This window comes from Vigna umbellata, chromosome 5 (genome assembly GCF_029865625.1).
Source record: "Vigna umbellata cultivar VRB3 chromosome 5, Vumbellata_1.0, whole genome shotgun sequence".
Classification (NCBI taxonomy): Eukaryota; Viridiplantae; Streptophyta; class Magnoliopsida; order Fabales; family Fabaceae; genus Vigna; species Vigna umbellata.
The window spans coordinates 19860694-20004872 of record NC_142169.1 but is presented as its reverse complement, the minus strand read 5'-3'; the positions used below and the strand labels follow the sequence as shown (position 1 = coordinate 20004872).

General features: G+C 31.4%; 13 protein-coding genes, 2 long non-coding RNA genes and 1 other non-coding gene across 22 annotated transcripts in view; 10 read left to right on the top strand and 6 right to left on the bottom strand.

Moving 5' to 3' along the window:
• Positions 1-728, bottom strand: part of LOC124840179 (uncharacterized) — a 2394-nt gene extending 1666 nt beyond the window's left edge. Inside the window, exon 1 of the mRNA XM_088115087.1 lies at positions 256-728. Within this exon, the coding sequence (XP_087971213.1) occupies positions 256-636 (381 nt within the window). The 5' untranslated portion in view covers positions 637-728. The remainder of the gene's footprint in view (positions 1-255) is intronic.
• A 7937-nt stretch (positions 729-8665) lies between these two features.
• On the top strand, positions 8666-11066 carry LOC124829476 (protein PHYTOCHROME KINASE SUBSTRATE 4-like). Its single transcript, XM_088115382.1, has one exon. It carries the CDS (start codon positions 9306-9308, stop codon positions 10737-10739), a length of 1434 nt encoding a protein of 477 aa, XP_087971508.1. The 5' UTR covers positions 8666-9305; the 3' UTR covers positions 10740-11066.
• A 22705-nt stretch (positions 11067-33771) lies between these two features.
• Positions 33772-38262, top strand: LOC124826488 (UBP1-associated protein 2A-like). The gene is made up of 2 exons (XM_047299317.2): positions 33772-35248; positions 38019-38262. The coding sequence occupies exon 1, from the start codon at positions 33854-33856 to the stop codon at positions 35246-35248; it is 1395 nt and encodes a 464-aa protein (XP_047155273.1). The 5' UTR covers positions 33772-33853; the 3' UTR covers positions 38019-38262.
• A 3952-nt stretch (positions 38263-42214) lies between these two features.
• On the top strand, positions 42215-45396 carry LOC124819763 (uncharacterized). Its single transcript, XR_015779874.1, has 5 exons — positions 42215-42471; positions 43354-44221; positions 44413-44482; positions 44713-44803; positions 45115-45396. It is a non-coding gene; the product is annotated as an uncharacterized LOC124819763 (long non-coding RNA).
• Positions 45397-64097: 18701 nt separating this feature from the next.
• LOC148197900 (ABSCISIC ACID-INSENSITIVE 5-like protein 2) lies at positions 64098-68613 on the top strand. Its single transcript, XM_088116706.1, has 3 exons — positions 64098-65701; positions 65803-65874; positions 68097-68613. The coding sequence occupies exons 1-3, from the start codon at positions 64904-64906 to the stop codon at positions 68175-68177; spliced, it is 951 nt and encodes a 316-aa protein (XP_087972832.1). The 5' UTR covers positions 64098-64903; the 3' UTR covers positions 68178-68613.
• A 2904-nt stretch (positions 68614-71517) lies between these two features.
• LOC124819767 (myb family transcription factor PHL7-like) lies at positions 71518-75516 on the bottom strand. Of its 4 annotated transcripts, none has more exons than XM_047291343.2 (7): positions 75165-75516; positions 74486-74710; positions 73611-73687; positions 73454-73502; positions 73309-73366; positions 73148-73217; positions 71518-72314 (listed from the first exon to the last, which is right to left on the bottom strand). In XM_047291343.2, the coding sequence occupies exons 2-7, from the start codon at positions 74694-74696 to the stop codon at positions 71946-71948; spliced, it is 834 nt and encodes a 277-aa protein (XP_047147299.1). In that variant the 5' UTR covers positions 74697-74710; positions 75165-75516; the 3' UTR covers positions 71518-71945. The 4 variants fall into 4 exon arrangements, with proteins under 4 accessions (XP_047147299.1, XP_047147300.1, XP_047147301.1 ...); XM_047291344.2 differs by having other exon boundaries at positions 73460-73502; XM_047291345.2 differs by lacking the exon at positions 75165-75516 and having other exon boundaries at positions 74482-74677.
• Positions 75517-76440: 924 nt separating this feature from the next.
• Positions 76441-82115, bottom strand: LOC148197899 (translocase of chloroplast 34). Of its 2 annotated transcripts, none has more exons than XM_088115009.1 (8): positions 82006-82115; positions 81515-81623; positions 81282-81389; positions 81064-81188; positions 80665-80929; positions 77127-77195; positions 76869-77030; positions 76441-76765 (listed from the first exon to the last, which is right to left on the bottom strand). In XM_088115009.1, exons 2-8 carry the CDS (start codon positions 81611-81613, stop codon positions 76652-76654), a joined length of 942 nt encoding a protein of 313 aa, XP_087971135.1. In that variant the 5' UTR covers positions 81614-81623; positions 82006-82115; the 3' UTR covers positions 76441-76651. The 2 variants fall into 2 exon arrangements, with proteins under 2 accessions (XP_087971135.1, XP_087971136.1); XM_088115010.1 differs by lacking the exon at positions 82006-82115 and adding an exon at positions 81846-81972.
• A 317-nt stretch (positions 82116-82432) lies between these two features.
• On the top strand, positions 82433-84257 carry LOC148197898 (uncharacterized). The gene is made up of 3 exons (XM_088091649.1): positions 82433-82808; positions 82936-83060; positions 83947-84257. The coding sequence occupies exons 1-3, from the start codon at positions 82508-82510 to the stop codon at positions 84148-84150; spliced, it is 630 nt and encodes a 209-aa protein (XP_087947775.1). The 5' UTR covers positions 82433-82507; the 3' UTR covers positions 84151-84257.
• Positions 84258-85675: 1418 nt separating this feature from the next.
• On the top strand, positions 85676-87048 carry LOC124819764 (metacaspase-9). The gene is made up of 2 exons (XM_047291339.2): positions 85676-86127; positions 86284-87048. The coding sequence occupies exons 1-2, from the start codon at positions 85773-85775 to the stop codon at positions 86877-86879; spliced, it is 951 nt and encodes a 316-aa protein (XP_047147295.1). The 5' UTR covers positions 85676-85772; the 3' UTR covers positions 86880-87048.
• Positions 87049-95332: 8284 nt separating this feature from the next.
• On the top strand, positions 95333-95414 carry TRNAS-GCU (transfer RNA serine (anticodon GCU)). Its single transcript has one exon. It is a non-coding gene; the product is annotated as a tRNA-Ser (tRNA).
• A 5577-nt stretch (positions 95415-100991) lies between these two features.
• On the bottom strand, positions 100992-105589 carry LOC124825349 (uncharacterized). 2 transcript variants are annotated; one of them, XR_015786560.1, is made up of 7 exons: positions 105197-105586; positions 104885-104961; positions 104732-104812; positions 103826-103942; positions 102361-102489; positions 101830-101941; positions 100992-101235 (listed from the first exon to the last, which is right to left on the bottom strand). It is a non-coding gene; the product is annotated as an uncharacterized LOC124825349 (long non-coding RNA). The 2 variants fall into 2 exon arrangements; XR_007027780.2 differs by lacking the exon at positions 102361-102489 and having other exon boundaries at positions 105197-105589.
• Positions 105590-110186: 4597 nt separating this feature from the next.
• Positions 110187-113529, top strand: LOC124821938 (uncharacterized). The gene is made up of 3 exons (XM_088115462.1): positions 110187-110542; positions 110648-111184; positions 113158-113529. The coding sequence occupies exons 1-3, from the start codon at positions 110389-110391 to the stop codon at positions 113487-113489; spliced, it is 1023 nt and encodes a 340-aa protein (XP_087971588.1). The 5' UTR covers positions 110187-110388; the 3' UTR covers positions 113490-113529.
• A 7552-nt stretch (positions 113530-121081) lies between these two features.
• Positions 121082-123825, bottom strand: LOC124822604 (alpha-L-arabinofuranosidase 1-like). Its single transcript, XM_088091402.1, has 11 exons — positions 123424-123825; positions 123066-123338; positions 122920-122989; positions 122689-122834; positions 122554-122599; positions 122409-122461; positions 122064-122327; positions 121915-121986; positions 121727-121830; positions 121595-121651; positions 121082-121517 (listed from the first exon to the last, which is right to left on the bottom strand). The coding sequence occupies exons 1-11, from the start codon at positions 123823-123825 to the stop codon at positions 121082-121084; spliced, it is 1923 nt and encodes a 640-aa protein (XP_087947528.1).
• Positions 123826-128105: 4280 nt separating this feature from the next.
• Positions 128106-132017, top strand: LOC124819741 (uncharacterized). Its single transcript, XM_047291309.2, has 5 exons — positions 128106-128397; positions 128474-128794; positions 129320-129412; positions 129613-129729; positions 131796-132017. Exons 1-5 carry the CDS (start codon positions 128221-128223, stop codon positions 131838-131840), a joined length of 753 nt encoding a protein of 250 aa, XP_047147265.1. The 5' UTR covers positions 128106-128220; the 3' UTR covers positions 131841-132017.
• Positions 132018-132997: 980 nt separating this feature from the next.
• Positions 132998-139017, bottom strand: LOC124819735 (uncharacterized). Of its 2 annotated transcripts, none has more exons than XM_088116654.1 (4): positions 138787-139017; positions 138634-138680; positions 135332-138501; positions 132998-134279 (listed from the first exon to the last, which is right to left on the bottom strand). In XM_088116654.1, the coding sequence occupies exons 3-4, from the start codon at positions 138452-138454 to the stop codon at positions 133374-133376; spliced, it is 4029 nt and encodes a 1342-aa protein (XP_087972780.1). In that variant the 5' UTR covers positions 138455-138501; positions 138634-138680; positions 138787-139017; the 3' UTR covers positions 132998-133373. The 2 variants fall into 2 exon arrangements, with proteins under 2 accessions (XP_087972780.1, XP_087972779.1); XM_088116653.1 differs by having other exon boundaries at positions 138634-138673.
• Positions 139018-142907: 3890 nt separating this feature from the next.
• The window catches only part of LOC148197897 (uncharacterized), a 1919-nt gene continuing 647 nt past the window's right edge, over positions 142908-144179 (top strand). Inside the window, exons 1-3 of the mRNA XM_088092197.1 lie at positions 142908-143540; positions 143625-143848; positions 143942-144179. The exon at positions 143942-144179 is cut by the window's right edge and continues 20 nt beyond it. Coding sequence (XP_087948323.1) covers positions 142908-143540; positions 143625-143848; positions 143942-144179 — 1095 coding nt within the window. The remainder of the gene's footprint in view (positions 143541-143624; positions 143849-143941) is intronic.

The following is a 144179-nucleotide window of genomic DNA, read 5'->3' as shown; positions in this document are numbered from 1 at the left end:
TTTGTAGAGTTTATGGAACTAGATACTTTGAAGGACAATACCTTAATAATTTCTTTACAAAAATTCCACCCATAATTTCAAAAAGATGTCATGCAAAAAGTGTCTATACCCAATATTTGTAATGAAAAAGATATAAAGTTAATACTAGCAAAATAATCTAACAGATTTTTTAGAGGAATAATCCAAATATGAATGTGTGTGTGTGTGTGTGTGTGTATATATATATATTTAAAAGTTATGGGTATGAATGAAAACCTGGTTGAAGAGGTGGTAGAAACCGACCGCACATTGCAGTATTCCATGAATGAGTGTGCTGGTGGGCTCTTCTGCATTGTTCCAAAGGGATTCAAGATAGTCATGACATTTGTAGTACTCTCCTCCATTGAAGAGAGCCACAGCTTCATCAAAGGTGTGGTTTTCATCATCATCTTCATCTTCTTCTTCTTCAATGAAATACCTGTAAGAAAAAGCCAAGAGCTTGGAATTGCAGCTTCTGTGGCTCAGGTGCTGCTTTGAATGAGTCAGTGGTTTGAAAGATGATGCAAGAGTGATGGAGCTGTGAAAGGAAGATGGAAGATAACGTTGGGATGAGATATGGAGAAGAGTTATGAGAGAAGAAGAAGGAAGAAGAGCCATGGATGATGAATGGCAAAGAAAGGTTTCTCTTGTTTAGCCATATTTTCTTTCACTTTTTTCTGTGGTGATGGTGGAAGCTCATGTCGTGGCAACTAAGAATTCTTCCACTCTTTTAAGATTTATGAATATGATTTTGTGGTACTGTACTTTATTGTTGCCTAGATTTTTTGTTTTGGACGGTTGATAAGATATAATTTTTTTCAACAATGATATTTTCGTTTGTTTTTAGAAACTTTAGTTTATATTGACCTTTTAAAGAGAAAATAAATTGTTTATTTTCCGTTAGTAAAATATATATAAAGAGTAGATATTAAAAACAATAATAAATTATCATTTCACAACTATTGTTAAAACGCGAATTGATTTAATGATTTTTTATGGAAAAAGTTAAGTAACTTTTCTTAATTTTTATATGTTGAAAACTTTAAGTGACTTTTCTCCAAAAAATAACAGAAACCGTTCCTGTTAAAATCTTGCTAATGAAACTTTTTATTCTATACAATGAATGTATGCAAAATTTAGAAAAAATATGCACTCCATAAAATATACGATTAACATTTATTATTTAAAAAGCTTAAATAAGTAAAACATGTGGTTTTTAATCTTTCTAGAGTTAAAAATTATTTCTCTTAATTCCAAGTATTATATAACACTACGTACTTATACGTTAAATAATAAAAAAGTAAATAGTTCTTCCACAAATATAATAGATTAAATTGTATTCATGCTCCAAAAATAAACAATGTCATTAGTTATTTATGTTTTTTTTAAACTATAATATAAATTTTAACTATTTTTTTCTCTAAATTTATTTTTGAAATTTATGTTTGATTTTACTTAAAAGTTTCGTATTACTTGAAAAGTAATATAAAGATATTTATTTTAATTTGTTGAAAGATATATTTTAATACAATCTTACAAAGAAATTATTAAATATAAAATTAATACAGTAATTATATATTTGTTAAAGCCTTCTACCCCGGTAAGTATATCGCATCTTCATCGAGTTGGAGTTGAGCCACACTAGTCCAAATATCATTATCCAAAATAATGTCTACTCCCTTAATTCTTGTAGAGTATACTCTATTTCTAACTTTTAGACTAAAATAAAACAATCTAATCAAATCAGGATAAAACTTATCTTGCATTTCCAGTACAGACTGAATACCCTGATGGAAGAGAAGAGGTGGGAACTGGAATCCATAGAAGTGAAACTAGTTATACTAGTTCGGATCACACAAATCATATGTCCAGTTGTTAATTTCAACCAAGAATTAACGCTTCACTATCACAAACCAACAAACTGTTACAATAAAAAAGAAAATAAAACAGTTTAAGGTTAGAACACCTCTATTGTTACCCTAAGAGATGAAACTCAGTTCCCCTGAAACCTACAAGGGATAAACACCTCCTCCAAATGTTTAACGAAGGATGAACACCTCATTTGAATCTTCACAAAGGATGATAAACTTTTAATTCAGCAACAACAATACTCAATCACACTCCCAATGAAAGTTCTCGCTTTATGCCAACACCAAGTTCTCATAGCCACAGCACAAGGGTTACACAAACCCTAGAACACTTATCATAGTACACAACAAATAAGAATTTCGAAATCAATGTATTTCATATTTTGTATCTTAGAATGAGAGTCTCAATCTAATTTATAGAGATTTCACTCAAGGATACCTCCAAAAATTCGTTATCAGCTATTTAGCATGTAATAATCGATTATCCACTTATGATAATCGATTATGCATCAATGAATGCACAACGGTCAAAAAATTGCTTAAAAATCTCATAATTGCTCGTAATAATCGATTATGGCAAGTCATAATTGATTACTGATAATCGATTATCATTAGTTAGTAATCGATTATCTTGAAAACGTATTTTAACACAACCTAAGGCAAACAATACATAGAATCAAAGATAAACTACGCCTTATACATTAATATACTGAATTACAAAAACTTTAACATAAAAGACGAGTCTTCATGAAAATCTTCATGAAGATCTTCCTGTAATAAGAGCACTTGAGAATTGACTTTAAGATACATAAAAACTTCATTTCTTCAGCTTTGTGCTAACAATTGTGACTTGTTAGAATATTTTTTTAAACCATTATTATTAATTTTCAATATTATGGTTAGAGTTTTCTTAACCAATGTCATGGTATTTTCTTGTGAATGTGATTTAAATATTTTTCAATTAATGTCAATCATGATTATTGCTTTTATGTATTTGTGGTGATTTTTTTACTATCAACAAAGATGTCAGGATAGGCTTGGGTGGGATCTAGGTTAAGTTAGGTTGACTTAGGACCATGTTCAGTTTGTCGGCCTAGGCTTAAGTTGACTAGGTCTAAGTAAAGTCAAGTTGGGTCCAGAAAAAGTCAAGTTCAGTTAGGTCCATGTGAAGCCAAGTTGGGTTGGGTCTAGGTCAAGTTGGGTTGGTCGAGTTAAGCCAAGATAGGTTGGATAAAGGTCAAACCATGCTTAGTCAGGTTTGGGTCATATCAAGTTAGGTTAAATTCGTGTCTGTTGAATTAAGTCAGGCCTACATAAGGCCAAGTGAAGTCAAAGCAAGTCGAGATGGGACAGGCTCAAGCCCATGTCAAGTTATGTCAAGGAAAACAAATTGGTTAGGTTGGTGTAGCCAGGCCAAGTCAAACTAAACCAAGATCAAGTCAGTTAAAGTACAAATCATGCTAGGTTGTTAGGTCAAGCCTAAGTCAAATTTGGTCGAGCCAGGCCAAAGCAAGTTAGATTGGACCCAACCCAAATCAATATGGGTTGGGCCTAAGTTCGGTTTAATTAGGTTAAGTCTTACCTAGGTCAAGATGAGATTGTGTTAGGTTGAGCCTAAGTTAGTTTTGGTCTAGCCTAAACAAACCCATGTTAAGTTGGCATGAGCTAAGGTCTGATTGAGTTGGTTTGAGTCAAGGTCATATCGAGTTGGTTTGGACTTTGGTCAAGCCAAATAGTGTCGGACTCATGTCAAGTTTGATCCAAGTTAAGAAATGTTCAATCTGGTTGAACTCAAGTCATGCAAGATCATTTTAGGTATAGTCAAATTCAAGTTATATTGTGTCGAATTGAACCTCAACCTTTCAATTAAGATACTAATAATAAAAGTCAGGGTTAAATATGTTTTTGGTTCCAAAACTATCATGTGATTTTAGTTTTAGTTCTTCTGTCAAACTTTGATCTATTTTCCCTCTTCTTTTAGAAAGTCCAATATTTAGTCCTTTATGACTGATATCATTAGTTTTTTTTTACGTGACTAACAGTGTCATATCATCAAAACAAATATATACTTAATTAATTCACGTGGTGATAACTTGCAATACCTCAAGGTCAAAGATGAAACCTTTATCAACCAAAACCTTAGTTTCTTCGATGTCTAATATAGTCACATCAAACTTAAAAAGGAATTGATTCGTTTCATGCGTCCCTCTGACCGCTTTCACTACTTTTTCCAAGAAGAGCAACGAATTTTCTCCGAGAACAAAGCCTTCAGTGTCTCCAAATTATGTAAATTGTTAATGATGTCCAAGAACAAACTTATTAGTGCTGATAACTTGCTTGACGTGAAAAGGAAGTTCGGGTTCCCTAACCTATTTTTGGTTGATTGGAACTCCGAGTTTGTAAAATCTATTATTGAGAAAAGGGCCGAGGAAGAGAGTGAGCGATTAAGGATTAAGGTTATGCCTAATTTCAAAGTGGAGCTATTGCTAAGGTTTGTGTTAAAGAAGGAGACGAGAGAGTCAGTTAGGGATGAATGGGTGTGGGAAAAAGCTAGACCAATGGCAACTTGATACATCATACTTTCACATTGTTGTAGCTTGAATATCTATTGGTTTCTTTCTTAAATTATTGCTTGAATATCTATTGGTTTCTTAGTTTAAGGGGCATCACTATTGAATTTTTCTTGCAATTTGGGAGGACCTGAAAGATAAATTAATTCACTATATGCATTACTCCATGTCATAAGCCATTTCCTTGTCTCTGGAATTGTTAAAGGAGAAATAATTGCTATACTAATTAATTAAATTATTACTGGTAAAATTGACCAAAATATTGTGCTTCTCCAATGTTAATGGACCCTGGAAAAGTTGTCTTCCATAATTCATATGTAAATATGTTACTACTTTGTTCCTGTCATTGGGGTCATTTAAATTCTTTGGCATAATTTATAGATTTGATATGTGTATATACTTTCTGTGAGTTTTGCAACACATTTCTTTTAACTCAAATGATCAGGTACAATGTGTTGATCATTGCAAAACCTCACGAGATTTTTTCTGTGGTTTGGTAGGTACTTGGAGACATTTTAGAGTCTTTAGCTGGAGCAATTCTTGTTGATTCAGGGATAAGGAGGTTGTGTGGCAAAGCATCAAGCTATTTTGGAACCCCTTATAACACTTGAAACATTGAAACTCCATCCAATCAGAGAGTTTTATGAAGTTTGTCAGAAAAGAAACTATAGAATTATACAAGATGTGGTGTCTGGTAAAGGGGATCAGACCAATTACAGAGTGAATGTAGAAGCTGATGAGGTTAGTCTCCAGTATGAGTATATTGGTGCTTCACTTAAGGACACGACAAAGAAGATTGTTTGCAAGGAACTTTGGAATTCCCTGAAGGAAGGATATCATTTGGGTAAATAAGTTTGAAAAATTATTTGATAATGTATATGCACACGGGTTAACCAATCATTGTAGGTTATAAAAAGACAGACTAAAATTTCTTGGTTTTATGCAAGTCTTGTAATATTAATCTAACAATTTGATTCAAAATGAGTATTGTAGAATACAAGTTATAACATTTGGTAAATGAAAATTTTCACTAGTGTAAATAATTGGGTTATAATGTTTCAGTTATAAACACATCACTATCCTCATTAAAAGTTCATTTCTCACAATTTAGTAAAATGTGTACTAAATATATGATATGATTCTAAATTTTGTTTTTTAGATGATTTGACTAAGTTTAAGAAAATTTCATCCTTCAAATATAGGTAGTTCACATGTTATCAGTTCTTCTACAATTTTGTAACAAGATAGTAAGAACTATGATTTAATTTAAGTACGTAATTTGTCTTTATATTTTATTCTAATTTGTAGTAGAGAGTGTTACGTGTCAAATTTGAGTTATTTTAAAATTCTTTTGATTTTGATACGTATCATTTTTTAAATAGAAGATGATTTAAACTTTAAGAAATAAACCTAAATTTTGACATGTTACACTTTTAAAAGTCATTAACGCTAATTTAAGATAAGAAAACTTAGAAAAATAAAAATTTAATTAAATTTTCTTTTAAAAAATAAAAACTTGATTAAGTAAAAAAAAACGAATTAAATCGTAAATATTATTAACTCTGAATCAAATGGATAACTCTAATTCCGATAGCATCTGTGAAACTGTTCAAGCACGAAATGAAATGAGCTGTGAATAGGAAACAATCACCAAGAAATGAGCTTATTTCCTTAATGCATTCTGGTCTGGTTGACATAATAAAATATCTGACTCCACTCCATAAAATAGACAGCCCACAGAACCTTCACAGAGCTAAGCTAAATGTTGATATCTTTAGTTTTGATGCATCAAATATAGTCCTTAACTTTAATTAATATCACAAAACAGTTCTTTATTTAGAATCATCTATAATTTGTGTAAAATCTGGTTACTACAGCCACCAGCATCAGACAGAGCAAGAGTTAATTGGGAAATATAACTATCATGCACGAGACAGGAATATGTACATTTGAACATGAAGAAATTATCAAGTTTGGTTTCCTTGTTGGGGGTTGATGAATATCAATTAATGGAACCTCATAATTATAGCTACTTTAGAAGCCGTTAACTGTAACATCAGTAGGAAATTCTAACAGATGAGTAGAGTCTAGACAGAAAATTATTTTTGCTAACCAACCATTAAAAAGACATGACATTAGAAAAGAGCTTTAGCTTTTGCTCATATATATATATATATATATATATATCTACATTTTTTTTTCTTTTTCTTCTTTCTTTCTCCATCTCTTTCTTCCTTTTCTTTTATGATGTAAAACTATTATACTTTCTCTAACTAACCATTAAAAGGATATGACGTATCATACAAGAGTTCTGGCCTTTGCAAACGCATATGCTTTATACACTAGAGAAACTTTTTCATGCAGTAGATCTATATTGAAATTAAATTCCCTGAGTAGACTTGGCCAATATTTATTTCCACAAGTAGACAGACGTTTTTACTGTGATGAGAATTCGTTTTGCAGTAATCGAAATCCCTGCCATCTTATTTATTTCAACTGTGTTAACAATTTTTTCTATCAATATTTTCACAATACATTGTGTCACTGTTTTATAAACAAATCAATCACAATATGTGGTAAAAAAGTTGTCAAAAAAAATTATTAAAAAAATATTTTTCTATTTATTACTCCCTCTCTTTCTTTTTTTAATCATGTTACCTATTGCCTCCTTCTCCCATTCCTGTTTCTTTATGAAGTATAATTCTCCATCATAAAAAGGCTGTTGGGGATGGAACAAAACACATCCGCAAAGATCAATACGATAGAATAATATTTAACAATTGCAATATTACATACAAACGGCACACTATATCCACCTATTATACATACATTAGGCATTGAAGTTAAAAAATTAACAGATTTTGAAATAAAGAGTCTCCTCAGAAAATCTTACACCCTCGCCTAACAGGATTACCAAGAAGAAAGAAAAAAGCAGAATAAAAGAAAGAACAGTAACATAACAAGAAATTAATAGTGCTTTATCTGGCGTCAAGTGTAAAAGACAGCAACCCTTCTTACTAAAGGAACAGTAATATCACCCACCAATATCAACCAGGCGAATTTTTTTTAAAGTAAAAGATATTGATAACGAGCTAAAGAATTGTTAGAGTAAATTATATTATCTGATAGAAAGATGTGACCAAAATCTTGTTCCTAAGGCAAAATGAGGACCACCACCTGCTCAAGAGCCATGCATAAATTGTGTAAAGGCGGGCAACAAAGCAGTCCATGTTACCTAGAAGGTTAATGGTGACCCACCATGCTCTGTTTCCAAAATCATCCACCTATTATAATTGATTGGGTAAACCCATAAAGACAGTTCTTTATGGTCTCCCAAGTGTTCAGACATACCTTCATCTCTAAATGTCAAATGCAATGGACCCTCACTCATTCACGTTGCTACCTGGCTGATGTTTGATGTCAGATAGGACGTGGTTATTTGCCTACTTTATTGAATCAGCATTACCAAACTTATCAGGCAGCCACATCAAGAGGAAACTTACTTAGAAAATAAGGAAAAGAATAGGAGAAACAACAGTCACACATCTTGAGTTGGGAAACAATCCATCAAGGCAAAAGTGATTCAAGCAATTTTTATGTCTCTAAAATAGTAAACTTAATTGTCCTGGACTCTGGAGTCTGGAGTCTTATGAGGCTCTTAAGGAGGCATGCAGCATGCACCTAACTTTCTTCTGTCATTCCAAGACAAGTTATAGCAATAATAAAAGAGATCAATAATTAATTCGAAGAGCCTATCATATATCAACGCAAAGTCCTAAAGTAACATTAATTATATTTTGATAAAGCATACTGTATATATATAATAGCTCTACCTACCAATTAGATTTGAGGTGTAGCACCCGATTTGTTGCACATATAAATAACTCTTTGATATGTAGTACAACTAGGAATCCAAGAAGCACTGACAATATCTGCACATCTCTATTTCAAAAGCAGAACGCTCTTAATGAATAAACTGTACCTGATAGAAAACCTTACAGACACGGAGAATCAACCACCTCTTAAAATTAGAGAAAACTTAATTATACTTCAACTTTGGACAAAATATATATAAAAGAAGGGCAGAGGGAAGAAAGAAAAAGAAGTAAGAAGTTACTGGATGTAATGGAGAAAAGTAAAATGAAGAATAACTTGGTCCAAAATGTGGTTAAAATTGTGTTGCATGAAAGTGAGAATAATATAATTTCACTTTTAAAATTGCGTTGCATGAAAGTAAGAATAATATAATTTCACTTTTAAAATTTTGTTGCATGAAAGTAAGAATAATATAATTTCACTTTTAAAATTGTGCAGAAAACATAAATTCTCCTTGTAGTATCCTTTTTTTTACTATGCAATGTGATAGTCCAAACTACAGTTATGTTTAGGATTCACATTAGAAGGCATAGAACTTTTCCTCAATGATTAACTCTGTAGACAGAGATAGCTACTAACAGATGGCCATGATGCATCCAAATGATGAAGTATCACACATAATTGCCCGTTCCATCACTCTATCTCCACAGATATCATAATCTAGTCAGGACATTCCGCTTTTAAAAAATTCACACTTTTGTTGTTTACTCATTATTCATCAAGAAAGCGAGCGAGTCAGATCATAAGTTGGGGGAATTTGTTTCATTACAGAGGCAAGAAAAAAAGAAAAACACAGAAGGGCATACGATGTTTCTAGTTTTTACAGCCTCATAATTAATCGGTGTCAGGACAAGTCAGAACAGAGACCTGAACACATATATATCAGACCAAAGGAATTCCAAATGCAACAGCTCAGTTTTTGAGTCACAAAAAATATATATATAATTTTGATAGTATTGAAAGAGCAACAGTGATGCAGACCGTGAGAGATACAGACGCATCTTTCTCATCCTATCTCAGACCCGATAACAAGGCAACAATAACTACAGGACCTGTTGAAGACGCCATCTCTGAGCTTAGCATATTCGATGCTCACAAATACTTCAACGATGATGGTAGCAGCAACAACACCAATAACATTCAAAAGGTTAACATCAGCAGAGTCTCTCCCATGGAGCGAATTCCAGAGAGAGGTGATGTCATCGCCACAGAAACCACCAGATACTCCTCTGCTTCATCATCTGTGGACGGCTACGCCCACATCAGAAACTACAGAGCACGCTCATTCCACGCAGCAACTCCAACGGCTTCCTCAGAAGCCAGCTGGAACAGCCAAACGGGGCTGCTGTCTCACCCTCCAGGTGCAATCCCTGTCTCAATGCAAAACCCTAAAAGCCTTCGAAACCCCAAACACTCCAAATCCATTTGGCTCCTTAGGAGAAAATGTCCTTGCACGGGGAAAAAATCAGTTCAAATCAAAGAATCAGCTCAAGAATCCAAATCTCAGATATCACAACAAGAAAGAAATTACGAACATCACAACGTTGCTAATCACATCACACCAAATAAGTGGATTCTGAATGAAACACCAGCATCGCTACCGGTACCGGTAACAGCAACAATTGCGGCAGCGAAATCGCAACGGTTTCACAATTCCAACTCTCATAGAGTTACGAGCTCAGTGAGAGTACCGTTCACCGAGGGATTCACTTTCCCCGTGCTAAACCCTAACAATCCAATAACAAAACTAAAAGTCGCAAACAGCGTCGCAGAGGAAGATCCGCCGCGCGACTCGTTAGAGGTGTTCCGGCCCCCAGACGAGCCATCGCCGAAGCCGCTGAACTTCTCGTTCCCAGCTAAGGCACGCGTCGTCGAAGACGACGCCGCGAGCGACGCGAGCTCCGATCTCTTCGAGATCGAGAGCTTCTCGACCGCGACACAGTCAACGTTCCCCGCGGCGTACCGTCGCAACAGCAGAGACTCGTTCGACGAGGTCTCGGGCTCCACTTCAACCACGGCGTTCTTCTTCGGTCGAAGAAGCGTAGACGAGGGCTCCACGACGCCGACTATAACGGAGTGCTACGAGCCGAGCGAGGCGAGCATCGAGTGGAGCGTGACGACGGCGGAGGGACACGACGAGGCGGTTCCGGGCGTGGAGGAGAAATGGAAGCGTAAAGGAGGAAACGGTTTGTTGGTGAGCTGTCGGTGCGAGAAGGCGGTTAGCGTGGGGCCGCAGCCGGTGAAATGTGGATCAGAGGGACAGAGAGGTGCCACGTCACCATCAGCATCACATGTGAACGCTATCGCGAGTGGGGGTAACAGTAGTAAGATTGGGAGTGTAAATAAGCCACCACTTGCCAGGGCTCACCGCAACGCACCTCGCGTGTCGCTTGCTTTCGCGACATAGCCATTTGCGCGCATGCATGCATCTTACGCTTTTCTATTTTTATTTTTCATTTTTTATTTTTTATTTTTCTTCTCCTCGCCTCGCCTGAAGAATCAACAAGACCCCAGAATAACGTAATCACCCGCTTTTCCGTTTTGTCTGTTTCTTCCTCCGTTTTCTAATTATTGTGTCGCCTTTGTCTTTCTGTTCTGTATCCGTTCTTTGAGTGATAGGAATAACAGGATGCATGTAATGGCATGAGATATATTACGTCGTTGTTGTAACAGGAGCCAGCAACGAATCATCATACTCTCCTTCTCTTTGAAATAAATGGCGCTGTTAACTCCACTAATCACATTGCTACAACTACAATTAACCTCCTCATGAGTGATTAACTAATTAAAGAACAATAAATTGTGCTTTCTTTTCTTTTTGCATGCATAACGGTGCAAGTACAAGTACGTAATATGCTTGGTTCTTATATTATTATCGGGTATATATACAAAATCACAATAGTGCCAAACTCATCGGTTAACCCATGTAAGCTTCTTTATGTATTGGCTGACGAGTTGGTAAGTTTACCAAAAACTCATAATTAAAACTGTTTCCGTAATGATAGTCGTACATTAAATTTTTTAAACAAACATATTTAAATTATGCGTTTCGGACACTGATACATTGATAACTCTTTTTTCCCAAACAAGACATGTGGAATTAAATTTAATTTTTTTGTTAAGTTAACTGTTTTTGTTTTAATTTGTTGTTTGCTAAGATAAATATCTCCTTTTATGATTTTCTATTATTCCTTTCACTGTGTTCTCTTTGGTAAGACAATTATTTTCATTTTATTCTTGAGTCGTTGACCCACCGACATTATCTTGATTAATTAGGTTTAGGATTTTGGTCTTGCTCCTTAATAGTCATGGATATGTGTAGGAAACTTGTTTTCTTTTGTGGTGATTAAGTTTGATCTTTTCCCTTACTTGTGTCTCGTCTTTTTGTCTTCTTTGTGTTTGATAAGTTTTTTTATTACCATCACTATATCTCTAACACAACTTTACATTCATAATCCTAACTCTTAAAAAAGAGGTTAATTTCCTCTTTGATTATTTTCCCTCTTTACTCTAGCTTTAATTTCTTTCGGTTCTCGACATAATACTTCTTAACTATATAATAACTGTTCCTCTTTATTTTTATTTATTAATTTTTGTGCAACGTATCATTTATTGTTAATTCACTTTCATGTGCACCTTTTTTTAGATTTTTGTATTTGATAAATGGTGGTGATTTTCTATTTCAGGGTGCAATGTATATAATATAGTTGGTGTTAAAAGTTATTAATTTTCTCGGCACTTCATAATGGTAGGGGAATTTATGACTCCATCATTTAATATCCTATGTGATCATGAACTTGAAGGGTTATATATGTTGTAAGAGTTTTGATAAAACACAAGAGAAAACTTGAAAACAAAAATATTTTCTTAAAAGTATTAGAAGAGAATTATTTTACAAAAGTAAAATATGTTTGAATATAAAAAGAAAATACAAGTAATATAAAATTATATAAAAAAAACATAATAGAAGATTTTAACAAAAATATAAGGAAAACTTCAGAGAAGATGTACCATATGGCCGGACGATTTCGACAAATAAGGAGGAGCGGGTGGCCCGACAATATAAATACTAAATTCCAAGTAAAGCAAATACGAAGGTCATCCAATCATGCATAAGTATGGGTCAGACAAGCAATCTCAACAACAAATACTTCTCAAGGGATGTCAAGTATCAAGGTTGAGATTAGTGTAATAGGTTGAGATTGAGCTATGATTAATGTTCCATTAATCTTAGGCTCATCTAAAAAACTATAAATAAAGGTCAAAGGTAAGAGTACGCATTACCATTTATTGTGAATTTAAGACTTTACTCTGACCCCCGAACTGTTTATTGACTTAAGCATCAGAATACCTTTGATAGATACCCCCGACCAATTTAGAGCACAGACGAAGGATAATTTGGACTAAGGATGGACACAACTACCCGAGTGGTTAAGGAGTGAAAGTTTGAAGGTGTGTTTTGTGGAGTTGAGTGATATAGAAGACCCAATGGTGAAAGGTCTCAACCTTGAGCTTACCCTTCAGTATGTACTATCGACCCTTAAATCGGGACCATTCGCAAATAGCATTTGCCGACGACCCCCAAAAACAATGAAGGAGTTGAGAGAGTGGGCGACAAAGGACATAAGGGTCGAAGAGATGAGAGAGACTCACAAGCTAATGGCTCATGATGTTGTAATCACAATTTTACCAAAACAACTTAAGAATATAAACTAGTTGGCACCGTAAAATCATCATTTCTTTTATTTTGTTTTCAAAACCTTTTTTCATAATTTATCAATTTTCTTATAAAAACATATTTAGATAAAAAAAAACTTAAATACAATTAACATAAAAGAGATGGTGTTACAATTATGCATAAGATAACATATTTTTTTAATGAAAATATTATACATAAAATATTATTTACATTGTAAATATCTGGATGTTATAATTCTCTCCTACTTACTCTCTAGATATTTCATTTTTCCTGGTCTTACGATAATTATCATATAGTTGAAGGTATAAACAATGAGAATAGGGTAACCTCACTAAATTAATTAAACCAAAATAATAAATAGATATGAAGTTATAAACACCTCACTTAATTAAATTTAACAAATCAAAAGAATAAATAAAAATAAGTTTATGAACATTTTACTAAATAAATTAAATAAATAGAATAATAAATATAAATAAAAATGAAAATATGACATTTCACTAAATAAATTAACTAAACAGAATAAAACGATAAATAGAAATTTGAATAAATAAAAAATATTATTAACACCTCACTAAGTAAATTAAATAACTAGATTAATAAATATAAATAAAAGTGAGGTTATAAACACCTCATAAATAAATTAAATAAATCAAATAAATTAAAACAAAATATTTTGATTATAAACACTTCACTAAAAAAATTAAATAAACAAAATAATAAATATAAATAAAAATTTGAATACGGCACATAATTTAAATAAGTAAACATAATGAAATGAAATATATAATAATGATAAATGTCTAGCTTCACAGTGAATAACTTTTCCAAGTAAACTCTGATTCTCAATTGATTAAATAATTTCTCCAAATTATTTTAAAATATTTCTCGATAGAGAGCTTTTCTTTTAAATTAGAAAGAAAATGAAGATGAATGAGAAAGAAAGATGGACGGATGCAACTACTAAAACTCACCCTATTTATTTTTTCCCTTAACATTTTATAGAAAATTTATATTATTATTATTATTTTAATTTTATTTTGTTTCTATACATTCACAAACATATAATACTAAAATCATCATTTACTATTTAAATATTATAATACTTGGGAGAAGTATTGTTCTTGTTCGAAATGCGAAAATTATATTTCTTATTAGATACTTCTAAATGTATATCTTAACGGTCAAAATAAAATACTATATCTTAAAAATTCTTAATAAAGTTTCCAACCCGATTTTTTACTACAGATTGAAAAAAAAAATTACTAAGGTAACTCATAAATAAACAATATGAGGAGACCTAATTTTTATAATAAAATGTGGAAATTATTTATTTTGGAATTTATCTCTAAATTTGATCGATTATAACGAAGAACTATATTTCAATAATATTTTATAAAAATTACAGTCTAATATAATGGTTCATGAAGTTGTGATCAGAATGTTACCAAAATAACATATGGAAAAAAGTTAGTTGAAACCTCAAATCATCCTTTATTTTTATTTGTTTTATCAAAGCTTTTTTCACAATTTATCAATTTATTTATGAAAACATATTTAAATAAGAAATTTAAATATAGTCAACAAAAAAAGTGAGGAGTTACAGTTATACATAAGATAACATTTTTAAAAGAAATTATACATAAGATAACATTTTTTTAATGAAAATATTATACAAAAGATATCATTTACATTACAAATATCGAGATGTTAAAAAACCAATATAAAAATATTGTGTGTATTAGTTTGTTTTTTCCATTTCATTGGGATAGGTTGATATTATCAAGAAAAAAAAATTGCATGATCTATTATAATAATTTGTATAATCACATAAAATAATGCATCTGTTATTGTTTGTAATTGATTATGATTTGTTAAATTGATTAAATTCGAAATCTGATTAAGTGATTTTTTTTGAATTCTTTGTTAGAATTTCACCAAGTTAATTATGTTTTTCAATCAATTAAAATGTATGATTCAGAAATCATGTTTTGGTAAAATCCTTAGTCAATCTGAATTAACAAAAGGAAACTTTCAAACTAAACATTTTTTTAAAGGGTCAATTCAACACCTTTCTTTTTCTTGGCTGAGTACTCGTTTTAGTGATCACACAAACGACATTTATCGTTAACAATGTATTTATTGTTGTCTTACACCTATCTTAATGTCATGTCATTATTGTATTCTTATAAAAAAAAAAAGGGTTCATATTGTTAGATTGTATGGGGTTGGGCAATTAGTCAACAGCATAAGACATTAGACATGTGCGTGAAGCTTCACAAAATTATGGAAATGCCAAGATGTACTCCCATGTGTATTCATTTAACGATTGGAAAAAGATATTGTTCACAAACACATATGCGGATTAAAAATTGAGGAAAATGATAAGTATTAGCATCATACATTCAATGACAAGTGTATCCATTACGCAATAATAGATAATAAATAATTATTGTTTTCTGGAAGGAATGCTGCAATCCATATATAATTGATAACAAAATTTGGACAAAAACAAATTATTGTTAAGTAGCACGATAGGCTGATTCAGTGTTATTTATTAACCTAAAGTGATTATATAATATTTTAATATATATTTCTTAGCGTAAATATTCACATATTAACATAATATATAACCAAATATTGATAGTTTGATTACATTATGATATTCTTTAATATCATATATTTACAAATATTTGGATAATCAGGTAAGATATCACATTATTATGATTATTCTATTGACTATCATATATACATCAATAGTTTGATTATTTTTATTTATATTATTTGATATAATTTTGATATTATATGTCTTATCGCATAAGTCATACGGTCCAAAAACTCTATAAATAATACACATGATATTTCACTAGAAAATATACAATTACTCATACTCATTTTTTTCTATTCATAAGATCCAAACTGTTCAAGATCTAGTAAGAACACATATGCAAAAACAAATACCAATCCTTGTGCGATTTTCTCAAACACTTGGAATGCATAATAGATTAAGAATGATACGATATATTATTGTTAGGATTAAACTTCACTAAACCTCGTTCTCATGGACATTTTCACTCAACTTATTTTTAATTTAATATTAAAGTCGACACATAAATTTACTCAAATCCAAAAATTTTAGTAGATTGAGTGTAAGTTTTTTCATTTAGAGTCAATTTTTTGAGCATTTAATAGAAAAACATGTTTTCACAATAAGGGTTTATATATAACAACTAAAAACGAACATTTATGTACTAAAGAAATGGTAGACCGTTTAATTAACTATACTAAAAATGTCAATAAAATATGTTTATTAACAACTACACTATATATGGACTTGAGTCAAGTTCCTTATCTATAAGGATAAACATTTGAATTCTTTATAGATTTTGCAAGAAAGTTAAAAATGAAAAAGGCTTATATATTATATCTATTATAATCATGACGTAGAGTTGGTAGATGAAGGCTTTCAGCAACACTGATGATGGTATTCATAATTTTTTAACCCCACAAAACACTACGACAAAATGGTGAGATAGAGAAATATCATTGTAAGAAACTACCATAACTTTGTCAAATTCTAATTCAATTTTTAAGCACTAATGGGCAAAGGTAATAAATATAATATGTTATTTACAAAATAGAATCCACATCATAGCTATTATGAAGAAAACTCACAATTAATTATGGAAGGATAAAACAATTGAATATCAAAGACAACCTTGAAAGGAACAATGTTTAGGTACTATGAAACTTCAAAGCCTATAATCGATAACTTAAGAACCAAAGTTGTGAGATAATTCATTCATAAAAGATCCAATAAGCATAAACCTGATAAGATATTACTAGAGTTGAATGATTCTTACTCTAAGTAGGTTGATGAAAAAAAAGCAAAAGAAGGATACTTTTCTAATCAACCAACAAACGCAAATGAAGAAACACCCAATAAGCAGCTAGACATTATTGATAGAGCAGCAATAGGTGATGCACCAAGTCACAGAGAATTATAGGCTTTACCAACTTTATCATAAAGAAAGAACAATCGTGTGTCTCTATTAGCATCTTCATTTTATATTTATAGTTGATCAGAATGACGCGGTTGTAGATAAATTTATATTTAATATTTTTGTCATAATTTTCATATTATACATCTTTAATCTCGCATAAAATTCCTTAATATTAATGTGTTCGAATCTTCTGATGAAAAAACACGTTTCCTTTTTGTTTATGCTCATAAAAGTATAACCTCTATATATAAAATAATATCATAAATAATATATTTTCTATTAAAAATAAGTGTTGTTGTTGATTGATATAGATTCTTATCATATTTTACTTAAAAGATAATCATAGCAAATATTTATCCAAATGTATATATTAAACCTTTTAAACAAATGTATTTCTTGAAAGTTCACATGATACTTATAATTTGTATTAATTGTTTAAAGACAAAATATGTATATGCATACCTAAAGTAATATTATAATGAAAAATAATCAATTCTTAATCATATTTATTATCATTAAAACTCTTTAAACGATAACTCATCTAACTTTTCATACTATTGTCTTTAAAAATAACTTAATTAGGACATTATAATAATAGAATTTACAAAGATAAAATTATTATTTTATAATTTAAAATATTTCTTCAATGAAACGGTACATTCCAAACTAATATATATATATATATATATATATATAAAAGAAATTTAAAATGAAGTAATAGAAAGAAATAAATCATTGTCATCAACCTTTCAAGATTATGCTTTATTTTTATTTTTTTACAATCAATGGAATACATTTTTTTCTTTTATAAATACATAATTTGTTATTGTTTAACGCTATAAAATAATGTCACACTCGTAATTATAAAAGTTAAGCTATTTTTTTCACTTAAATTTTCTACCACGTAAAAGTATATTATTATTTATGTAGAATAATGACGAGAGATGTAGAATTGAATATATGTGGGTCCTATTAATAATGGATCTAATGCGAAATCACATGGGATTGGTTAGTACATTTGGATTCTGTATGCATAATCATGGAATTGGAATTGGAATTGGATGAATTATGTACATGTCTTTGATTAGGAATATGTATGCTATACAATCTCCCGACACTTCATATGCACTTGCAGAGGAAAAGCAAGACAATTCATTTGCAAGTAAGTGAAATTCAAAATGTTATTTTAAACCTGAACCAGTTTTATATTTACTTTTCTCTAAATAAAAAAGTGAACTTATTAATGATTTGTTGCTGGTTCTCATTTTATCTTTAAATACTTACATGATGTGTTGATTTTATGTGAAATTCATTATAAACATATAAACTATTTTGGTGATGTAAAAATTAGAAAATATATATATATATATATATATATATATATATATATATATATATATATATATCAATTATTTAACTTATGTAGAAAATGGAGAATATATATAGGCTTTATTTGGGTGGACTTTTATTCATAGTTGGTTAATGTTAAATTTTGTGAGGCCTTTAAAATAAAGTTTTTAGATGTAGTAAGTTAAACTATACAGGCTTTATGTTTAAAAAGCTTATTACATATGGAGTTATCTTTCTTCTCTTACTAGTGCAGAAAAGGCTTTAGACGTCTGTTATTTTAGGTTTTAATGTTGGATCCACATCCGACGTTTTTGTGGGTAACGTTAATCATACGTCAGACAGTGTATACCCGACGTCTATGTAGACGTCGGACTGGATATACCAGACGTCTATATAGACGTCGGAGGTGGATATAATTGACGTCTATATAGACGTCGGATGTTGGATATAACAGACGTGTATATAGACATCAGATGTAGGCATATCCGATGTCTATAGGCCCTGAAACGTTTTGTTACTGTAACTTATTGGACGTCGGTTTGTGCATTGATAGACGTCTATAGACGTCGGACAGTGCATTAATCGACGTCTACTAGGTGTTTTTTTTTTAAAAAAATTAATTTATTTGCAATTAAGCCACACCTGAAAAACAGAAAATTGTCCCAGAACAATATACTATAATATATATATATATATATATATATATATATATAAAGAAAGTTCTACTTAATGTAAAAAATAATCCAATACCAAAACTATCAAAATATAAACTTAAACTAAACCAAAGTAATGTTCAACAAGAAATATAAGTGATCCTAGCTCCATCTTTGCAGAAGATAAGTTGTCCACTCCTACCTTATCTGCCTAATTGTGTCCTTTGGTATAGGAGATGTACTCTTGAAGCGTTGCAAAATGAAGAAAGATTCATTATGGTTTCATATATGTTTAAAGATGAATTTGATTTGTAATGTATTCAACGTATGCATCATTACCTCATTCCAGTCATCTGTAATGACATCTCGAATGATGGTCTTGATCCAACACATGACATAAAAGCCACATTCCCATGAATCTAGCTGTTGGTTACACTAAAATGACAAACTAAATAGTCAAGAATTTAGATCATTCAATAACATAGAAAATGAATTAGAAGTATAAATGACTTACAACCTTTGGATACAAAATTTGAACTAGTTGACCTCGAGATTTACCAATAACTCTATTTAGATTGAAAATACAAAGTAAAATTAATATAACTATATTTATCATAAAATTTTTAAGGTAAACATCAAATTCAAAGTCATTTTTGGAGAAACACTTACCCTTGAAGCATGGTTCTCAAGTCAGTTTTCATCTTCCTGTGCAACGAACAAAACCATATAATTTTATATTGTTTGGGAATGATGAGCATCAGTTGCCAGTGCGACCTATCACAAATGACAAATAGTTATTTAACTAATTAAGTAAACTTTAATAATGAACTTTTACATATAACAACACCTACCCATCAATGTATGGCACAAGGTATACGTCTCTTTTTGACTCATTCATCCATGTTTGCAAATAATGTTGTTTGCTTTTAAGTGTGTTACCAAAAGGTTGAATGGTCTGAGGTTCAACAAATTCGTACATGGAAGACTGACCTTGGTCTACAACGATTATGTCCATGTACCTAAAACAACAAAGTTAAGTTGATAGAAACTAGGAATCTAAATAAAACTAATATGGAAGACAAAATTAACTATCTTACATGCACCACAGTTGAATGATGGAAATATTCAACATCCTGTCTCCCCCAATCACCTCCAATGGATTAGTCAATGTGATATATACTGGCACATGGGGGGAGGCCAAATACTCTCAAATCCCAGTATAGTTCTAATGGTGCTCTCTTCAACCTGGGTAATCTTGTCATGAGCTTTGATAAAGAATCATCCTCCGCTTCAGCCATGTCATCATCTTCATGTATGACTGTATCATGAATCGGCTGCTTTTGAGGATGTGTGAACTGAAGATAAGAATTTCAAAGTTATCAACAAATATTTTTAAATTTAACATAGAAATAGTAATAACAAAGACATTATACTTGTGGAGTAGTAATGTGTGACATGATCAATGTTCTAGGCCAGGCTATAAATGATCATATGGCCTCCCCCACAAAATGAATTTCTGGAGTGGGTACAGCCACGTGAGCCTGGGGATCTTGAACCTCGTCAATCGTCACACGCACGTGGTGAGCTAATATGAGAACACCATGAATAGTCTGTCCTCCCTCAAGCACTCGTCCAACAACCACAATGCGTGGGGGATCCCCATCAACCAACAACTCATATTGACCGCTATACCGAGTAGGTTCTACAGCAGAGCATGATCCTCTAGTGTTGACACGAGGTGGTGTGGGAGTTTCAGCGAGCCCCATGGTGCCCTCCGTCATGGAATGCAGCTTCTCTTCAAGCGCTCTTTGTATTTCTTTTTGTTCTTGTAGCTGCTCCATGAATCGTTGCTCCATTGATCTCATGCTTTGGTTGATTCTTTCCTCCCACTGAAGATCCATATGCCCCAATGTCTCCTGACTCATTGATTGAGTGTTTTTCTGTGTAGGGCCAAAGTAGTCACGAAGACCAATCACCCTAGGAACATTGATTAAGTCTTTTCTGTTTTTTCACTATGATATGTCACTTATATCTTGTTTATTCTTCTATCAAAGCCTGTTGTTGGAATTATTGTGAAGAGATTTACAAATCTCATATATCAAAATCAAGGACAGAATAAGTCTTCTTTCTTCCTTATTTTGAGAAGTTCAATCTATGTTTTTCCGCTCTCTTGATTTTCTTTTAGTTGTATTTGGATTTTCTTTACTCTCATGAATTCTTTGTGTGTTTATGAGTCCAACCATGTTCTCATATAATTGATTTTATCTTCTCGTGCGTATGTAGATAGGTTTTATGTGGGTGGAAGTTGAAAAAAGATGCTTTGGAACTTAAAAATACCCTTTCAGGTGAGGGAAGCTAAAATTTTGAACTATTGCATGATGATTTTTGTTTGGTCTATAGATGTGTATTGATGTGGTAATTTGGTATCTTAAATTGGCTTGCTTATTGTTTTTATATGTTGGTATGAAATGGTGATCCCTAACTTACATGTTTATATATGTATGTATGGTTGAAATTGGGCTTTTCTTGGAAAGCATGTTAAATGAGATAAGTTTGGTTGAATCAATAATTTATTATGAAATTGAAGATGTTTCTGACTTGGTATAAGCTTGATATTGGTTTTTTTGAGATTTTTGGAACTGAAAAATTGCATAATTTGAGTTTCTGCATTATGCAAACTCACTATGCGAGCCTTATACCTCATTAGGTGAGTTGGGTTTTCCTGTTACGAGTCATTTCGAAAAAAATTGAGATTCTTGCTTTGTTAATCCAAAGATATAAATATTTTTTTATTATTGTTGGGATCTTTGGTTTGATGTGTGTAGTTAAAAAATGTAATCTCTTATGATTGTCTATTTTAGGTTTCTCTTTTATGAAAAATATTTTCGTGAGGAGGTTTTTGTGCATTATTGTGGCCTTAGGTTGATCTTGATAAAGTATGTATTTTGGGAATGATAAATGTGTGTGATATGAAGTGTAAAGCATGCCAATGTGATTAAATAATTTTATATATTTTTTGTAAATATGTGTTATAAATATATGAATGAAAAGGAAATGAACATGGAGTATAAAAAATATGAAAAGTTTCAAAGAGGTTATATCCTATGAAATGGTATTAGAGGAATGGAATGAAATATTTCTAGGAGGTTATTTCAATATAAAGGGATGTGATATATTGCTTTGTATGTTATGTTTTGGTTGCATGAGGAGGAAAGGTACGATAAGATAGATAGTTATACAATTGTTAGGGACACTCTTCTGAAGCTCTCTACTCGGTTCTCAGACTCATGTAGAAGACAAGATCTAGATGGTGAAGAGGTAAGGAGATTCCTATAACTGGCTTTAAAGCTGACAAAACAGGTTATCCGACCTAGCCCAACCCACCACGAGTTGGTCACTTAGTGAGTCAACTCAACCCGATTCACTTAGTAGTGAACACAAGAAATTTGAACTCGACCTTATCACAAGTTGGTTCACTTAATTAAAAAAAAGTTACAACTTTTTTTCTTAAATCTAACAAATTTTTAATATGTAACCAAAATCTAAAAAGTCCAAACATATTTTAAAAAATTATTTTTTTACATTTTAGACATGGGAATGAGCCTCTCTCCCCCAAATTTTAGAAAAAAAAAGTTTGCTTGTATTTTAGGTTAGAGTGTTAAGTTAAGAGTAAGGTGGGTTTATTTTATATCTAGGTTGATGAACCAATTTCTTAATGGATCAGGTACATTTTTAGATTTTATTGAAATTTGATTTTTTTCTAATTCAACCCGACTCAAACCTGTAGTGGACTGGGTTAGAAAAAGAGTTTTAACCCATTTTGATAACTCTAGCTGGTTTAGGGGTTAGCTACCATTCTCTTTTAAGTTCTAAGTCAATTAACCATATCAAAAGGAGGTTTGGTGATTTGATAAATTTGGGCTGGTTTTAACATATCATATCATATTATTTTATTATTTTGAAAGTTCTACAATAGGTGTATAGCTTCTAGTATCCAGGCAATTGCATACATCCAAATATTTACTCTAATGTTATTGATTGTATATGTATTTTTCATTGGTGTGATGAGATGAATATTGGATTATGTGATTGGTTGGTTTAGATTGTGTTATAAACTATTTTTATAAGTTTAAAGTTATTATTAGTTTACTTTGTTTGTTAGTGTTTATTGTGTTCTTTCTTTTAAAATTAACGTTATTATGACGTGAGTAAACGATGTTACTGACACGTAAGAAAGAAAGTAGTATGATTATAGTGTTGTAACTTCTTCAACAACGTATTTTGGTCATGTATTTTATTTTAAAAAATCTTATGTGAATCTATGTTTTTGTTTATGTATGTTTTATCCCCTTTATATGACTAGGTTTCCTTTATACTCAATCATATAAGAATTTGAGAGAATAAAAATGTCTATTTTATAAAAGAATATCCAAAATGTCAGACATGGATTTAATTTAATATAAAATATTTATAATAACTTAAACATATTTTTATATTTGATGAATTATTAAGTTGTTTTTTATTTCTAAAAAAAGTTAATATTTTCTTCCCTAACAATTATTTTGTCGGTAATATTTTGAATAGTGAAATAAAGTGTTTTAGTGATTTAGAATTAAAAATATTAAAAAATGGATATTTTATTAGGTACTTAAAATTATTATTTACAACTATATTTCAACTGTGAATCATTTATTACTTAAACTGTGTATCATTTAACCTTGCTTAGTTAATAAATTTTAACACATTTTTTTTAATTAATCATCATAACCATGCTTTTCTTTTATACATTTTAATATACATTTTTTTAAACTAATGACAATCAAATCAATATAAAGACACTCTTGATATACTGATTTAGTTATAAATGATGTCAAATGGATGAAAATAACAACTCAAGAATAGCATAATATGCATTTGAAAAAAAAAATCCAACTGGCAATAATATTTGTAGAGTAAATGAAAAGAGTACCGCAAAATAAGAAATATACATGGACATAAATGTACAAGAAATAGATCTACTATTATCATTAAAATGTACAAGCCAATCTCTAAAAAGTAAATAAACAAAAAACAATGCTCGGCATATTAGAAAAAATAAAAACTTCAAAATAAAGTTGGAAATAAAATCGTTATCGAAACGGTAAAAATTAAGAACACCTTTTAAAAATATGTTGATGTTAAATATGAATATGAATACAACATTTTATAACTTTGAATATAAAATTAATGAATCATAAAACAAAATATTATTAAAAGGAAATAATACTTTTAAAAATATAATTGGGTTACCAATAGAAATAGCAATACAATATTAATTATATGAAAACAGAACAATTATTACTATCATAAAAAAATTAAAAAAGAAATATTTTTATTATAAATAATGATTAAATATAATTTATATCTAGTATCATATTGTAAATAAAAACATTTTTCTGGCACTGTGCATCTTCGAAAGAAATATAGAAGATGATAAGAAGGGTGTCTGCTTTTCATCACCTAAAAATAGTTAAATTAAATTAATTGATGACTTTTAAGACAAAATTGTTGCAACACTTTGAACATTTGTTTAGTACGTGTACTATTCTAGCTAAGATGAGTATTCAAATCAATCCAAACCAAATAATGGAATCTCACATGCCCTAACAGGGCCTTATTTAACTTTGCTCTTTGCATAGGACTTAAACTTTTCCATTTTAGAGAAATATGCTCTCAACTCAATCATCATTCTCATTTTTTATAAAATAATACCATTAAGATTAACTATTGTATCTAATGTTCAAATTATTTTATTATTTTGATAAGGATTAAATATGTTTTTAGTCTCTTAATTTTTATAAAAATTGAAATTAATTTATTTTTAAAAGTTTCATACCAATTTAATCTTTTATCTTTAGAACTACGTGGATTTAGATCTTTTAACCCAATTTTATTAAGTTTATTTGATGTTTCAAACGTGTTTCACAGTTAACATTAAAGCGAAAATATGTCAAACAGTGTAAGAAACTCAAATGCTATCATGAAACACTTTTGAAATGTCAAATAAACCTAACAAAATTTAGTTAAAAAGACTAAATTCAAATATTTCTAAAGTTAAAGAGTAAATTGGATCAAAGTTTTCAAGATTGACTATTTTCAATTTTAGTTGAAAGTTAACCAACAAAAACATATTTAAACCTTCTGGAAAAATTTATTTTTAAATTTAAAGTTAATTTTACAAAATGAATTATAAAGTGAAACTTCTATTTATTTATATATTATAAAGTTGTACGATTTGATAGTGATTTTTCAATAACAAATAATCTCATACGATAGATTTAGAATTATCTTAATACTATAATGAAAAATAAATTTTAATACATGTTATAATATTTACACCTACTTATATATTTATAAATTTATTATATGTTTAATTGGTATGACATTTTCAATATGTTATAATTTTTAATACATGTTATAATTTTAAAAGTCATCTCAAAGAACTAAAATGAGCATCAAAATTAATGAAAACTGAATAATGTAATCGCAAATTATTAAAGCATTTTTAACTTTGCTGTGTGTGTAGGGCTCAAACTTTTTCAAATTAAGGAGTGATGTTTCAATCACCAATTCTCCTTTAAGTCTACCGATGTCAGTAATAAAACTTTAAATTTTTCTGAGATAATATTATTTAAATCAATTATAATGTAATTCTGCTTTAAATTTAGAAGTGTTTACATATTTTTGGAATTAAAAAATAGCTCCAAATTATATATTTAAATTGTTTATTTTAAACAATAACGAGTATTAAGTGTAGAACGAAAGTGATTTTGTGAGGCGATTGAAAGCTGGTGGATTTGGGACTAGACGAGGGAAGTGGATTATGCATTAAGATTGTTGAACAAAATCCAACGGTTGGCATGCAATGGACACAATAATGCATGAGAAATGTTGAGTGGTTGAAGGCAGAGACAGAAAGGAACAAAGAGATGTTATGACTAGTCCAACCCAATCTGATTGACAGGTTAAATGCGATTATTCTTTAGAATGTTTTATATTTTTTAAATTATTTTATGTATTTATTACAATATAATTAAAATTAATTAATTTGATTTACCTTTATATAACAGTATAATTAAAGTGTTTATTTATCTCGTCAAATATTATTCTAAAAATAATAATTTAAACTATAAATATTATTAAAACATTATAGGATTTTAAAATATTAAATTATCAATCTATACAATTAAAAGTAATAAATAATTTTTTTAAAAATAGTAAAAAAATAATGAAGATATTGTTGATGAATTATAGATTAATTCACCTTCAATTTACCTGAAACTCTTTAACCCATACAATAAATGAGTTGAGTTCAGTTTAATCCATGAAAAACTAAACTTTTTCCCATTTAACTCAACTTGAACCGTGATAAATCATATTAGTTTATAGATTTAAACCTATTTTAATTTCTCTACTTCTAAATAATATCGTGATACACTAAACAATATATCCTTTTTTATCATAATTTTAATTAATGTATATAGCGACCGGTAAGTTATAAATATTTACTTTTTATTTTTTTCTTCTACAATCAATGTAGAAAATTTTAATTTATATTTATTTTTATTAAATGTGAGACATATACTGATCAATGTTATAATTGATATAATGTCCATATATTATCAATCAATGTTGAAATTATCACATTTCCTATATGTTTGTTATTGTTGTTTTAATCGGGGTAGAATATTTTAAGAAATAAAAGAAAATTATTTATAAAAAAAATTGTGAAGGATATTTTATTATATATGAGACAATTCTCTATAAACACTTTTAGCATAGAAAAATAAGAAGAAAAAATAATTTTTCGTAAATTACCTTTCCAACTAATTTACGACAATTTTCTTATATGATTTTTCCAAATATTTATTTTCAAATGGGGCCTAAGCTAATTTCATCTTAAAGACAGGTTTATTTTATTTTATTTTTTAAATATAAGATTTGTAAAGTGTTTTTTAATAAGGAGTTTAACTGAAGTTGTTTAAAAGTGTTTTTATTTATTTTATAAAATTACATATTAAGTGGGTTGTAATAGTTGATTTTTTCAGTTTCATTTTAATCCAATATCTACAGTTTTTGCACGCAATCTATTATCTAACTGATCATAATAAGTATAACTTCAAAATAAAATTATTTCAAAAAATTTGAATAAAGATAAGTAAGGGATTATTTCATAATTATAAATATATTTCTATTCACTCTACTTTACTTTTCTTTTTTCCTATTCTCTTAAGTTATTTGTGAGACGGTAGTGAATAAATAACCATTTTGACCTATTAGAATTTGTTTTAAAGTAGTGTCTTTTTTTAAGTTCTTAAAAGGTTTTAGTACATCATTGAACCAACATAAGACCAATTGCTGAATACACCCCACTTTTTAGTTACACACCCCTTCATATCTTTTAATTTTTTTTCTTCAGGTCTTCCTTTTCATATAATTAAGTTTTGGATTTTATTTTCCGTAATCGGAAAATGTTCCGAAGATTTATTTTGTGATATTGCAATGGCAAATTCAAAGTAATTTTAAGGCTCTAGAAATTGGGATAAAGAGTAGTAGATATAGTTTCTAAAAGATAACACTTGATTATTTATTAAAAAATTAAACTATAAATAGTTTTTTAATAATCAAGTTTCATATTATAAAAATATTCTATTTCTCTAAAATTATCTTAGAATTTTCTTTGTTTTCTTTCTAGGTTTCTAACCTAATCGTTCAACTTATTGATGATCATGAACCATTAAAAGAGTTATAACAGAGAACTTTATATATATTTTTAATCAAGATTAAAACCATGGTAAGTTTAATTTTACTTTAATTTTAGATGCATTTTAGCATAGGTAGAGTTGACCGTAAAGATCATGCATGTATCTCAAACTTGTGCAAAGTAAATCTCTATTTAATTGTGATCTTGGTAATATATTTAGTTCTTTGATCTAATGTTTGTGTAGCTACTTAAAGTATCTAGATATAGAGCTTTATGAACATCTACGACAGAAGGGTGTGTTCTACAACATATAAAGGAATCTAGTTTTAAATTTAAAATATTGTTGTGTGATGAAATGAAATTTGTATGATGATGAATTGTTCTGTGGAACTTGATTTGAAATCATGTCTTTATGGTTATTTGTTAAGTTGGTTATGTACAACTGACAAAATGCTTCAGATGAATATCAGGGTCAAATTAGTTAGTGCACTAATTGGTTCTCCAATCAAGCTTATATGGTTACTTGTTATATTCCTTCAATAAAACTATAAATTGCTCAACATGTTATGAATTCTTGGTTTAGTGAGTGGTTATCCACAATAAAATGCTTAATTGTATTGGTCTTTTTTGCACAAGAAGGTGGTCAACATCATTTCAATTGCTCTCATATCTTGCTGTAGTTAGCGATTAGTTGTATTCATGCTCTGTGGTTGGTTCTTATAGTCATTATGTACAACTTCCACAATGGTTAAGTTTGAAAAAATTGGTCACATTTATTGGTATAGAAACACTGGAACAAAAAACCTTGAAAGCTACATACAGAGAAAACGTGCACAACACCAGGAGTGAGACAATGAGGCAAAACCCGTAAACCTTCACACCCACAAAAATCCTATAGAACCACCAATTGATGGGGAGTGAGACAAAACCAATGACACCGAGAGAAGAACAAAACCAACAAAGGTAGAGAGAGAACACCAAATCCAACAAGAAAAGGGACACAACACCAAATCCAACAAAGGTTAGGAGAAAAAATGAAGGGGTAGCAACGAACGTGAATAGCAAGGGGAGAGAAAAAAACCTAATCCAAAAGAAAAGTTCGAACAACAGGGAGAGTGAAAGAAAAACTTTCCAAAAAATGATATTTTTCCCACTTTTCCCTCAATCACTGTGTAAGTTTTTTTTCAAGGATGAGTTGTTACCGTGTGCATTTTTTCCAAAGGATGAACTGGAACAGTGTCAAATGAGTGTAAAGTACATGTGGACATGTCAAGGTACTACTACTCATAATAATAATAATAATAATAATAATAATAATAATAATAATAATTATTATTATTATTATTATTATTATTATTATTAGTTTTTACATGTTGGTGTTGTGTTTATGTAATACCCAGTATTGATAAATATTATCAATTTTTCTAAAAATTCTCTTCAGATCAATTTATAACATATAATTAAGAGTCAACTCTGAATTTATAAGGTTAAATTAAATTTAAAGTCTATTTTCTAATATGATATCAAAATTATCCATTAGAGTCTATTTTAACAAAATTTGTTATTCAAAATGTGTTAAAAATTCAAATCATTAATTGATAATATATAAATAAATATAAAATCTGATTTACAAATCACTGTTATAAAATTGAATTAGCCTTAAACCTAATCTTTTAACAATTTTATCTATAATTAGTGTCATATCACAAATACGAAGAGGGGACAAGAAAAAACAGAAAAGAACAAAATTTATTTATATAGGATGGTGGTAATTCATGGATCTCTGACTAAATCAAATGGATACTAAATTTGGGCTCTTGCAGAATCTCCTCCAACCGAATTCCTAGATCATTCTCTCTTTGCCTTGTTCTTCCCAAGTGCCAACCTGATTTATCTCGGCTATTATCTGAAGAGGAAGCAGCAATGGTAGAAACTTGGCTTCTGTTCTTGGTACGGACAAACAAAGAGAGAAGAAGTACAATAGAAGCCATGGCAAGGAGAATGAAACCCTAGTTTAAGTTTCATTTATCATACCAACTAACCTCTGTGAAATCATATGTTTATAAGTAGAGAGATGTTGTTGATGACTCACCAAGAATTGATGAAAACTTTGACTTTTCATCACAACCAAATTGCATCGGAAACGGAGCTACAAAGTTGGTTAGGAGTTGTTGTTTCATGGGTGCTCTTTTCAACACCTGTTTTTTTGGACTAATTATGTGTATCATTAGCTCACCACCATCCTTTCAACCATGCATTCTTATTTTTTATTTAATTTTATCCCAATATTAATTAAAAGAAGTTAATGGTCTTTTATTATTTCCTACGTTAGACCAATATTAATTAGTTAGAAAATTATGACTTCACACAATGAATTTTTTTCTTATTACAAAATTATTAATGTATACTTGACCGAATCATCATCAACTGACAACATTAACATCATCTGATTCAAAAGATTCCATTGATTCTTTCTAACTAATAAAACTTGTAAAATTTGATGATAGTTGAAACTATTTTTTTTCTAACTTTCTATTCAATCAATTCAAAAGTTCTTTTGACTGGTATCATTAATTAATATCATTTAAAGAAACATCATTAATGTTGATCAAATAAATTATATAATGTTAAACAAATAAATGTTGATTAATTTCAACTATGAAATAACACCGATATATATCTATAACTCTATAAAGAGGATACACATTTTTAGGATGTCTTCTTTTATTTCTTTTTTCAATTTTATTCTTTTAATTACTCTTTTTAAAATTTAAATAATTATTCATATTTTCAGTTTTATGTAATTATTTTTCTGAATTCAAATAATTATTAATTATAACATAATTACTTACTTTTTTAATTTAAATAATTACTTGTAATAAAAAATTATTTACACAATATTATTTATAAAATTTATTATTTCAATAACTAAAATTTATTTTATTCATAATTTTATTTATAATTATATTTTTTTACTATTTTAATTATTATTTTTAAAATTTAAATAATTATCTATAATAATACTGGATAAATATAACTTAATAAATATAAATTTACTTTATATATCAATTTAATAAAATTATAAATTTCATCACCCACAAATATAATATTATAAATATTTAAAAAAATACGTATAAATAGACGCAATATCCTTTGTTTACGTTAGTATATAAATGAAAAAACAAGCAATATCAAACTAGCAATCTTTCAATCAAGTCATACAGAGAGAATAAGGAGGAAAAACATACTTTAAAACTAAAAAATATAAAAATTACATTTTTACTCTTTCTTTTTATATGAAATTTGAAATTCTGTATTTTTTAGACAATCAAATTACTTTCATAGATATGAAATTTTTTAATTTCTTTTAAAATACTCTCTATTCAAGTACGTTTTTATGGTAAAACATTTTAAATTTTCTGTTAAAACGAATTATCTTCTGGAATTTCATCTAATAACACTATAAGGCTTCTTTAATCTCATGAATTTTATTTTTAGATCAAATTGTGTCTATTGAGGAAACAAAAAGGATAACGTGGTTTAGTGTCTCTATTTTTTTCTAATAAAACTTCCAAACTAAATTGGGATTTATAATTAATAATTTAAAGTTTGTATCAGATTGAACCATAAACTCAAATTCACTACCACGCCTCTTCATTCAATTAAAAAACAGAACAGAACCACATGTACAAAAAAATTGTTACCGAGTCTCAGAGTACTCAAGTAACTTCAAAGCAATATTACTAGATAAGTATACAAGTTGCTCAGTATTTTACACCAAAAAATATAAACCTTCCATCCTATTAGTATGCTGATGCTGAAGAAGAACTATTTGAAATGTGAATTTTATAAAGGAGTTCACATAAAAAATAAATATTCTTAATTTCAAACAAAAACACTCATGAAATGACTAGAAACTATTCTCCATTAACTCGTGAAATAAAGTGATAATCAGTTTATTTAAAATGGTGAAATTAAGTCCTCTAAGTGCACATCTCAAATTCAAAATCCCAGCAGTCAGAATGGAGTAATATATCTTAAGAATCATATATAAAAATTTAAGCTTACTCTAACGGTAAAGGAAGTGGAGATTGAGATTTTCCAAGGTAACTTGAAAAATAGAAAACAAGAAAAACATAGTAAAAAACAACCAACACCCACACAAATAGACAGATAGCTAACATTACTAAAATCCAATATGTTCATATCTGATATTACCATAGTCATAAACCTAAAATATACATCTATCATGCATAAAGAAGAGAGTTAGCTCCCCCTACCTCTTGTCTTAAATAACTTCAATTCTTTTATTATGTAAAGTACCTCAAAAACACTAGAAAGGAAAGGGTTGAATAGTATCAATGATTTTTTCTTTTGCAACTCTTTTGATATAGGACGTTCGTCGAGTTTTAAATTTATCAAATAAATACTTAAATGCTCAATCTTGTAAATGATTATAAAAAAATAGTTTTTTAACTTGTTATTCAGAACGTATATTACAGAGTTTGTAAAAACTTCTTTAATTGAATAAGAATTATTTAAAACGAAAGATTATTTTGTTTAAAAATAAAAATATAACTAGATAAAACATGCAGAGAAAACATAATTAAATCAATTTTGTTTTACTAAAAAACAAAATAAAAAGTAAAAAAAAAACTATAAACTCATATGTCATGCCTTAATGCGCGGAGAAAACATAATAATTAAATCAAATTTTAAAAATAAAACTTAATTAAAAAAATCTATATGAAAACTTTTAACCAAAATTAAAATTAAAAAAGTAATTAAACTTAAAATAAAATATAACTACCATAATAATATGCCACTACAAACATCATACACTTTACCACTTTCGAAACAATTGTGATGTCGGTAATACTACTATGAACCTATGGTGCAAGCTTTGGTGGGTTCTGACATTCTTTCCATAACTAATTTTGAATGAGATAAGATATTTCCAATAAAATAATTTGATAAAATTAGTCAATAATCTCAAAAACAACTCTTAAATAACTCACGCACATCAAGGAATAATACGTGTAGATTTAGAAAATCGACAATTACAAAAAAATTTAAGAAAGTTTGTTTGTGGAATCATTAAAAAAGTTTTTCTTAAAAAACATTTCAAGACAACTTTTAAATAATTTCATTTTCTTTTAAAATATGTCAAAATAGTTAATTAATATAATTGAAAATCAATTATAAATCATCTAATACGTACACTTTTTCCTATTCTTTGTCTACATTTTTGTTATAAAAATATAATTTAAAAAATATACAAATAAATAAATTAGTGAAGAAAAGAGTATGAACCAGACTATTATCTATTATATTTTAGTGAGGAGTTATACCATTATTTACTTTTTTTTATGATATAATAAAAAATTATCATATAATTTTGATAATTAATCGAGTTCAAAATATATTTATAAAAGTTTAAAAATTAAAATAATAAAATAAAATAAAATATATTGATAAAAAGTAAAATTAGTAAAGAACGATATATATTAAAAAAGTATTTTTACGGTTATAATAGTAAATTAAAAAATAATTTTAAAACCTTAAAAGATAAAATAATAAAATAAAATATATTAATAAATAAAATTGTTAAAAATCTATGTAAATCAAACGTGTGGTTAGAAAAATGAATCTTTCTGTATATATTTACGTAGTTATAGATATATAAATTGCAATATTATCTACTTTATCACATGATAACATTATTTTAGTTTAATATAGTTAAAATCATATATATATATATATATATATATATATATTATTAATTCTTATAGAAAATGTAATTCAAAATATTTTTGATATATTTTGAATTATGGAAATAGAAAACCAAAGTTTTGAAAATAGGAGGAAAGCTGAGTCCATACCATCCCCTCAAATTTTCTTATCGGGGAAAAGCAAAATAGAAAAAGAATTGTGGCGACTAAAAAAAGGATATAGAAAAAAATAAAATAAATATATACAAGAGTATCATGTCATAGTGAATGCGATTGATTCCAAAATCCTCATCAGAAAAAACCCTAGTGCCACCCCTGCACTGCACTTGAGAAATCGCCGATGGGGAAGAAGCGAAAGGTAGCACCCAAATCTTCTCAATCCGCTGAACCTCCGCTCAAGCATCACCAACCTGAACCCCAAATTGCGCCACCCGAGTATGAGGAAGTCGAAGAGGAAGAAGAGGAGGAAGAAGAAGTAGAGGAAGTAGAAGAAGAGGAGGAGGAGGAGGAAGAAGAAGAAGAAGAGGACGATGAAGAGCAAGAACAGCAGCAGGATGAGGATGACGACCCGATCGAAAAGCTTCTGGAACCTTTAAGCAAGGACCAGATCTTAAACCTTCTATGCGAGGCGGCGGCAAATCACCGCGACGTGGCGGACCGGATCCGCAAGGCGGCTGACGAGGATCCCGTGCACAGGAAGATCTTTGTCCACGGGTTGGGGTGGGACACCACAGCGGGAACCCTAATCAGTGCGTTCCGGCAGTACGGAGAGATCGAGGACTGCAAGGCCGTCACGGACAAGGTTTCTGGTAAGTCCAAAGGTTACGGCTTCATCCTCTTCAAGACGCGGCGCGGCGCGCGCAACGCGCTAAAGCAGCCGCAGAAGAAGATCGGCAATCGCATGACGGCGTGCCAGCTGGCGTCCATCGGCCCCGTCAGTAGCAGCCAGAGCCAGCCGCAGGCAATGCCTTCCTCAGCGCCGACGCTGTCATCGTCGGCTTCGGAGTACACGCAGAGGAAGATCTACGTGAGCAACGTCGGTGCGGAACTCGATCCGCAGAAGCTTCTGGCGTTCTTTTCACGGTTCGGGGAAATTGAGGAGGGGCCTTTGGGGCTTGATAAGCTAACAGGAAAACCGAAAGGGTTTTGTTTGTTTGTTTACAGGAGTCCGGAGAGTGCGAAGAGAGCCTTGGAAGAGCCTCATAAGGACTTTGAGGGGCATATTTTGCATTGCCAGAAGGCGATTGATGGGCCCAAGCCTGGGAAGTTGCAGCAGCAGCAACACGGGAACGTGAGTGCTCAGGTCCAGCGGACTCAGTTTCAGAGGAATGATACTGCCAATGCAGGTGGCGCGTATGTTGGTAGTGCTGCAGCAGCGCAGCCGGGACACTTGATGGCCCCCGCTGGGCCAGGGATTGGGTTTAACCAAGCGGCGTTGAATCCGGCTTTGGGGCAGGCGTTGACGGCCCTCCTGGCATCGCAAGGGACGTTGGGGCTGAATTTGTTGGGGAGTATTGGAACGAGTGCTGCGGTGAACCCTGGTGTGCCTGCTGCAGGGGCTGGAGTACAGAGTGGCTACAGTGCTCAGTCAAATATTAGTCCGGGTGTTATTGGTGGATATGGGACCCAGGTGGGGTTGCAGGCTGCATATCCGAATCCGAATCAGCAGATAGGGCAGGGTGGTTCTGGAAGAGGGCAATATGGTGGTGGTGGTGCGCCTTACATGGGGCATTAGGTATGGTTTTGGTTTTTGTGCTTGATTTGTGTCTTTGATGTTTGATTTGTTTTCCTGCTTGGCATTAGTTTTATCAGTTAGGTACCATAATGGTATTGTCACTGGGAATGTGGGATAGATTTTGGAGAAATTGAAAGCACTGTAGTGGTTTTTCCTTTTTTGGTATCGTATACGGTGTTTTGGCAGAGAAGAAGAAGTAGGTGGGTAAAACAGAAAAGGGAAATAGATGAGGAATAGGGTAGAAAAATAGGTTGTTTGATTTAAGTAAGAGAGTAGAAATACTTACATTTGCGATTTTTTTGTTTTCTTACATTTTATTTAATGTACATTCCTTGTAATCGATAATGATATTTGTCATAATCGATTATATGGGATCCAATGAGTCTAAAGCATCGCACACATAGCCTGTTTAGTCACCACCAAAGAGGGCATTAACGCATACATTGTCAAATTACCTAGTGTGGCAAATAGGATTTTTTGATTGCATAGCATGAACTCAAATTGCTTATTCTTTCAGGTGACAATAGTAGCCTCTTGTGATCTAGAGTTTATATGCTGGAGCACGATCTTATAGTGTTCACTCTCGTTTATTGATTGGATTATGGCTGTTTCTATCTGTCACTGGACATGGAGGATGAAACAATTAATTTAGACAATGTAGACGGATATCTTAGGAGTTTGATTGAGGAGCGTAGTTATGGAAATCTTTTTGGAAAGCAATGTAGATAAAAAAGGTGCATTAGGAGTTGAAAGTAACTAACCGAGAATAAAGAACGATGATGAACTAGGGATAGGTCGTAGTTGGACAAATAGATGATTTCTATAGTTTTTCATTCATAATCATTGTTGTTTATTCCTTGCTTTTTCTTTTGGATTATCTTTTTCTCGTTTACAATTCCTTTGTTCTTGACCTTTTCGCATCTTTTGTTGAGTGTACTCCTTTGTAGAGCTTGTTATAATCATGTTAATATTTTGTATGCTGAAGTTCCCATATTCAATAGGGAGATTACATCCTTTCTCTTTGACCTCTTGTCCTCAAATATAATTTATATGTAAATGATTGTGTTTGCTATTCTTTTTTTCTGTTGGATTAAGAATGACCACTTAATGGTCGGGCAGCTCTTATTGATTAGTATAGAGACATGGTGTGTTCTACAGCACATTGTATAATACTTTATATCCACGGTCTATATGTAGGAGCTTAAAATGTAATTTTTGTGTGTTTAGTAATATAATTTTTTGTCAGTGTTTTGATTAAAGTATATATCTTTATTACCTTGGACCAACTATGGAATAGACATACAATAATATATAGATAATCGAAGAAATGTGACTTCCTTATAGATTTGATTAAGAATTTTTAATTATAGCAACAAAAAGCGGCTGGTAAATTCTTTGGTATGTTATGAATATTTGCTACAAAGGAAAATAGAATTGTTAATTTTATGTATATATTGTCATAAATTGATTCATGTTGTTGTCCCTTGGATGTGGAATAGTAGGGCCCTACATGAGAAGCTTGTGTCTAACACTCTTTGAATTGTGTTCGTCAATTTCTTGAGAACAGAGGGGATTTGGGTCTCTTATTTATTACCTGAAAGTCTGGTTGTAAGTGAAACAACAAATTTTGAAGGTTATTGTGTCCTATTTGTTTAAGCAAGCTAATAGAAGTTAATTCTGTGATACATCTTTTTGTATATATTTTTTTCCCAGAAGCTAGAAGCAACTTTTTGAGTCCACCTCGAAAAACTTACATATATATTGTAATTTTCTGATACATCTTTTATTTATGTCTTTCTTCCATACGCTATTTATTTTCTCTTCTGGATAAAAACTCTGAAGCAACTTTAGAGCCCGGAATATAATTTTTTTAACGTATCAGTTTTAAAAATATTTTTCCTTGTAAAAGCAAATGGACCCTTAACGACATGCTTTTGGAAGTCTAATATATAATCTGTTAAAACTTTAAATGTTCCTCGGAGTTTCTGGTGGATTCTGTAGAACAGCATAAGCTTTACTGTTCATATATTTTTTTTCCTGCTTATCCCTCTTGTTTGCATTGACATCAGTGATGTCTATTATATTCATCAGCTCATGCCTATTGCGGATAGGGTCATATTTTACTAATTTGTTAAATGCATTGTATTTAAAATTGAGATTTTCCCCAGGAGGGGGGCACAATTGTGAATACAATGTGAACCAGTGCATCCTACCTAAATAAAAAGTTGTTTTTAAGCTTAAACTATTTCGTTGAGAGTGGGCAATGGGCTCATTCATGTTAGGTGCTTCATCTAGGCCTTGGGTTGGAGTAGGTAGCCACCCTGCTTAAATGTTAGTGTCATGCATTGGTGTTCAATATGTGGACTATTACTGATTCCAGTTTCATGTTTCCCCAGACATCCCATGCTGTCTGACCATATAAGATAACAATGTCTGGATTAGGTCTGACGGCAGCAAGAGATTCCTAATCTTTTTGAATGCGTTTTCCATGTCTATGTAAAAAAAATGGTCTTGGTTTTTTCTCACCGTTTCATACTTTTTTCTGTCCTATATTTCCTTGGTAAGTGATTTTCTTTATATTTGCAACACAGTTTTTTTTTTTTTAAAACTTTTACAGCTGTGATATTCTCATTACCTTGAGATGTCGAAATTTTGATCTTGGAATTTGATTTTCAATAGTTCCCAGCCAATTTTGCTAAAGCGTGGTTTTTGAACCCTTCCATTTTTTCCACTTAAATTGTTTTTCATGCTTTTTTATTCATTTTTGCAGATTCCTCATAAGTGCATCAGTATTTTATTACTGGCCTGGTGATTCTTCTGAAGTTTAAGGAGCTGATGCAATTGGCGTGTTTATAATGAAATGTTACTTACTAGAATTATCAGAACATTTAAAATATCAAATGGAGTTATGTTTTCGCCACGACTTTTTCTTGTTTTCTTCCGTTTCAAAATATTGTAGTATTTTGACTTGTTTAACTTTAAAAAAATCCTATGGAACTGTTTTTGTATTGCGAGTTAACGTTTTATCTGAATTATGGAGGAGCTTGGATGCTGAACAAACTATATTTTGAAATTTATGTTTGTATTGACCGTTGCGCTTCAACTTGGTATTCATAAGTAGCTTCAAGTGTTTTATATCATTAACTGATACTGTTTTCCTCTGTTTTTACTATTTTATTTGTTTCTTACTTTACCTTTTCATTCTTCTTTAACCTGTGATCATCAAAATGAAATGTCATTGTATGTCAAGTGCTTTAGGATATCAATATCATCATCCCCTTGAGACGATAGGTTAAAGCCAACATATCAAGTCATTTCTTTTTCATTTTGTTTTTATTTTACTTCTGTTAACAGTGTGTGCACCTAATCTTTGCAGTTATTTTGCAGGTTTGATGGCCGTGCTTTAAATATTCACCAATGTAATTTGATTAGGTTAAAAATAACAAAATAAACATGATTTTACATTTTTGAGAAATTTTTGTATTTTGTTTGGTTCTTTATTCTTTTCTACCTCTTTACAGCCGGAAAACACACAGGGGCCCTCCGTTTTCTCATTTAACTTGAAAATGCCAATCTTGCTTTATCATTTCCAAGCTTGTTTAAAATTGTCCTTTTAAGTTGTCAATGCTGTGGATTTTTTGTTGATCACTTTGGGGTTTCTCTTCTCCCAGTGATATGTCTGGGGGGTTTCTCTTCTCCCAGTGATATGTCTGGGAAATTGTTTTATTTTATTTCTCAACCAGATATGAAATGGTTTTTTCCAATCACTCTATCAAAAATGTTAACTGGTTTTATGAGGCTGACGATTATAATTACTTTCATGTTTGTTAATTTATATAATGGTTTTCAAATGTTTTGCTAATATGGGCTTTATACACTCTTCGATTCTAGAAATCCTTTTAAACTTGATGTGGTGTCTTTATATTGGGAAAACCAAAATTTCCTATAGTTGTGTTTTATTGATAGTTAGTCAACTTTGTTATATTGATTGATTGATGTCCTACTTACCGTCAATTGAATAGGTGGCTTTCATGGACTGAAAGGTATGATACAGTGTATTGTCTCTAATTTCTTATCTTTATTTTCCTTGAATGACAAGTGTTTTGACATTCTTTAAGTTTGTTTGGATAAACTTAAAAGTATTTATAGAAGGATCATTTAAAGAAAATAAATTGAAATAATTTTTATTATATAAGTAAACATAATTTAGATATAAATTCTGGTGTTGAAACTTTGTTATTGGTTTTTCCAAATGTGATTTTTTTGATTTATGTAAATATATTTTGTCTAAAATTGTTGATGCAAAAGTTTATGTAGACATATTTGTTGCACTACTTACTGGATATTTAGAATTATTGTGTATTTAAATAGGAATTTACAGAGGGCTGTTGTTCAGTTTCTCAATCTTTGCTGCTTTTGCCTGAGTGTCTTTGTTTTGGAGAAGATCTGTCGGAGAAAAATAAATTCTCCTGATCCTATAACTGTTCTTGTTTGGACGCCGCTATCAATATATTGAATAGAACTAGGGACATGTTTGGATGAACTTTCTTACGGATTCTTCTATGAATCAAAAATAGGGAAAACATGGAACTAATTTCTTGAGGTAATATACTTTTATGGGTAGGTTAATCTTATTTTATTTTTCTTTTATCTTTAGAGTTTATTTAAGAAACTTGCTCAAATAGGATTTACATTACCACTGAAGTTTCTAGGAGATGCCCATTTCATTCTTTGTAAATTTGTGATGTTATTGCATTCTTGCTTTTTTCAACTGTTTGGATTAGCTGTTTCAAATTAGACGATAAGTCTATTTTGAATTTTTAACCATAATCTTCGGAAAAGAACTCTACAACCTATTTCTATAATAATCTATAAAATCTGGCAAGAACGATAAATGTCCTATTTCCTCTAGGTTTGTAAGCTGTTGATCATGCCCGCGGTATATCATATCATCTCTCACTTTAATAAACTCAAAATGACTCGTAATTTAGTCAATTGTGCGTTCTCTTAAACTAAATTCTAGTGAATTGTCATTTAGTTTATAATTGGCTTCTTAAAATAATTGAATGAATTGGTAGTCATCAGTGTTACTTTATTTGGGTCAAGGTGTCTAATGATTTTATTACAGTATATATAATTTTTATGGTGTTTCTTGTTCATTATGTTAGGTTTGAGATTTATATATTCGTTTCTTATAAAAATTTATTTTTTATTCTTATTTTAAAATTTAGGATTTTAGATTTTTTGTTACAGCATGTTCCAATGAGATCATGGTACCCACAATAAAAGCCTCCTGGTTGGTATTTTCTTTAGCTTAATTTTTGAATTACATAAGTTATTTAATTGATATAGAAAATTTAATTTATTTGTTAAATTGTAAATTTTAAAAGATTTTATTTTGCCCCGTATTATATTTTATTAATTTGTGGAGTATAGTAATTTTACACCTTGATATTTATATTAATTTTTCTAAATTATCTTTATAGAATTAAATTCTTACTGCCGTCATGCTTAGGAATAAAATTGTGTAAATTTGGTCTCTGAAAATATTGTATATGACTTCTCATAGTGTAAATTAAACACGTGAGATGACTAAGTTTAAATTTGTTTAACTTAAAATGAAGACAGCTTTGTAATACCATGTGTTATTTGTTGTGTTTTATAAATAAAAATGAAAATCTACATCATTAATAGCCTTGATATTTGTACATATATTGGAGATGTGAATAATTGGTCCTAAATCATATGTTGTTTTATCTTCTTTATAGATAGATTAGTAGTATTTTCAGTGACACGATAACAAGTAGGGATGTAATTGGGTGGAAACACGTTTAGTTATCCCATATCTATTTTTAAAAGGAAAATTTATTTTCATATCCAAACATAATGAGTATTAAATTTTTGTTTTATTTCCATTTTAAAATTAATTAATTATTTGAATATGCTTTTTTAAAATTTTAATATTAATTAATTATTTTTATAAAATAATATAAACTATAGTAAAAGAAACATAATATTACTAAATTAAAAGGAAAGTATTATTTTCAATATCAAATATTTAAAAAATTTATAACTAAATGCATTTTTCATTATAATATCAAATAAAATTTCATAAGAATCAATATATTTATTAAATTTGCAAACATAAACTTAATTGATAAAATTTAAAAATATTTTTATAAATATAAAAGAAAACCAGATATTTAAATTGAAAAACAATTTAAATGTTTGTTTACTTCAAATTTTTAAATTTTAGCTAAATATTTTTTTATACACTAATAAAAATTATAATACATTGATTGATCAAAATTATATAAAGAATAAAGATTAAATTAATAATAACTGAAACTTAGTAAGATTTTTTTAACTTTTGAGTTTTAATACTTGGATAAATATTCATGAAAATTATATTAAATTATTATATCATAATAAATAAAATTTATTTATACAATTGGAGTAAAATTACCAGAAAATAAAACTAATTATATAAAATATCAAAATATTGTACATGATAAAATAAATAATACATAAAAATATTAAAAAAAATAATTCAATGTGTATCTTAGAAACAATTTTAAACTATTGAACAAAAATGTACAAAAAAAAATAAATTTATAATTTATGGTATGATAAAATGAAAAAATATTTTAAAATAAAAAATTTCAAATATCAATTTAGTGGAACGGTTGGTAAAAAAAGAAAATTGTTTCAGTGAAATGTTCTAATTAAAAATAAATAAATAATAAAAATAAAAAAGATAAGTTTTTTTTATATTATATTGTAAATGAAATGTTTATTTTATTAAACAGTTAAATCGAGAGTGTTAAACTTCTCGTGTAAAAAGAAAATATACAATAAATAAGAATATTTTAAAAAATAAAAATATTTAAATGTGTGATAGAAAATTATTAACTAACATACATAATTATTTTGGAGATTGTGAATAAATTTCAATACATCTCAAATAATTAAAAATATATATTTTTGTAGTGACAGTTTGGAGTGAATTCACTGCTTCACAATCTAAATATTTAATCTTATTGCTTCATCTCTTGATTCGTATATATATTGTCATAACAAACCTAGCAGTGTATAGGTTTTAATCGAATGATCTTCTCTCAGTGGCAGCAAACATGTCAAAGTTCCAGGGGTCTGATGCAGATTGAGCTGATAAATGGTGCTCCAGATCAAGGTGTTCAATGACTTCCCAATTGTTCGGCAAGGTACTATCACAAAATAGTATATCTGTTAATTCATTTATTTGATTTCTACTTATGGTTGCAATTGCAATTGGCCAGGCTAATTCTTTATTGCAGGAATTGCCTGCAAATACTGAAGCTGGAATTTAATGGTTTCACTTTAACCTAGAGAATTTTAATATTAATCATGAGTTAAGAGTATTCGTTTTCATTTTTAGTAATTTTTTTTTTCATTTTTTGCTTTAACAGTAACGAACACTCTGATAAAAATATGGCAAAATATATTACTTTTATAAGTAGTTGCATGACACTTAATGATCAACAACTCATACGAGACGGTTGTTGCTTGGAAGGTACTGAATGAAGAAGAAAATGCTCACTGTATTTGCTTTATGTTTATGAACTGGTCTTTTGTTTGACCTTGTGTTCTGATGACAACTGTGCTTATGTACTTAAAGTGTTAGATGAAGATTTACTCTTAAGACAAGAGATCTGATAATTGGTCATTTACTGTATTTGCTCTAAATACTTGGTTTGCATATTATATGACTATTTATCTTAACTTGTTTGCTTATTCAACCTCCAACTAATATTGAATGCATAATGTTTCACCTTCTGATATGCCAAAAATTTATAATGATGCCCTCAACTAATATTATATGTTTCACCTTCTTAACTTGTTTGATCCACCGTAGTTCACATGCCATGAGGCAATAAGAGAAGTTATTTACTTCTCTATCGTAGTGCTATGCACAATTTACAATTATCACACTCTTTCTATATTGAATACCATTCTGTTAAAATAGAATACAATTGGATGTGAGCAGTTTCTGTCTGGTTCTTTTCTTCTCAAGAAAGTGTAGATTTTATCAAATAATTGAGAAAAAAAACACTACACTTATGCAGAGCACGGTGAAGGAATTCAAATTCTCCATTACGAAGTTGGACAAGAGTATGTGACTCATCCGTGCCTTGGTGGAATGAGCTTTCTGATTGTGGAAAAAAAGGACTTTCAATTAAGCCAAAGATGGGGAATGCTTTACTTTTCTGGAGCATGAGGCCTGATGCAACTTTCAAGCTTTCAGGCACTTATAGCATATGCAATGGTCTGACAAGTTATTGGGCCGATAACTTAAATATACTTTTATAAATAAGACCTGTGTTGTCCACCAAAAAACTGATGATGATTCTACTTTATAAAAAAGATTTTAACTCTCTAAGAAAAAAAATAGTTATTTATTAGTATTAATGATTTTAAGTTTAAAAAAACTTCAAAAAAATTAAAAATAAATTTTAAAAAATTATGATATATTTTAGTATAAATTATTTTATTAGTAAATAAAAAAATATTTTTAAATTTATTGTAGATGTTTCTAAACCTTTAGGTTGCCAGTGGTGTAACATGATTAAACAATTAATGTAGCATTGTCCCACTTCCGTCTCAAAGTGGAAGCCTGTATGTTTCAAAACATACTCCAGTGCATGTCGACCATATAAATCCTGTACATATATGTAGCACTAACAATGTTGTCTATAAGATATTTGGCCACCATAACGAATTTATCACGTATCTTCTCATCTCATTTCTTTTATATTTGACACTCTAGTATGTTGTTCATAGCATATCCGATATATTTCTTACAATTTCACTTAGCTGTGTTTAATGGGATGTAATCCTTGCTATGATTCGATGGTCTCAAAAATGATAATAGCTTCCAGTCAACTTGGGTGTTCAAAGGAGATAATCACCATTGCTGCTGTTCTTTCCGTCCAAGTAAATCTTTTTTCCCTAGTCATTGCTATTGTTTTGTAAACAAATTTCATACATTTTTGTTACAATCTTTTATTTTTTTGCTGAAGTTGGGAAATGTTAAAATGAAATCTATCAGTATATCATCTTAAAAGTATAGTTAAACATTAATGTATAGAGTAGTTGACCTTAATTTCAAAACTCTATGTATATAGTCCATCTGGATCTCAGAGAGAGATACAAAAGGAATATGATGAAGCAAAATTGAGATTTGCTGCTGCCGAGGTAATTTAACTTAAGTCTATGTATATTTATATCTTTTGATGATTGGTACATACATGGTGACCATGTAACGTTCTTTAATGTATACAAGGGGTTTCATCAATCTGATAAATCTTCACAGTGGTGTCACAAGAACTATGTAAATTATATAAACAATATAGGCATTTCAATATAGTTCATGCGCTCGTTTCCTTTCCAATATTGATGTTGACATGGCTGCTTAAATTTCACAGAGAAACGTTCTTGAAGTTAGAGAACAATTCAAAAGAACTGCAAAGAGGATAAGACTAGTCTTGAAATCTTGTGAAAGTGATATGCGGGCAGGTTGGTTTTCTTCAATTATACTTATGGTTTTGATTATTTTTTAAAAAGACTATTCAATATTCTCTTCTCTTGATTTATTGTCTGGTGGGTGGTCAAATAGTCAAATTTAATGAAATCTCTGCCCTAGTGTAATCATTATTTTACTAATTATATATCTATATCTGGAGTTCATGTTGGAAGATACTAATTAATGTTTATTTTCTGCTTAATTTAATGTACTGCATGGTGTATCCTAATCTTGTTATCTCTCTACTGCTCAAGTTTTGTCAAGCTTTATTAATTTGTTCTTGTATGTGAATTTGGATTAACAGTTTGAAAAATCAGCTGACCCGGAGCTTCCTGGGCATCTTCTACTGGAACAGTATCAGGTATTTAACAAGATGTGCCAAATTTGTTTTCCCTGGCAAGATTTCCGAAATTGCTTCTGTAAAGCCAATTGTGGGCTTCCCTTGAACATTTCATAAATTATTATTTGGAAGTTGCAAATATATTTGCAAAGTTCCTCAAGTTTGCAATTAAATATAGCTCAGTAGTATTTGAAAATTTCATATACTAACAAGTGGAATCATCAGTGGAGATCAAGTGGTGGTCAAGCGCATATTCTCGTTAATTTCTCGACCTTTTTTCCAAAAAAGCTCAAATATTCTGGGAAAGTACTGGATCCATACATTGAAAGATTATAGTTATATATGCTTATGCCAAAAAGGTGTGCCAGAATTTTTGCTGGGAATTTCATTTTGTTTATTCAATTGAATGTGTTCATTAATAGAGTATATTATTATAAAATGATTGGATGAGATCATCGTACAGGAAAATTGATTGAATGTTAAATATAAATATATGATTTTATTTATTTTTTAAAAATGATTTTTCGGTGGTTTTGGAAAACTCTGGTAATTATCGGCAGTTTTGAAAAACTTCCGATAATTATCGGTGGTTTTGAAAAATTCCCGGTAATTACCAACAGTTTTGAAAACTGTCGGTAATTGTGACGCTGTTTTTCCCAATGATTTCTGTAACTGCGGAAAACGTATTTAATGGGGTTAAAACTTTCAGTAACGTAAAAAAAAAATCCCTAGTAAAATTAGACATTTTTGTAGTGATATATACACGTGCCTTTTTGATTGAAGAACATTCATTCAATAACAAAAAAAAGTTAATGTGTTTGTGGCAGATAGGTATTCATCGTCATCTTAATAACAACTTTTTGTATTAGTTTTTTTATTTGTTAGTTTGGATTTTTTGTTATATTTAAACAATTTTTGTTAGTTCAGACTTTTTTTATATAATTAAACAACTTTGTTCAATTATAAATTTCGTGGAAAGATGTGAGATTTTATATGTATGAGAGTGTATCATTTTACAATGAATTAACAATAACCGTGAAATATTTATACATCTTTTCACATTATACAAATATTAGGATTGGAGTAAGTCAATATAATTGGTAGTAACAACCATAAACGGTACAAATCTTTGCATCCTACTTGTATAAAAAGATTATCACAATCATGCCTCGAGATAATAGTAGGCTGAAAACCTTCTTGTAGGTGAATTTGTAAAATTAATATTAGTATATACAAGTTATTTTAAAATGAAACTAAAGAATAATAACATTACTTACACGAAATGACATCCATGCATGTGACCAATAATATTAATTGATGTTGTCTTATATAAGAAGGTAGTGTGCTAGTGGGAAGATATTATATCGATTAGCAATTAGCGTAACCAATGTCTGATAGTCATCCACTTGTCCATATTAGTTTGTAAGGAATGAAACAAATTGTTATGAAAGAAAGATGTAACAAATAATGAATAAAGTGTCAAGTATAGGAACACTGATGATTATGGCTCCATTAGCAAAGACCTCTGAGTTCTTCAAGTCGCTCATAGCTTCCCACTAGTGTTGCGTATTCATCAAGCCACTAACTAAGTTCTATAAATAGGTCATGTCGGATAAGGGATCATGACTCTTCACCCAGACCCAACGACGCAACAATTCATCTATAACCATAATGACCATCAACAACGACATCAACAATATCGAGAATGTAAAGGTGACAAATTTCACAAAACTGATCTATCATGGACACTCTCCTTCATTGCATAAATTTAGCCTTAGATTGCAAATATGTTTTCTCAAATGAAGTTTCATCAGTGAATGCAAGGCGTCTACGTGCTAAAAATATGAGGGGTCACACTTTATAGACCTTTCATTCGAACTTATGCAATAGAGGTATCATATATGTCATTATAGGACAAACAATTTTAAGTAACTCTCTTGATGTTCACTTTTTGTCCAATGTTAACCTTTTTGAAACGTTCTTGTACCATATCATGTTCACGTTGAATAAATAACTCTAACTGCGATTCATTTGATACAATATTTAAAAAGTTTAATCTGGTCCACATGATATGAATTTCAGTGAGAGGAATCATCCTAGGGTTATATCGTGCTAATTCACAAGCCTAGGGTAGACTGTAGGTTCGTCTCAAAACACATCCACAACTTCTACTATCCAGTCTTATATGTTTTACTCAATTGAACTCCTCAACAATGAGTCCCAAAGCATATCTCGACACACATCCAACAAGTCTTTTTATCTATTTCCATTAAAAACTTCACTTATAAGATTAAGACTTATTTCAAACGATGCCTTTATGTTATTATGTTGGAGGATGATGGCGTGATGAATAACATCCCAACATGAATGCTTCTCAATACTTTCCTGAGGCTCTAGTGAGCAAACTCAATTCTGATAGACATAGCATGAAAATATCATAAAACGTATAACATAAATAACTAAATAAAATAACATTAAAACATATATGTTTGATGTTGTGTTCCCTAAATGCACAACTCTGTTTGTTCACGTCTTTTGAAAAGTATGACTTACACGAAATAATCCAAGTGTGATTTACATATTTAAAGATTAAAAGCCACGAACTACAAGCATCAAATCCATGTCTTTGTCACTAGTAATCACATGTGGATTGTCCTCAAATGTCATAAATAAACTTCTAAGCCTTTCCAAAACCCAAGTGAAATTATTTTGTTGTTCACTTGATAAGAATGCAAAGGCCACTGAGAAGCTTAACCTTGCAGATGTCACACCAACAATCTTAAGCAAGGGCACCCGATATTTGTTTGCCTCGTATGTCGTATCCATTAAGAAAACAATATTAAATGCATTAAACAATTTCACCGCATCAGGATGTGTCCACAAGAGGTGACTTACCACCTCAGATTCATTAACACATATACTTCAATGAATGTATTTATCACGATCTAACATCATCATCAACTACTGTAATTCAGTTATTGATCATATCAATTATCGTTTGTATGTATGCCTTGCATTATATATTTGCTTGATTGTTGTGACATTACAATCATTATTTTCTTTCAAAGTCAGTAGAATATTTTCAAGCTTCACTTGACTCAATAAGTAATGATTGTTCAGTGGGATTTAACCTCCCAACAAAAGGGGGACTAACTAAACTCTCTACCAAATCATGGTTATAATATATGCATATTACCTTCAATACTTACCCTTCTCCATTAGAATGTGACTTTCCCCTCAACTTGAAAGGACACTCACAATTTCTTGTGCCATATATACTCGGCTGAACATCAAGTTTGTATTTTCTATACTTTTCACCCCTTTCACATCCTAACAAGACCAATATCTTTCTTCGAGGTTCACCATTAGTTTTGTTAGATCTTATAGTTATGACAACAAACCCAAGATGAAATGCAATCCCTTGAACTCATTCAATTAAGTCATCTTGTGAGAAAAATATTTGATCAAATGTCAAATTATTTGTGTAATCTCCTTCCACTACTTCATTGATGAAAGAAAACATTCTGTCGCAAAACTCAAATTTACTCATGAATTTATATCGAAAGGATAATATTCTCTTACAATATAATCACCTATAACATAATATATCCACCACTGCAATACCTCATTTCATTGATAACAATACTAATAATAATACTTAAAAGAATAAAAAAAAATTCTAACAAATTTAAAAGTAAATTAAAATAATACAACTAAAAAAAACCAACCTTAATCGGGTTTCTAAATTCGATAAGGCTTTCACTAGATTTCGAAATCTGGTGAGACCTTCAACGGATTTTGAAATCTGCTTAAACTTTTATTGGATTTCAAAATTTAATGAAACCTTAATTGGATTTCAAAATTTGGTAAGATCAAATTTTGAAATCCAATGAAGACAAAAGTCCTTGATTTTTTCTAACCAAATTTCTAAATTCATGAATTTCTTAAATGGCTTTCGACATCCAGTTTGCATCCTAAGCTTAGAAATGCAGAAAAACCAACTTTAACCATGTTAAAATACGTTACTATGATTCCACAAAGAAGAAGAAGGGGTCACAAAGAGGAGCACGAACACTAGGGCATTAGGGAACAACCACTGCACACCACGAAGATAAGTACCAGGAAGGAGAAATGGACCACTAGCATGATGAAGGAGAAACTGAACAACAAAGTCATTGGGAATGCAGGACGAGAGTAAATATAGTGATAGAATTAAATCAAATTTGGTAAGCAGTAATTACTGCTTACTTACTTTTTTTTTTTCTTCATCATTTATTGGGAGGTAGATCTGTTCACGTTTAAAAGAAGGGTTAATAAGCTTAATTTTTACCTTAATGGGAAGAAGGGTTTGAGATGCAAGGAGAAACACGTTTAAAAGATTTTTACCTTAATTTTGTTTTTCAAACTTAATAAGCTCAAAGAATATTTGAAACATAACAAATTTATGGGCATTTCTTTATGTACTGCTCTAATTTAATGTGCATCTCATGGGTGGTTAAATAACACAAACACCATTAATGTATAATACATATTTTTAACCTAATTTTTTGTTTCTTTCCCATTTATGTCTCTTCCTTTCCTTGTGGTTATTGTTCTTTCCTCCATGTCAGTGTTCTAGACCGGTTGCGGGCACCCTTTTCGTTTCTACCATCAACTGTTTTTGTCATAGTGTTTTACCAATGTTATTGTTGTAGTAAGAGAAGGTTCTTATTTGAATTTCTTTACTTTTGTTGTTGTTTACATTCTAGAATTACAATTTGAGGAAATGACTAGATTTTACAAACTATAATGTTTTCCAAAAGTAAATGTTTTTTTTATTGTGTAATGTAGAAGACATTTCTGACTTTAGAAATACATTTGAATTGCTCTTAAATATACTTTTCAAAATTTAATAGATTTTAGATTGTGTAATTTAGAATACAATTTTAAATTTAAATATATTAAATCTTTGAAATATACATTTGGAGTAATACATTTTGCTTGTTAAATTTAGAATGCATTCACTTTTTTATGATTTTTTAAATAATTAAATTGGATAATATATGATTTATTTTAATATAGACTGACATGTACTAAGATAAGAGGTGATGTCTTTCATGGTAGGAACTACTATGTCAGTTTGTAGGAGAGAATGTTGATGTCAGTGATGCTAATGTAATGGATGACATACTTAGTTGTGATATTTAGATTTGTGGTAGGAAAATGTTATTTTAATAATTTTTTTAACAAATTTTTTGATCATTTTTTATAGGGTTAAATATGTTTTTAGTCCCTAAACTATTGGCCGTTTCTGGTTTTCGTCCCTCTTTCAAAGTAAGGTACAATTTGGTCCTCATTCTTTTCGAAACGTTCATTTTAGTCCTTGAAAATTAAACACTATTTAAAAATTTGATCCTCATTTAGCAACAAATGAGGACTAACACCAAAACTAAACACTGTTTAAAAATTTGATCCTCATTTATCAACAAATGAGGACTAAAATTAAAATTCCGAGAACTAAAACGAACGTTTCGAAAAGAATGAAGACCAAATTGTACCTTACTTTAAAAGAGGGACGAAAACCAGAAACGGCCAATAGTTTAGGGACTAAAAACATATTTAACCCTTTTTTATAACAGTTTATACGATTATTTATAATTGGTTCGTTTTAAATATATAAATTAATAAAATAATAACATTATTAAAATATTGGAGTTTTTTGTGGTATTCTTCGTATAAACGTTGGGAAATCGATGTTGCGATGGACTGTTTATCGGCCTTTGTGTTGTGAAGAGTGTGAGAAAGATGCCAATAGTTTTGACCTTCCTGTTGGTGATATACCTTGGATGATGTCTCAATATTGGATGTCCCTGCAATTACAATTATGTTGGTTGAGTTGCTAGATGTATCGTTAGCTAGGGCATTTCAATTCTCAGGCTTATTTGTAATTTCTTGTATGAATATCTTATTGTTACATTATTTTCATTATTCTTCTTTAAAGTAAGTTAATGATTTTCGATTCATTAAATTTGTAGTCATGTCAATGACCAATAAATATTTATTAAGTTTTAAATATGCCAGCATATGGGTAACTTACAAATATATTAACCAATTCATAATTATGACTCTTTTCTATTATTTCAAAATTTATCATCCTCCATTGTTAAACGGTTTACTCCTTAATTTAATCATATTTTTTTCTCCAATTACAATACAATTACAATAGTTTGTAAATCTTTTTTATATTTCTTTTATTTATCATTTCTTTCACATCCTAAGAACATATGTATGTTTTTCATGTTATTTATTTGTTGTATCAAATATTACAAAATCAAATTTAAAATTTACTTTTAGCAATTCAACTCCTATATAAAATACCTACACGAAATTACATTATAACACGCAATCTCTTTCGATTAATTCATTTTATGTTGTCTCAATTTTTTTTTTTGAAAATTCACTCATGTGATATAACTTATTAATTTAATACGATGTTTTGGTCTAAAATTCTTTATTTCTATCAACAATCATTATTGAAGTACTTGTAAGAATGATCACAAAGAAATGTTAACTTTTGATGTTGTGCTACGATTTAATAACTTAAGTATAGACTTAAAAAATAACACTAGTTTAAGTTTCAAATTAGTCAATCTGAAAGTTCAAATTTATAAATTTGCAAGATACATTTAAACTTTTAGATTGTATTTTAAATTGTATAATTTGAAATTTAAAATTTTATTTTGAAACCAAAAGTCAAATTTCTTTTATATGTGTCATTTTCTATATGGAGAAATCCAAAAAGATCTCCAAAGTGCATGATTTAATAGTCAAAATAGTGACTAGATAAATGTTTAAAACAAAATAAGCAACTCAAATATCTAAGCTTTCCTTCATCCACTATTTTTACTTATCATAATCTTCTACTAATATCCACTCAATACTTTAAATGAATTATGTAAAAACACTCAAAGAACCTAGAACAATATAATAATAAAAACCCACAGTCTCCATCCATTGCCATTTAATACCTTAACACCCACTAGACACTTTAAATATATGAAGTATGGAATTAGAAGACTCAAATAATCTAAAACAAATGGATAATGATACTTTGACAACATTTTTTTGACAACATTTTAACATCATCTACTTGCCATTATATGATTGGTCCAAAATTACTCCACAATCAATAATAATAATCATAAACACCAACATGGACCAATCACAGAATGACACGTAGATGATGTTAAAATGTTGTAAAAAAAATGTTAGTTAAAGTATCATTATCCAAAACAATATAACAATAAAAACCCACAATCTCCATCCAGTGCCATTTAATACCTTAACCCTCTTTTTGGATGAAAGATCTCAACCATTCCAAGAAATTGAAATACATAAAATTTGAATTACTTACAATTGACTTTGTTTTAAATAGTTTATTTGGATGAAGTGATTAAAATATCTTAAATTTCAATTTTCTTATTTCAATAAAGAAATTTAATTTCTATTTTAAGACAAACGTAACTCTATCCTTAAACCTGAGTTTAGTTAACCCAATTTTTGATAAGGAATGACTTGTCACAACTTTCGGTATGGGTCGATTCTCGAAGATTCAACCTAGGCCGACTAGACCCAAACTTCATCACAGATTGACTCAATTAAACCTTTGATCCGAATAGACTCAACTAGACCTTCAATTAGTGCAGGCTTAGCATAACCTACGATCAAGGCCGACTCGACTTGATATTTGATTGGTGTCGGCTCGAATCAATCTTCAATCAAGGCTAACTCAACTTTGGTCGAGGCCAACTTGACTCGACATACGACTGTTGCCGGTTGGGCTCAACCTTTGGCCCAAGCCAACTACTCAACCTTTGGCCTAGGCCAATTGGAATCAGCCTTTGGTTCGGTCGGCTCAACTCGACCTTAGGTCTTGTTCGATTTGGCTTAACTTTCGGCCTTCGTTGACTTGGTCCAACCTTCGGTCCGGGCTGATTCGACTCGACCTTTAGTTCTAGCCTATTAGGTTTATGCCAAATCGGCTTGACCTTCAGTTTATGCCGAATTGGGTCGACCTTTGGTTTATGCCAAATCGGCACATACCAACACAATTTAACCTTTAGCCTGGGTGACTTGAGTCGACTCTGGGCTTGGATCCATTCAGCTCAATCATTAGTTCAGAACTAGTTGACTCGACCTTTGATCTTGACTAAAGATCGAGTCAAGCCAGTTTCGATTAACTGCCGAGTCAGCTTGAACTAGATGGTGAGATGACTTGATTCAACCTAAAATTGATGAGTCGACTTTTTAAACTCACAATCAATGAAAAACTCTTAATTTGTAGAATTTTAATTTCCTTTAAGTGAATTTTAAATTTTATTATTTTAATTATTTAAAACAGTCTTTTAAAATTTCTCACTTCTAATTTTATTTTAATATCTTCATCTAAACAATTTATTTTAAAAAAAATTTAAATTCTTCAAATAGAAAACATTTAAAATTTAAATTCTTCAAATAAAAAATTACTTTTTTTTAAGTTTCATACGAGGATAAATAAATACCCCAAATTTTGGCACATATATTATTTAGAAAATATGTAGATCTATTAAATGTATCAGTTAAACTTGATCCTGATAACTTATTTAATAGATTTATGGTGGTTGGACTAATATTATAAATAGAAAGAATTCCTTGTTATCCAGGATGACTCTGTTTAAAAAAAATTAAAATTGAAATCATGTTAACAAAATAATTTTAATTTTAAATATAATAATATAATATATAAATATAATACATACATATTATAAAATAAAATAAAATAAATTTTAACACGATAATTTTATATACAATAATTATTTATGAAATGAACTAAATCCATAAATTTACAGGCTAGTTAAACTTAAGTTCATTTTAAGCAATTTTAAAATGAATGGATTATGATTCAGTTCAATTAATTAAGTTGCAGATTTTGTAGTTTAACTTGATCCGTTTATTGTAAACCTTTTAGTTTTAAGTTGATATGTTTTGCAGCTATTTTAGACCAGTCCAGTGGACTAAGCTCATTTTCAAATCTCAATGTCATGGTTTACTAATAAATACAATTTTTTTTTTATATAATTTTTTTGTCTAAGACTATAGTGGATCTCATTCCAATATATGCTCGTGAATTTGATTGATTCTTCCCATGCATGTGTTGGAAGGTAATTTAGAATTTAAATATTCTTCTAAAGTTTAAAATTTTGCAGTCAGGTCTTCCTATATTGCAATGACTTCTTACTTATCAGTTTAAACACTCTGCATTGAGACAGATTGGTACTCCTTTTATCCCATGGAAACAAGAGTTAGGAATTTAGAATGCCATTGAATCAATTCAGAATAATATTAAAAAAATACTTTAGAGTTAGTTCTTCACACATGCTTAACTCCTTATCACATGTCCAGTTTGCCTCCAGTATCTCTGGTGCATATATATATGAAAGATAACTATTTATATTTTATGTTTATCAAGAGAGAATGTTTTTACATTACACATAATATCATAGCTTTTTCTAGGAAGATTACACCATTTTCAATTCAAAATTTTAAGTTAATGGAATATTGGTCTACTGTTCCTGACCATCAATACTTAATGCTGATCTTCTTATAATGTTATTTTAAGACATCAATAGACATGTCTGTCTGAAATTTCTGAAAAAAAAATTCGACACAAGTAATTCTTATATCAATTTTTTTTATTAATACTGTATTTGTATAAACCGACCAACAAAACGAAGAATTGACTTTCTCATGAAAGTGTCTAGAATTTACTAGAAAGACTTAATAAAAAAAATTAACTTCAACAGATTGACGTTTCCTTACAATTTTCATGTCTCTAATAAGTATGAGATTTAGACTTTCCGAACCCAATAATCTTTTGAAGTGTTGCATTTGATAATGCTTGTTTGAAGTAGTGATATTACAAGTAAAGTAAACGAAAATATGAATGAGACATAAAATGAAGTGTCTAATTTAAGAAATAGATTTTAAGTTTAATTCAACTTTAAATAATCAACTTATAAAATTTATAAAATAAGATTCAATTATATATATTATAAATTAGTTTTATTTGTAGTTTGGAGTTAGATTAAACTTAAAATATAGTAATAGTTGTTATATAAATAAGTGCCATGAATGGCTTATAGAAGAATATGATAGTGTGGCATTTCAAAGTTGATTGAAATGGTGAGATCAGAATCTGGTTCTGAATTCTGACACAGGAGTGGCCTCCAACTTCCTCGAGAACATGAAGGAAAGTGGACACACAGACAATATCTTCTGAACTCATATATTATATATATTTATAGTCTTCAGACAAAAACTAAATAATAAATATATAATTTGTGTGACTGTGATCGAAGCATGGCTATGTCTCTTTATGCATAAAATAGCAGACATTGGTTTGGCACATCCATGGGAAGAGAAAGAAGTTAGTTGATAGAGAATTAAGAATGTTATAGAATATTGAGAGTGTGAAATGGGTAATTATCTAAGAATGGAAAAAGGTAAACGAAAGAGCAGAACTAGGTTTGTTGTTGATACGTGGAAAGAAAACATGTGCACGTGGAATTGGTCCTCGGTGGAATGCGCACGCGCATTCTTATGCATACATTACATGTGCCTTTCAATCACTTTGTCCGTTTGCTCCTTCCTTTCTTCAACCCTTCTTTAACATCGTCTTTTCAAAACTGCTAATTCTATGCTTTTTTATATCTCGTCTGTAAAAACAATGCTTGCAAATGCTGCCTTCTATCTTTCAAATACACAAAATATATTATAAACATATTTGCAATTGAATATCTTAAACTACTTTTTATTTTTCTTATACTATGGTTTGGGTTTTGACATCAATGGCATGACACAAATAATATTTTTGTCTTTCATCTCTAACTCACTCGTTTATTTTTTTTTTCTTTTCAAATATCTCTCAATTCACTCGTGAACTTGTTTTTTCTTTTTTCTTTTTTAAGAAGGAGTTGATTGGCTAGTTAGAAGGGCGAAAAAAAAATTATAAGTTTATCCATAAGTTAAAAACAAAAAAAATTAAAAAACTATAATAAACTATTTAGCCAAATAGCTTACCTTACAAAATTTTCCTTTCCATCCCTTTTTGTCTCTTAATTGATCTTATTTTATGATGATTTCTCAATCAAGCCTTGAAACTATAAAATCAAGATCAAACTTAATTTCTGAGTTTTGAGGAGCTGTGAAAACTATACGGGAAATTAACGAGAAATTTAAGTGTGAGAATGAAGTGTTGTGTTCATTTAATACGTTATGAAAAGTTCGAAGAAGTAGGATGAAAAATTGAAATATCACAAGAAAAAGAAAAATCTAAAAAGAAAATTTGAATGTGTTGATGAGAAGAGATAAGAAATAAAATGAGTGACGATTGAAAAAATGAAAAGAAGGAGAGGAGTTTTGTGTTAAGTATCAACCTTGATGAGAATGTAATGGTTAGGTTTACATTTTCAATTCTTTCCTCATTGTTCCTCATTTTTGGATGATTGTTAACATGGATTCTTTCTTATCATACCTTCACTTTAACCGTATTACAAACTACATGAAAGTCCTTTTAATCTTGAGTGCATTATGTTTTAAGTAGTGAACATTAGATATCTTCGTTTCCTTAATGCTCGAAACATGTTATTGATTGGTTTAGATGCTTTTAACTTTGACAGATAACAATTTCTTGCTCACATCTTTATTTATAATCTTGAACAAGTGCTAACAACGTCTAGAGTTTTATAGGCTCAATCTCAACTAACATAATTTTCTCTTATTCTTGTTGTTTCTTCATCTGATGTCCTTCGTCTAGTCTCTTGTCTTTGTCAAGAAATGCAAAAGTCTAAGTGTCGTTGACTCAAGTTTTACACATCCATCTTATGACTTATTGTATTTCCTTAGGACTCTCACATACATATTCCTCAATCTTAGTTCAATTTTATAATTCTTATGAATTCTAGGAATTGTTGCAATAATAGGTAAAGACATGAGTTTTATAGCTAAAAAAGTGTACTAAGACTGCTCATAAGTTTTTTGCTTAAATACTCTTTTGATATTTATTTTGGTTGATTTTGTTCAATGTGAAACTCATTTTTCTTAGATGTTCAATACGGTCCCTATTTTGGTAAATTATGTTCAATTTTGTCCTTTTTCATGATGTTGTCTAAATTGTTAACGGAAGATGAACATTGTGTGTCACATATCAGTTTATGGAGTTTCTTAATTTAAAAGAAAAGATTTTTTCTTAATTTAAAAAAGTTTCCATGTATTAAGTTAACATTGTCCCTCATATCAAGTCAATGTCAATGTCAATGTCACGTGTTAAGACATTATCTTATGTTTGTCTTTCATGTTGTTTATTTATGTATCAAATCTCAATGACAATTACAAAATCAAGTTAAAAATTTACTCTCACCAAATCAACTTTATATAAAGTATATACATAAAAATACATTATAACATATGCCTTATGTCACATTTTTTTTTCACAAATAATAAATTTGATTTATCTCATATGTTATAAAAGGTTGAATGAAATCTCTTTCAATTATATCATCTTGTTGTCAAAAAGTTTTTAAACAATTTACCCATGTGAGATAACTTATCAATTTAATATGATGCTTTGATCCAAAATTCTTCCATTTCTATCAACAATCATTATTGAAGTACTTGTAAGAGTGATCACAAAGGAATGCAACTTTTGATACTATGGTACGATTAAATAACTTAAGTTTTAAATTAGTCAATCTTAAAGTCCAAATTATATTATAAATTTGTAATATAAGATACATTTAAACTTTTAGATTGTGTTTTAAATTGTATAATTTGAAATTCAAAATTTTATTTGAATCCAACAGTTAAAATTATTTTATAAGTGACATTCTGGATCATAAAATCCAAAAGTTCTTTTAATCTTGAGTGCATTTTGTTTTAAGGAGTGAATATTAAAGATCCTCATTTCCTTAATGCTCAAGACATGTTCTTAATTTGTTTAGATGCTTCTAACTTTGGTGGATAACAATTTCTTGTTCACATCTCTACTTATAACCTTGAACAAGTGCCAACGGTTGTAGAGTTTTATAGGCTCAATCTAAACTAGCATAATTTTCTCTTGTTCTTGTTTTTTCATCTAATGTCTTTCGTCTAGTTTATTGTCTTTGTCAATAAGTGTAAAAGTCTAAGTGTTGTTGACTTAAATTTTAGGCATCCATCCTACGATTTAATGTACTTCCTTAGGATTATTACTTATATATTCCTAAATCTTAGTTTAATTTGAGTTATATTCTTCGTTTGGAGAGTGCGAGTGTATTTGGGGTCAAAAGACATGAGAGAGTTGTCTATGTGTTGTAAAAAATTTTACACGATGTTATTCTTTAGTTGTCATTAGACAATGACTGTGGTTTTTATCTGGTTTTGGAGTTTTCACGTTTATTATTTTGTATCCTTGTGTTGATCGTATTTCTCTATTGGTAGGGTGATTCTCGTGTAAAGACAATATGTTGTTCATTAATGATTGGTTTTTCTAGCAGGAGTGAACCAGAAGAGGACAAAGAATGAGTTAGTAGACCTCATTGCCATGTCAGAAAACAAGGAAATTAAAAAAAGATGGATAAGCTCATACATAAAAAAATAGATTTTTAGTAGGGGATTTCAAAGAATTTAGTTGTTAAAAATGTTTCATGGAGAGTGTTGAGTGATAAAAGAGGAAGCAAAGGCATATTAGATGGAGACTTTGGGGAAATTTTCTTTTTGCTAGTCTTTAATTTTCTTTCCATGGATTGGTGATGTTCTTTTAGATGATCTTTAAGGTTTCTATGTATTGTTTTCTTAGGTGAAGCTATAATATTCGAGTTAACTTTTATTTACATCCAGTCATATCATTCACTTATTTTTTTCGTTCATTTGATTTATCTCTTTTTATTCCTTCAATCTATCTTCTCACCAGTCAAGTTATGTTTGTTATGAGCTCATTTAGTAGATGTTATCTTCTAAATTCATTTCTTACTTTCAAATCAACTCGTTTGTGAATCTGAAGTTGTTTAATTTCTATGCTCAGTTCATTTCAAATATTACATTTGCTGTGCTTTTGTTTTGCTAAAGGATTCATGGAAGAGCTTATGCTTTGTTTAAAACACTTTTAACTTCTTTATCACTCTCCTTAATCTTCTATTATTGCTTCAGTTGTTATTTTAGTTAGTTTCTATTTTGTTTTTGTTTCTTGTTTCCAATTTACTCATTTGATTTATTTTCTTCTATTATGTGTTTTTACTTTATGTTTAGTTTATTGTCAATTTTACTTGTTGTTCAACATTCAACATCTTACATTTTTGTTCATTCTTCTGTCTTTGGATTTTATTTTATTTAATGTTTTGTTCTTTTACTCGTTTTTCACTTTTCTATTTCATTTCATCTAATGCTCTTCTTCACTTCTTATCATCTAAGGCTTTACAATTTCACATTGTCTAACATCTTTATATTATGAGTGTATAATGCTTGTTTTTGCATCGTCTAATGCTTTTACTTTATTTTCTTATCATATAATGTTAGATTCGTCTAGTATGTTATTATTGTACATTATCTCATGCATTGTATTGTTTGTTCATTTATTTTCATTTCGTCTAATGCTAAGTCCTTTAGTCATTTATTTCTTTAAGTTATGTTATTTGTTGAATTCATCTAATGTCTTTATTTTAAGCTCAAATTTTGTTTGGTGATGCTTCTACAACAAACGCTTCCATCACTGGTCCAATTGAGAGCACAAGAAGAAGACGAAAGAGTGAGTGTTGTGTGTGAGGGAGAAGTGTTGTGTGTAAAGATGAAACTAGGTGAATGTGTGCATGGAGGAAGAAATGGATAATGTTTTTTTTGCATGGAAGAAGAAGAAGAAGAACTGAAAAAATCTCAAAAGTAGTTCCATTTGTAAATCGACACATACAATGATACATATTGAAGACATATGCACCTTCACTTTCACTTTGCTGTCAATGGAATCCACAAATTGTCTTCTCCACAAATTGTCTTCTCATAGATAGAGAAATCTCTTATTTTCATTTTTAGTTTCTTATTTTTCTTATCAACTCAAATTTTCACATCACTAAATTCTTATGTGCACGTGAGTATAAATTGTCATTAAACCATGTCTAAGCAGTCAACATTAACGATTTAAACAATATTAACAAAAAAGGACTTGATCAATACACATTAATGAATTTGTGGATGTAATTGACACAAAATTAAAAGAAGGGACCAAGTTGATACACTCCCACCAAATTAAGAAGTATATGAGTAATTAAGCCTTTTAATTTTTATGTTATTTTTTTAGTGTTGACCTTTCTTATATAAGATTTAACTCCAGTGTTTAACATAGTGTCCAAAAACCAACACCGATTACCTTTTTTATTTTTAAAATTTATTATTTGTAGTGTTAGCCAGTGAAATTTTTTAATATAAAAATTAAATGTGTCTAGTTTTATGTCTCTATAGTCAACGCTTTTTATGTGTTTTTTTTTTCTAAACTTTATTAACTTTGCATTGTTAGTGTAGACTGGGTTGGATTGTGTGTAACTTTTTTTCTTTTGTAATTGTTTAACTTATGCTACTAGTGTCCTTTTTTAGTTGATGCTACTATGGTCCCTTTTATAGCCCATGCTATGTTATTGTAACTAGTTCTACACATTCTTGTAGTGATCATTAATATAGTTGAATACACATATAAACTCATCAATATGTAGTAACACCTTGTTGAACGAATAAACTTCTTCACTTAAACGATATTACACTCTCAAATATATAATAAATGCATAATAGAACCTCGACGCATCTTCTTTCTCCATTTCAACCTCGATTAGGGTTCATTCTCCCTTTTCCAAAAATTAGGGATCCTTTAAATTTACTATTTCTAACCTTGACTCTCGTCCAAAAATTTGTATTATCATATTTGTATTTTTCCAAATCTTACACACGATAGCAATCTTCCTTCAAAAACCCAATTCAAAGTGAGGTTCATGCAGGGAAAACAATTGAATTTGATTTATGGAGGTGACATCGCTTGTCTGTCCTTATCTATCGTGGAGGTAAGGTTTTCTTCATCTCCTTTCGCTTTATTCATTGAAAGGATTCGTTGAAGATGTATGGTTGTGGTTCATAATAAAAATGAGAAAATTCATGATTCTTCCTTTTTTATGTTGTTCTCATGTTACATAGGAAGGTTGGCTTTAAAGCCTTTCAATTGTGGTGTTTAATTCGTATTTTCCAATTTTAGTACTTTATTAGTGAATTTTCCTTGTTATTATGCTCATGCTTGGTAATGAGAATTTGCTTGATATTGATATATTAGCTTTCATTGTTAGAAATTTTCATTATTAGGAGTTTTCATGGTTAAGAATTTTTATTATTAAGAATTTTCATTATTAAAAATTTTCCTTGTACATGAGTTCTCGTTGTATAATATTAGTTGTTTAATAATATATAATTTATCTTTTTGTTAGTTTAATATTATTTGTTTTCATTGTATTGGTAGGGTTTATTTAGGTGTAGAGAATAAAGATCTCTACACTGATGGTATACAATTTAGTTATTAACGAAAAAATTCATCAATAATGTTTCTCTCAACTTATCGACATATCATCGTCCTTATTATTTACAAAAAAATATTTTTTAATCATGTTTAAAAGTCGTTATCAAAGACAAAATGTTTGTCTTTAATTTGAATTTAACAATTGAGGATATGTTTTGGTTATTACCAAGAGATTCGACTGAGAGGAGAAAATTACCAACGACATAATATCCATTAATAATTCATTCAAAGTTTTAAGTTATCAATATATTTGACTACAAATTTTGATTATCGGCACTAATAATTTTATAGTGTGAAATTGTGAAAAGTATACACAAGTTCTTAAAAGTAATAAAATAACCATGATAATGAAGCACTAACTTAAATTCACATAAATTAATTTTGGATGAAATATTTGAGAATAAGATGAGTTTTTTTAATTAAAAGAAAAGATAAAAAATTTCACATCTAAAGTTTAGATTTATTAAAAGTTAGAATCCTCCAATCCGTATTATTATTTTCAGAAGAGAAAGAAAAACTGTTATGAAACTCTTATTATTTATGGATAAGTTAAAAAAATATAGTAAAAATAAATCTTTGAATTATATTTCAACATTCAAGATTAAAAGTTAAATATATGCAATTTTTTAAGTAATGCATGGCCACATCAAGGGTTAAAATTGAGCATGCTTGAAGTAATAAGAAAATGAAAAAGATAAGAAGTATCAATTTTCACTATTTGTTTGAGAAAAAGAAGTAAAAAGAAAGAGAAATATTTTTTTGGTACTATAATATACACACTTATCCCCTAAATTGACATGAAATGAAAGAGTTGGTCCCTCTTATTTATCTTTTTAATTTTACTTTCATAACTTTTTTAAACTATTTATTTTTCTCTCTAATTTTTCAGACCAAACTTTGGAACTAATCACCAATCCCTATTCTTGCTGTTCAAATCAAACATTGAAATTTCAGATTAGGACTGTTAGTTAGTTATACTTCCATTCACATAAATAGTGTCATGTTTCTTGAAGCTGACATTTCTATACCCAAAAATTTCTAAGACACTGTACACTGCAATTGAACAACAAAATTTATAACTCATATGTTACACTCAGTTCAGTCAATTATTTGAAGAAACATATCAGTTTTTATAATTTTCATTTATGTCAATTTTTTTTTTACATGAAGCTTCTCTATTTACTCATAACAAAAGCATAACATCTTTGAAATTAATTAATTAAAAGGTAATTAATGTTGCTTTTAAATAAACTTTTATAAGATTAATTAAGTTCTGAGATTATGATAAAATCGGTTTCTACTTTTTTTTTAGTGCTCAAAACTTTTATATTTTCTAATTGAGTAGATACAGTTTAACTTTTCTTTTACACCAATGTTATCTTGTCCTACTTTTTTTTGAAGTATTTAAATATGAAAATTTTGTATTTATTAAAATGACGAATGATTTTTATTTATAACGTGTTTGATAATAAAATTGTACTGAGTAAAGAATTATCTCTTCTATCATTGATAAAACATTTCTTATTATCTAATAAATTCCCAATTATAATAATAAAAGTTATTTCTATTTTATATTAAACACACGTGTAGAAACAAATTAACAGGATAAAATAATTCTTATATTACGAAAAAATTAAATAAAAAACTCAATTAAAAGTATAAAAAATTTATATTTTAATATAACAAAATTTTTCAATAATAATTTAATTAAAAATATTTAAATTTATTAAAAGTTTAAAACTTAATTAATTTTTCATGTAAATTCAAATATGTAACAAAATCTTCATCATTTTCATTTCACAACAGCCAAGTGAAAATGAATGGAGGTAATATTAAAGCGGAAAAGACAAAATAAAATAAAATAAAAACGTAACCTTTGCTAACATTTATCAGTTGCGAAGATACCCTGCAGTGTCGGATTGAAGAATCAGAGTGCATATATATTAAAGCTTAAAATTTGGATGCAACTCTTTAAACATTTTTTAACGAGACTGAGAATCATTAAAATGAAATTCCAATTTGAGCAAGAGAAAAAGAACTGAAAGAAATATATCATAATAAATCTTCGAACTTTGCATTTATATTTTAGCCCATTTATATTTATATTTGAGGAAGAGACGAAGAAAGGGTTAAAATCTAAAACTGTCAATTTATTAAAGTTTGAGAGATTAGAAAGTGGAAAGAGAAAAAATGATTAAACTTTTAGTAGTTAGAGAGTGAGAGGGGAAAGAGAAGAAAAGTAGAGAATGTTAGAATATTATGATACAAGTTAATGTTATATGATTATACAGTAATTATTGAATTACAGTGCATTAGTTATAACACATTATCTTTTCCAAATAAACAGTGATTGTTCCTCGCTTGGCGTGGTTGTTGTTCCCAGTGGCAAGGGAAAATTGAAAGGCCCACCTTGTTGTAAGATTCAGATTGGATCCTGCAGCAGCAAGTAGGTGAAGGACTGAAAGTGTAGTACCCTCAGATTTTGTTTTAACTTAGCAAGTCAGAATAGTCTATTCCTTCACCACTTTCCAAAATTTCTTTATTCATTTCTAAATTCTTCTTTTTCCCTTTGAAGGGAAACCTTAATCATTCTTTTGCTTCAGATAAGCATTGTTCTCAGAATATTCAACAACACTCCCATTTTTCATACAAAAAACACTTCTTTCTACGCTCAGGGTCCTGCAGGATCAATTTTGGCCTTTTCTTCTAGGACACACGACATAGTAGTGGTGGTGATGTAACAAAAATCATGACCTGCATATTTAGTTCTAGCTTTTTTCTCTGCTGTGGGTCTCTTCTGCATCATCATTTTCTTTGATTCCTAGTTCTATTTCATATCTGATCTGGGTCACCTTTTTCCTATTCTGGGTCCGGTTTTCTCCCACCCCATTTAACACTGCCTGCTTTGTGTTTGTTTCTTGTTTTCACCAAATCTCAGAATTCAAGACAATATCCTCGTCTTTTGTTTCTCCGGATTCTAATTTGGTGCCAAGTTCGTTCATTTAGATGTCGCGAGAAATCACTGGATAGACTCTTTTCTTTTGGTTTTCAGGTGTCTCTGTTGCAATTGAGTTGTGGGGGGATTGTGAATTTGGGTTTTATTTATATTTGGAAGCGATACATGTAGACTTGTAGGGTGGTTTTGGGGTTAAGATAATGGGATCTCAAGGTGGGGCAATCCAGGAGCCAAAGAATGGGTCTTTGGCAAGGCAAGGGTCTTTGTACAATCTCACCCTTGATGAGGTGCACAACCAGCTTGGAAATTTGGGGAAACCCTTAGGAAGCATGAATCTTGATGAGCTGCTCAAGGGTGTGTGGACTGCAGAATCTGGAACTGATGCATACATGCAGCAAGGTCAGGTAGCTTATGCTGGATCATCTTTGAATCCTCAAGGGAGTCTAACATTGTGTGGGGATCTTAGCAAGAAAACAATTGATGAGGTTTGGAGAGATATGCAACAGAAGAAGAGTGTTAGTCAGGAAAGAGAAAGACAGCCTACACTGGGTGAGATGACCCTGGAGGATTTCTTGGTGAAGGCTGGTGTGACTACTGACCCTTTCCCTAATGACGATAGTGCCATGGCCATGCCAGGGGTTGATTCCCAACACAACACATCACAACATGCTCATTGGCTGCAATACCAGCTCACCTCAGTGCAGGAGCAGCCACAACAACAACATCATCAACATCAAAATCAGCAGAATACTATGATGCCGGGTTTTTCGGGTTTTATGGCTGTTCAACAGCCTATGCCGGTTGTGGTGAATCCGGTTCTGGATGCAGGATACTCTGAAGCAATGCCGTCTTCTTTGATGGGTGCCTTATCTGATTCACAATCTGCAGGTAGGAAAAGGGCTGCCTCAGGTAATGTGGTTGAGAAAACTGTGGAGAGGAGGCAAAAGAGAATGATTAAAAATAGGGAATCAGCAGCTAGGTCCCGGGCTAGAAAGCAGGTTATTTTTGTTTTTAGTTTTTTTTTTTCATGTGTTTTTGCTTTCAAGTCTTATTTTTTACTTTTCTCTTTTATACAAGCTGCGCATATTTGAATGGGCAGGCTTACACACAAGAACTGGAGATTAAAGTTTCCCGTTTAGAAGAAGAGAATGAAAGGCTTAGAAGACAGAATGTAAGTTTAGATTCTTTTGTTAGTCTGTGTCGTTGCTTTATTCTTGTCTGCTGGTAGTTTTTGGTGTCAGATTGATAATGCCATATGGTTGGACAATGCATGGTTGAAATGTTGGCGATTTAGTTTACCTTGCCAATGGTTTTCTATTAAGTGGAGTGTTTAAACCAATTGAACTTCAACTACAATTTAACAATTGACATTTGGTTTATCATTGTGTCTATTTAGGATTACAATTACATTTTTTTAATTATTTTGATTTTGCTTGGATATGATCTTCCTCTCTTTTTAATTACACTATTGAGGTGAAGCAGGCCATGACCTTAGGCTGGTGATCTGCTTTTGGTCTTGTCATATTCTCTATTTTCCTTTGTTCTGTTCTTTCTTTCCTTATGCATGCATTATTCTGAATCTTCTTTATTTGACAATTGAACCTTTGTGTCTGTGTGTGCCTAATTTTTCTGGGTTTTGGCCCCAGAAGACATGCGATTTCAGGACATGTTCATTTTATGGTGATAATCTCTTTCTTGGAAACAAGTTCTGATTTAATGATGATTTCTGAATTTGTTAGGTCTAAAATATTTTCTCCTTTCTTTAGCAAGGAATTTTTTTTTTCCGGATTAATGTTTTTGAGGGTGTATACTGTTAACTCTCTGTCTGCCATGGCTCCAAGGAATTCTTTTTGAAATTTTTGGGTAAAAGAATCGCAGAAAGTGTAGGTCTTTATGTTGATGACTTTATCAGTTTGTGGTGAGAGATAAGGTGAAATATTTAGCGTTTGATTGTAGCACGTCTTTTGAACACCTATACAAAGAACAGATCAGGGTTCTTTAAAGTTGGACATAGGACAGATGCTCTAAGATTTTGTGATCATATCAGGTGAAAAAAAAAGTGCTGAGAAGGGTCATAAGGAGGTAGCTCAGCAGACTTCTCTAGAGCTCACTGTTGAGTGACAAAATAAAAAAGAAAAAAAAATTGTGTACGAGTAAATACTTCTGATGTTTTTTCTAACCCTTGATTACATATAATTCCCTAACAAACAGTTCATAAAACATTTGTGTTACATCTAACTTCCAACGTTTAAATTGTTTCCAAACTTGAGATTAGGTGTTTGACTTCTCTCCCTTCCTTATCTGGAGATGTATTCCCTGTAGTAGTGTGGAGAGGTACGAAGATTTCAATGTTAAAAAGATAGATTCACTTTGGCTAAAGTTTGGAGTACTTTATGGCTTCAAGATATGGCCAACCATTATTTTGCTTGCAGTTAGTCTGGCTGACACATTTCAAGTCAAGGCTACAAGAATCAATATTAATGCACAAAACTAAACCTAGTTCTGTTGAAATTGGGAGAAATAAGTTGAGTGGTAATGATCTTGATCATGAATCTCTGCTTTCTGTTAGTGTTTTGAATTGTACAATTGTAGAATGATTTGATTTTTGAAGCATTTAATTATGTGTCAGTTCAGAACTATGTCTGCAGCCTTAAGTATTTCCATTTGGAATCACCCAACCTTGTACTGATCACAAAAGGGTGAATTTATAATGTGAGCCTACATATGATTGCATATTGTTGTGATATTATATCTCTGTTGGCATAAATCCTTTTTAGTTTGTTTTCAGTTTTAATGTAACATTTGGTCTTGGATCCATCTCTTCATTGTAACTTTACCAACTAAAGGGAACCTGCCAGTTATAAAAGTCTTACAATGAATGTTCAACTATGTGAATTTCCGATGAAGAGCATGAAAATGACTATGTTTAGATCGTAAAAATGACCCTTCTTTTAAAATATAGAAAAACAGTTCTATCATGTGTTCATGATTAAGCCAATTGTCTGTGGTTGTCTTTTTGTGGAATCAAATGGAAATATCTGTGGTTAGATTTTAATAATAGATGAGCATGCATAATTTATCCACACCAGTTATATATCTTAGAACTTTCTTGGACAAGCTTTCGATCGTAAAACTTGAAGGACATAGCTGTGTCTGTAAGATGGCATTACCCTTCCATAATGATCTTTGAACCACAATATGGTGTAATGTAAGCTCATATTTTGAGGTTGCAACTAACCAACCATAATTGTGTGTTTCTTTTTCTTCAATTTTCTAAACTATTTACATTGTTGAATAATAGCACGCAAAAATAGTTTTATGCAAGAGCTTTGGAGATGATTCTGGATGGTTTATCTCTCTCATAGTAACTGTTTTTTATGATCTTTCTTTCAGGAGATAGAGAAGGTATTGCCAACTGCACCACCACCTGATCCTAAGCATCAACTGCGCAGAACTAGTTCAGCTCCCCTTTGATGGCTTCACTGCAAACCAGTTTCTACCAAACTTCCATGCACTTCCATAGATCTCATTTGCGACATATATGTTTGGCACTCAAGTTTCCAACATTTGGAAATCTATTTTTCTCTGGGAAGTGCTGCTATTTATTCTCCTCAGCATGTCCCCTTGTAAGAGTGTTTTCCTATATGTACATTTTCCAACTTACTCTGCACTACAAGCATGCTTTAGTCTAATTTTGAACACAATATAGCTTTAATACCACTTCTAAGGACAAAATATAGATGTTGTAGTATAGATGATTTGATGTTGTTCTTCGGTTAAATTTGAAGTTTTTATGTAACTTGTGCTTCAGAAGTTCATATAAAGGTTGATGCATGTTACTGAGAGGAAATTCCAATTTTAATTGAAGAACATAAATAGAAACATCTATAATATTGCACTTTTGTTTTGATCTTTTTCTTATGTCCTATAACCAGTTAACCATTTTGGTTTTATATACTAATTTCTTGAGGATAAATGCTAGCAACTCGGTGCATTCTCACCTGTACAAGGCAAATGTCAACCTTAGCACAGAAAATGGTTTTTGATTTGAGGTTACTAACTACAGCATGATTGGAAAATTGACGTGAGGTTCTAATCATATTGAGGTGACTACACCAAAAAAGAAGTTTGAGGTGAGAGAACGTGATACCAAAGAAGAATAATATGATTGTTTTAAATAAAAATTACTTTGGTAAAGTATATTTGACTGAAAGTAGAACAAAAAGGTGCAGTAAACAACATTTGAGTCCCTTAAAATAAGAAAATTTCTGTCTCCAAAAGTGCAATGTTTTAATATTATAGTCCAAGAATAAAAGCACATGTATTCACCAAAAAATAAATTAGTCTGAGATTAATAAGTTGGGTGATTTAAGTGATATTCTTTAATGTATGTTTAAGAATTCAAGTGACACAAAATAGTTGAGTTTAGGTATTCATCTGATATTTTAGAGACTTATTTTGACTCCTTTTTTTTAGTTTAGAGCATGTTTAGCTTAATTCGTGTGTCTTGTAACTGCGTAATGAAATTCACTCCAATGGGAAAGTTGCCAAAAGACATGTTTAATCTAATTTTTTTAATCCTAAAATTGATCTTTTTTACATATATGAATTGTAAATACAAGTCGATACTTAGAGGGCACTTCTGAATTCATAGGACTGGAGTACTGTTGTTGCCAAATCACTGTTTCATTGCAATTGTTAATCTGAAATGTTTGATGTTTTATAGATTCGTGAACCATTATTAACACCTATAATGAACACAATTCTAACTAATTAGCCATTTAAAACACTTCTGGTCTAACTAGATTTTATCGTTCTTAATGGACCTGCCTTCAGCGTGAGGCCTTATAGATTCTCAATAACGACTTTGCACGTTTAAAATATGAGTGTTTCATCCTACACCTCCAAGATCTCATCCTGCACCTCCAAAAATTCCACTTTTAACCTTCTGACATTTCATCATTATCCTACACCTTTAACTTTATAGAAAATTTTATTTTTAATTTTAATAAATATATTCTTATTTTTTTCTTTTTCTTATTAAAAAGATTCTATATCACCTCAATAATAACTAAATTTAAAATTCAAATATTATTTAATATAATTTTATATTTTAATAATTACTAAAATATGATTTATGTTATAATAATAATTATATTAAAAATATAAAAATAAAATAATTAAAAATAAAAATAATAACAAAAATGTAAATTATATTAAATAAAATATTTAATATATTTAAATATATTAAATTATATTAAAATATTAAATTAAATTAAATAATTATTAAAATTTAAATAATAAACAAAATTTTAAAACAGTTATTTATCAAATAATAAATAAAATTATATTAAATAAAATATTTAAATATACTAAATTATATTAAAATATTAAATTAAATTAAATAATTATTAAAATTTATATATAAAATAAAAATTTAAAAACATTCTTTATCGGATATATCCGATTTATAACTTATCGGATATCTATATCCGATTAACAAATTTTTCAAAATTTTGTTTTTTTAAAATTTTAATAATTATTAAATTTAATTTAATATTTTAATATAATTTAATATATTTAAATATATTAAATATGATTTTAAGTATTGTTTTTATTTTTATTTTTATTCTTATTTTAGTTATTATTTTTTAATTTTCTTAATAGAACTATTTTAAAAATATAAATTATATTTTATTAATTATTAAAATATAAAAATATAATAAATAATATTATAATTTTTATTTAAGTTTAATATTTATTAAATTTTAAATAAAAATCAAAGTATTAACATATTTTATAGATTTTAATATATAAATAAGCTTTTTAAAATTTTTATTTTTATTTAAAATTTAATGATTATTTAATTTATTTTTAAAATTTTATTATAATTTAATATATTTGAATATATTAACTCAAATTTATTTTTATTATTATTATTACTATTTTTATTATTATTTTTATTATTTTATTTTTATGTTTTTAATATAATTATTATTATAATATAAATTATATTTTAATAATTATTAAAATACAAAATTATTTTAAATAATATTTAAATTTTAAAATAAATTAAATTAAATTATTATTAAGGTAGTGAAGATTGTTTTTAATAAAAAAGAAAAGAAAATGAAAAAATATTTATTAAAGTTAAAAATAAAATTTTGAAAAAGTTGGAGGTGCAGGATGATATGAGATGTCAGAAGGATAAAATTAGAATTTTTGGAGGTGCAGGATGAGATCTTGGAGGTGTAGGATGAAACACTCTTAAAATATATAGTGCATATTTCTTAATACTATCTTCTAAGTCATCTAAAGAGTAAAATCATTCTTCTGTTATAATTAAACTTAGAACTAGAAAATCTTGCGTGATATAAAGCTATAATGGTTCAATATGGTGACAAACTTTCGATAAGAAATATTTTTCAAAGCACTACAGACTAGACTCCCATTCCAAAAACTCCTTTACTTTCCACTTTAACGAATAAACAGTTTTATTGAACAGTTTTTTTCTTCAGTACATAACCATGACTTTGAACTAAGTTAATAGCTAATTAGTAATATCTTGTAAACTTCCAAATTATATACTAAAATTGCTGTAAGTACATATGAATAAAAGTAAATAAAATCCTTCTATATTTGTTCTTCTGGGGCTTTTAGTACAAATAGTAAGAACAAGTTTTGCACCAAACAAGGGTATTTAGTTTATAGATGAAAGCTTCTAGCCACATTACTTTTGTCTTTAACAAATTTATTATTTTATAGGTTTGCTAGCATCACATTCACGAGTCTAACTGTGCCAAGGCCTGGAAGATAAGTAATATAAAGGGAAGCTTGTCATAACTATTTCCATCTATAAGAACTAAGTGTCATCTCCCATGATTAGGTCGGTTACAAGGATCAAACAATGTCATCTCCAGGTATTTGATACTGACTTGGACCATAGCAACCTGAACATCAAGTATCCTGCACCCAACAGTCATCATCCATGACCCACACAGCATTTCTGTTGGGTGTAAGAGTGCATTCTTTATGACTCTCACAACAGGAGAAGAATGCATCTATATCTACATTAATATGTACAAATGGATTGCATGGAAATATATATATATATATATATATATATATATATATATATATATATATATATATATATATATACAAAGCATGATTTGTATTTTCTACCAGAAAAATACACTACACATTACAATGAAGACAGAACCTACAAAAGGAACCTAGTTCTTACTGTCCACTCTCCTTATGTTCATCTTTGTTTGTCTCCAAATCAAATCCAAACCCAGCATCATCATACAAATTTGGATCCAACTGACCAACATTGCACTCATTCTTTTGTTCAGTCTTCCTTACATGGGAAGCAGTGAAGCCATCCTTGGAACCATCATCGATTCTCTGTTTTTTACGAGGGGACAAAGTGCTTGCAAGGGCATCACTAGATCCAGAAGCCTCCGAGTGCGGATGAGTTTGCTTATCATGCGATAAAGGAAGTGTTTCGGAGGTTGTTAAGGTATTACCTAATTTCTGCTGTTCCTCTATGATCTTTTGTAAGTATTTACCCTGTGCTTCAATTCTCATTTGTAATTGCTTCTGAACCTGGAATATATATAAAAGGCTTTATTATCCAGAAGTGCTTACTCATAGAAGCACAGTGCTGAAAATTAACAAGCAGCAGTTATCTTAAAATCGGTGTACGCAAGTCCTGAGGCTACATAATTCTTCTTCATATAAGAATAATTTAATAGATACTTGTGATGAGTCCACTCAGCTAGCATATGATGCATGATTCACATATACAAACATAATTGGCATTTTTCAAAGAATTATGTAAAATATAACAATCAAGCAGTGTCTTTTATTTATCCCTGATGTACTTACGCATCGTACCAAAAGTTTTGGTGAATGAAGAAAATATAATTAAAAATTAAATCTTAACCATTGAGGTAAAAACGGACTCATCTCTCAAATGATAAGTAACATCTGAAGTTTTCCACAGTAAGTCAAATTTCGGTCAATCACTCATCAATCACATGAATGTTTATTCAGTCATTTCTTTTCAAGATACATGTCACATGTTCCAATTTCATTCAATCAACAAAAAATCAAAGGAAATGACATATATAAGGATGGCTGAAGTAGTGTATCCAAGTTTAACCATACAATAGGCGAAATTAGATACTTGTAAAAACATCTTCGAATGCTGTATGAACTCTAAACATAAGAGAAATGAACTGTATGTATGCTATCATCAGGGACATACAAGAAGTAAATTATTCCATGCTATTCTTAAGCCAGTATTTTTGTACTATTTCCTGTTCACAGATTAGTATGTACTATCATTGTTTCTTTTTTGGTCTTTTAGCAGAGTGTTGTAGGCTAAATAGGGTTCTCTTTTAACAATTAGTAAATATTTAAGATAGGTAATAAACCTCAAGCTGCTCATGCAGACGTTTCTGAACCTCCATCTGCATTCTTAAGGCATCATTGATTGGCATTCCCCTGGAGGCAGTAAAGATTTTAATAAAAGATTAAAAGAGGAAGCACAATAACGAGTTATAGATTATCTTAGGAAAACAATTGGGATACCCACGGAGAAGAATCTGCGCCAGAAAAGCTGTCTCCAGAATTCCTCTTCTCATCTTTAGAGTCTAAAAAGTTCAAAACGATTTTTTTAAAGCCCAACAGATTCTAACTAATTTGTTTTAGGGAAGCAAGGACAAGAAAAAACAAGGCACCTTTACCATCAGCTGGTGATTCAGGTAAATACTTTGCAAGACGATATTTCTACATAAAATAATGTCATCAAAGAATAAATAGGATCAATGTTAAATTAAGTATAAATGTTGACATTTTATGTGCACAAGCCTAAATTATTAAACCAGATGATAATACCTGTAAATGGCTTTTAACATGATAAATGGTCAGTCCAGGAACACCCATCACTCTAAGGACACCTTTTGGTGTTGCCCCTGCCGTGAATAATTAAATCAATTTAAAAAGTTTACAGGAATATAGCTATATTTTTACAGATTATCTAAGTTAAAGAAGTAAAAGCCAACTCAAAAAGGAGATGCAAAAGGGTAGTATTTTCCATGAATGGATCCACATCAAATAAAAATAATCAGCCACTAAAATATGAAAATTCAAGTTCTGGAAAATGTAACTCTGCCAGCCAGTGTTGCATGCACACAACGTGGAAGCCAGAAGTTTCAAATAACAAGATTAGTTGTCAAACAATTGATTCCACAGAGTGAAAGGGACACTAGGAATTAATCCAACATGACTCACCATTGCTGGGTTTTTTTTATCACAAGAGAATGTGTATCAGATCTGACCATTTTCTCTTAAAAAGAATATCGTCTCTTCCCTCAAGAAGTTTCGAAAACATTAAAAAGGTGAACTGAGTTGAAGAAAAATAAAACTAGTCATTAAAAAGAATATTGGCACTAGTCATTTATAAAAAAGAGATTAGCTCTCATTTAATGGCTACATTAAATAGAACTCAATTCCTGCAGTCCAAGCATGTTATTATCAACTAGAATAACCTTGGACTGCAAGTAACCAAAAGAGAAATTATCTCAACGGTTACTGGAATAAATTGATCACAGCATTCAATAGGTTACATTACATACTAAATACTTGACAATCGGACAAGCAATTCCCATATTGCATTCTCTTTCCTATACGCTTTTGCAAGAGAATAATAAATTACCAAGGAAAACCCTACATAAAGTGCATCAATCTCAATATTGAAAAGAAATACCCACTATCTGGTCCACCAAGTTGTGTAATGGCATCCACAAAACGGTCATGAAGATCAGATGTCCACCTTAAACGCTGTTTCCCACTTCCTCCCGCCGGTGTGGCATTTTTTCCAGCAGATCCACCCAAAACCTCAACATTTGCAATTTGTTCAGCACCACCTTGAGATTTATAGGGCACCATACTAGCCGATGAAAACTTCTTTGCGTGGTACATAGTTATATTACGGACTACAATTTACAAGGAAAAAAAATCAGAAAAAAATGAGCTGCTGAGTTTTGCAGAACCAACAAAACAGAATCATCAAATTTGGCCCACTCTATTGGCATAATCTGCTGAACTTACAAGAGAAACAAAATCAAATCACCAAACTTTATCCATCATATTGGTACTTCCACAAAGCACTAGAACTAAGATTTTAAATTGCTATCCAGTCTAAAACACCCCAAAACCTCGATGTTGCGGTCAAAATCACGGTCTTGGATCGTTATTTAGAACCTTGACTATAACTTACACATAATCCATGGACTTCACATTGATAAAAACACAAATAAAGCACTTAAACTAAATTGAAAAAGAAAAAAAAATAGACTTAGGTGAATTAATGGACAGTAAAACTTCGTGAGACTACACTAGAAAACTATAAATCTAATAATAAAGGAAATTTAATTAGATTTAATTTACCTAAGCGAGAGTTAAAATTGGACGAGAGATGTCGAACGCGGAGATTGTGGAGGGTTTGAAGAGAGATCTAAGGAAACTGATAATGAGATAAGAGTTGGGAGAACTCATTCTCCAGCCCGAAATCGACGCATTAGAATTGGAGAAAACGACGAAGAATTGAATTGGCGGAGGCAAAAGAGGCGTTGTAAAATTTTGCGGGAATCTGAGAGAGAAAATGGAAATTTTCTCGGGAAAAGTTAGAGATTGGGGATTGGTGGTGGTGTTTGTGTTGTGAGTGTGATTTTTTTTGTTTTGTCTTTCAGGAAATGATTGGATTTGAGAGAAAGAGAGAGACCAGTTATGAATCCCAGCGTTGAATTGAACAGACGGCGGCGTTTTAAATGGACGGTGTCGTTAACCAAGGTGGCGGGTCCCACGCGCCTGTCACGTGTCACTGCTTTTTGGGTGTATTTGTTTGTCGTCGTCTCTCTTTGACATCAACGCCGTTTAGCACTCCCCAATACTTAAGATTCCTTCCATCGGTGCAGGAAAATGTGGCCTGGCCGACTAATAATATTAATATATGTCTTTTATTTTCTACAATTGTATTCGTTTTATATCCTTCCTTCTTTTTACTACTTTATTTCATTCATGTCTTCATACCAGAGTTGTTAATTTTTAATAATCTCCTTCAACCATTGCTCAGAAACCAATTTCTATAAATTTCTAAACGTTCAATATTAAAAGATAATAAAAATAGTTCTATACATTGGTGACAACATTTTAAAATAATTATAACTTTATATTTTTTTCATGAAACTTCAATTTTATAAACCAGACCATTTGACGGGTAAATTTCAATTTGAACTCTCAGTCAAAATCAAACCAGCCCTAAATATTGAAGGAGCTTAGAAAAACCACAAAAGGTTATGCTGTAAAGTAGCCCAAGTAAGAATTCCTGATGTTTCATGCACTACTTACCCACATTTCGCATAGGGCACTCATTTTATGCACCCACAAATTTGTTTCTACCAATTCCTGTTGAGTTTTCCAATATCTGAAAAAAAACATACCAGAAAATAGGAAGAAACACCTGATTTCTAGGGTATACTTAAACTGTATAAGTTGGCCTCTACTGACCAGGAGTTTATGTACTGCGCATTAAGTTCAAGGTTTTTAAAGCTTCAATGCGACCATTGTACACAAAAAATAGTTGATACTTCAGGCTACAGTTTTAGTATATCACACGCTATCAACGATGGTAGTTAAATCTTAGAGATGTTTACAAGACATTAACTACTAACAAACTGAATCATGCAAAAAGCAAATTAAATTCCCAGCATACAGGAAATCCTCTAAAGCTTGATTAAATTCCTATGCCGCAAACTACTAGCAATTACAGTAAACCAAAACCATCCAAGTTCACTCATAAAACAAGGACAATAAACAAATTTGTAAGCAAAGGAAGCTAAACATAAATGGAACTTAATGGGTACAGAAGTGCACAGCTAATAAAAATCTCTCTTCCGGAATGCGGCATCGCGTTTCTCCCATGCTGGCTTTCTCTCATTTTCAATGTCCCTCTCGATCAGTCCTTTTATTGGCTTCATGACAAGGAAATACTGAAGAGAGGATAAATAAAATAAACAGAAGAGAAAGAAATCAATGCTCCCATCAGTGTAATGAGAAAACAAATAAGCCTCTCAAAGTTCATAACGTGCTTACTTGAAGAGCAAACACGAGTGGAATCCATAATTTCCCTCTCTGATTCGGATTTGGCCCTTCAATCAAATTCTTATCAACATGAATAGACACACTTTTGTTCAATGCGATTTCTGTGATTGTTTGGACTAGATGGGGAATCCAAGCAGTCCCATTTGGAAGAACCTAACACCAAGAAGTACACGTTATCTCAATCAGACTAAGCAAGATAAATGAATGAAAAATATATAAATAATAAATGCAATGAATCAAATATCCAACCTTTTCATCGCTGTCATTTTTGTTGCATCTCCCACTGTTCTCAACTAAAACAACAGGCATAGAAGCAGCCTAAAATTTTACCCAAAAAGAAAGCAATATATAATAAGCATGGAAATTATGAGCTATAATAAACACATGCACGAGAAGAGGCATGTTCAAAATGCATCAGATAACAATTTTTGAATTTCAAATTATTAAAAAATGAAGAAAACAAAGAAAAGCCGGAATTTTTTCTATGTAAGAAAGAAACATACATACAAGTTTATACCCAACAAAAAAGTTAATTTATACATCAGAACAATGCTCTCCCAATTCTTAGAATATCTATCAAATAAATATTCAGCATGACACCTTGTTGAGTTTAAAATAAATAGAAGCTTGAAAATGGGCACTGTCTCATAACAAAAATAAGGATAAGCTACGAATCCTGGTAGGTTGCTTTATCCACGGGCATTATTCATTTTTCTTTCTTTAAAATTATTTAATTAGTATGCTTACGTCTCTAGCCCATTGATTCAGTTCTGTCTAATAATACCCTCAATAATTAAGCATCATCTTTGCTGACCAAAAAACAAATTATGCACGCTATAATTTAATTTTACAATAATGTTTCATTGATGTAATTTTTTTCTACAACAATGTTAAGTGTTAGCACATCTAGGATGTATTGTATTATATATTTTCAATAATTTCTTGTATCACTGAGTCCATGACATATTGTATACCTATCTTGTATTAATTATCTTGGCTTCATAAAGAATGATGTATCCTCGAAATTCCATATATTTAACTTCAACAGATATATCCTTGACAGGATAAACTAAATAGCATGTCAAATTTAACTCACCTTACACTCAAGAAAAATCCAAAGGGGCACCTACACTATACACAGAGGTCAACCGGGAATGTAATAGAGCAGAATACGAGCAGGGATTAATAAAATTATGAATTAACACAAAAGGGGTAGCTTGCCAACAGATATTTATGCTCATTGTATCAAACCAGAAGTCAGAAAAATAACTACTGCGGCGATATGGCACAATGGGACAACGCTACTTGAATATTAGAAATACAAGTTAATAATGTATATTGCACATCATGGTTATCAAACTCACTTGTTAAATATGTGTCCACTCATGGCTTCTGAGTAAACTCGTTTCTCAAGCAAAATCAATAAAATCAAGTTTGTAACCGATTTGACAAGTTTGACAAGAAAAAATTTTAAATCCAAAACGACTTTGTATGGAGGGTGTTTTTGAAAAAAACTCATCAGATTAGGGTTCCAGATTAAGCCCCTTCTTCCTTCTTCTGAACTTGCTCTATCGCACACTACAAGCCCCTCTTTCGCACTCCTGTCATTTCACCATCTCTCGCCATCGCCATCGCTCTCGCTCTCAACATCATGGTTGCCATTGTTGCTCGTCATTACCTCGCTTGCCGTCATTCACCATTGACATTGCAACTCACGATCCTATTCTTTATTTTGAAAGCAGGGATAATGTGGGAGGAAAGGGTGGTATATGGTGGTATGCTAGTTTTAGGATAGAAGAAACAAGAGCTAATATATTATATTAGCTATGAATTAATTCTTAATTGATTTTTATAATTAGGAATTAGGTTTTTAATTTTACTTTTCAATTAGGATTAGAAATTATTTAATAATTATGTAATATGTTTTTTAGTTTTGTACTTGAAAATTTATATTAGAGATTAATTTAAAGTATGTCTGGAAATAAATCAAATTAAATTCAAAGCAATCCAACTGTATCCTAATAATTTTGTTTTCCATGTGAAGTAAACTCTTAGGGTCAAGTTTACGTAACTTAAGTAAATTCTCGAGTTTGATTACCTTGTTAAACATAGATAAATGCTAAAAATACCTAAAATAATTTAACATTAATTACAAAAGTTTATAATATTAAGCTAATACTAACATGAGTTGATGACAGATCAAGCGATAAAGAAACTGGATGGCATCCCCTGCATTGCACAACTTTTTTGAAAAACCAAATTGGGAAAGAGGGTAAAAGAGAGTAGACACACAAATCAAGGATTACAAGCTAGAGCGCATCCCCAGCATTGCAGAGTCTTTCGAAAAAACAAAGGCAAAGAGAATAAACAAGAGAGTGAAGTGGAATAAAAAGTGAGCCCTGAAGCTCTGTCCAGAGGACAGGTGACAATGGCTGGACAGTTTTAGAACACTATTCATAAAGAATAGTAATGAGGTCAAAACTCATGAGAACTTGGATGACAAGGGGAATAAACAAGAAAAAACGGAACAGTAAAATGAAATACCAGTGTCTGTCCGTTGGACAGAGAACAGAAGACGTAGGCAGAAAAAAGTACAATTAGAAGCAACCAAAACTGAAATCATAGCTGCTTCAGGTTTGCTGGAAATGAAGGTGCTCTTTGCGGTGATGCTGTTTGGTTTCATGTTCACTCTCAACTTTTCACAACAAAAACAGAGTAGGTCTCTCCCTTTCTCTGAAATAAAGATTAGAATGTATATAGAAAGAAAAAACTGACCACTCGTCCCACATATTATGTGCAATGTAGGAATTTTCCTCAGTCAACAGTAGTGGAAGCGATGACCAAAAATTTTGGAACTGACCGATATCCATGACTGAGACACCGGCCAAACAAGCTCTTTCCTATGGAGTCTAGAATAGCGGTCTGGCATCTCTATTCATTCATGTCCCACAAATAAATTATACAAGTAAATATTGTATACAGAATATATTATATTTTAAACACAATTGATAATGAACATAATAAATTTAGTTAACATTAAATATAATAAACATAATGACACAAGTAAAAACATATTATAGTTAATATGCTAATTATATAATGTGGACTACATATGAAATAAGAAAAATATAAACTGAGAAATAGATACTCTCATATAGCCCAGGTAGTAGTAGTCCATCACCTTTTACCGTCCTGGTTCAATTCATAGAATTGTCACTTTCGTGGTCAATTCTTAAAGCTTAAAAAGGCATATCAGATTTAATATAGTTTCAGAGGTATTTAGAACTGTATTGTGAGAAGAAGTCGTTGATAGTTTAAACATCCTCGACTTCTTTCAATTCTCACAAAAAGTCTTAAGGTATGCCCTTTTCAGAGTCTTTTACTTCAATGGTTACCTGGGACGCAGTTAAGCCAAAACCCACTTGAAGGCTTAATTTGATTTATAGACTTTTAAGGTTATTGACTTCTGTTTTTAGCTTTATAACGTGAGTTATGATTACTAATTATGGATATATCTTTCATTTCATGTAATATTAATATTTGAAATTTAAATTATTTAGCTCTTAACTACCATCTTGAAAATTGCAGCGATCCTGCTGTCTGAGATCCCACTATGTCAGTTTTCGGGTTGGCAGCACTGCCCCCACCATTTGGGGTTTATGACTACATGCCGATTCAAGGAACAGGGCACTAAAACAAAAAATGCTTTGACTTTTAATGCTTACTTACAATTTTGACAAACTTAGATGCATTTGAAGTATAAGATTCAATTTACAGGAATAAATACCTGAAAGGCTTCTTTCTTTATCCTGGCACCTGACCTAAGAACCTTCAAGAGAGCCTCAGATCTTTGTGAGAAGAAGTCATCATAAGGCAATCCATCTGGTGGAGAGAACTGGGCATGCGTGAGTGCTACTATAGCCTTGTTCCATATTCCTTTGCCAAAACTATCTGTTATAGCTTTGGCAACTAATTTATCCAAGTTGTCCACTCGATACACATCCAAGCGATCCACATAAAGCAACACATCTATGGTCTTGTTCAGAAGAAAACTACTCACACACACACAGAGATTCCCAAAAAACAAAAAGAAAAAGAGCAGACACAGTTAAAAAACATATCTAAGACCATATACATGCTTACAGGTAAAGCATCACATGATAAATACAAGCAATTAAGCACATACCGCTTTATTATATCAAGTGCCATATCATTGATGTAGCCCCCTTCAATGAGACCAGGAGTGTCGATAATGTTCAATGTAAAACCAGCCCTTGATCGTGACACCATCACAGGTCGTGGCCCTTCCGACTTCGCCACAAAAGAACAACATCAATAAACAAAAAATCGGACAACAGCACAATAACCACCCTTAGACCTTCACTTGAAAGTATCATCTCATACCTGGAAAGGACTGATCGAAACCACTCTTTCCCCAATGATGGAGTTGACAGTTGAAGATTTTCCAACACCACCTTTTCCCATCACAAGTATAGTCAAGGAGTTCACATTCTACACCATAACAAACATGAAATTCGCAGGCAGAAAATAAACAAACAAACGTGTATACAACAGTAAAACAAAAACAATAAACACGAAACATAGGTATAATTAGATATGGTAAATAAAAACAAAACCTCTTGTTTAAGTTTTCCCAAGAGTTCAAGCAACTTAGTCTGGGTAGCAGGGGCGAATGTATTGATGCCAGACCACTCACGGATAATTTGGGACGCCATCGAAAATATTCTACGAAAACAAAGTCGGAAAACAGAAAAATAAAATCAAAACTCGAAAAAAATTCCGTTTTGGTCCATATTCCACAACACAAGGAAAACCTAACCGGCTAAAACAACATATATCATCAACCAAAGATTCAGCTCAATTAGAAATGTAACTCGAAATCACAACAACAGTCTCTAGAATACAGGCACGAAAAGGGAAAATAATAATTCGTGGGAGATAATAAACCTTGCGGCGAACACTGTGAGAATGTAATTTGCGGTGAAGAAATAGGGAACAAAGAGAGTGATGAAATGAAAGAGTAAAGAGAAGAGAATAGGTTATAGATAAATAAAGAGAAAAAGAAAGAGGTTAGAATAGTGTAATGGAAGCACTGCACCGCCCTTACCCTCTTATCCGACTGTTCCAGTTTCCGCTTTGTGATAACAGCAGCGCCCCCACTTCCCCCAACTCCCTTCTCCTTTAAATATCATGTATTTTCTCTACTTTAAAAATTAAATTATTTTATTTTAAAATTTTAATTCTTTTAAGAGAGAAGATTTTACACATTTCCCAAAAAAATAAACTCCTGTGAAATATCTAATAAGCTAATTGATAATTTTACAAGTATATCATAATATAATAATTATTTTATAAAAAAAATTACAAACTTTGTCTAAGAAAAAATATTTCATATTTTTTCAGAAATTATTATATGTTAGTTTTAAAATAGACATCGTCTTTTGTTATTATGTTTTAAATCCTATAAAGAAATAATTTTGTTTTCTTACACTATAGTATAGCAGATAAGATTTTCGACCAAATACCTTATGCAAAATACAGCACACTATAAAATTTGATCCACGAGAAAAGCAGAGATAACAAAACAGAGATAAACGAACAGCTACACAATGTCGACCCAGAGAAGAACGGGTTTCATAAACTCCCAAACGACGACGTCGCAACAGATCCGTCCCTCCGTCATCACGTGGTTCCTCCAGCGACCGCACTCCATCCCCATCCTTCTCGCCATCTTCCTCTTTCTCGCGTGGATCTCACTCCGGGTCCAGCTCGTCTACCACACTCCCCCTCACTCCTCCCACCGCGACGCGCTCGTCAACCTCGTCAGGTTCCACGCTTCCCACATCGCCAAGGACAACCGCGGCTGGCTCTTCGATCCTATCGTTCTCGCACTCGATTCCGGCCTTTCAGGTTCCAATCGTGCCTTTCTTCATGCAATTTCAATGCGTCGTCCTTTCGTGGTGTTCTCGTTGTTCTTGGTTCGTTCGGCATGGAGAGATATTTTGAGGAGTTATTTATTTTTTGTTGTGTTGTGCAGGTGGAGCTGTGACGTGTTCGTCGCTTCACGTGGGAGAAATTCGGCCTGGGAAGCGAAGAGGAAATCACAGACACCACCATTGTAACGAGACTTTTCTCATTTGGGGCGCTGCAACCAGGTTTAGGGTAACAATCTGCACTTACTCATCTTCTTCGTCATCTTCATCATCCTTCACTCAATGTACTTTCACTGTACATTCTCACTTGTAATTAAAAAAAGAAACTTATTTATTTTCTTTTCATTCTTATAATTAAAAATAAATCATTTCCACCATTTTAATTTCTCTTATATGTACCATGTTTTAACTTTTACTTTCTAAATTCAGAATAACTAAAAATATTGAACTTAAAGTAAATGTTTGTGAAGTGATTTTTAAAAGAATTACTTATTTAAGAAGAAGATAGACTTTGCTTTTCTATTTACAAAAAAAAAATGCACAGAAAATTTCTTATTTTTAACATAAATATAGAAAAAAAGTTGAAATTTATTTATCTCATTAAGGAAAAAATAACAAGGAAAGTTATCCATAATTTGCTTATTGAAATAATTTGTAAAGTGCTTATTTTTAAAATAAGTAGATTATACCAAACATTAACAGATGTCTGCTTATTTTATTAAAAAACACTTTTTAAAAAAAAATAAAAAGTGAGTACAAACACCATTAAATCAGCATGTATAAAGACTAAATTAAAATCTATATGTAAGTACAGGAACTAAATAAGTAATTAAATATGGAAAATAATTTTTTAAAAATTTAATAAAATACAGTGATTATAATTTGTATATTATTATCTAATTTATAAAAGTTATATTAAGAGGGATTTATGAATGCAGAACAGAGTGTGAAAGTGGCACATGGTAAATTTCTTTAATTGCTAGTACACCAAAATTAAACTTTGTTTAAAATGAAAATGACTAAATGATTAAAATAATAAGTAACAAGATTTTTGTTATGAAATATTGTTAACCATGACTCTGAATCATGAGTTGCAAAATGGTTGAATTATGCAGTTGGAGAACAGTGAGCAAGATGATGGTTATGCTGAAGTGACCATTGGGAGGGATGAAATTGCTGTAGCTACAAGTCCGGTTGACAAAGCTCATGCTTTAGTGAACATTGATTCCACTCGGAGTATCTTCTTTATAGGTTGTCAAGACAGTGTTATGAACAATAGTGCCTCAAGTACTGACTTTAATGTTTGGAAAGATCTTTGAAGATTTTTTATTTTCATTTTTTTATTCTGAATCTGAAATGTATCTGAGCCAGCATGATGAAATTTTAACCTATCACTTGTCTATATGTATATAGAACTTAGTTGCAAGTTCGGCTGATGATGAATGTGAGGATTTTGCAAGGAAAAAAGATAGATCCAAGGGAAATAATGTTACGTTATAACCTTAGGCACAGTAAATAGGGGCTTGTTCCAAACATTCTAATCATGGACTTGTTTTAAAAAAGAATTAAAAAATAATAACTCTTTCAAATGAATTTTAAACATAGGATTTGTTTCGTCCAAATCAAACTAATTCTGTATTGTAATGTTTCAGCCACAAAGAATGATACCTTAGAATGTTTAATTTGGATGGGAAACTCGTGTCATGTCCATAACTTTTTTGTCCTTCTACCTCACATTTTTGTGCCCGTGGGAGAAATGTGTACACTATATGAGGTTTACTTGCACGCAAGGGCTATATGATGAACACAACGATAATAAGATTAATTAACTTATTTTAAACAAAAATATGTTTATAAAGCTTAGCTTACCTTGCAGGTAATCTGAGAATGGCCATGTGATAGCTTAGCTTAACTTTTTAGTTCGGAGATTTAACTAAAAATAACAAAAGTTCGTCTATTAGATCTTTTATTAAAAATAATAATAATAATAATAATAATAAGTTGTTTTGAAATTCTCGAAAGCCACGAATCCCTTCGTCTATAAATGATTGGTGCAAACTAATAAAATTTGAAAATTTTGAAAGTTCTCAATAATTAGAGACTCTATGTAGAGAATCTGCTTACACTTATCAACCTGCTGTAAAATGATCAAATAAGTTACAGGCAAACGAACCTGGCCTTAGCTGATTGTATACGTGTCTTTGGATGATCAATCACACGAGATATCATTTTCAAGTGTTAGATTCGATTCATATACGTGAAGGGACTAACTGGTATTGTTGTTGCTTAGACTTGGATCAAACTTTCAAGATTCCAGAGACAGTCAAAAGTCTAAGTTAAATATTCTTCTCTGCTTAATAAAAGTTACTTCAAAGTCAAATAGGAAACACGTTCTTTCTTTCTTGTTACTTAAAAACTAACCAGAAAGGGCAAAAAAGAAGGTGATTTCACCAAATTCATGTCACTATTCATTCACCCTTTTCATAGTCTTTAAGAAAAATCCCTTTTAAACTGCTTTGGAAATTTCCTTATCCAAGTACTCAAAGAGGTAACAACTTCAGATTCACCAATTGGCATCTTTAAATTGAACTTGTTATATAAATTAGTGATTCCTGCAGCTAACAACTTTTCCCGCTGCAACATAAATTACTCTAATTATTGTTTCCCAAATAACATTCCAAAGTTGCAATTGTTAGTTGAGCGAAGTTCTTCACACACAGCATGTTTTTGTCCAAAACAGAAGTTCCCTGGCTTGTAAGCCAACACAAGCGTCTCATAATGTTGCTTGTGGCAAATCCAAAGGGGTAGCCAAATGCAATGCTCCCCGGAGAACTATATAAATGGAGGAAACTAAACGAGCAATAATCACACACAGAAACCAATCTTTCTGACAAACTTTGTTTTATTCACTGTCTTCACATCTTTGAAGTGAAACCAAAAAATGGAGGCGCAGAAGAAGAGGGTGGCAGTTTTGGTGGGTTGCAACTACCCCAACACCGCAAATGAGCTGCATGGTTGCATAAACGATGTGTTGGCCATAAAGGAGACTCTGGTGAAGCGATTTGGGTTTGATGACAGTAACATTGAGGTGCTCACTGATGCACCAAACTCTTGTAAATTGCCCACCGGTGCTAACATCAAGCAGGCACTGGCTAAGATGGTTGATGGAGCTAAAGAAGGGGATGTGCTATATTTTCATTACAGTGGACATGGAACCAGAATCCCTTCCAAGAAACATGGCCACACCGTCCACCATGAGGAGGCTATTGTGCCTTGTGACTTCAATCTCATCACTGGTTTGTATAGTTACCTTGAAATATTCACTTCTCACTTCACTTCACATCACATCATTCATCTTTAAATTTGCACAATAACTCCAACACCTTAACCATGCTCAGGTAAAGTAGTTGTGTGAAAAATAAGCTATGAAAAAATCATTACTCATTTTTCAGATTTGGACTTCCGGCAACTAGTAAACAGGCTAGCAAAGGGTGCAAGCTTGACAATCCTCTCAGACTCGTGCCACAGTGGAGGACTCATCGACAAAGAGAAAGAGCAAATAGGTCCATCTTCATCGGTTCAGAATGGTTCCACATCGAAAACCAGTTACACCCTTACCCACAAGACAATCCCTTATGATTTCATACAGCAACACCTATCTTCCCTAACAAAAGCCACCGCCACGGACATCGGCACCCATATGCTAGAACTCTTCGGCTCCAACGCAAGTTTGAGGTTCCAAACGGCGTCGCATGCTCTGTTGGAGGCGCTAGGACCCGACGAGGGGATCCTGCTGAGCGGGTGCCAGGCGGACGAGACGTCGGCGGACATGAACCCTGGCGTCGCCGGGAAAGCCTACGGGGCATTCAGCAACGCGGTGGAGATGGTGGTGAGGGAGAAGGAGGGTGGGTTGAGCAACAGAGAGGTGGTGGTGAGGGCGAGGAAGGTGCTGCAAGGTCAGGGGTTTAATCAGCATCCTTGCCTCTATTGCAGTGATGAGAACGCTGATGCTACCTTCCTGGGACATCCTCAGAAAACAGAACACTGATATGTGAGATTTGAAATGTGTTTGTGTGAGGTTAATTTCATAATGTTCTGTTGTTGTATGAATGTTATCATTTACATTTTCTCTTTGGTTAGGTCTATCACAATAATATCAATTATACCAATAAAGTTCATGTATCGTTTTTCATATAAATTAAAGTTGTTTAGTAAAATTAATTATTTACTGATTTAGGTTAAACAATTTAAAATAATAAAAGGAATATTTTTTTAGTAAGATAAGTTATAAATTATAAAAAACAATTAAATGATGAAATTAACAAATGGAACAGGAACTTCATCAAGGTTAGATTTCTTTCATGTTTCGATTTAATGTGAAAAAACCAAACAATATATTCCTGATTTTTATTCTAGAATTCATGTCATTGTTTAACAAGTTTTAATATTTTAAAGGCAAATCTAAACCTATTAATAAAAATTTTAATATCTTAAATTTTTTTATATTAATTGTCTGCATTTATGTTAAAGACGCAGAATCACTTCATCTTAATTTAGATTCTGAGGTCCATAATAGAACACGAAAATAATGATAAAAATATATATATTGAATAAAAAATCATAAAGAATTAAGATTCATTACATCTTCAACCTGTGGAATTAGTGTATACTTTATCTTTATCTTTTTCTAGATCAAGTTTTCTCTCCTCGAAAAGGAAGATTTATTTTTCAAAAAGGGTTTTTTTTAACTATGTGTAGTCTTTTCTTTGATAACTTTCATAGACTAAGTTTGAAATTTGTACTTGATTTTATTCTTGAAATAATAAATAACTAATTTTGTTAATATATTTTTTAATATTCAATGATTTTTATTTATTTGCAAAATTATAAAGCAAATATTTATATTTTTCAAATTATTAAATAAAACCTTAATTATCCAAATAAAATAAAATATTTATCTTTTCTAAAATTATTTGATAAATCCTTAATTATTTAAAAAGATAATAACAAAAATACAAATAAAAGATAAAAATAAACATAAAAAATATGATAATATCAATTATCAAAATACTCGAAACTTTAAACTTTTTCATATTTTATGAAAGATAAAACTAAAGACTCATGTAAACTTGTCGTACTAATACATAAGCAAATGACTTTTTCAATTAATCTTAATAATGCAACAGAAGATAATTTTACTTGTATCTTCAAAACTCAAGATAAAATGACACGACTCTATTTATTCACTTCAATCCTAAAAACAATATAAGATATAATAATCATACTATTGAATTAAAAAAATAGCTCACAAAGAATGAGTATTCCGTTTTACACACAAGTGTTTATTAATGATCACTCATAATCAACATATTACAAAACCACTTCATCAACTTTTGCATATCATCTAATTTACACAATTCATACAAGGGGTAGATCAAAATGTCTTTCATAGGTTGTAATGAGGTTTCACTAGAAGAAATATGATTTTTCAAGAATTCAAAAGCACCATTAAGACTAAGTGAACAACCAAATGTAAATAATTGATGGTAACCTGATATTCTCTACAAAATAATTTTCCCAAAAATTTTCATATCTTTCTTATAACATGATGTCAATACCAAATTTCGTCCGGATTGGTTTTTGGCTTTATCGTATTCTATTGTCTTATGTTTTATTATTTACTCAGTTTGATTTATATTTTTATTTTTCATTTCTTTTCTTTTTCTTATTCTTATTTCCTTTTTTAGTATTCCATTTTTATTTTATTTTACTTTTCCTTTCATAATTTCCACTTTTAAACTTTATTTTTACTTCTTATTTTTATTGTTAAGTTTTGTTCTAATATAATTACTATAAAAAATAAATAAATAAATAAATAAAATAAAGAGATTTGGAATGTTCTATTTTGTCTTTAGTAAAAACAAAAAAAAAACTTTTGTCGGGAGAAAGGACGACGCATAGGGAGAGTTAGTGGGCACAGACGCGATTTGGATTGGGAGAGGAAAACGGTTACGAGGAATCTCGAAAAAGGTAGAAGAAGGGAATTTTGAGGGAGAGAGGGGGGACCGAAAGAAAAGACTGGAGAGCCTTCAGGAAAATCATCATCGATTCCTGGTGAGAGCTTCCACGATTCACCAAGAAAAAAAGAAAGACGCCAGGCACAAGGGGAGAGATCATCGGAGACGAAGCGGACAAAGGCAAGCAGAGCTACAAGAGGTAAGCACACCTTACTCACTCGTGTGGACATAGTCATGTAAGTTTGCTGCATTATGTTTCATTTTTATGCTTGAAGTTGCCTTGCTTGAGTATGTATCGTAGTAAGAGTCTTACCCTTTCTCCATTCTACATTCTTACCGAAAATCTTCATCACCTTTCCCTAAGAACCCCTACACATTGGAGCTCTGAAAATCCCTTTGGTGTCAATCCGCTTCAAAACACTTGAGCATCACGAGTTCTCCTAATTTCAACATTCTTTAATGCCTCTGTTCACCCTCCAACCAACAACATTCCCCATCTCGCCAACCCATACACCATTATCAAACAATCAACTATCCCCCTCACGCTCATATGCACACAACACACTCATCGTTTCCAATCCCAATAGATGAGATACGGAACACAAATCAATCAACATTAAACCAATCAATAAACGATAAAACAATGAGAAGAAAAGAGGGAAGAATGCGTCGGTCCGGTGGTGATGCTGGAGACGAAGGAACCCTTGAAAGAGAAGTAGGAGAGCTCATCGCAGCAGCCCCGGTGGCTCGCGGCTGCCAGCTGGATGGAGGCTGGGACGCGGTGGCTGGTTTAGTAGCGTGGTGGCTGGATTTGATGAAGCAGTGGCACGGTTGAGCTGGCGACGGCTTGACGACGACTCGCGGTGGCCGGTCTGGCGGAAGGCGAGTGCGTTCTCTTCTCACGCGCGATGAAGGGTGAAAAAGGGATCTGAGGCTGTGGTTAGCGGCAGTCCGAGTGTCACTTGGCGTCGCCAGCGAAGCTTCGGACCGGGTAGAGGGTCCTCCCGCGGTGGTTGTTTGGGTGGCGGCTGGGACGTGGTCGGAGGTGGGCACCTCTGGTTTTCTTGTGCAGAGAGAAAGAGACCTTGGGTCTCATTTGAGTGGTTGGCGCAGAGAATGGGGGAACCCCTAAGGGTTCCCTGAGCTACTGAAGAATGAAAAGGCCTTGGGCCTGTTGCTGACCCAGCCCCCTTTGCGTAACCCCCTGTCTTCACCCGCGCACCCCCTACACCGCGGGCCAGTGCTGGGCCAAGCCTAAGAATAATTGAAAATCTTTTCTCTTTCCTTTATAAAAAAAATACCAAAACATATTTTAAAGGTTAAGCACATGTGTGATCGCTCGCATCGTCCTTGTGCTAAAAACATTTCCTCTTTCTTTTTATAAAAAAATACAAAAAAAATATTTTAAAGGTTAAGCACGTGTGTGATCGCTCGCATCGTCCTTGTGTTAAACACCTTTTCTCTTTCTTTTATAAAAAAATACCAAAAAATATTTTAAAGGTTAAGCACATGTGTGATCGCTCGCATCGTCCTTGTGCTAAAAACCTTTCCTCTTTCTTTTTATAAAAAATACAAAAAAAATATTTTAAAGGTTAAGCGCATGTGTGATCGCTCGTATCGTCCTTGTGCTAAACACCTTTTCTCTTTCTTTTATAAAAATACCAAAAATATAAAATATTCAAAAACTAAAAACATCCACATTTTCAAACAACAAACAATCTCTCGGCCAGAACTACGTGATCCTTGATTCTTCATCAAGAGTGGAGATACGTAGGAGCAAGGCTAGTCCTTGTCAGGTTCACTTCCCAAAAATCCAAAATCATTTCCAAACAAAATTCTCAAACAATTTCCTAAACAAAATTTCTCAAATAGATTCAAAAGAACTACGTAACCCTGATTTCTCATTTTGAATGAGAATACGTAGGAGCAAGGTCAATCCTTGTCGGGCCCAAAAAACTAAAATATATATTTTGTTTCTTTAAGAGTTTTATTTTAGGGGATAGTTAAACATTTTGTAAACCACATCATTTGCGCGCATCTAATTAAAGGTACTGCCTTCGGGCAGGCGTTGTAGGGTGCTGATACCTTCCCTACGCGTAACCAACTCCCGAACCCGGAATCTGGTTTTCGTGGACCGTGTCTTATCATTTTATGGTTTTTTCGTAGTTTTCCAGAATAAACTATGGTGGCGACTCCAAAAATCTCTTTTTAAAACCCTTTTTTTTATCGTTGTCCTGTCGCGATTTGTTGTCTTTTTCTCTTTTTTTTCATATATATTTTTTCTTAGGGTTGGGTAATGATACCCTACCCTAAGTTTATTCAACCAAATGATCTCATACTTTTATTTTACTCAACATTAACTTGTTCTCCTTGCTAAGGTGTGGGACAAGATATTTTCTCTCTCTAAAGGCTAAGGGTAAAAGAATGGAACAATTATGCTAAAAAAGGTTAACAACATATGATTAACATATTGGTTAGTTAGCCAGAAAGCTTTAAACACATTATTCAAAACAATTTTCTTTATCTTTTTTAACCATTTAGGTGATTGTATTAATAAGAATCAGGTAAAAAATAATTTTATGGAAATAATTTGCTTCCCTTGTAACTCTTTACACACAAGTTCACAATACTCAAATATTAAACAATATGGCATACTCTCACAATAAACAAAGATTCATTTAATGCAAACACACTAAATATTCTCTCAATCAATAGTTATCTCAATTATATGCCCAATAGTTACCTCAATTATATGCACAATTGTGAGACAAGAAAATCAATCCTCGAGAGTATCTAACATAGAATTAAAAGTCACGATTAGAATAAGTTTAAGTTTAAGATTAAGTAAATGTAGACACATATTAAAAATTTGACAATTCTTTAATACAAAAATAAAAGAGAAATAGAAAAATAAAATCATTCAAATATAAATAAAGAAAAAAAAAACTTCTATTCTTAAAAAAAGAGATGCAAAATTTTGTTAGGCGAGCTTAGGATGCCCAACGAGTTTAGGTCGCCTAGCAAGTTGTGAAACAATGACATTTGGTCACTAGGCGAGCAACACTAGCCTAGCGGTTGATGTGAAAATTTTTAAAAATAAATAAATACCTTTATTAGAAAGTGGGTTTAAAGCCTAACTCAACCCCACAAAACCGGCTTGTAGGGTGAGGTTTGCACCTCACTTATATATTATAATTTGGCCTTATCTCTAGTCGATGTGGGACTTCCAACACACCCCCTTCACGCCGAGGTATAGACATCTCGTGCGTGATAGTAGAAATTGGGTGGTCCGATAACGGACCCGATAGCGGGTGGAATAGAAGAATAGAATGCCCACTTAGAACTCGCTAGGATAGGCTCTAACCATGGCTCTGATACCATATTAGAAAGTGGGTTTAAAGCCTAACTCAACCCCACAAAACCGGCTTGTAGGGTGAGGTTTGTTCCTCACTTATATATTATAATTTGGCCTTATCTCTAGTCGATGTGGGACTTCCAACAAGCGCTTGTTTAACGTCTTTTAACTTGACGCCTAGAAAATTTAAAAAACTTAGAAAATATATGGTTGTCTCCCAACAAGCGCTTGTTTAACGTCTTTTAACTTGACGCCTAGTATTCATGGTTCGTGATCAATCTTTTTAGGGTGCTTCTTCTCTTCATCATGCCTATAAGGCTCAAATTTTTCACAAGTCACCATTATAGTCCTTTTTGGGTAAAGATCTTCAATTTCAACACTCCTATAAGCTTTGACTTCTTTAACAATCCATTTCTTTGACCATTTTGATCTCCATCTTCTAGGATTTAGTTTTAAAACTCCATGATGATCATGTCTATAATGCAAAATAAGGAAACACTAGAAAGGACAAGTTAAACAATTTGTTTTAATTATAAATAAAATTTAACTAAACATGTAAATAATAAAAATAAAAGCAATACAAACTATTTAAACCTAAATTGGTAAATAAAATGCAATTTATTAAATAAAACGTCAATATTGGATAACAACACCAAAAACTTATTACAATATTGACAAGTGTATTAAATTGTACAAATAATAAAGTGGATAAGTCCAAATATCATTTTTAAGTTGAGACTCGTGTTGTTCAGTAAAATTGTGATTATTTATTGATTTAGGTTAAACAATTTAAAATAATAAAAGGAATAAATTTTTCATAAGATAAATTTTAAATTATTGAAAGCAATTAAATGATAAAACTAATAAATACAATTGAGACTTCTCTAAAGTTGGATTTCATGTTCCAATTCAATGTGAAAACAACAAACTTCATAATTTTTAATCTAGCATTTACACCACTTCTAATAAGTCCTAATGTCTTATAGACAAGTATAAACTTATTAATAAAAATCTTAATGTCTTAGATTTTTTTTATTAAGAGTTCACATTAAGCATTAAGTTCAAATGTTAAGAATGACCAATGATGAACTCTATGTCTAAATCCACAATCAATTAGTTTTTCTATCCTAGTATAGGTTCTAATATTGCATCTAATAATCAAATACCCATAAATATGCAATCAATCAATTCATGTAGTTAAGATGGAGAATAGAACACAAGAGTAATGAAAAAGAAACATACCGAATAACAGAAATTACAAAGAGTTAAGATACATTACATCCAACATCCCCGTGAATAAGGAAGTTAGTTAATCTCATAGGTTCTAAACACTAGAAAAGAATAATGATGAATGTCTCTAGCTTGTAGATTGAGCCTTTGCTTTCTCTCCTTTTAGATCAGGTTCCATGTCTCCCCAAAAGGCAAGGTTTATTCCCCAAAAAGGATTTTTTTTCTAACTCTATGGAGCCTTTTATTTAAAGACTTTCATAATTGGCCTGAGTCTGAAATTTGTACTTAAATTTATACTTGAAATAACCAACTCAGTATATTTTTTAATTTTGAATGATTTCTATTTATTTGCAAAATTATAAACCAAATACCTATATTTTTAAATTATTAAATAAAACCTTAATTATCTATAAACAAAAGATAAAATACTTATCTTTCTAAAATTATTTAATAAAACTTTAATTATTTAAAAATTTAATAACAAAAATATCAATAAAATATGAAAATAAACATGATAATGTCAATTATCATGACCAAAAGCACAATTGTCTTTTATAAATTAAGCTTTTTATAAATTAAGCAGGGCTGTCGAGAGAAGTTTCTCCTATCTCATACTTTCACTGCTTAAGTAACAAGTGGTTACTTAAGCATTGAGGAGGAAATGTGGATGACATTTTTTAGAACTTGTTGAATTTGCAGCAAAGTCTACTTTCTCAAGCAATAATGTGATGGTTGAGTGATATGGAAGGATTGTAGTTGTTCAAGCAATGAATGAGTGGTTAAGTAAGAGATGATCAGACCAATTCTTTCTCCTCTAAAGATGGTCACTTAGGTAACGGAAGGACAATTGAATGAAATAAACCGCCTTAATTCTCTCTCATCCAAAGTTATTGAAGAACATAACGTCACTCAAGCAAGAAAGTCTTCCTTTATATGAGAGAATAACGTCAATAAACAAAGATGAAGCTCAAATGACATACATATGTTGATGTTGTATTTAACCAGAGATGCATATGTGATTCGATATATACATACATACACACACATGATTAGATGTATATTAAAATAATGGTTTATGTATATTGTGTGTGGATATGTTTATGATATTGTGGCCTAATATGATTATGAATGTTGATAATTATTGGCTGGTGAAAATAATATGTTTTGAAAAGTTTCACATCACCTAGGATCACCTAGGATAAGCTATAGAGTGAGTGCGGTAACTATATAATGGACTTTAAGTCCATGTTTTTTTCCACAATCAAAGACACTTAAAACTTGTATTTGACTTTTCTTATACTTTTATTGTAGAGTGTTGTGAGGTTTGAGTTAAATTCTTGCTTTGTAGAATGTTAGTATACTTAGAATTAAAGAACATGAAAAAGTGGTCACAAATTTTCAGATAATGTTATTCTCTAGTTAAATAGACAACTTCAATTAAAAAAAAGTCATACATTATATAACTTCATTCTTACTCTAAAGTCGTATCAACAAGAATGACTTTAGCTATTAAAGTTTGATTATGCCCTATTTTTTCATATTAAAAAATTCTACTCCTTTAAATAAATATAAAAGTAAATTAACCCTATTTAAATTAAACTAACCATAAAATGACCATCAGAAAAAGGGTGATGATGGAGGCCGGGACAATTGGAGCTTTTAACCACTTTGGTGGAAAGTAGGAGGGTTCAGAAAGAAATGACTAGCATAAACCAACCCCATATTTTTGCCGGCCAATAATATTTTGTATACAAGAAAAGAGTTGACCCCACTACGAAACCATCAAGATAAACACTCTGTATTAATTCTCTGCTTATTTTCTTTACTAATTATGATGTCGTTGAAGTTAGAACAGATTAAGTATCGTTAGAATCTAACAATATTAAAATATAACATAACGTCGCTTTGGCCGAGTGGTTAAGGCGTGTGCCTGCTAAGTACATGGGGTTTCCCCGCGAGAGTTCGAATCTCTCAGGCGACGTGTTTCATTTTTATTTGTTATTTTGATTTATTAACTTTATTATAAATATGCTTAATGAGGTTTTTTAAATTAATATCTAATTCTTTAGCATTTATTTGCTTTTATATTATTTATGTTAAATATACTCAAACAAAATTCTTAATTTAATGATGATATAAATGTATTTTTTGAAGCATGTACATCCTTTGGTAGATTAATAAATTTAAGTACATACATTTGTTATGCTCACTAAATGAATACATTCTTTTATCTATAAATCTTAAATACATATAGTAGGAATTTAAATAACTTTCACCCTCGTCACACTAAATAAGTGTAATATAAAGTAATTGTTTAAGATTTTGTTACTTTTAGGTTCTAACATAGAAACTACTCTTATTATTTATTCTATTTACAATTAGATAAGTTTCATATTTAATATCAAATTTTTATAAAATTGAATTAAAATTCGATTATTTAATTATAAAATGTAATATACCTTTAAAATCAAACTCTAACTTATCCATGATGTTATTTCAATATACAAAAATTTATCTTTTATCGTGAGATGTAAAATTACAGACATAAAACAGTTTATCAGTGCGTATATCAATATATATATATATATATATATATATATATATATATATATATATGTATATCGTAAATATGTTTTCCTATTGATTCAAAGCAAAAGTATTATACATAGTATATATTTTGTACTTACATTTTCTCTAGATATTGTTTCAAGAAGACTTAATAAAAAAATTTATATTTTTTTCTTAATTTTTCCTATTTTCGCAGCAATTATGCAAAATTTTCCATCTTAATTCTTAATTTTAATTTAATATATTTCATGTCAATAGTTATATATATATATATATATATATATATTCATATTAGTTAAATAGAATTTTAATTTAAATATGAAGAAAATAACAACTCAGATCAAAAGAATATCTTGGATTATTAATATAAGTAAAATTTGAAAAAAGAAGTCAAACACTACCATGTATTAGTTATAGAGTAATGGTATTACATGTATTTGAATTTGATATTTGAATGATACGTCCATGTGATATTGTAGGTCTTATGGTTTATGTATAGTGAGTGGATTTTATTAAGAGTAACAGCGGAAGAGGAAAGTTGAAAAGATTATCTCGGATAGAAGTCTTTGAATCTTTGAATGTGGGTAGTTTGTGATAGAAGTCTTTCGAATGACTCATGTAATTAATGAAACTCTAGCGTTAAAATCTCATCAATTTTTCCACCTTTTCCTTCAAAGTAAAGATTGGAAAGATTATATTGAAAATACTCACATTGTTGGCATTACAAGAATACAGGGAAGGATAGAAGACGAAGTTATTGAAACTTTATTTCATCTTCAATTACTCAACCATCAACATTGTTTCATTTAATACGTAACTTATTAAAGTTTTCACTAGTAAAAAACACATTATAATGTCAGTGGTTTTTGGCCTATGACGTTAAATTTGAAACCGACATCATATCAGAAGATGTTAAATTGACGTCAGATTTAAAAAATTTGACGTTAATTGACGTCGGACATAGAACAATCTGACTTTGAACATGGAACAAATTGACGTCTACGGTAAGAACAACCGTCATCAATTTATGAGTTTTTTTGTCAATATACAACAACAAATGAAAATGAATATACAACACATGAACCACAAAAATTTCTAGAATTTTAGAAATAGTAACAACTTATGAAAAGTACAACAACAAATGAAAATGCAACAACCAATATACATAAAAAATAAAAAATGAAACTAACCATGAAGGTAAGGTAGTAGACAGGTGTCGCTGTGAGGGTGAGGAGAAGACAACCACCGCCGAAGAGAAAAAAAAGAGAACTCAACGGCCCTCCAAATGATGTCTATGCACGAAAATAATTGATTAAAATGAAAGGAAATCATACATAAAGTCATCAATCAACAAAGATTTGTGTTAAGTGGAAGAAACATTACCCAATACAACTCAATCTCTTTTCTTGTTTAACATAAAGAGTAAGACATTCTTCCTTTTTTAACATAATATTCTTAACATTTCTCATATTAGTCTTCATTTTTTTCTTTCACTATTACTTTTATTAACTGCACATTAACCTATGTTGTATGAAGATATCAAATTAAATTAATGTAACATTCAAATGTCATGTAAAATTATTATTTTCCTTGCTCTGGAAATTTAAATGATAAGAAATATAGTTTTAAAAAGTCAAAGTCTTGAATAAAAACCAATTTATATTAATATAATAGAACAGCGCCTTTACACCCCCACAAAATTATACATTATAGCTTAAATAAAATATTTTTCAATATGATACATTAAATTTAAAGAAAAATCATAGTTAAAATAAATGAAATAAATGTTCGTTTAATTTTTAAAAAATGAGATAAAAAATAAATATGAAGTAGTTTTGACAGTTTAACGATTGTTTATTAAAGAATAAAATAGACATAACCCCAAATCACAAGAATCGGAAAAAGAAAAAGAACACGATTCGAACCATATCTAGCTAAGCCCGTCCCGCGTCGCGAAGACGTCACTGTCGTGGTACCCACCGTGCGACGCTGAGGATGGAGGTTGCACCTGACCGCCGAAACTTGTGTTTCCTCTCTACCAAAACCGAACACAAATCTCCTCTTTTGCCATGCTCCTTGCGCGAGAACTCCACACCTTGTGAAGAACAACGTTCGAGACGCAAAGGCTTCAAGACACGAAGATAAGTCTTTGAGATGCAAACTGAAATCCAAGAAATGTAGATAAACGACACGGGAAAGAAGTATGGTTGGAAAAAATGAGTTCAAAAACTGAGAAAGATACGTAAAGGAAGACTCAAGAAAAGAAAGAAAAAGGACTGAAAAAATATTCAAAAAACAGATAAATTAAATATTATGGACGGTTTTTGTATAACCGTCAAAAAGTTTTAAAAAATAAAAAATAAAAAACATAGCTGCGGTCTTTAATAAAAACTTCCGAAAATTACTTCAGATTTTGAAAACTGCGGAAAAATAACATCCCCTAAAATATATTATTTTTTAAGTATAAGATAACATGTGTATTAAATAAAAATATCCTCATTATTACGTATAATTATTATATATAATTATAGATTACTGGAATATGGCCCACGTTTAAGAGAGAAGACCAGTTGTAGCACAAGCAACATAAAAAGCAAATGAATTAAATGTGTGTTGACATGTAACCACAAGTCATAAATTTAGTTACATATATCGATGACTCTGTGGATTAAAGTAAAAATTAAATGTATATTCTTAACAACCCCAAAAGATCATAGGATTGGACAAATGAGAGTAGTAGATGGCTTGTGAAAAAGGCAATTCAATTATTAACATGAAGATGATATCTCCAAATATGGCATACCATCCAAACTCACATTAAACACAAACATTTGGTAAGTGTTACACCCTATGTATACATTAAAAGAATATTATTCCAAAAAATATAAATATATACTATATTACAAATTTCAAATATTATAAAAAAAACTACTAACTTCCTACAACTATGTATATCTAGAAAATTATGTAATCACATAGAATAATATGATCATAGTAATAAAAATTAAATAATGAACTAATATTTTAATTAAATATATAATACAATCAATATATAAACGAGATTTAATAATTAATTTAATTTTAAGATGATATTAGGATATTTTTAAAGATAGACATATCAAATTTATTTTGAATATGTGTGCTTCCAATAAGTTTAATGTTAAAAGTTGTAGAAGTGATTATTATTATGAAAGTTGGTGTGAAAATTATTGTATTGTATATGGTTGAGTATCTCTCGATCATATCAATATTGATTTCATCTTAGAACGATGTAGTACAAATTACAAGTGAATACTTCTATATATGAGTTTTTCATAACAAATGGGATACTGACTGTTTTGTAAATGTTATCAGACTATGATTAAATACTTGCTCATAAAAGGTAAATGGACCACTAGGCCAAAGTCTAGGCTCATACAGGTAAGGGACCATAAAATTAATAATTATATTATAAATAGCACAATCATTGATGTATTTACGTTCTCATTAATTACATGTTTAATACTTTGCTGACATAAACATAAGAGTGTTTTCTGTAGACACAATCCTCATTCATCTTATGAGGGACAAGTATTTAGTAGGAAGACAAACACTTTGAAATAAAAAGTTAGATGTTTGCGGAGTTGTTGAAGTCTTTACAGAATACGTCTTCAACTCTGTAAAAACAACTATCAACTTTTATATATATATATATATATATATATATATATATATATATATATATATATATTCATATAAACTCTTAAATCATATCCAATGTCTACATACAAATATTTCACCTAGTATCAAAGTGTGAGGCCTTCCCTCCATTGATAGCAAAGACTCTACCAACTCTCTCTAGGTTTGGTCTCCTAACCAAGAATGTTGAATCTTATCACTATGAACAATAACATTTGTCTTCTTTTTCAATGGACAATCTTTAGGTAGATGTATTAACTTCTAACAGTTGAAACAAGTTCTAACATCAGGTGTGGGAGAGAACATTAACGGGTTTAGTGTGCAAATATATGGAACATCTCAAATATGTTTTTTACTACTGATGGGAAAAGAAACAATAATATTTTTATGCAATGATATTTCGTATAAAATTTTTAGTTGGTTATGCAAAACAAACTTTCTATTTGTTGACATTGAATAAAAATAGTTGAGATTAGTGTGTTGATATTCTATTGCATGTGAAAGTTGCAACATGACTTGGTAACCATTTATCTAATAGAGTATAATGTCACATCACTTGTGCTTTGTATTAACTTTTTGTTTTGAACATGTTTTTCTTGTATTGATGATACTATTTTGAGCAAACATCAGTAGAAAGTTAGTATGCTATATTAGAGTTTTCAAGAAAATGTGTAGATCAACATCATGACAATTCTTTAAAATAATTTAATAAATTTAAATTGAGGTTGTGTTACTTGTTATATATATATATATATATATATATATATATTTTGACTCGTGTCTTCTCTTATTATGAGCTTTAAGTAAGTGTTGTCTAGTACTTGTTAGGATAAGAATATCAATTAACATAACCCTAGTATATAAGCTTCGTAAAGATACAATTTTAAGACTTTTTTTAATAAAAAATATTTATAACAAATATATTAGTTTACAAATTGTTTTACACTAGTGCAAAAAAGGTTTTTTATACCTCTTAAAAAAGGGTTTTTATACCTATTTTTAAGTAGATATAGAAGTAGGGGGTATAGAAAGTTTTTGATTTTTCACACCTATTGTTAAACCGGTGTAGAAAGTTTTATTTTTTATACCTATTTTGTTTATATTAGGTATAGAAATCTGATATTTACACCTAGTACTCTGGGAACAGGTATAAAAGAATCTCACAAGTGTGAAAAACAAGACTTTTTATACCTAACATGGTTTTAACCGGTGTAAAAAGTGACGTTTGTTTTAAATATTTAATTTGTATGTGCTACTTTCCATATCCAGACCTGCATAAAATTCAATTCCATAATACCGTTTAAATAATCAATAACGAGTAAAATAATCAATATTGTTTCTATTAAATAATCAAAATACAATATTTACCTAACAAAGTTCTTAAATATATTTACCTAACATAGTTACTTAACTTAATTACACATAAAATAGTTCCTAAACTCAAAATGTATTATTGAAACATCTAATCATTTACAAATGGTTAAAAGAAATACAGTCAACCGCTCTCGAATATCCTTTATGACATGTTGCTCCATTGAAGACATGTCATCAAATATCTACACAATGAATAGTTTGAGTCAAATTATAATATTAATGGCTTAATATCTTAGTTATAAAAGTTGTAGTACTAATATACATAACATATCAGTGCCAGTGCCAAAAAGAATTTTAAAAAATATCCCTCTATTACTTTATTATTGCATGTCTCATCACAATAACCAGGCAAAATGCTGCAAGGAGTTAATTTCCAATAGTACCCAGGAAAGCATTCCATTAAATTTTCAGAAACTTAAAATCTAAATGTAAAAGCACGAGTCCATAGAGACAGCGGTGATTAATATTCTACAGACTAGAGCATACTTAGACATAATATATTTGAATAACTTGAAAATCAATTACTGTTGGTAACTAGTGAAAAATAATGACATAATGGTTTTTAATTTGTTTTTTTGGAAGTAATAGAGCTCAATAGTAATTCTCTTAGATCTAAAATGAGAGTAGGATCAACCTAAAGCCAACAGGAGTAGATATTATTAGCAGCTGATGATGATGCTGGAGTAATACACTTAAGGCACATTAGTTAAAACAATAATGAGATGCACTTAAGGCACATTAGTTAAAACAGAATTGTTGGTAAACGTAAAACTTACATCTTCTAATTTTGAGTTCAAGTCATTAACTTTTTTCTCTAACAAACACTCGAGTTTCCGTGTTCCCTTTCTCCTTGTTTTGTGTTTCTAGTTCCCCTTTAAGCTTGTCCACCTGCATAAAGAATTTCTGAGTCTGCACTATAGAATAATGATCATAAAAGACACATTTACTGGCTGATTTATAAGTAACCTGCTTCTGTAGAAAAACCTTGGCTCAGTTTGTGACAGCCGAATTTTCACTAGAGTTAATTAAATAATCATAGTTTTTTTTTAACTGGGAATGTTAAGAAAAATTAATCACATTGTTTTGTATAAATCCTCATATATGAATTTTGTGAGATAAAGGACAGAACTAGCACCAATTGATCAATGAATATAAACATAGTATTAGTTTTAAGTTGGAACAATATATAACACTATTTCAGAATTAAAATGATTTTTTTTTTCTAGAAAGAGAATAATATGACCTGCCATGAATCATGGGCTGCATTTACAAAGAAAGATAAGTAAAAAGAAGACAAATAAGCTTACACATTGATAAAATAACCAGCATCTGCAAGGCATTTTCCACTTTAGTTGTTCTAGGTAGTAGTGATTTGAATCGATCACAATTTAAAATTGCAGCCAACTCTCCAGCACAGAACATCCAGAGATAATTGCCTAAAGTTACAAGTTTCAACTAGTGAATTAAAATTATTCAAGATGAAGACAAAAGTATGTAACCATCAATGTCCCATACATTTTGAGCACTTTTCATTCCTTTTGCTAAACTTCAGTTTCTTTTCTGTGTTTCCTTTCTTTTTCTTATATAATTGCTTTTTTTTCTCTTATCAAAATATTATTGTAGAATTATGATTTGTGTTCGGTTCATCTTCTAAATTTTCTTTTCCTTCACGCTCTCTTTCATCTTTATTTACATAACTTCTACTACTAGTTTATAAATACACTTTGTAAACTACACTCATAATTGCGTTATAAAAAACTTTGTATAATTCTTCTACAAGTCAAAATCTAATTCAATATCTTTCCCTTTACCACCATCTAAACCTTGTTTGTCGCTTTGTGTCTCGGTCACAAACTTTTACAATAGATCCACAAGTGCAAGTGTATGTGATGAGAAAGCCTACACATTTTAATATGATTTTTCTGATATTTCTGACTTCAACTTTGTTGCCCCGTTACATGTCATTGCCATTATCTTACTTTCACCTCTTCCAAAGTAATTATAATATTCAATTATTTATTTTATGTAATCACATAATATTTTTATGTATTAGATAAATATTAAATGGTTTAGTATGTTAGTTTAATTATTTGATTAGTATGTTAGCTATATTTAACTTGGATTCTTTTGTATACATATTATAAATAAATTATTCTGAACTTTGGATGTTTAGACCATTTTCGTGCTATCAGAAGAGTAGATGTAGCTACAGAGAAAAATACTGCTCTTTACTGTGTGCACAAAGGGTAACAGTGGGATTTTCTAGTGTAAAGTCAAACACATTCTTTGAAGGTGTGACACAAGGACAAGCAAAAACACACAAGTCACAGCGGTCCTTCTAGGACATTAGTAAAAAGAAGCAAAGCCATGCAGAATAGTTGATGTGAAACAAGATATAAAAGTCTTAGGTGACTTTGCATGCAAAGAAAAGATTCATAACTTCTAAGTGCTTAGTGTTTAGAGTGCATCTTATATAGAATACTTGTGCATTCTATAAATCCTTCACTTGATGAAGTTAAGACTCTAGAAGCAAGGAATGTACATTTGTATTATCCTCTTTAGTGAGAGTCTTCCTTATAAAAATAACTTTATTATTGTATAGCCTAGAGAGACCTTTACACACTTATTTTGGAAATACTTTGTGTACTCGGTGCTTAATCTCAGAAGGAGATTAGCAAACCAACATTATGATTTAAGTTTAAACGCATAACTTTCTCTGCATTGAATTGTGATCTTCAAATGATATAATGAAGAATCAAGAATACTAATCACCTTACGAAAAACTTCAGTCACTGGGCCATCGTTTTCTGATGCAGTCAGCTCATCTTTAACCTTTTCTAATCCCCTGATGATTGCTTGCATTTCTTCTGCTAATGACTTCAATTGTATCTACAAGATCATGGATTTATGATCACTATTCATTGCAATCACATTAAATAATAGTAACAGTTATCCAGTACAAACATCATTTTCTTTTCCTTAAAAGTGCAAATATCCCTGGGTTAATAGCCCTCTAAGGTTTTAATTTTCAGCATCGAACCTACTTAAACTTTCAACAACTAGTTGTATTGATCAAGTGGTCCCTAGAACTAAAAATTAGTACCCATTCAATAGGGACTTTTGTTGATCTTGATTGATTCAACAAGTGTGGCCCTGTGCGAACTTTCTTGATTTTATGAATATGGGAAATTGCAATTTCATCCATGGTTTCTAAATTTGCACACTTAAATATTTCCAATGAAAGGCCTCTAAAAATCAAGCTTAGACTGCAACAAAAGCAGGAACCTATCCAAAGAATTCCAGTTTCAATTTTTGTATCAACTCACAACCACCGAACAAATTAAGGAGGAACAGGAGGAGACATTACATGAACAGATGTTTCAGAAAAAAACAACAATGGCATTATAGTTTCGACGATCAACAAGGGCAGCATAGGATGATTCCTCGGAGGTGCCTATGAAAAAAAATTATGTCCTAAGAAATGTTAAAGGAAAAAAGGTTTCTATAATTGAGTGATAACACTCTGAATCATCATTATACAATGATATGAAACAAACCTACTAATGGCTTCTTTATGCTGATAATCTAGGACAAGAGCAAGTGTAGTACAACTAACACAAGCTGAAGCTAAAAATACTTTTAACATCCTAATGCAACAAGAATTGAATAGAAAATTACCCTTTTGTGGAGGTCACTATCTAGATGGATCTACGAATGTGTGAGGAAGGAGCCAAAATATGTCTTTTGCACCAGAACAAACTACAAGAAAGGAAGAAATCAAAAGTTAGCATAAGCCTCAGGTGAAAACACAGAAGAAAAAAAGTTGAATACCTTAGGTGAAAGGTCATATCCAATGGCGTTAGTTCTCACGCCGACAAGAGCAAAAGAGGATGATTCCTTGGAGGTGCCTATCAAACAAAATTGTGTCCTAAGAAATGTCAGCAAAATCACAGGGAGAGAGTAAAATAAAGTTGCAGAGAATTATAGTTCCAGAGAGAGAGGTTCCAATCGAAATTTGAGAGGGAGACATAACGGAGTTCATCGGCTGTGCAAACGGAGGGAAAACCCTAAGACTGCTCAATGAAGGATGAGACTCAGGAAATGGAGGAAAATAGAGGAAAACCCTAGGCGCTGAAAAAATACCTATTCATACTTCTTGCCCTTTCCGTCGACGATTTTGATGCTGAACTCGGTGGAGAAGATGTTGGTGAGCTTCGCACCATAGCTGTTGCATCCACCGGTGATCTCCTTGACGTTGTCACCATAATTGCTGTTAGTGAGCAAGTGGCCGCAAATGAGTTTGGGGATCTCGATGGGTATTACATCGCCGTTGTTGAAGACGGATACATTGTTCTATTTGGCATTGATGGTGACCTTGAGGGATCTCACTGCTTGTTGTCGACGGTGTTGACGAGGATCTCGTCAGAGATTTTTTAGAGGCCTGGAACGTAGGAGAAGAGGCGTCGAAGATCTGCGATGGTCTTTCCCTGCGGCGAGTGCGAGAAAGAAGGATGAAGTGCTGTAATTTCAAACAAAAGTATTTCCAATGTTACCTTTTTTTTTCATAAAAACTAATTCTACACCGGTCGTAATATTTAATAGGTATAAAAAATGATTTTTTTTATTCCTAGTTTCATGGTAACCGGTATAAAAATATTTGTAATTTATTAACTTTTGTCATTATACATTTTTTACATCTATTTTTAATAAAAGCAGGTGTAATAAAGTTTTTTATATTTACAATAATGCCATTATATCATTTTTTATACCTGATAAATTTTAATAGGTATAAAATATTGGTATAAAAAGTATATTTTGTACTAGTGTTATTCTAAGACTCAGTTATTATGGTATAAATTATTGAAACAATTGTTGAATTACTTCTTATCATGACTAGATCATCTAGTCTTAACATATATAACCAAAGTATTTCAAAAACTACATTAGTTTATACACATTTGTGTTTTTACGTAACACAATCTGAGTTTATTTAGAATCACCACTTGGACTAGTGTCGTCTATTCATGTACACGTATAATTATATAAAAAGCCAAAAAAAATACAATAAAAGTAAGCTATCTAGAATCATATATATATATATATATATATATATATATATATATATATATGTATGTATGTATGTATGTATGTATGTATGTATGTATGTATGTATGTATGTATGTATGTATGTATAGATATGACATTATTCAAACAAGTTCATCAAATTTATTTAATCCATTTCAAAGCATTGATAAAAACTTTCAAAGATAGTAAATAGTTGTCTTTTAAAATATTGGGTTAAATATGTTTTTAGTCCCTAAACTATCAAGCGATTTTGTTTTTAATCACTCTTTCAAACTAAGGTATTTTTTAGTCCTTCTCCTTTAGGAAAACATAATTTTTCGTCCTCAAAAACCAACTGCCTTAAAAAGGAGCTGAGTTGGCTAACGGTGGAGTGTCACGTCATCTTTTTTCTCAAACGGAGTCAATCTGACCCTCACCGTTAGGTCACCATCATCATTCAGTCACTATCACCGTTCGGTCACCATCATTATTCAATCATCATAACCATTCGGCCACCACCAATATCGTTCGGTCACCACCAATACCATTTGGCCATTCAGTCATCATAACCATTCGACCATTACCAATATCATTCGGTCATTAACAATACCGTTCTGTCACCACCAATACCGTTCGACCATTAACAATATTGTTTGGCATTACCATACGATAAGGGACATATTGACTCAGTATCAGAAAAAAACATGACGTGACACTCCACCGTTAGCCAGCTCAGCTTCTTTTTAACGTCGTTGGTTTTTTAGAACGAAAAATTATGGTTTCTTAAAGGTGAAAGACCAAAAAGTACTTTACTTTGAAAGAGGGACTAAAAACAAAATCGCTTGATAGTTTAGGAACTAAAAACATATTTAATCCTAAAATATTTGTATCAAACATGTCTCACTAAATATTAGCACCTAAACTAATTTAAACACTTTTAGTTTACACACAATCCTTAACTCAATAAATTAAGATAATTTCATTACCCAAATAACTGTACAACCAATAATACACAATTGGAATAATTCTTCCTCCAACTTTTCACCATCTAATGTCTTATTTCATGCAATTTAGATCGTTAGTTAAACAAAAATATATATTTTCATTAAGAAATTCGTGTGTTTAATACTATAATGCACAAACTAGTTCCCCATACAAGTATTTGACATAAATCACGCAATCCAACATAACATGCTCAATCACACTAAATTTCATACAATTACTTAAATGTAAGCCAAAAAATCTCAAATAGTATATATCATCGAACAATTACACATATATATATACATCAATAAATTAAACAAATAGACATACTAGCTTTACTTTTAGGTTGCTTAAAATAAAACTCGCAAGAGACTCGCCGAGGTTTTTCAGTGCCAAAAAAATGTAAAAAAGTAAAGAAAAAATAATGCATTCTCTACTTATTGGACGATATTTTCCAAAATAATTAATCAACATAGCTCTAATCAATTATATGACATTTATGTTTCTTTCCTTTTCTCAATAAAATTAAAATAATAAATATATACAAAATAAATAAAAAATAATATTATAAGTATATTTAAAAAAAATGAAATAATTCTCATTTCCACTCAGTTTTTTTTCATCTATTTTTCCCATTCATCTTCTTTTCCCCTCTCTCTACTAAATGTTGAGGCTTAACAACACCTGCAGATAGATACATTCATGACAATTTTATATTTTTCCTTTTTCTAAAATGAAAGGGAAGCTGCTTTATTTTTAGAAGTGTGGTCGCAGAATGCCTTAAAGTTGCGGTGGCTATTAATTATTTTCTCTCAGCTTGTTGGTTGTTGAAAGGTCAACATATTTACTGCACGTTATTCAAAGTACTCAATAAACATTTTATTTAAGGAATTGCAAAGTAAATATTCTACAACCTTAAGAAATTATTTTAAGAAATTGTTTTACAGAAAGAGACAAATCTCGTTACGTAAAATGTAAAACTAGATTTAAACCAAAAAGTTCCCTCAAAAAGCTAAAAGATAAAGTCGGAATTAGTCCAATTCTCATAATTATCATGGAGTGTTTGATGTTTTCGCCAGGTTAATCCAACGGCTCTTAATTTCACCATTATTTTATTTGGGAAGTAAAAAAAATAAACATTGGCTAAATATTGAGAAATAAAATTTTAAAAAAGTGTGATAGCTTCTGAAAGCAATTTACACTTTTTTAAAAATATAAGATACAAATGTCTATGATATATATATATATATGTATGTATAAAAGAATAGCACAATCTTTTGCAACAAAATTCCAGGGTTTTACCAACTTGACATCGGTGAGACAATGACTATAATCTTTTATATTAATTTTCTTCTCTTTTTATTTAAAATCGATGACTTTAGATTTAAGCTATGAATGGTAATCATTGAATAAGCCAAAAGCAATGGGAATCCTTTGATTATATTTTTATATGGTTACCTTCCTATGCATGCTATAGTAAAAGACATGCATTGAGGTGACACAATTTGTTAAAATAATACGAAATAATCTATAACATGCTCATTATCCTATATAGTGATTAACTTGATTAAAATGATTATTAACCTGATTATGTAAATATAAGAATGATTTCATTAATTATTTAATTGAGAGGGCGGGACGAGGATCAGCCTTTATTAATTTAAAGAGTAGATCTCTTATACATGTTAAGTATTAACGTGATTATATAATTTAGACTAAATTAGTTACAATTGTTTCCTTTCATAAATTTTTGTATAAAGTTTATTTAAAATAATATTAGTTTTTATCTTAGAGTTTTAGTTTTGTTTTAATATGTTTAACCGTTTAATATCACTTATAAATTTAAAAATAATTTAATTTTTTTTTCTTAATCTTCTTAAGGATAAAATTAAGACGAAATTCTAAACTTTAAAGTGAATAATACTCTGAGTAATGGACTAAAACAATATTATTTTAACATACTTAATGTTAACATATTGATATTATATAAGAATGAAAAAATTATTCTAAAATCAAATATTCTTTCCTTTGATCCTTAATTTTTGAAAAATGAAAAATTAGTTTTAAAAATTAATTATACTTTTTTTAGACCTTTACTAAAAGACTTGTTTTGATATATTAAAAATCTCATTGAATGGAAGTAAAAGATAATTTAAATATATATTTTTTCTGTAATCCTATAAGGTGATGTTAATAGAAAATAACTTCAAAAAACATACTTTATTATTAAAAAAAATATAGAAAATAATTTTAAAAATATATTTCATTTTTCTTAGACTTGGAGATCCAATTTTGTTTCGGTATGAACAATAGTGCTATATTACTTCATGTTAAGTTTTGGATAAAAATATAATTATGTAATTTTACAGCCAATGACTTGTTAATCTTTTCGAAATATTTATATATTGTGATAAATATTTTCCACAATAGGTTTTAAAAGTACAGATGAAAAGACTAAATATGGAAGTGGTAACTTTAATAAAATTAGGTATCCCTTATCCTTGTAAGTCAGATGACCTAATAAATAAGGAAGGGATCGATATGTGTTAGAGAATACTAGAATTAGTGTATTCCCTACGTCATAAATTAAGTAGGTCACACAACCTAATCATGCACTCCAACTATTGATATGATGAGGTACTATGACTAAGTGTAAAAACAGGTCGCAACAGTAATATCATTAACATAATATTGTCAATTTATTATTAATTAGATGCTTAAGTACGATTAATTTATCCTCGCAAGGAATAAATAAATCTGATTAAGATAATGAATTTCCAGGTTTAAGTAGTTTTTTTCTTTTTCATTTTGTTATATAATTGAAATTGAAAGCAGGTTACAAGTAGGGGCATGACTCCATTGTTAATAATGAGTGTCATGCATAATTGGATGCCGAAGCCATGACCGATTGACCATTCCTTTTACTGCTACTTTTCCTTTTCTTTGGGGTGTCATTCACATCCCGTGCAACAAACCTCTCTTAAACAAAATACTCTTTCTAATCACATTGTAAAAAATAATAATACTTAATCAGAATGGAAAATAGAATGGAGAGACGTAATTATTAACAAATTAATTACCATTCCGCAGATAAAAAAGAAAAAGAAAAAGAAAAAGAAAAAGAAAGGCAGTAACGAAAAGAGGAAAAGTAACCGAGACATGATAATTAACATTCCACGTGCAATTTGCTTTAGTTTACGTTGTTTTTGTCATAACCGTTGCTCTTTCACACAAACACAGGGGTAGGCGAGTCAAACCAAGGAAGAGAGAGAGACAAAGAGAGACCGATGAAGCGACAAAGCAGCGCGGTGTCGCCGTCGTCGTCGCGGAGAGAAACTCCGCCGGAGAAGCTTCACGCCAAAACAATCGGCTGCATGTCCGGCATTCTCCACTTCATCTCCAGCTCCAATGCGCGTCGCTCTCGGCGCTTCCTTACATTTGGTGCGTTTCGTTTCGCATTTTTTCGGGCCCACACCATATCTGTTTCGTTCCTTTCTCGGAAAATTTTAGTCACACAATATTCTTTTCTTTTGTCCTTATTCTCAGGAAAGAGGCAGATTAATAAGAATTCCACTCCCGCCGCCGCCGAAAATTCGCGACCGGAAAATGCGAAGGCTGCCGCCAGCGAACGGAAGCTGTCGAGCGAGGTTCCGCGGAGCCCGACGTTGCCGGCGGAGATTCGCTGCTCCATTGTGAAGGCGGCTCCGGAGGAGAGCCGTCGCGAGGGGCCTGCGATTGTAGCGAGGCTCATGGGACTAGAGGCGGCTCCTGCGCCGACGGATTCGGTGGCGGAGAAGAGGCAGAAGCTGCTCGGTGCGTTGCAGAGATGCGACGAGGATCTCAAAGCGCTGAAGAAGATAATCGAGTCCGTGCGTTTGGCAGATCCTCCTCGGCAGTCACCGTCGCCGGCGTTGGCTTCCGTTGGCTTGGATGATAAGTTGAGAACGGTTTCGGAGGTGAAGTGTTCAGTGGTTAACGGTGACCAACAGCAACAGCAACAGCAACCGAGTCCTGTGTCCGTGCTCGACGAGTTCACTCGTTCTCCACTCAGTCCGAGTTGCCCCTCGGGACGACATTCATTTGGTAAGCCTCCGCTTAACCGTAGTATCCATTCCCATTGAGCATTTTCATCATTTTAAATTTAGATAAAATTATTTTTTTCACTTTAATTATAGATTAATGTGGCCAAATAAAAATCTACGATAATTCTTCTCATTTTGTAAATTATTCTAAGATATGCTTATAATAAAGTAGCTTAATTCTACTTCTGCATGGACTCAAGAAGTGTAATTAGCTTCGTTGATTTAAAACCTGTTATACTGGAAATTTTTCTTGGAACGGCTTTGGTTTTACAAATGTTCACTTTTTTCTACATTAAGATATTTATTTTGGTTCTATAATTGATTTTGAACTCTTTACGTTAGCTAAAAATTGTTCCGAAAATTCATTAATTTTGTAGAGTAAATACATCCAAACATAAATTAAATTTCTTTGAAATCAATTTTATGAAAATTCTCCCACAAAACACTGTTAGGAAATTAGTTTCAGTTTTAGATAATACTCAATTATCATCTTATTGGAGCTAGATATGCGTGGTACGAAGACGGACGATACTTACTAATAATAATAAAATGAAAGAGAAAGAGAAAACGAGACTATAATCCTAAAAAAATGATTCTATAATCTAGTTTTAACTCATGTGGTCTGAATATTCCATTCCTTGTTACTATTTCGTACTCCATGTTTTTATATCCGTGGGTTTTTCAGGATAAGGAATAGGATTTAGATCATTAGGTGAGCTGATTACCTCTTTTGGTCCCTTTCATCTAATCTTTTGCACATGTTTAAAGTTTTTGTTTTCTGATCGGAACACATGTTTAAAGTTGAAATGTAAATTTCCAAAAGTATTTTCTTTAGACCCTAGTTAGGTATGAAATGTGTCTAAAGTGGACAAAGAATGGGCACAGCTGGCTAATTAAGCATAGTTATTATATTTGGATTAGTAGCAAAATTGTTTTCCTTTAAATTTTGGAATTAGTTTTAAGATTATGCCAAGTCAAAAAGTAAAGTTATTTAATTATTATTATTATTGAAATCAATAAATAAGTGGCATGTGCTATAATGCCAATTCCAAGCATCTTAATTGTCATTTTGTGAAATGACATCCAGAATCCCTAACCCGAAAGGTAGCATAGTTTGTAATTACATTCGATGGTGTTAAAGTAGTTAGTACTTACCCTTGAAGAGGAGAGACAATGATGTTTGATCGAAAAGCACACTGCTGCTGCCCATGATTTTTAGGATTCCATGTTTCGAAATCATAACTTCTTTGTATACCATCATGACCTTCATAGTGGGAGACAGATTAATTCCCTTTTACCACTGCAATCATCTTGCACCCAATTTAACATAAAGTGATCCAGAGATATCTGTTAAAACCAAACCACTGAATAATTATTCTTCTCCTAATGTTCCTTTTCTGTACGTTTCACCACAGATAAAAATATCTCACGTTCTCTACCCAGCAATTACTATATGTTTTTAGCTAGAAACCAAACTTAAAGAATATTTATTATTTCTGATTCCTAAATAACAAAAGACTAATAAAATGTAGTACTTTGGTGGATGGATGTTGGACCACAATTTATTACTCACTCTAGAGACTGTGCCTCATGAATTGAGGCAGTCAAAAGATGTTCAAAAGAAAAAGGAGGGTGGAGAGAGAAAAGAAACACCCACCTTTGGTGCTTTACCTGCCACCCAGAGAGGCACTTTTTCAGGGATTTGTTAATTTATAGCCCCACCCAAACCACCCATCTCCCCCAACCACCAAGAGCGTTGTTGCTTGCCTGCTGCTGCTACTACATCGTTGATATAAGTCCAATTTTCAAATTATTTATTTTTTATATTAAATGTTATCCAATTCTTTAACAAGATTAAAGCACAAAGCACAAATTCTTCTTCTTCTTATTATTATCTATAGTACTACTTCTGTATCTGTATGATGGATTAAAACATAATATGATTAACGATGATGATGACATTTTTGTGTGCAGCGCGAATACAACAACAAAAACAACAGTTGTTGAAGAAGCCGGGAGAAGAAGAAATCAGCAGTACTTACATATACGAGAGAATGACATGTGAGTCAGGGTACAAGAAAGTGAGCGACGAAGACCATTTGGTGATGTGGAGTAGCAAAGCCATGATAAAAAGTGTGGATGAAGTGTGTAGGGACGTTGACTGGGGAGAAAAACGAGAGCTTGGAAGAATTGGGTTAGCTTTGCAAGATTATATCTGCAAGGATTTGATCGAAGAAATTGTTAGAGATTTAGGCTGTTTCTACACTCTGCCTTTTGAGGCCTGTAGGAGAAGACTTTGCTTCTAAACTATACATAATGCTCATAATTATCACTTCTTTTGCTTCTTTTTTCCCCCTTAATCGATTTTCTCTTGTTAAACATAAACTTACATGGCTTTACAGATTACATTAAACTTAATTAGCAGGTTACTCGTAAGCCATAATTAGCAATTTATTTACTTTTTTATAAAAACACTAATTTAATGTTAATTCACATTATAACTTTTTAAAAAGTAATTTTGACATTAGATAGTCATATAAAGTTCTTGGTTGTTTCTAATTAGTATTCTACCAATATAATGTATGGATAATTTTCTTATTTTCATAATATTTTTCAAGAACGTAAATATTAAATATTATTATTAAAATATAAAGCACTTTAAATAGAATAAATATGTTTGTATTTCTTAAATTTGGATGTGAAATTATAATTCATTTTCTTCCAAATTTTGATATATTTTAATCTCAACCTTGAAAATTGAATGTATTTAGTATTTTTAACATAATTATGTTAATTTTTCTTCTACATGATAAACAATATTTTTGGTTAACATTTGAGTTGGAAGGTGTCAAACAGTGTAAACAACAAACAATTGATACTTAAAAAAAATTAATATTGTTGGCTTATGACAATTATATTTTTTCAATTTTAAAGTTTGGGACTAAATTATATCAAAATTTGGAACATAAAATAATTTCAATATTATGTCAATATCTTTCGTGATGCATTTTGTCATTTTTTCTGTCTACCATGGGACCTAGCTAATATGTTGAGGCTAGTCAATGAGTGTTGGGAACAACCATATGAGTAGATAGAGAAGAAGTTAAACATGTTTTTAGTCTTCAAACTTTGACCCAAAATTAGAATTTTTTCCTTATTGATGTTCTATTGTAATCATTTTTTCTAGCAAGTATATTGCATAGTTTGTAATATAACAAGAGTCGTATCAATATGAATTTAGTAGAATATAGAGTGTTCAAACTACTTTTATTTGAATAAAAAAGTGTTTGAGTTGTACGATAAGTATGAAAACAAATTTGATGTATAAAAAGTGTTGATTTAAGGCAATAAAGATGCACTAAAATAATTTTAAGTAAAATTTTAATTTCAATATGATAAAAACATGTTGAAACTAGATTTCACTACTTTGTCCCTCTCTTATACTGATTTAATCATTGTTTACAAAAATGCAATTATTCATGTCCTGGAAGTTATCTTTAAATATAGGCTTTTGCACCAAAGTAGGCAAATATGCCTCTAATATTACCAAAATGGGCAAATTCAAACCATATTACGAAAATGGGGAAGTCGTGGGGGGCCCAAACGACTTCAATTGAAGAAGTCGTGCCCCCCCTGCACGACTTCACACTGTTGATATAAACAGTGTTGAAGTCGTGCACCCCAAAAACGACTTCTGACGACGGTAATCGATTACAACGTAACGGTAATCGATTACAGAGTGTTGAAATCGTGACCACCCTACACGACGCCCGGGCGCGAGCTTCTCGCAAAAACTGGCGCCCGGCGCCCCTCTTTTAGCTGGACGAGCGTCCTCTCTTGCGTCCACAGGGCGAGCGTCCACTTCTGCTTGCAAGACGAGCGTCCACTGCGCGTCTTTGCTGGACGAGCGTCCTCTTCTGCTCGCTTGACGAGCGTCCACTGCTCGCTCAGAGCGCAGAGTGCTTCTTGCTACACAATCAAGCTGTAATCGATTACCAGTACGTTTTCTGCCTGGTCACCATTTCAACACTCTGTAATCGATTACCAAATCAATGTAATCGATTACAGGACCCAGAAGTCGTTTTTGGGGTGCACGACTTCAACACTGTACCTATGAACAGTGTGAAGTCGTGCAGGGGGGGCACGACTTCTTCTTTTGAAGTCGTTTTGGCCCCCCACGACTTCACTTTCGGTCAAATTTTGCCTATTTTTGTAATAAAGAAGGCATATTTGCCTACTTTGGTGCAAAAGCCTTAAATATAACCCTAGGTTTATTCTTAGCGCATGGAGAAATCATCAAACTTCAGTATGATTCCTTAACGACGACTTGAATGAATCACTTGCATTGATATTAGAATTCTATAACCAACTATATATAGTCTTAGATCTATTCGTAACATCTAAGGAGGAGAATAATTAGTTGGACCACAATTTGAAATCAATTCCCACTCAATCCTAAACTAGTGAAATAAAATGAGTGATCAATTCATCCAACAAAAAGCATAAACTAATTTACAAACATTTAATGAAGACATACTTTGATAAATAAAACAATATCAATACAAGAGAGTTTCAAAGGGTTAGTCTTATGCTCTAACACTTCAGCTCTTGAGATGACTTCTTTGAGAAAGAGTCTTCATGACTTAGGCTCAAGTTTAGTGTTTGAGGTTTTATCTTCTAAAGGGTTTGCTTTTTTAGCTCAGCCTCAATTTTGTCGTTCTGCCACACCAATCACATTTTCATCAAGATTGCTTAAAACTAATCAAGTTTTTTTTTTTTCCACTTTGAATCTCTGTTGGTGATAGAAATCGTAAAACAAATTAAATTGGAGTGAATTTAATTAAAACTTAACAAAATCAAAGTTGATATGATGATGGATTTTTGTCAACCTTTCGAATCACGAAAGCTAATGACTAAGGTTAGAGGGTTGTGTATCGTCCAAGGGTTACCAACCTCAACATATAAGTAGATCTAGCAAGAGTTTTTTTACACAAGCAAAACAATGAACTTCATTAATGATCATTTTCAGGTCGAGCTACATCAAAAAGAATGCAAGAGTTTTGTGTGGAAGTATACTGAGGTAACCATGAACTTAACCATAGATCGTTTATGGGTCGTGTTTGATGTCCCCAACTTTTAACAAGCTTGAAGACCCATGGAGCCAAACCATGAGGAATTTGTTGGATCTTTAGTTTTTTTGGTTATTAACTTGTTATCTTTTGTAATATTTTTTATTATCTTATAATCTTTTGTAGTCTTTTGTTATTATCTTTGTAAACTTCTGTTCTTTATTCTTATAACTGAAATATTATCCTAATTTTGAGATCAAAAACTATTTGTAATTATTTAACTTATAAATAAAATGTTAATCCCACAATCAAGGGACATGACTATTTTAGCCTACACGTTACTTTAGGTCAAGAAAGTTTTCTCCATTTTTTGTTTTTGTTTTAAGTCGTACAAGTTTTCTATAAAAAAAAGACCAAAATAAATTATAAATCTAAATATAGAAATTAAATTACTAATGTTTTTGACAGCCACATATATTTTGTTATTTCAATCTTTAAAGAAACCCATTTTCTAACTTTTAACGACAAAAAAAATGTAACTGCCAGAGTATCTTTTGTTTTTTTGTGTCATTAATCTCATACCTTGTACAATTTGAAATCAATTTCAAAGCGATTCAAAGGACACGAATAGCTGAATTTCCAGGCTGCTCATACTCCGTTGTCGGCACGCGAGCCGTGCACTTTTGGTGCAATTATTGATTCAAAGGAAGCAGAGAATTGAAACAAATTCAATTCCACCTCCTGCATTTTTAATTCTTTGCCAATTTAAGCTGTTTCAGAAGAATAAAAATATTTCTCTTACTATTTATTTCTAACTTTGAATTCGACTAATATATTTATGGGATTCCTTTGAATTTTATAACCTGCTGAGATGAATTAATAAAATTGCTTGTTTATTTAATTTGAATTTTAAAATTTTAAAATTAGGAGTTAATATTTGTACTTATGATTTAAGAATTCTTTTAAATTTGAGTTTAAATTTTGTGACACCAATTAGAAAAATTATATAATGTCTAACTAGCTTTCATTTATTTCAAGTGTGATAAGTAAATTAAAAATATATATATTGGGTACGTTTTCTAGTTAATATAATATATATATATATATATATATATATATATATATATATATATATATATATATATATCATCTCATATTTAATCAGATAAGGTTTATATACACACGTAAATTTACTATTCATGATTTTTCTAAATGTAGAAATAATTTATGATGACGATTTGATTAAGTGTTTTGAATTATCTGCAGTGCATCGACTCTTATCTTTTATTTATTTGAATGGATTTGGGAGAATGATTGAGTGGATTTGGAAATAAATTTTATTGTTGTTTATTTGAGTGAATTTGGAGGTAAGTGAGAGTGAATTTGGAAGTAATGTTTGTGAGAATTAGTGTAAGATTTGATTGATGTGACCAATTAAAAAAATTTACTTCCAAATCCATTCTCACCTACCTCCAAATCTACTCAAATAAACAACAAAAAATTTATTTTCAAATCCTCTCAAATTCATTCAATCACTCTCCCGAAATCCATTCAGAACAAAGTCTTAATTGTTTAGCATTGGTATAGTAACCATTATAGAATCTAATGAACTTCAACTTGAAAAAAACATACATTAAAAAGCTCATAAAAATTAGCATGTATTTAATATGTTTAGAATTTTGTTTTCATCAAAATAATATATTTCCAAATAATTTTATTATAAAAAGAATTCATTAATAAAATTTGTCATATAAAATGTATTAACTTAATAATATCAATATATTTTAGAATTTTAATTATTGTCATATTTTTTTTAGTAAAATCTCTCAATAATATATAATTTTTATTATCAATAGATTACTTTTGTTGGTATTCAAAGTTCTCATTTTAGTTGTATTGTAGTAAAATTTGTCAATAAATCTATTGGTAATAATATTTTTCAAATTTGTTGGTAAACTATTCTGTAACTGAATTTTTTTGAAATTCATAAATCTACTAGTAATTAAATTTTTGAAAATATTTTTTTATTAGTTATATATTTTTGAAATCGCTCACCTGTTAATAAAGTTGTCAATAAAATAGAAGTTAATTTTCATGTGAATAAAATTGAATTGAAGTATTATTTTATCATAAATCTTATAAATGATGGAGACTTGTCTTTATCAAAGATTTCACATGAAAATAATTCCGCTGATATGTTGACCAAGACTATCACAACAAATAAGCTGAGGCTTTGTATTGCCTCAACTGGCCTTCAAGAGTAATTGATGATGAAGGCAACTACACTAAGTGATAATGTAAATCAAGCTCCAAGTGGGAGAATTGTTAGTATTGTGGAGCTTAATTTAGTCATACATCTCTTAATACTATGAGATGTTCTTCTCTATTTAGCTATATAAGCAACCCTCACTAAAAATTAAGAGATACACCAAAATATAAATATATTTCCTAGTGTAGTCGTGGACATAGGCATTTGTATGTTGAACCACGTTAAATTCTTGTCTCCTTTATTTCTTTCTTTCCTTTTTTTTCTTGTTCCTAACACACACACACACACACACACATATATATATATATGTGTGTGTGTGTGTGTGTGTGTGTGTGTTATATCTACTACAGGTTTTTTACAATGACGAATCATTGGCTACGAACATTTTTGAAGAAATTTGCAATGAATGAACAAGATATTTCTTGTGGCATAAATATTAGTACTCATTCTCTTTAGCATAATGTTTTATTTGGACATTTAAAGTGTGCTATTGTAGTTGATGAGAAGTCTTGATGTTTAAGTAAAACTTTAGGATTTATTACATCAAAACATCAAATATTGTCATTCTCAACAATATGGAATCTATGTAAATTTGATTACAACATGATATGGTGTTGTAGCTAGCAACATTTTGTTCTTTAAAAGAAACAGCATATATCACATGAATTAAGTTACAAATGTGTGGTATATTACATCGATTCTTAACTTAACTAATGTGATATGTTTTTTTTCCGAAAGAGTAAGGACATATTATATCAGTTCTTAGAGACAACTGATGTAATATGATTTGTTCAACACTGATTAATATTTCAATTCTAAACTGATTATGGTTACAACTAATGTGATATGATCTTGTTTTATACCGGTTGATCAACTGATGTGATATGTGTCAAACTTATTATGTCGTTTGAGACAACATTAATTTTGAAACTAATATAATATGTCATAAATAACTTATGTAATATGTCATTTTTTAATTAATGTTTTAAAATTTATGAAACTAAAAACTTATTAAACCTTAAAAGAATTTTAGTGAGACTCAATCTTGTTCAAAATTCTTCTATATGTAATTCTTACAAAGATTAGTGACACAATAAGTAAGCAATTACTTGGGAAAATTTTTTTAATACAAATTTTATGAAGCATAAATGACAATTAAAAAGGAATGTATCATATTTAAATATTTAATTTGAAATCTTAGAAGAAATTTAATGAGACTCATAAACTTATTAAAATTTATTCATGTTTTAGTATGTGTGCATATTTTATAAAACACATTGGAGTGTCTTTGAGGATTCATATGATAAAATTAAGCAATACGTTTAAGATGAAATTTTGTTAAAATGTAAAAGCTAGAACTAGAAGTTTATTCAATAAACTAGGTTTTGTGCACCCACTTGTAGTGTGTCAAGTGTCAATTTTACGAGATACATTTCATACCAAGAGCAAAATCACATATTAAGTAGGGATTATTCTATTGTATATCTCTAAAAAATATAATATAATGTGGAACTTGAAATAATAGTATATTAAATCCAAGTTGTTAATTAGTGAGGACTAATCTTTCACAGATTCTTTTGCTAATTAGTTTTATAATAATATATTTGAATTTATTAGATTTTATACGTTGAATTTTTTAAAAAAATATACACGATAATATAACTCTAAAAATTAATTTATTAAATTAACCAATAATAACAAATTTATAAATGCATTACCTATTAAAAATAATATATTTATGTTGTTAATTATTAATAATAAACATAACTATTATTTAACTTAATAATAAATTTATAAAAGCATTACCTATTAATAGTAATATATTTATATTATTAATATAAACATAACTATTATTTAATTTAATAATAATAAATTTAATTTAGTATAAAATAAAAATCATTTTTATTATACTAAATTATTAATTTTTTTTTAATTTCTTAGTTTATTAACTTTCTTTTACATATTAATTATATGTATCTTTAATTTTTTTTCTTTTAAAAAAATATTAGAATTCCGGAAATTCGAACTTCATGGGGACCAAATCCTTACAAGTTTCAAAATGGATTATGGATAAAAATAATACTTAGCGTCTAATTTTTATGTTTTGGTAAAAGGATGAAAGTAAAGAAGAGAGAAAGAAAAGATAAAAAATGAAAGAAAAAGAGATATTGTTTGGTTGAAATAAATTTAAAAAATTATTTATTTATTTATTATTTACAGTATGAATTATTTATTATTATAATAATTGAAAAAAGAGAGGATAATTTCATAATAAATTCATAATGTGATATTTTGAACTAAATATGGTTAGCATGGACGATAAACAATATTATTATTTTCTCCTTTTTAATTATCTTCAGTTATCCACCTATTTAACCTATTCTTATTTTACAAATAACTCCGAAAAGGCAGATATAAGAAAAAGAAAATAATATAAATGGGAAGAAAAAATGTGTATAAAATTAATGAAAAAATAGATGGTATATCCTATTTCTCTGAAAAAGAAAAGAAAAGAAAAGAAAAGAAAAGAAAAAGAAAAGTATGCATTGGTGTTGAGAGTCTATACGAAGAGATCAACGGAAGTAAGGGAGTAAGGAGGAAGCATGAGAGTCATGTCTGAACAAGCATTCTCCAGAGAACTGTGTTGTGGCACAATCCTGTTAGGTTCAGAAAAAGAATTTTCTTCTTTGACGTTAGGCCCTGTGATCACTGTTCTCGTTGCTCCATATGCTTTAACCTTCGAATCGACTCCACTGATAGAAAACCTAAACCTGTGGGGATCACTGTCAAAGTTTACAACCTTTATTCTCAAATACATTTTCTTCTCTGAAGGATTTCTGTATTCGATTGCCGATGCAACTATGTAATCGGAAGTGCTTTCAAGAGTTGAATCTAGCAAAGTGGCTCCACTTGAAGTGCTAAAAAGATGTTGAATCCAATAGCTGGGAGTTCCATAGCTCTGGTGAGAGTCAAATACAATTGCATCGGGTGTCCACCTACAAACCATTTCAAATTAAACACCATCGTTCCACAAAAATAACACTGCTCAAATCAAAAAGGATAACGAAATTACCTTCTGTCGTTTTTGTTTACGAACAGCGGTGCATAGCTAACCATGTGGACGACGTCACTGTTTGAAGAACAAAAACAATTTAGAAATAAGAAAGAATGAGAGATAGAATTAATGAACAAAAGGAGACAGAACCTATTCTTTTCCAATCCAATAAGGAATGCAGCTTCAGCCACGGCAGCAAGAAGAGTTCCATTACCGGCGTCCGATTGCCAAACGGCATACTCACTCACAAACGCCTGCCAACATAATCAAACTTCATCTTCCCTCTTCATAATCATTCGTATCATAATCATATAAATATAGCTAAAAAGAACTCAAACCTTTGGACCGTATCGTGGTGCGTCGTCGAATTTCGTATGCTTCGAAAACATGTCGTTGGCATTTGTATAAATCTGAAAAATGTATACATTAAGAAAGAGTTGTATAGATAATTATTATGACACGATAAAAATCGAAGAAAAGCTTTTACATGAAAATCGTAGAAATCAGCTGGATGATCCAAGGGTTTTTGAGAAGCATCGCAGTTAGAGATAATCTGAATATCTGGATAAGCTTGCTTGATGGCGTCATAAAATTTGAGGTAGTTTCCTCGATACTTAGACATGGCGCACTCTTCGTTTCCAATGGCAACGATTCTGAGATCGAATGGGTCGGGATGTCCCATGGAAGCCCTTAGAGATCCCCATTTTGACTTTGCCGAACCCTTTGCAAACTCAAGTCCATCCAGAGCTTCCTGTTACACAATTCACATTCTTTAAACCACAATTCTAAATTTAGAATTTCTAAAAAGTTAACAAAACGAAGAAACTCTCACTTGAATAAAAGGTCCGATCATAGACGTATCCACTTCGTCATTGAGGCTGAGACCTACATATATGAACCAAATATTGGATCAGAATGAAAAATTCAATGATATTTTTTATCACAAATAATGTTTTTACGTAACCAAGTATATATACCATCGTTAAAAACCCAGACAGGCAAGGCACCGATATCCTCAGAAAACTGATGGAGAAAGGAAAGAGAAAGATAAGATTTTGGATTATTAAAAAGGAAAAGAAAAAGAAAAAGGAAAAGGAGAAGAAAGAAGGTACTTGAAGGCCCTCAAAATAGCCAAAACCATCGTCGGTCCAATAACTCCAAACGTCTCCGAAGTGACCAGGTCTCTCCTCCCATGCTCCCACGCTGTCTTTCCATCTGAATGCGTTTCTCATATAACCTCCTTCAACGTAACATCCACCTGATGCAACCCACCAATACTATTATTACATATATTTCTCAATACAACACTTTCTTATCATTAACTTTGAGCTTAACCTACGTACCAGGGAATCTGAAAAATCTGGGCTTCAAAGCGGCCACCCTCTGAGCAAGGTCCTTTCGGAATCCATGACCCTGTGGGAACACAATGTTAACAAAAAACTCACAACAAAAGTATTGCATTGCATTCATGAGCGTCATGCATACTTACCTTGAACGTGTCTAGTGGCATAGCTGAAACTTGATCTAACCATAAAACTCCTTTCTTGCTTGTCGTTATTTGGAGACTTGCATTGTGGTTAGTGGCCTTCGCTTCCAGTACGGTCTCCATCCTCGTCCACTCTGTAACATTGTGACCCAAAGACGTAATGCTGTTTGATGCCAACTCGGTATTATCGGATCCAACAAACGAGACGCGAAGATCAACCACACCACTTGCTTTGGCAAAGAACACTACTTTATACTTGTGTGCTTTCTCAATATTCTGATGGAACACGAGAGACATTAATTATAGATATGAGAAACATTTAAAAAAAAAAAAGAGTTGTGAGAGATGAGAAGGCACTGACCATGCCCCAGAAACCAGGATTGGAGATGCCAACACCATCAGGTGGGCAAGATTTGGGTCCATCACAGAGAACATCCATACGCAATGCAACTTTGTTTCGATCGAAGCAAGAGCTACGATCGGTTGAGATCTGTATGGTTGAATCATCTCCCACCATTGCCCATGGAAATATATTTGAGGGAACGCTTGAGCCTCCTTCTTCGAAACCTCGGTTTCGAACAAGCTCGGCCCACAATCCCCCAGCTCCTGCATGGTTGATTTCCTCAAAAAATGCTCCGAAGAAGGTATCTGGAATTTTTCTCCCAGCTCCTTCCGTGACATTTATGTGCAAAGTTGACCTTTGCTTTGCAAAACAGCATAGTGTGAAGCAGCTCAAGAAAATAAGAAAGATCTTCATAGTCATTTTTTCTCTGATTCTTCGTTCCAATGGCTTATGTTGGTGCTTCCATGCTGTATTTATAGAGTAAGAGTCTACCAGAACTCATCTTCAACTTATTCAGTTTAAATTCTCTGATAAGCCACTCATTCGGTTGAAATTCTTCATTTGTATTTTCTTAAATTGAAGTAAAACAGTTTAAATTTTCTGGAGATTTATAAATATATCATCGTACTATATATCATTTGATGTAACTAGTCAAGTAAAAATATACTGTTATTCTATATTTAAAAAATTAAAAAAATTAAAAAATTAAAAAATTAAAAAAATCATTAAATAAAAAATAAAAATAGTGATAATGATTTTTGTTCTTAACTTCAGATTAATTATATGAATATTAATATTGTTATAATTATAGATTATAAAATTAGAATGATAAAGTGTTAATTAGTTTAATAAATATGAAATATGCAGTTCGGTATTATTTTTCTTTTTCTTTATTTTCTTATTTTCCTTAGTGTGATTGAAGTAACAATTTTCAGTTTAATTTGTTGCTTTTAATTTAGTATTATTTTAGAAAACAATTATTATTTTCTGATGAGATTTTAGTTTTCTTTATATCTAAAACAATTTTACCTGAAAATTCTCATATTTAAAATTATGTTTATTTTAAATATTGTTTATAAAGCAAAATAATATATTTTTAAGTTTGGAATAAAATTTAATTCTTAACCTTATGAATTAATTATATGTATAAAAAATTGAGATTTTAAAATTCAAATTTATTTACATAAATATCAGATAATTGGGAAAAATGAAAAAAATAAAAAAATAAATGAGGAATGTTGATTGTAGTTAAAATTGAGGTAACAGTTAAGTTTTCAGTTTTTCTCCCTTAAAATTTCACTTTGTTTGTAGTATTATTAAGAAAATAACTCAATTATTATTTTCTGAAGAAAAAAAAAATAGTTCAACTTATATGTACTTTTAATCTAAAAACTGAGTACAGTTAAATCTAAATTGTTGCTCTGTTAATTTAAATTCTATCACTCAAAATATTTAAAAATGTTTTTAAATTATAAGAATTTCTAACATTTTAAAGGTACTAGAGAGTAAATTATCTTTTAAAATGCTTTGTAAAAAAGAGAATTCCAAATTCTGGTATATAAACTAAATTATTCTTTATTAAAACAAATTTCCAATTTTTTGTATATATAAACGAAAATATTCTTTAAAAATTCTTTATTTAAACATATATCCAAATTCTCTGACGTATATATATGAAAAGAGATATCGTGTGACTGTATATTCAAATGAAATAAATAAATAATAACAATTGATAACAATGATTAAATAATAAATAAAAAAAATGGTAATTGTAGTTAGATAATAAATAGTGGGTTAGTGTTATAAGGGACTTCGGAATGTAAATTAAATGGAAATAAGATGGATATAAAATAAAACGATTTAACCATTATATATATATATATATATATATATATATATATATATATATATATATTCGTGATAAATTTTTTAAATTTAATTATTGACTTATTAATTAAATTAGTCTAATTAATTACTATAAATAAAATAGATTTAAAATTTACTTTAGACGCATTAATGTAGATAAGATATTTTATAACGGTTCTATAAATTTTTTTATAATAGTTGTAAAACGACATATATGTAAAAAATCATTATAATAAGTCAAATTTATTATATGTATTTCAAACTTCATATAAGATGTATAGAATCAATATAACAATATAAAAATTGATTAACTTTCTATATAAAATTTAGTCATTTATATTTTTTTAAAATTTGTAAAAGTAAATTTTCAACCGAAATTTTAATTGGTCGAATTATATTGACAGTGCCGTAAAATTTAGTCGAGTTGGTCCCAATCGAAATTGATAAAATTTAACTGAGTCGACGTTGGTGAAAATCAACGGAATTCATCTGGGATGATCATGAATGGTCGAGACGATCCTGATCAAAAATCGATCGAATTTAACTGAGTCAGCTTTAACAAAAAATTGTCTGAATTTGGCCAAGTCGAGCATAGCTAAAACTCGATTAAGTTAGTCCCAACCGAAATTTGACTAAGTCGACCCTTACCTAAAATTACCTAAATTCAAAAAGTCAGTTTTGATTACCAAGGTTTGGTCTAATCGATAATAGTTAAACAAAAGTGTAAATTTACAGACTCTCAAACAAGTAAAAAGTATAAAATGAATAGTTTTAATTTATTGAGAAATTAATTGAATTATAACTTTAGAGGTTCGATTTTCTAAAACTGAACTATAAAATAGTGTAATTCAATTTTTATTGTAAATAGTTCAGTTTTCTTAATTCAATATAGTACAATTAATCGATAATTCACTACAATTAAGTTAATTTTGTCCACCCCTAAGAATCATAGTTATTGTTATTTAGCTTTGAGACTACTTTCATTTATGTAGAATTGGAAACTTACATTGAATAACAATTATGTGATTACTTTATGCAATTTATTATGTGTAACTTGTCCTTCACATATGATATCATTATGTCGCAAATTGGTAATTTTATGACTCGTCAATTGTTGTGTCGAGACATTGTATTGCAAATAAATACAAAAATTGATGCTTTTGAAGGAAGTTGAAACTTAATACACATGAGATATGTTAAGTTTTTATTTTAATTGTGTGGAAGGAGTTTGGAAAATCAATGGATGATTGGATCTCTCGTAGGTGGTGAAGAAGAAAAAGGAGAGATTCGTACCGGTGACACCAATGAGTGTTCCAAATACGATTAGCATTGTTGGTAGTGGGTTGGTTGGACAAAGGAGGTGATCCTTAGTGTTAGCTAGGAAGAAGATGAAAGAAAGAAAGTAAAAAAAAGAAAAACATGTAAAAGAAAAGAAAAATAAAAAAAAAATATTTTTTTAAATTACACGTGTCATGTCAGTGTTTAACTTTTTAATCTGTTCAACAATTTTTTATAAATATTTTATAGAAAAAATTTAAGGCTTAATACCTATTTTGGTCCCTATTTTCATCTACTTTGTTTAAAGTGGTCTTTGACTTTTTCGAGAATTTAAAGTTATCACAATTTTTGTTCAATTTAACCATTTTCCTTGAGAGCATCTAAATCGTTAACAACATGGTATCCACGTGGCCCGTGAGTGAAAGATGTGTTCCACATGATTGCGTATGACAGTGATGTGAGTGAGGTTTTCTAGTTCATGATTTGGCTTTCCATGACGATGAAGGTGGATTTCTCATTGCTGCAATTTGATTCAAAATTCTTTTATCTGATTTGGGGCTTGTGTTTGAAGGTGGATGATGTAAGAGTTTCGTGGTTCTTAACGTTTCCATGGTTGATTGAGATGATGATTCACGAGTTGAGTTTCACGACTGTGCGAATTTGTGGTGATTGAGATGATGATTCACGAGATGATGCCTTGTTGTGGTTGATTCGATTTACGATAATGGAGATGTTGTGTTTCATTTGCAATTTGTGGTTTCTAGCTTTCTACGTTGCAGATTCGAACTCGCAATGGGGCTTTGTGTGGAGAGGCTCAAAATGGGTCGTTAGGGTTTCACCATGACTTCGGTTGGTAATGTGAGGAAGTGGTGGCTGATAGAGGTTTCTGCAGTGATTTGTGGTTGCACTGTTGGTGGCTTCGCATTTGGTTTGGGTGGTTGGTCGTGGAGGTTCTTGCAATCTGGTGCGTAATTTAGGGTTTTTCACAAGTTGTTTGTGAGGTTTCAAATCTGCGATTTACGGCTTGTTCGAAGAAGATGTTGACTATCTAGCAGTAGTAATGGTATGAGGAAGAAGATGATGGTACGTTGTGACGACATAGTGACAGGAAGGGAGAGTTTAATGATTAGGAATACTACAAGGATGGAGTCAAGAATGTTGGAAAAAGATGAGATGGTCTGATAGCCACAATATTTACTAATAACTCATGTGGATACTATATGATTAACTATTTAGACACGCTTAGAGTAAAAAACTAAATTGAACAAAAATTATAAAATTTGGGATCACTTTAAATATCCAAAAAGTTGACAACTATTTTAAACAAAACTAAAAAAACAATAGTGAAGAAAATAAATATTAAGCCAAAATTTAACGTCCTATTAGAAGGATATTCCACGTATACAAATAAATTTTATAAATAAACTAATTCTAATTTCATATATAAGTACTAAAAACATACTTAGGTACTTATAATAATAACTTAACTTTGCGTTTATTTATTTTCTTTTCATCCCTCTCTCTTTTATTTAATTTTTATTTCCATTCATGAAAAGTAACTAACCCGAATAATTGGTGGAGAATACGGTACAGTTTAGAAGTGAATTGAAGCAAGGAGGAGGAAGGAAGAAACCTATGTTGATCTGTGTGGAGGAAGCAGCGGTGTAGCAGATGGAGGAGAGTGAAGTGCTGCAGGAACTTCACAACCTAACGCACATAGAATCAGAAGAATCACTGAACCGCATCCTCTGCACCCTCTGGTCCACGCGCAACACCGGTCTTCCCCTCTCCGACAAGACTCGCTTCCAATCCCTCCTCCGCCTCTCTTCACTCTCTCAACTGGACCCCGTAAGTAACCCTCTCACTTCACCAATTTCACCGCCAATTCCCTCATTTCTACTATCACCTCACCTATCTCTCGCAGGTCTTGGCGTGCCTCCGCTCCCTCCTCAGAAAATGCGCGCGCTACAACCTCGCTCGCCCCGACCACCACAACGACGTCTTGAAGCTCTTTCCTCCCGACCTTCCACAGCAACTGCGAACCAATCTCCTCTCCTCGTTGAGGAAAAACTGTGATCAATGGAAGGAGGACGCGTCGCTGCAATTCAAGGGTACGGCGAATGTTTCTCCTTCTCTGCTCTGGCCGCGGCATGACCCCGGTTCTGTTGCCCCGCTCAATCGTGCATATTCCGAAACGGCGTCGCCCAGCTTCCAGTGTGATGCTGTTGCTTCTTGTGATGACTTGGTAAGGAACTGGATTCAGTGCGGTCAGTTGTCTTGAAATTCGTGTAGCGACTTCGTTGATGTAAAATTGATGATACAGAATTTGAATGCCTGTTTTAAGTCTGACCTGTAGAAATAAAATGTGGAACGTTCGATTTTCATTTGGTGGTTTAGATTTTTAATGATAGACGTATGCATTTGACGCTCGATTGCTTAGACTCCTGATAACTTAGAACTGCAATGCACATTTGAAATATGAATGGTTTGATATTTTTAAATGCGCTTACTTAGTGAATGTGAGGAAAAGTTGTGCACTGATTTTTGTTCCAAATGACCTAGGATGAACTTAGGAATATCAGTACTGCTCATTAATTTTAGTGATTATTTACTTTAGACCCATTTTCTTTATTATCTAAATTGAGTCTCTCTTACTGTAAAATATAAATATCCTTGCAAGTAACACTTTCCTCCTGCTTCCCCTTTTCTTTTGGCTATTTACTGAATTTAGTTTGTTTTTTATTGTAAAAAAATTAAAATAACATGGTAGGAAAGCCTTCCTTGCCTCAAATCAATGACGTGGACCATGGAGAACCGTGGAACATCATCCCCTGCGAATAGAGTGGCTATAATCAGCCTCAAGGTAACGAAGAGTGTTATGAATTAAGCGTAGTAATTATGAATCAAAATCTGCTTTTAGAAGGATTCACTACAATTTTGTTAACGCGGTTAGATATTATGAAGTGCTGAAATGTACCTGCAATGTCTTCTTTTGGCTGTTGTTGTGATGTACCTTTGTGATACTACGAAGGATTTCCTTGTGATATCTACTTTCGTTTGTAGCTGCATGATTACAGCAAATCTCCATCAGGTGAAACAGAGGTGAAGTTTTTTCTCACAAGGGATACTCTTGAAGCTATGCTGAGATCCTTGACATACATCAGGGAACAACTGAATACTGTAAGAATTTTTTCTTATATTTATGATGAATTTTATACTTTGAAGTTGGCAGAAATTTAGGTCCCCGTTGAACTTTTCATAGTATCTTATGGTTTACTTTTCAGTACATTATAGGTTTAAACCCTCATTTGGTCCTCGTATTTGTGTGCCAATCTCAAGTGGGTCCTCGTTTTTTTTCGGTCTCAATCGGATCCATAAACTTGTAAAAATGAGCCAATTAAGCCCTCTTCGTTAAGTTATCACTGACGTCGTCTAACTGTGCTGAGCTGTATTTTTTTTTTAATATGGCGTGGCATTGTATATTAAACTGAATGGGTGATGTGTTGTACAATCAACAATTCCACGCGTGTTAAATTTTTATACTTTTTCTACTGCCACCGGAAACCCTCTCAGAATCGCCCCACAGGCTGTGGCGGCCTCTTCTCCAGCCGCCACCCACCACCGTCGCTGCACAATCTTCAGCAATAACCCATTTTTCTTACTGTTTCTTTCACTAAGGAAAACCCTTTGTCCTTATTTCTTCAAAGCAAATTCACTCTCTTTTGGTCCTCAAATAATATTTTCGTATCTCTCTCAGTCTCTCTCATTGTTGCTGGGAAGAACACACATCCCTTTCTTCCATTGCGAAAAAATCTCTCACAACCACTTTCCCTTGTGACTTCTTCTTTTGCCTTATAATTTCATCTCCCTTTCTTTGCAGTTGCAGACACCACCTATGTTAATCGGATCAAGGAGTATCTGGGTGACAAAAAAAGAAAAAAGAATGGATTTTTGGAAAGTGGGGTTCCTTTGCTTTCTTTGGGCTTCTTCTGTTCTTGCCATTGGGGCTGTGGAGCTGGGTCGACATCAACCTACTGAGAGAATTTCAGGTGGAGTTCTTCAAGTGTGTGTGTTCTTGCCATTTGGCCTGAGATACATCGACCCTTTTGCGCGTTTCGTGTCCTTGCTCGGTTCTGGACGAATTGATATGCGAATTGAAAATCGCGACTTAGGGTTTTGATCTGGGGCTTTTCCTAGATCTTTTGTGTTGTCTTGGTTGTAGGTTTGAATGGAGGCAGCGCATAGAGATTGGAGAGGTTGGGGTTTTAGGGTTCTTCGTAATTCTGGGTTGGTAATGAAGGTGCGACGTGATGGTGAAGAAGAAGATTTCGCCGTTGCGATTTGGGTTGCAGGTGAATTGCGCGAGGAGGTGATGGTTGCGCGAGGTGATGGTGACACTGTGCTAGGGTTTGGTGGTGGCGAGACTGTGGTGATGGCAGCGCTCGTGGTTCATGGTGGAGCGATGAGATTGCTTGTGATTCTGGGTGTTTATGGTGGATGTTGCGTCGCTCGCGACATTGGCGACAAGAGAAGGATAGGCAGTGACGCGTGATTCATTGGTGGGTGGTGGCGCGTGATGAAGGATGGTTGTCCAACGAGATGAGCATGGTGGTTGGCCATGACGGCGAGGATGGTGGGGAATGACACTGTTGTGGCGGCTAGCTTCACCTAAAAAAATTCACGTAATATAATACTGGCACATCATCATTTTAAGTGTGCACCACGTCATCACAATTAGATGACGTCGATGATAACTTAACGAAGAGGGCTTAATTGACTCATTTTTACAAATTTATGGACTCCATTGAGACCGGAAAAAAAATGAAGACCCACTTGAGATTGACACACAAATACAAGGACTAAATAAGGGTTTAAACCTATATTATAACATTATATTCTGGGAGAGTTGTAGCATTTTAATTGTTTGTTCTCAATCCTTATAATGTCTAAATCCTCTTTTATCCTTCTGGTTAATTTTCTTCGCAAAAGTGCTTACATAGCTTCGTCTGACATGCACACAACACAAGTGTTTCTATTACAGTAAGATAGATGGACAAAAAACACAGAATTGGTCATCAAAGGGATAATCATAGAAAAATATTATATGATAAAAATTAAAAGTTATATATTTGCATGAATGTGGAATAAAAAAATTAAGTCCTAGGAAAATTTCATGAAGCAGTAGCTTTCCAGAGAAAAGCCCCTGGTATTCTATTTAATTGTGCAATTTTCGAATGTGTTTGCAGGTTGAGACTTCTTCCGGGCCACCAAACAAGAAACAAAAGCTGTAGCTGGTCTTTCCAGAAATTAATGCTGTAGTTCCTTAGTCACAATACATAGTAATATTATTAGGAGAAATATCTCATCTGTTTAAAACATCGACAGTAAAAATAGAGAGCCAGTGAAAGAAATGTTAACTAAGACATGTTGTAATGTCATTTGCCTTCTTAATATATTGGATTCCGTAACTGATTTTTGCTACTCTGATTCTATAAACACACTCGTTCATAAAAATTTGCATGTGAGGGTGTCCTTATAACGTTCTCTCTTTTCTATTTATCGTGGAACCGCAATAAATCTAAGTATCTTTTCAATTATTATCCCTCTTCTTTTTTGACATTGAAATTTAAGAGAAAGGGTAAATTATAACTTTCGGATTGTCAAATATTATTATAAATTCTAAAACAGTAGCAAACTGGTCCGATTGGAATAAGAAATTTGAAACAAAACGATTTTCAATCTTGTCCAAAAATGGTTCCCTCGGCGTCATGTCACTATTGTCAAAGCTTTGTTACTAAACGCCACACCGCGCTACTGGGGATTCTGTTTGTTACATTTTTTACATATTTTCTTATTATTTTACCTTTCTGTTTTTAATCACAATAACTGTTAGGATAATTACTTCTAATTGTATTAACTGTTTATAATCATTAAAAATGTGGACAGACGATATAGTGTTTTCAAGTACATAAAATCATTATAATTTCACAAAAGAACGAGGTAACTGAAGCTGACAAATGAAAACAACCATAAATTACCAAAACATTTTAAAACTGTACCTTTTACAAATTATAACAATTGGGGTCCAAAAACTATTACAACCAAAACCAGTAAAAATACACTTTAAAAGAGGCCTCAATCCAACGTGGTGGCTACCTTTAGATGCAGACTAATTCGACGAGTAGTCAGAAAATATAGGACTTAATAGAACAGATGCAGTTAATATTAGGCAGAATCTCATCATTTTCTAAAGAGTATCCAAAAATTAACAAGGCTAGTTTCTTGAATTGGTCAGTAGAGGCGGAACCAGATTATAGTTATTTATGTAAAATGTTAATGATGTAACGATATTTTCCTTGGAACCAAAAACTAAAGATTGTTGATGTATTGTTGACGAAAAAAGTAGCAAATAAGAAAAGGAAAAGAAAAACAGAAGCACTGATTGATGTATACAAATAAACAAAGTCCATTCACCATTTCTTTCTACAATCAAAGTATAATGTACAATACTCCAATTTCTTTCTTTTCTTCTTTTTGGACTACACAATGTGCACTTGTTGGAAATAAACACTCACCCTGTATATGCCAAATTGCTCACACTCGGGATAAAATTGAACAAAAAACTGCACGCTTCAAGAAATAAAACCAAAAACTCATTCTTGAAGAAACCAATCCAACAAAATTTACGAAACCTGACCTGACTGACTACCATTAGCCAAGACTTGATTGGCTAAATTCCCACCACTGAAGGACAAATAAATAAAACAACATAAATGAGAAACTTACGATTCTTTCTTCAGTGCTCAAAGTGGCCTCTCACCATATCAATCAGAATCGCTCGAGCTTGAGCTTGAGCTGGAACTGGAAGTAGATTTCCTACTGTGAGATTTTGCCTTGTCACTGGAGCCACTGATGGGTATATTTTCCGATTTATCTGCCGTAGTTCTGTTAGTTTCTTCAGAACTGGATTCATTCACCTTTGATGAGCCAACTCCATTTTCTTCAACTTTGACTGAAGTGGCTTTCAAATCCACGGAATTTGGAAGCTCCTCTTTATTTCCTTCAGATGCTTGCTTTAAAGCAATGTTAATATCTTCCAGAGATCTGGCTTCAACAACCTCAAGGTCTGAATTAGCTTCCAGATGATCTTTAGATTCTTCAATAGCATGCTGATCCTTAATGGTACTTGGAAGGATAACTTCTTTAACATCCACTCCTTCTTGAAGTTGCTTAAAAGCCAGGTTAACATCTTCAAGTGATCTTGCTTCAAGAACTGGGATGCCCTGTTCAATCTCTTCTATCTTTACATCCTTAGGGAGTGAAAAAACTTGAGAATCACCAGTTTTCTCATGTTCAGTGTCAGTACGAAGTGATACACCAGCATCATTGACACGAAAGTCTCCAACAGTGTCCAATTCTGACAAGAATCCTTCGTCAATTTCCTTCATATCATCAAATTCATTGCTATTTTCTTCAGTAACCTGAGACATGCTCTCTTCTGAAGCAAGTGCAGTTTCTAGCAGTTCGGTATCCCTTTCAACTGCCCCATGCCTATCAATTTCCAAATCCACTTCACCAGAGGGTGACCCGAATTCAGAATTTTGGGATTTTTCTGAGGTCACAGAAGAAATGCTTGGTTGAACTTTTTGAGTCGCATCATGCAACTCTCCAGTTTCATCATTGGATCTGCCAAAGCTCTGTGCTGATTCAATGTGGATAGCAGAAGAACTCTGCAGAATGTTAAAGAAATTATGATCAGTTTAATCAGCTAATTTAGAGTCTCAAATCCATAATAACACTTTTTGTGGAAGAAACCCAATGCCAGCAGAGCTGGTATGAGCTTCAGATAAAAAAAAGTCAAAAGAACGGAACAAATTATTCACGTACATCCATCATGTTTGCAGAAATAGTCATAGAATACATCATTCAAACAATTACAATTTGGAAAGAAAATATTCTATCACTTGTACAATGAAACTGAACTTCACATATATATTCTTACTAAACATCCTATGTGTTTGACATCTCATTCTCCTTCTGACTTCTGGGAATCACAGAAAAAAAAAAATCGAACAGTAATTGCGTTTTACATGTTTGGGATCTATTTACTTATTGAAGGGTATTCAATTGTCCATTCTTTAAATTTGAATGGAAAAAAATAGAGCTAACTCTACCATATTTAATATCTCAATGTCGTAAAAAAAGGGAAAATAGCTATTAATACAATTTTTTTTTTCTTTAGCATTTTTTAGAATGGGCAAATATTTTATAACTTTTTCTTTTTGCAGAGGACATGCACATCAAATTAATTGAAACGTAAAAAATATAACACGTTTATTTATATATACTACCCTTTTGGGTTCAAAATTACAGCTTGTTTATATCCTACAAAAGTTGTGACAGGGCATCAGTGCTATGTGTAGATTCTGAATATATGTTAAGAAGATAAGATCTTTTTCTCCCCCCAAAGTGGAAAGTCTGTAGTATAGAAATTTCTTTGGGATGCAGATGTTATCGGAAGTAAGCACTTATTGCCCCCGAAACAATTCTATGATTTAATGGCAAGTACAGATAAGTAGAATTCCAAATCCCATTTGAATTTCGTAAGCATTGAGAATATTATCAATAGCATGTCCTCAAAATTAAAATAAAAAACACCACTATTTCCTTTTAGGACATCATCAAGTAATTTTCCTTGATAAATAAATGGACCCTTAAAGAAAAAGAAGTTTGGAAGATAAATTACTCAGATAATGGAGGCATAGATTGTCATGTCACTTACCTGACTTTCATCATGATCACTAAAAGATGGTTCAACAACTGATTTATCGGAGATTGATTTATGATTCTCCATGTTAGAAGAAGGCTTTTCATCACTTTCATGTTGACTGTCAGAAGTGAAAACAACCACATTCTTATCCAAATCTTCATAGATATTGGCTTCACCTTGTTCCACAGAACTTGTCAAGGCTTTATCCTGCTGAATCTGATATATGCCAGCATTATTTGATGAAATTTTTTCTGTATGTCCGCTTTCTTCAGAAGGTGGACTAGGATGATCCACTGGTGCTGGCCCTGCTGCTGGTGAAAGTTGCAAATCCAGTTGGGCAGGCATAAAGGAACCATCAGAAGATATATGGTGGGCATCTGAAGCCCCAGAATCCAACATTTCATCTGCATCTTGGACTAACACAGACACATTTGCACTAAAAGATCTCGATATTTCGTTGGGCAGTGCACTTTCCTCCAGAGATTCATTATCTGATATATGTGACTTTTCAGAATCTGAATCTACAGAATTTATATTGTCTTGGTGAAGAATTTCAGAATCAGCATGTATGTGGTCGGCTACATCCTGACCATGTACTAGGCCTGAATTAATCACACCGGTTATTGATCCCATATCTGAAGACAAATTTGCATCCACAGAAACAGGGATAACCTGAGGCTCAGCAACTGTAGATGTATTCGCTGCAGATAACTCATTCGCCACAACATACACATCTTCAGATTTCTCAGACGTCAATGCATTTTGGGCTTCCACGTGATGTTCGGAAGAGGCTGCTTGAGTTTTATCATGATCAGAAGTATTACTTTCCTGTGTTTGATCATGAACATCCAACTCCTTATCTGCCACATTAGCAGTTTCCACTGAAGCAGGAGGCATTGCCCTCTCGGAAAACTCCAAAGCAGAATCATGAGAAGATAGTGAAGGAAATGATTGGAGTGTTTCAGAAGCCTGGGGACTAGAATCATAAACAGGTTCTACATGGTGATTATCTTCCACCTCACTACTACTAACATGCTGCAAGTTAGATTCCTGCACTGAAGCTTGAGTTGAAATTCCATATTCAGAGACATGATCATCTCCTTCTTGCAAACTCTCTATTTTCTCATCTGGCATGCTGTCAATTACTTCTGATAGTGAAGAATGGCTTGATCTGCTGCTGTGGCTGTCGCTCTCCTCGTCACCTGGTTCTCTTCTCAAATGTGTTTCCCCTGCATTAAATTGTTCATGAATTTCAACCTCTCCTGTTTCAGGATAAAACGCCATCTCAGAAGGATTTTCCACCCCACCCAGCACTATCTCAACTTCATCATGGCGAACATTGCTCTCCTCAATTTGTATCATCTCCACAGAATCATTTTCTTCAGAGCTTTGGCTTCCATGTTCAACAACATCAGAAGCATTATCCATGTTAGATACCAATTCATTTTCTTGAGACAAGTCCTGCTCACTGAATTTCCTGTCATCTTGATCAATTGAACTCAAAGATTCAGTATCTGGAACAGAGCTCAACTTTGAATCACTTACTTCACTTGATTGCCTGTGAAATGAAGAATAACTTGTTCCCTCTGGAGCCATCCTTTCGGATACAAAGACAGGTTTCCAATCATACCTCTCTTGCCTGGATAGCCCCAGTACTGAAGGTCCTACGCTGAAACTTTCATGCCGCCGAAAAAGGGCATCTTTTTGATGAAACACTGTAAACTCTTGTTGAAAACTGTCCCCCTTAAGATCAGGTTTTTCTTCATTTGAGTCATAGGGAATATCAAAAGGGTTTCGTCTAGGTTGTAGAATAGAAGGAGCAGATCCAGGAATGGGTGGTAATCCCATGGCAGCAAAGGAGTCATCAGGGAAATCAAATGGATTACGCCTGGCTGTAGCAATAGGTGCAACATTACTGGGAATATCAGCAAAGTCTAAGTCTATTAGATTCTTCTCAGATATCAATCTCCTTTGTCTTCTCCTGGCAATAAGATTCTCCAACCGCGTGTTCCTTTCCAGCTCTAGATTTCCCAGATCCATGAGGTTCTTTTGGTCATCCTCTGTCCATTTAATGGCAGATTTACTTTCATCTTCTTTGCCACCTGCAGCTTCTTCTTCCTCTTCATCATCGGGTTCATCAATACCATCATCTTCCACATCACCAGGGTTTTCAGTATCATCATCTGATTCAACACTGTCATCGTCACTATTCTGAGACTTCTCAGATTCAGCATCAGAACCATCACGGGACACATGAGCTGGTTGTGGAGCATCTAGGTCTAGTAGTGGGTGGAGTTCATCAAGTATTGGAATTATGTCAGCCATGGAAGCATCTGGTGAAGAGCTTTCAGCCCCATCAGAACCTGACTCCACCGAGACATTATCATCACCATCATCATCATCATTTTCCACCTGTTTCCAAGATGAGCTAGCAGAAAAGTCCACGTGATCTCTTGGAGGTTTCTCATTTTCAAATTCAAAAGTATCATCATCCATTTTCTGAACCAAGACATATTGCTTCTCAATAGCTTCTTCATCACTTGAAACAGCTTCAGAAGTCAGGTTCTCTTCATGAATTTCCTTATTCTTTCCCAACTCAAAACTGTGGAGTTCCCTTTCCCCTTCCACTTCCCCAGTATTTTTCTTCTCAGGCTGAATATCCAGCAAGTCTACATCATCTGGGGGCAATTCAGAACGCAAGTCTTGATCTTCTTCTGTCCTATTATCCCTCTCAGCAACCAAACTTGCTTCCTCAATGCCCCTCTCTTCCACATCACTCTTATTTTGTGAATACCCCTTCACAAAGTAGTTCTCATCTCTGTCAGAAAAAACAGTCTCCCCCTCCGAAAACCCAGCTTGGAAGGATGATAAGCTATGAGTAACTTTCTCTTCCTTTTCAACTTCAGGCACATTTGGCTGCCCAAAACTAAGAAGGGTCCCGAGCAGAATAGCAGTGCAGACCAAAACAGGAGATGCAGAGACCAAAACAGAAAATAGAAAAGGAAAAGATCTGTACAACAAAAGCAAGAAACACAAAAACCCCAAAAGGAATGGATGATTGCAAGCTGATCTGAAACCACCTCTGATTGAAATTACAACAACTTTCCTTATTTTGGTTCCAATTTCTGATCCCATCTTCCCCTCTCTGTCTCTCTCCTTTGACAACTCCCCCTAATTAAAACCTGTTTTGATTGATCAAGCATGAACAGACAAAAAAGGTACCCAAATAAGATCCAAAGACCGACCAACACCAGTTCCCTCAAAAAATGAAAAAAAAAGAAGGGAAATTTATCATCATTCAAACTTAAACGTACCTCAGCATGAATCAAAACAATCCCACAGATCAATCCAAGCCTGAAAACTCCAGAAATTAAGGAAAAATTATGAGGTGATTACACTATAACCTAACCAAATAAAGAGGAAAAAGGGTATGAAAAAAAAAACTAATGTGGAGATAAATGACTCACCTGATATTATTGTGGAAACAAAAGAAAACAAAGGATAATTGAGAATCCTGTGCTTTTCAATGTCCCTTCTTTTGTTTACTCTGTGTGGCAAACCATTGGCAACAGGAACTATGAGGAGCTGAACGTGTGTGTTATGTATTGGCTACGTGTATTTGATGGTTTGACAAAGAGAGTGTGAAGCGGCACCAAAAGAAGAGAAAGGGGAAGATTGAAGGTGAAGAAGAAGAAGAAAAAGAAAAAGAAAAGGACAAAGAAAGCTATCATTACATTATTACAACTAATTTTTATTTTTTTTTCCTACGTTGCTTTCTCCAAAGAACCTTTTTCACTGTCATGCTTTCTTGTAATTGTGAAATGTATAAAAAAAAAAAGTAACTTCTAGGACTTTGGATTCATGCAAGATTCAATCTTTCATCCATTTTTTTTTCTTCTGAAAGTATTTATTTTTGAAATAACCCTACTCAAGACATATCAACATTAAAAGTGAATACATAACTCATTTATTTAGAAATTATAATTTTAATTTATCACATTGCAAAGTATTAATTATTTTCGTTAAGCTTAACATAACTCATGTTAATTTCACTTATGTGATGACATTTGTTTAGTTCGATAAGCTATTTGTTTCTTTTTTTTATCAATGTTTTTAAGTCTAAGGTTTTTGTTTATGTTCAAATAAATTTTGTTGTTTTTTCTATTATGTTTAAAACTATACTTTTATTATTTCTCTGATATTTTAAAAATATAAATTTTATTTTAATAATTTAAAAATATTAAAAATCAGAATACATAAATGTATCTTAAAAGTAAAACAAATAAATAACAGAAAAAACCAGCAAAAATTAAAATTCCAATATTTCATACTAGTAACGTGGTGTACAAGTATCTCTCGTGGCCAAGTTTGTAACACTGACGTGCTTAAATTCTATATTCATGTCTCTTTATATAATAATTTATAAACGGAATTAAGAAAATGTAAAGAATCAAAGATGAATGTTGGTCATGATGATTTCATCCTCGATGACATGAATTTATTATTATTATTTATTCCACAAAACGTGTATTTTTGTCTGCGTGCTTTTCTAGATCAGTGGTGATCACCAAACGTTTTCTAGATTAGTGGTGATCACCAAACGCACTTTTTTAATAAATCTTTCGAAAATTTAATTCCTGATTTTAGCCGGCAAGTGAAGTCATTATGATAATTTATTGAAGTCATAGATATAGGATAAATATTTGCAAATTATTAAGGAAGATGAGAGTGATTTAACAGAGAAAATGTTAAAGTTGTAATGATATATATATAGATATAGGAATTTATTGACTGAGTAATTAAGTAGTATTTAAGAGTAATTATTTTAATACACAGTGACAATATAGATGAAATTATTGATATTCAGGTGTGTTTGGGACAAAATTAAATTTTATTAATAAATAATTATATGTAAAATTGATTATTACTATCGTAATTAATTATAATCAGAATTGTTTTTTCTTCAACTAATTACAACCAGACTAGTTTTTAAACAATTATGCTTCTTTTTATATACACGAAAATCAATTTTTACATGACAAAAAATTGAAACAAAGTTGAAAGGAGAATAATGTTGAAGAATAATCATGAGATATAAATTTTCATATTCATAAAAACAGTTTATTTTAAAATAATTGACTAAATTTCAAATTGAAGTCCTAAACATCCATTTTATTTTGTAAACATTATTTTTCATAAAAATGAAAAAAAAAATCTATTTCGAGCTCCTTTCTTCATTCTTATTATATTTTTTATATTTTAGTATTTTCTTAGGAATTTCATTCATTTCTTGATATAATTTAAACGTCTTGATGTATATGTACTAAGCATTAACTTTATATGTACTTCTTCTCTGTCAAAAAAGAGTTGTGTACTTCTTAATCTTCATTTTTAAATTCACATTAAAGAAGAGTAGACAGGCCATTATGGCAACATTATTGCATTAAAATAATTACTATTTCTTCGTAAGAAGTTGAGAAATGCTTGAAAAAAAGTTACAAAACAAAATAAATATTATTTACTAATTAATATATTTTTATTTCTCTTTTTATTATGCCCCTTTAGTTTGAATTAGTAGAGCAAATTTTAAAAAGGTTTAATGTCTCCGTAGGTCCCTATTTTGGTCATGAATTTCAAATAGGTCCTCGTCATTTTCGGCGTTTCAATTGAGTCCTTGTTTTTGTAAAATTGAATCAATTACAGGCCTGCCGTTAATTTGGAGAAACGGCCGTTACGGTATTGGTTAGGTGGCATGGTTGAGTGCAGACGTGGCATTTAAAACGGTTATTGTATAAAATAATTGGGATGCACGTGTGTTTATTCAGTTTTGGGTAAGGGTAAAGTAGGAAATTTGAAAAAATTAAAAGGGCAACTGAGATTGGGGAAAGAATTAAACCTTTTTATTATTAGGGTTCGCGTGAGAGGCCAAAAATCGCGATCGTAAGTTCGAGACTGAAGCGGCAGAGTGCATGCAGTGGGCGGTGTCTGTGGGTCCTTTTGTTGTTGGAAGCAAGAAGCTGAAGCACGTGGTCAGTGGAGGTAAGTGTTTCTGCTTTATTGTATTCGTTTTGATTCAATCGAAACTACAATCACTTGTGGTGGTCCCCCATTGCTGTATGGTTTGGTCTCTGGTTTTGATTGCATTTTGGTGGTCCCCCATGTATGTTTAAAGTTATTTGACTTTGTCTGAGTGCGTATGTTTAAAGTTATTTGATCTCTGTGCCTGTTTTAATATATATTTTTTTTGTCGTGATATGTTTTCATAATAGGTATGTAGATATATTTATTTTGTGTTGTGCGTAATGGAGGACGCTATTGTGTGTGTGTTCCACCATGGAGGAAAGTTCATTAATGATAGTACCCTAAAGTATGAAGGGGAGACAACAACTTTGTCCTTTGACCCTGACACGTGGAGTTTTTTTGTGATTGTCAGTGTAGTCAAAAGTTTAGGATATGAGAATTTTAAAGATTTATGGTACTGTTTAGGAGGGGGTTTAGTGTTGAAAAATAGGTTGGAACAATTGATTGATGACAGAGGTGCCATGCATATGGCTAACTTAGCTAGGCTTAATGGTGAAGTTCACTTATACGTTGTCCATGTAGTTTCTGATCCCGAAGTCATTCATATGCTTGAAGACATTACTAATGATGAAGGAGAAGTTGAAGGTAATGTACAGTACAAAAAGAGGTTGAAGAAGATGGTGATTCTGTTAAAGTAAATGTTGAAGGTGATGGTGACTTACAAGAGGTCAATGTTTGTGAAGAAGATGGTGACGGTGTTGAAGTAAATGGTGTAGTTGATGGTGACTTACAAGAGGTCAATGTTTGTGTAGAAGATGGTGACGGTGTTGAAGTAAATGATGTAGTTGATGGTGAGTTACAAGAGGTGAACGAGGGTGAAGAAGATGGTGGTGCTGTTGAAGTAGATGGTGAGTTACAAGAGGTGAACGAGGGTGAAGAAGATGGTGGTGCTGTTGAAGTAGAGGTTGAAGGTCATGGTCACGTAGAAGAGTTGCATGAGGTTGAAGAAGAGCAAGAGTTGAATGTGTGTGAAGGAGTCGTGGAGGATGAAGTTTATGTTTGTAGTTGGAGTACATCTACTGAAGAAGGTGATGTACATGGAATTAATGAGTGCTTAGAGGGCCTAGTAGATGTGAGTGTTGAATGTGATATAGATGGTGATGTAGATTGTAATGTCGAAGCAGAAGTAGAAGTAGAAAGTCTTTATGATAGTGATGATGACCGTGATAATGTCAGTGTTGAATGTGATGATCATGACGATAGAGGATTGTCAGATTTTGAGTGGAAATCTGAGGAATTTCTTAGTGCAACAGATAGTGATGAAGAGGTTAATGACAGTGAAGGTTATGGGAGGTTTGGTATTTTTTGTATGCCAAAAAGTATGGTAGACTTTACATGGGAAGTTGGGACTTTTTTTGCAGAAAAGCAAGATATTTTAGATGCTGTAAAAGGGTATGCCTTGGAAAATGGGAGGAATATAAAGTTTGTAAAAAATGACAAGAGAAGATTGAGGATGAAGTGCTTTGGTGCAAAAGGAGAATGCCCATGGACCATATACTTTGGTTATATGGAGGCTGTAAAATCATGGCAGCTGAGAACTAAAAAAGACATTCATACATGCAGCAGGGAGTTCAACCTCAAGTTAGTTGACGCCAAGTGGTTGAGCAAAAAGTTGGTGAAAACAGTTCAGGAAAATCCTAAGATGAAGGGTGTTGATATTCGTGAAAAAGTTCAAAGGAAGTGGAACATAGGTATATCAAGGTCTATGGCTTATAGAGCCAAAGCTATTGCTTCTAATGAAATTGATGGGTCCTTTAATGAGCAATATAAGAGGATATATGATTATGCGCATGAGTTGTTGGAAAGAAATCCAAGATCTACAGTTAAGGTCCATGTTGAGAATAATGAGGGTGAGTTAATTTTCAAGAGATTTTACTGTTGTCTGAAGGCATGCAAAGACAGTTTTGTCTGCTGTAGGCCAATAATTGGATTAGATGGAGCCTTTTTGAAAGGGAAGTATGGTGGTGAGCTATTGACGGCTGTTGGGAGGGATGGAAATGATCAAATGTTGCCCATTGCATATGCGGTGGTAGAAGTCGAAAACAAAGATTCATGGATGTGGTTTTTGGAACTTTTGATTGATGATCTTGGTGGTGGAGAAGTGTGTTCTTCAATTACTTTTGTCTCCGACCAACAAAAGGTAATAATCATATTTAAATTGCTTCTTTCGTATATTGGTTCATTAATTTGATATGGTGATAAATCATTTACGTTAACACCACAGGGTCTACTACCAGCCATTCAACAGTTACTCCCAGGTGTTGACCAGAGATTTTGTGTCAGACACTTATATTCAAACTTTAGGAAAAAATTTCCTGGTAAAAATCTGAAACAGCTGGTGTGGAGGGCAGCTACTGCCACTCATCCACAAAACTGGGAAAGGGAGATGAGAAACATTAAAGATATAAATGAAGACGCATTCAAGCATTTGATTGCCATCCCTCCAAGGTTGACAATTTGTATTAATTATTTTTGCCCTTTGTATATTATTTTATGTTTGTCCATATTAGTTGCAGTTTTAACATATATCATCTGTTGTAGATATTGGTCAAGGTCCAGATTCAGTCCAACACCAAAATGTGACACATTGGTCAACAATATCAGTGAGGCTTTCAACAGTGTCTTGGTTCACACCAGGACTAAACCAATCATAACAATGCTGGAAGAAATTAGGGTATACATAATGCAAAGATGGGCAAAAAACAGGGCTAAGATACAATCATTTTCAGGACCAATTTGTCCAAAGATCCAGGCCAGATTTACAAAGGAATCCCAAGCA

Bases quoted from the DNA above. Each gene is read 5' to 3' on its own strand.
- LOC124819764 (XM_047291339.2), top strand. From the start codon at position 85,773: ATGGAGGCGCAGAAGAAGAGGGTGGCAGTTTTGGTGGGTTGCAACTAC. The intron at 86,128-86,283 runs GTTTGTATAGTT...CTCATTTTTCAG, and splicing joins TGACTTCAATCTCATCACTG to ATTTGGACTTCCGGCAACTA.
- LOC124821938 (XM_088115462.1), top strand. From the start codon at position 110,389: ATGAAGCGACAAAGCAGCGCGGTGTCGCCGTCGTCGTCGCGGAGAGAA. The intron at 110,543-110,647 runs GTGCGTTTCGTT...CCTTATTCTCAG, and splicing joins TCGGCGCTTCCTTACATTTG to GAAAGAGGCAGATTAATAAG. The intron at 111,185-113,157 runs GTAAGCCTCCGC...TTTTGTGTGCAG, and splicing joins CTCGGGACGACATTCATTTG to CGCGAATACAACAACAAAAA.
- LOC148197900 (XM_088116706.1), top strand. From the start codon at position 64,904: ATGGGATCTCAAGGTGGGGCAATCCAGGAGCCAAAGAATGGGTCTTTG. The intron at 65,702-65,802 runs GTTATTTTTGTT...TTGAATGGGCAG, and splicing joins GGTCCCGGGCTAGAAAGCAG to GCTTACACACAAGAACTGGA. The intron at 65,875-68,096 runs GTAAGTTTAGAT...TCTTTCTTTCAG, and splicing joins AAAGGCTTAGAAGACAGAAT to GAGATAGAGAAGGTATTGCC.
- LOC148197898 (XM_088091649.1), top strand. From the start codon at position 82,508: ATGTCGACCCAGAGAAGAACGGGTTTCATAAACTCCCAAACGACGACG. The intron at 82,809-82,935 runs GTTCCAATCGTG...TGTGTTGTGCAG, and splicing joins ACTCGATTCCGGCCTTTCAG to GTGGAGCTGTGACGTGTTCG. The intron at 83,061-83,946 runs GTAACAATCTGC...TGAATTATGCAG, and splicing joins GCGCTGCAACCAGGTTTAGG to TTGGAGAACAGTGAGCAAGA.
- LOC124819767 (XM_047291343.2), bottom strand. From the start codon at position 74,696: ATGTACCACGCAAAGAAGTTTTCATCGGCTAGTATGGTGCCCTATAAA. The intron at 73,367-73,453 runs GTGCCTTGTTTT...TGAACTTTTTAG, and splicing joins ATCACCAGCTGATGGTAAAG to ACTCTAAAGATGAGAAGAGG. The intron at 73,218-73,308 runs GTGGGTATCCCA...TACTGCCTCCAG, and splicing joins TCTGGCGCAGATTCTTCTCC to GGGAATGCCAATCAATGATG.
- LOC124822604 (XM_088091402.1), bottom strand. From the start codon at position 123,825: ATGACTATGAAGATCTTTCTTATTTTCTTGAGCTGCTTCACACTATGC. The intron at 122,835-122,919 runs GTACGTAGGTTA...GGGTTGCATCAG, and splicing joins CAGATTTTTCAGATTCCCTG to GTGGATGTTACGTTGAAGGA. The intron at 122,462-122,553 runs GTATATATACTT...TCATATATGTAG, and splicing joins TGTCTGGGTTTTTAACGATG to GTCTCAGCCTCAATGACGAA.
- LOC124819735 (XM_088116654.1), bottom strand. From the start codon at position 138,454: ATGGGATCAGAAATTGGAACCAAAATAAGGAAAGTTGTTGTAATTTCA. The intron at 134,280-135,331 runs GTAAGTGACATG...AACATTCTGCAG, and splicing joins GTGATCATGATGAAAGTCAG to AGTTCTTCTGCTATCCACAT.
- LOC148197899 (XM_088115009.1), bottom strand. From the start codon at position 81,613: ATGGCGTCCCAAATTATCCGTGAGTGGTCTGGCATCAATACATTCGCC. The intron at 81,390-81,514 runs GTTTTGTTTTTA...GTTATGGTGTAG, and splicing joins TGGGAAAACTTAAACAAGAG to AATGTGAACTCCTTGACTAT. The intron at 81,189-81,281 runs GTATGAGATGAT...TTTGTGGCGAAG, and splicing joins TTTCGATCAGTCCTTTCCAG to TCGGAAGGGCCACGACCTGT.
- LOC124819741 (XM_047291309.2), top strand. From the start codon at position 128,221: ATGGAGGAGAGTGAAGTGCTGCAGGAACTTCACAACCTAACGCACATA. The intron at 129,413-129,612 runs GTAACGAAGAGT...TTTCGTTTGTAG, and splicing joins TGGCTATAATCAGCCTCAAG to CTGCATGATTACAGCAAATC. The intron at 129,730-131,795 runs GTAAGAATTTTT...ATGTGTTTGCAG, and splicing joins TCAGGGAACAACTGAATACT to GTTGAGACTTCTTCCGGGCC.
- LOC124826488 (XM_047299317.2), top strand. From the start codon at position 33,854: ATGGGGAAGAAGCGAAAGGTAGCACCCAAATCTTCTCAATCCGCTGAA.
- LOC124829476 (XM_088115382.1), top strand. From the start codon at position 9,306: ATGCAGACCGTGAGAGATACAGACGCATCTTTCTCATCCTATCTCAGA.